This window comes from Myxocyprinus asiaticus, chromosome 31 (genome assembly GCF_019703515.2).
Source record: "Myxocyprinus asiaticus isolate MX2 ecotype Aquarium Trade chromosome 31, UBuf_Myxa_2, whole genome shotgun sequence".
In the NCBI taxonomy this organism is placed as follows: Eukaryota; Metazoa; Chordata; class Actinopteri; order Cypriniformes; family Catostomidae; genus Myxocyprinus; species Myxocyprinus asiaticus.
Window position 1 is genome coordinate 21,511,296 of NC_059374.1, and position 144,179 is coordinate 21,655,474.

A 144,179-nucleotide genomic window follows, 5' to 3' on the forward strand; every position below is an offset into this window, starting at 1 on the left:
GAGTTTAAGGGTTTAAGAACAAACAGTTTATATAATATTTCATAATCTTATGCACCACAAAAATGCAACGTGTCTGAACCACAAAAATAATAACTAATGGTAAAACTAATCGGGTATGTGCACAGTAAATTAATGTATGGTTCTATGGTTTGAGTGATTAAAACACTGTAATTGAAAATATAACTGTGAATATGAACAAATCCTGCAATTCATATTGTGCAAATAGGTCTTATGGTGGGCTCTGTTGAACAAGAAAAATATTCTGTTCTTTGTTCATGTGGTTGCACAATACATTTCAATTAAAATGAGATGAGAATTTAATAACATGAAAACAAAATGATATATTTTTAGTTGTGGAAATTCAATTATTGCTAGTTTTATGTCAAAATTCAGTGTTTAATTGGAAATTTGAATGTGACATTTATTTGACTATTTTTTACAAATATTAAATAATAAAATGTCATAATGAGATTTAATGATGATTATATCTGACTGAAGAGCAAAGCAAGGGAGAAATGTTGCTATCTTTCCCCATTGTCAGTTCTTTGCCAGGTTTTCAGGATGATATGTCCCTCAAAAACAATGCTTAAACACAGGATTTTATGGACTATAGAAGCATTTTCCATTTTCTTTCCGAAATTCAAATGAAGAAAGCCCTATTTGATTAATAATAATTCCGGTCCCACTTGTTATACCAGCTTCTCATCTGCATCTAAATATTTGAATGATGAGTTATTCATGATGAGCTATTTGTAAATTAATTTAATTCTTTACAATGCAAGAAGCTTGGCAGGAACATATGAGGATGTTGACATTAAAATAATAAAATACTCTTAATGTATTTTTATACTGTACAACCAAGACAGATACAATAAATGGATGGAAAGGTGGGTGTGTGAATGGATGGATAGCTGTAGATGAGTATAATAATAATAATGATAATACTCTATTCTGCACTTTGCACTCACATCTCTTCTCTAGCTTCCACCTTTCATGCCAACCTTGAAGCTTTATCTAGCAGCACTTGTTGAATCCTGACATGACTAATTGCTTGCGTTGTCTTATTCATCACTTGTAAGTCACTTTGGATAAAACATCTGCCAAATGAAAAAATATATAATCAGTGTAAATGCTACCTGGGAAATTAGGCTTCACTCAATCAGGTCAGCCAGGCAAGTGTGTCTGGTGTTGAAGCAGAGCCATTAAAAAAAGGTGAATTTAGATACACATGTCTTTGTTTTTATGACTTCATGCTAGACATGCTGACAGCTGATCTATAAGATGTGAAGTCAAAAACAGTTACTAAATTGTAAAAACGCTGAGCCTCACTCTTAGCTGGAAGTGCTCACTAAGCTTAAATGTAAAACATGATTAAAGTGTATTATCACAACCTTTAAAGGGATAGTTAACCCAAAAATGAAAATTCTGTCATCGTTTACTCAACCCATGCCATCCCAGATATGTATGACTTTCATTCTTCTGCAGAACACAAAGGAAGATTTTTAGAAAACAATTTCTGAAAGTGAAAGTAGAGATTTAGGGTAAAAAAAAAAAAAAAAAAAAAAAAAAAAAAAAGGACTTAAATATTGATCAGTTTCTTGACCACTAGAGTTGTTTGGATTACTTTTATGCTGCCTTTATGTGTTCTTTAGAGCTTCAAAGTTCTGGTCACCATTCACTTGCATTGTATGGACCTACAGAGCTGAGATAGTCTTCTAAAATTCTTCTAAAGTCATACACATCTGGGATGGCATGAGAGTGAGTAAATGATGAGAGAATTTTCATTTTTGGGTGAACTATCCCTTTAAGCATTCAGATGTCACAACTGTGTTACAGAACAGAAATGAACCCTTTACCAACCAACCCCTAAATCCAGCCAACCCTGGTCTCTCCAATACGTTAAACGATAGAGCTTTGTGGCACAAGCCAAAAAACGGGTTGTCTCAGAAAAACAATATTAGTAATTAACATTTTTTATTGAATCAAAGTTAAAACCCAACCGAGAAAAACACAACACATGCACACCGAATCAACATTTAACTTTTAACCCCCACTAATATCCAAAAACCAACCCCACCCTAACCCCCAACGAACACCCCCGTGGTCACATAAAATAATACACACACAAAAAAAAAAAAAATAATAATAATAATAATAAATAAATTATATAATAAACATACATAATTAAACTAAATTTCTCTCTCCTCATCCCTTCCCTGAGAGTCCCCCAAAACTGCCAAATACCTACCCCACTTTCTGAAAAACAAGTCCCCAAACCCCAGCCTTCTACCTGCCACCTCCTCAAAAGCTGCCATCAGAATAACAGTATTTTGAATTCTGTAACTATTTGTATTAATAAAAATAAGGAACTGTATATGTGAGCAGGCCTACTAAAACAATATCAAGAAAACAGAAGTAGAGAGCACAAGATAGGATGTAGTTTATGTTTGAGAAGCGCGCCATCTGGTGTACAGATGTGGTACACATCAAAATCAAATGAAAGACGGAAACTCCTCCAGAGGGCGACATACCAGACTTTTAATCATGGATCTTCAGCAGCTCATGTGATTGCTTATAAACTTGTCTTAGTGAAAGTCAGGGGTTCTCATATTGTACATTAAGAACTATTGCAAAATTATTGTTGAAAGTGCTGTTAAATGCCCCTCTCTAATTCTTACCCCCATGTCTAAATCACACAAACCTTTTTATTTATTTATTATTTTTTTTTTTATGTTACATAATTTGGTACTTTTACTCATTATCCAAGACATTAACCATATTCATGCTACAAGACATTAAGGCCATTCACAATGAAATTGATTTCTGTAACCAGCGTTCTAGAGATGTTATATGCCTACTAAAAAGTAAATGAAAGTAAATTTAGTGGACAGCAGACTGCAGATGTAAAATGAGATCATTCAAACCAAGAACAAAGCCACAAAATCCTGTACAATATGACTGATTAGCCTAGTGTTATGAGTTTAAATATTTAGTGTTCATAGTATTTGTGCAAGAGTTGCTCTGTTGCGCTCAGGACCAGGGGTGGATCTAGAGTTCTTTTATGGGGTGGCAGGCAGGCTATGAGGGGTGGCAACACTAAAGCAAGCACCCATGCGTAGTTCTTATGGATTAAGGTACCAAGCTTCATTGCAACAAGTACTAGTTCATTAATTGGAGTCACTATCAAATTATTGATATCCATGAATTTGTGATACAACTGCATTTCCACAGGAACCACATAGTAACCATTTTGATACTGATTTGCCAACATAAAAAACAAAAAACAAAACAAAACAAAAAAACATCTATTTTTGCATATTAAAAAATAAGTAACAAAATTTCTATGCGCCTGATTTCCCATGAACAAGATGACACAGTTCACGAACAACCGTCTCACATCACACAACCCAGCCATGAAACACTCAGTTTATATCCACAATATTCCTGTGTCCCATGATGCTTTGCTGGCGATGTGGGTGGAACTTCCGGTTAAGCGTAAACAATTGTTATGTTATGTACTAATGCAGCATTAAAAATGACAGAAACTTGAGAACAACTGATCACAGAATTATAGCGAGGCGATATTGTTCTTCCCCACCGATCTGTTAATGATAATGGGTTTGAGGATGATGGCCAAATATCGCAAATAGAAACATTTTAGTTATTTTGTTGAGTCTTTATCCATTGATGGAAGAACCTGAGCAGACTAACCTGAAAAGCTATGTAGCCTATTAGCGCCTTCACAGCTGTAAATTTGGACATGTTTTGAGAACTGTAGATAATATGTTTATTTTAAAGCATATACTGAGTCTAGTCAGAACCTGAAGAGTTTGTTGTACTGAAATTATGTACTTACTGCAGATAAAGGGGAGGTCCAGACAACAGGATGCTCATGTATTACAGGACTCAGGCGATGAAACTGTCATGCTGCCATTTTTCTGATAAAATACAATTATTTTGTGGGAGATGACTGTGTAGTAAGCTCAAACTAGCTTTATAATTGTTAGTTTACATACATAATATCTGTATCTAAATGCTATAACCTACGTGAAATGTTTTAGTGTTGACTGAACAATTGATCCTGTTGATAGATTGAATTTGTTGTTCTTGTGTAAGAAATTACGATGTATTAGCAGCTACACAATAAAATGTACTTGCAATACAAATAAACTTATTTATTTGGACATACATTATAAAAATTGTACATAAAAGTTCAACTATAAAACAGTATTTATTGTTAAAAGCACTAGCTGTACAAATAAATGTAACTGATATTGAATTAATGTCAACACTGTTTTCCAAATCACCTTTTCCCCTTAAGGGAAGACAAGCACATTCTGTAAAGACATTCAAAAGAAAGTGAATTGCAGGGCAAAGGAAAATCAGAATACAGTTAATTTGAAACGTGATAAAACATCTCACTACTGTACATGTCTCATCTAATAATTATGGTCTTCCACTGTAGAATTTATCCATTTAGCATCACAGCATGAAAACAGTTGAAAACATCGTCACTACCCACAGACAGTTCAGGAAAAACACCGTTCCATTTTATTCTCAGTAATAATGTCATTTCAAAACATGTGAAACATTTACAAAAAAAAGATGCTAAATAGAAATGAACAAACCGTCACGGTTCTGTTAAGCCCGCAGGTTTGTTTTGTCATTTTCTCTCCCTCGTGTTTCACAGGCGTGCTTGACTGGCATGATCGGCGTTTCCATGGGAACGTTCATTGTTCTCAGGGTGGCGCTGATCATGCCACTGATTGCTTGTCGAGCAACACCTGTTCCAGCCTGATTGCACTCCCTACATATGCCCTCATGTTTCTCTGTTTCTTTGCCAGATATTTATGCTAAATTGAGTACTAACCTCGCTCTCCTCATCTAGCTGGTCTTGTCTTGTCACTCTGTTGGTTTTCCCGCGTTGTTCAGGTTGTAGTTTGCCTTCCAGTCTTCGCTGAGTTCAGCCTGTCAATGGACAAAGCTCTATGCCCGCATGCTGGACATCTCTGTCATCCCCAGGCAGAGGATTCTGCCAAGCTCCTCCTGACTTCCACGACGCACACACTCCACTGATGAACACACTACTCTCTACTCTGCGCAGTGGCGCATTACTAACTTTATTAATAAATATTTTTGGAACGGTTACTTCTGCTCCTGGGTCATTCTGTCCAGCACCTATACGTTACAGAATAATCTGGCCACAACATAGACCCAGCGGAGGATTCCACTCTTCGCTGCGCCCTTTCTCAGCAGGGAGTTCTGCTGGGACGTCAGCAAGACCAGATCGCTGCCGCTAACCAGGCTTTGGAGGCAATGGCCTAACCGATCTCACCTCCTATGTGCAACAGTTCCACCCATCTCCGATTCCTGAATCTCCGCGGGAGGTTTCCTCACCAGCCCCCATGACGCCTGTGTATTCTGGATGTTTTGAACCCAGCATTCCGTGTCCTACCCCTTTTTCAGGTGAGGCTGAATCCTGCAGCGCATTCATCTCACAGTGTTCCTTGTTCTTTACATTGCAACCCTCCACGTTCACCTCAGACACCATGAAGGTGGCTTGTGTCATTACAATCCTCACCGGTAGGGCTGGTGAATGGGGCACTGCTATGTGGGACAACCGACATCCCTGCTGCGCTTCATATCAGACATTTATTTCGGAGCTCTGTCGAGTGTTTGATCGCTCGGCTCAAGGTCGGGAGGCAGTGAGGATTTTGTCTGGACTCTCCCAAGGAAATTGACGTGTTGCGGATTACGCGATCGATTTTCGCACTCTTGCTGCTTCTTGTGAATGGAATGATCATGCAATGAGAGATCGCTTTCTGCACGGGCTTTCTGATGACATTTTGGATGAGATTTATTCATTGGATTTACCTCCATGCTTCGACGATTTGGTTGTTTTGGCTATAGTGATCAACACCTTGCTCTACGTCGCCATCACCGCCGACGCGCTTTCCACCTGTTATGGCGGTAGATCATCCTGCCCACTCTGCCTCGCCAGCCTACTCGCCTGAACCTCTACCTGATTATGAACCCATGCAAGTCGCCAGGACTCAAATCTCCTGTAGGGAGAAAAAGTGGCACCATATTAATAGACTGTGTCTGTATTGTGCTGCTCCGGGTCACCTTGCTGCTGCCTGTCCGTTAAAAGACATCGCTCATCGGTAGGAGAGGGGTTACTGGCGAGCGCAACACCTTTGGATAAATCCCCTGAACTTCGGATGCTTCTTCCGGCTCGACTGCAGTTTGGATCAGCCTGTAATACTGTTTCTGCTTTGATTGACTCCGGTGCTGAGGGTAATTTTATGGACCTTGAATTAGCATCCAAATGGTGACTTCCCACGTTTCGGCTGGATGAAGCTATCAATGCCTATACCTTGAGCGGAACACCACTGTCCGTCATCACTCATTCCACTGAACCAGTCACATTTATCTCCAGGAATGATACGGAACAGTTGTCATTCCTCCTTATCCTGTCTCCATCAGCTCCAGTAGTGTTGGGGCATCCTTGGTTGGTAAAGCACAACCCACACATCAATTGGTCAACCAACACTGTTCTTGTTTGAAGTCCTTATTGTCTGTATTAATTCTGCTGTATCCCCTGTCAAGTCTTGTGTTTCGTTCGGATTGGTCAACGCCCCCGCCGTCTTCCAGGGGCTTGTGGATGATGTGCTTCAAGACATGGTCGATGAGTTCGTGTTCGTATTCTGATCTTCTCCCAGAATATCCATGACCATGTGCAGCACGTCAGGCGGGTGCTCCAGCGACTATTAGAGAATCGGCTTTTTGTCAAGGTGGAGGAGTGTGCTTTTCATGTACAGTCAGTTCCATTTCTGAGGTTCACCGTTTCGTCCGAGGGAGTGCGCATGGACCAGACTAAGGTAAAGGCTGTTTCTGATTGGCCAACCCCAGATTCTTGCAAGGCCTTGCAGAGGTTTCTGGGGTTCACAAATTGCATTGGAGGTTTATTAGGAATTACAGTCAGCTCGTCACACCTTTGAAGGATCTCACCTCCACATGCACTGATATTTGTTGGTCCCCGTTAGCTGAGGACACTTTTTCAAGATTAAAGAAGTGGTTTTCTACCACACCTATTCTAATTACTCCTGATGCAAATCAGTTTGTGGTGGAGGTGGATGCGTCCGAGGTTGGTATCGGAGCAGTCCTGTCCCAGCGCTCCTCCTCGGATGGAAAGATGCATCCATGTGCCTTTTTTCCACATCGTTTAACCCCAGCTGAACGGAATTACGTCATCGGCAACCGAGAATTATTGGCTGTCTGGTTGGCCTTGGGTGAGTGTTGTCACTGGTTAGAGGATTCGGGCATACCTTTCGTGGTCTGGACAGATCATAAGAACCTAGAGTATATTTGTAGCGCCAGACATCTCAAGTCTAGGCAGGCCCGCTGGGCATTATTTTTCACATGCTTTAATTTTGTGCTGTCGTATCGCCCGAGCTCTAAAACATAAAGCCCGATTCTCTTTCTCGATGTTTTGAAGTCAAGACCTCCACTGTCCCAATGGATACCATTCTACACTCCACTCGCATGGTGGGCATGGTATCCTGGGAGGTGGAGGCCAGAGTCTGCACGGCGGGGTCACTTGTCTAACGTCGCTTGTCATCTTGGGGCAACTCGTACCCAGACGCTCATTAGACAATGATTCTGGTGGCCATCACTAGTGCAGGACGTACATCGCTTCATTGCAGCTTGCCCCATTTGCGCGACTAACAAAACATCCTGTGAACCCCCAGCCGGGCTCCTCCAACCGCTGCCGGTCCCTTCGAGACCCTGGTCGCACATAGCCATGGATTTTGTAACTGATCTCCCCCCTCCCATGGCAACACAGTCATTTTGACTGTGGTGGACCAGTTCTCGAAGGTTGCTCACTTTATTCCCCTCCCCAAATTACCTTCAATGAGGGAGACAGTGGTAGCAGTCATTAATCACATCTTCTGCATTTATGGCCTCCCGGTCGTCATGGTTTCTGACAGAGGCACCCAATTTGTGTCACATTTTTGGGCAGAGTTCTGCGGACAGCTGGGGGCTACAGTAAATTTGTCCTCTGGGTTCCATCCCCAAACAAATGGGAAAGCTGAGTGTGTGAATCAGGAGCTTCAGAAAGCTCTACATTGTGTGGCCTCCTGTAATCCGTCTTCTTGGAGCGATCATTTAGTCTGGGTCGAGTACGCCCATAATTCCTTGCAGACATTATCTTTGGGGTTATCGCCCTTCCAGTGCAGCCTTGTTTACCAGCCCCCTCTGTTCCCCACACAAGGCCTCGACGTCCAGGTTCCGTCCGTTCACGCCTTTTTGCAGAGGTGTCGACATTCATGTGGAATGTTAAGAGGTCTGCAGACAGGCACCAGTTTAAGGCCCCAACTTACGTGTGTGGGCAGAAGGTTTGTCCAAACCGGTGTTCGTTCAAACTGATGAACACTGGTATTACCGCTGGTTGGACACTAGATGGTACTATGGAGTAATTTTCGTTAAGCAGGGTTAGGGTTAATCCTACACAATAAAGCAAGACACCTTGATTTCAAACTTTGAACTTTATTTTTTATTTATTTTAACTAGAAATTCAAATGAAACTGGAAAAAAATTAAGTGCAATTAAAATATGTGTTGTTCAACGTTTTGAAAGATAGTTTTACAACAGTTGTGAAGGGCAACATCTCTTTGGCAAAGAACCTATTTCATCTGTGCATTCTATACCGGCCGGGTATTTAGTTGTCTGGGAAAATACATCATGTGTGTGAATAAATTTGTTTTGTTCCTTCCTTCACGATATATAAATATATATATATATATATCAATATCCAATTACATCAGCAACCCCCGGGCTGAGGGATCGGTGAATATTCTTGCTTTAGTGATTTTGCATTGAAAATTAAATTCATTTATTTAAAAAACAAAAAACTTAAATCAAATACATTTCTCCAAACAAATTCAAATTGCACTCCAAATGAAACGAAAAAGCAATTCAAATAACTAAGTGATATATATATATATATTGTTTCAAGGAGCACAATACTTGTTGACCCCTCTCCAGACATAGCGCTTATGGTTGTGACCATAAAGCTCTATTTGGGTCTCATCACTCCAAATTACAGTGTGCCAGAAGCTGTGAGGCATGTCAAGGTGTTGTCGGGCATATTGTAACCAGGCTTTTTTGTGGCATTGGCTTCTTTCTGGCAACTCGACCATGCAGCTCATTTTTGTTCAGGTATCGTCGTATTGTGCTCCTTGAAACAACCACACCATCTTTTTCCAGAGCAGCCTGTATTTCTCCTGAGGTTACCTGTGGGTTTTTCTTTGTATCCTGAACAATTCTTCTGGCAGTTGTGGCTGAAATCTTTCTTGGTCTACCTGACCTTGGCTTGGTATCAAGAGATCCCCGAATTTTCCACTTCTTAATAAGTGATTGAACAGTACTGACTGGCATTTTCAAGCTTTTGGATATCTTTTTATATCCTTTTCCATCTTTATAAAGTTCCTTTACCTTGTTACGCAGGTCTTTTAACAGTTCTTTTCTGCTCCCCATGGCTCAGTATTTAACCTGCTCAGTGCAGCCACGTGAGAGCTAACAAACTCATTGACTATTTATACACAGACACTAATTGCAATTTAAAAGTGTGGGAAATTAACCTTTAATTGCCATTTAAACCTGTATGTGTCACCTTGTGTGTCTGTAACAAGGCCAAACATTCAAGGGTATGTCAACTTTTGATCAGGGCCATTTGGGTGATTTCTGTTATCATTATGATTTAAAAAGGAGCCAAACAACTATGTGATAATAAATGGCTTCATATGATCACTATCCTTAAATAAAAGACAGTTTTTTTGCATGATCAGTGATCAGTCCTATTTTCAAAATCAATGCCAAAATTTCACAATTTCTGCCAGGGTATGCAAACTTTTGAGCACAACTATATATATATATATATATATATATATATATATATATATATATAAGTAACCACCTTTTCATTTACCGTCAGGCAAGTATCCGTCTAAACATGCAGGCGGAAAATTGCTTACACAAATGAAGACATAAAAACAATCATAAATGTAAAAATAACAATTATAATAATGATAATAATCACTGAAATATAAATCATGGTTTTAGGTGAACGTGTTTTTGTATTGTTTTATGTTTTAATCACAGGTGTATAGGCTGCAGAGTTGTGGACACAATGAACTGCTCTGTGGAAATAAAGCGAAGTGAACTCAAAGCACCTCCTGAGCTGAGATGTCTGAGGTCATTTGCAGCAGAAAATAACCAACAGGAGACCACTGATGTGTGAACTGAATTTGATGGTACTACACTGTATAAGAGTAAAGTTATTCAATATTTTTCCTAATAAAAATTCCCCAAAATTATGCAAAAGCACATTTTTCCAAACTAAGTGTTGTAGTATAATCAACAGGAGACCACTGATATGTGAACTGCATTTGATGGTACTAAATTGTATAAGAGTAAAGTTATTCAATATGTTTCCTAATAAAAATTCCCCAAACTTATGCAAAAGCACATTTTTCTGACAGACAGTCAGCAGCTAGTGATAATGGGGAAATTCACCTCCAGCACATGTACAATCAGCACTGGTGCCCCCCTGGGATGTGTACTCTCCCCATTACTCTTCTCCCTGTACACAAATGACTGCACCACCAACGACCCCTCTGTTAAGCTCCTTAAGTTCGCAGATGACACTATAGTCATTGGCCTCATCCAAGATGCCGATGAGTCTGCATACAGAAGGGAAGTTGAACAGCTGGCCATCTGGTGCAGTCAAAACAACCTAGCGCTGAATATGCTTAAAACAGTGGAGATGATAGTGGACTTTAGGAGGAACATCCCAACATTACCCCTGCTCACCATTCTGAACAGCACTGTGGGTCATTCAGGTATCTGGGCACTACCATCTCACAGGACCTGAAGTGGGAGACCCACATAGACTCAATATTGAAAAAGGCCCAGCAGAGGCTGTACTTCCTTCACCAGCTGAGGAAGTTCAACCTACCACAGACGCTGCTGATAAAGTTTTACTCAGCAGTCACTGAGTCTGTCCTTTGCACTTCTATAACTATCTGGTTTGGTTCAGCTACCAAGTCAGACATCAGAAGACTTCAATGGACAGTTCGGACTGCTGAGAGGATTATTGACGTTCCCCTACCCGCCCTGCTAGAACTGTACACATCCAGAGCAATGAAAAGGGCTGGTAAAATCACTCTTGACCCCATTCACCCAGCACACTTCCTTTTCAAATTGTTGCCCTCTGGCCAGTGCTACAGAATACTGAGCACCAGGACATGCCAGGACAGCCAGGCACAGGAACAGTTTTTTTCCCTCAGGCCATCCATCTCATGAACAGTTAAAACTGCCCCCAAATACTTTCCTTTTGTCAATACAACCATGTGCAATATATCAATCCATCCATTCCTACTTGTATCCATATTTCATTTATATTCTATAACATATCCTACCTCTTCTTCAATACATTACATCACCTGCGCATAACTATATCTGTATATAAAATATTCTAACAGTAGTATTGCTCTATTGTATATTTATCTTTATTCATCTGTTATATCTTTTTTTATGTCACTATATGTATATATGTTTAAATGTATACGTTTGTATGTATATACGTATATATGGTTGCATTTGAACTGGAAGCTTCTGTCAGCATGACAAATTCCTTGTGTGTGTAAGGATACTTGGCAATAAAGCTCATTTTGATTCTGATTACAACTGCCCCATGTCTGCCAAACATGTTGAGTGGTCCAAACATAATTTGCAGCCTGAAACTGAACTTTTGGAGTAAATGCACTTTGCTAATTAGGGAATGACTTAACCTCCAGTGTGCTGTCTGTCTGCACTGGTCTCTGAACAGAATGCACCTTATTTTCATCCTAACTCCGTATACAGCTTCTGAAAGAGACATTTTCCAGCTTTTGGATGCATCCATTGACTCTCAGTAACCTAGTTTCCATCCACTTTTCACGCTATTTTGTTATTGACAGTAAAAATGCGTAAAAAAAAAAAAGGTTTGCGAAATTTGCCATCTTCTGCTTGTTTCCATCTCCTTCTTGGCCGTCAACAGCAAATCAGCAGGTGCTCTAAAATGCGGTCGATTGTGACTGACGTCACTTCCAATTACAAACACGTCCCACAGTATAAACTCCCACCCCCAAAACTGATTGACAGGTGTCTTGTGTAAGGCATCAGAAATGCAAGTGCAAAGGGAACTGCGATTCCATTTGAATTTTGGCAGGCTCCATATTGGACGCTGAGGAATTGAAATAGCAAACGGGGTAATTAATATTGGTTTTTCAATATGACTGGGTCATAACTCGTAAGACATAGAAAATGCAATTGCAAATGGACTTTGATTTCCAATTGAAATTTGGCAGACTTTGCACATTTGTGTAAATTAAAATGCAAACGGTAATATGCAATTTGCAATTGCATTTGGATTATGTCACAATTTATGCGTCCACAAATAGAAAATTCAATTGAAAATACAATTTGCAATTTGGTTTGAAAATAGTCCTGTATATCCTTCCATAGTTTCCATTCAAATGGCCTTTTATTGATAAAAATGGTGTGAGTGATGACGTCATGCGTAAAAAAAAAACACTTTGTCGAATAAGTTTTGGTTTATTGCAAAGAAATCTGCCCTTAAGCCGTTTTCATATAGAAATATGTGTGTATCACTAATTGTGTAGGCCATTACTTTCGCCGCTCTCCCAGGCGGTCCATAATCCAGGGTTTACATATATGATACATTCCTGATATTCAATAGGCTGTATTGAACAATCATCTAATCTAAAGCATTGCCATCACAATTGCATTATGTACCGCATATTTGTCCAGCAACTTTTAACGACCAACTGAACTTGATTGTCATCTAAAATTAATTTTAGCATCATAATGCAATTTACATTTTCTGAAGAAGCTCAACAAATGTGATTCGAGGTAAAGAGGGTTAGATTTAAAATATTTAAAAGTTTTAAAATGTTCAAAAGCTCATTTTCTGAAAGTGAACTCAGTATTGGACAAATAGTTTTGATAGTTTATAGTCTTGAAAAAAGTGTAGAACATTCTGAGAATGTCATTCAGCCGACTTTTTTCGTCTACAGAACAAGGAAAGGCTAATTTAAGTTTGTGTAAAGAAAAGGCAATTATATAGGCCTAACAATATTATTTTTTCATTTGGTAATTTTTTTAAATTTTATTTAATGCCTTATTTGTTTGGTAATTTCTTTAATTTAATACAGGGAATTCTGCCGGCATCTCTTCAAAAGTAAACTAAACAATAATTTCATAGAATTGGGTTATGTTAGTGTTCTAAAAAAGCACACTGAAGCTTTTCTCCTAGTATTGTGTATTTATGTTTTAACATCTTTGTGCACAGAAATGATATGATTTTTGTATTGTGGGCTAATTGCATGACTGCCGTCTATTATTTTGAACTTTAATAAATAAACGGATGACTACCGTGATTAAATTAATCACAAAAAGTTGCCATTCATTTGTTCTTCATGCACTTGTCGATGACAGGTGCATGATACGAGATATTTGTGTTGGCACTCCTGGAAGTGTCATGACGCAGATGTGTTTGCAGCATCGGATCTGTGCAGGTATGCCGTTAAGACCAATCCATAACAGTGCAAGTAATGCTTCACATACAATAAATTGGCTTTCAAGGATGTATACCTTGTCGTCATGATTAACACAGGCTAATGATTAGGGTAAATTCTGTCTCGTGACACTACATTTTTGCATTAATGCCAATGTTCTTGACAAAAAGTGTTTCCAAACCAGTTTTTTGCAACATTTGAAGTATCGACATAGTGTTGATGCACTAGAGTTAAATGGAAAAATATTATGTCGACACTTGTGAAAGTTTTGCGATAATTTGCGTTTCCATCAGCTATATCGGTAAACGTTTTGATGCACTACACCTTTTGTCGCAAAAAAACCCTTGGATGGAAACATAGTTATTGTGATAATACAGGGTCAATATAGGATATTTTAAGGAAAATGAGCCTATAGGCCACATACATGGCCATTGTGTTTAATAGCATGCCATTTCATGATAAATTGATGCAATTTTTAAAATGGTATATCGGATGAAACTAGAGACTCTACTCTTTTGACTCAAACTGGTTTTAATGTAAAAACGTAATGAGGTTTCTTACCAGATGTAGTTTTGTTGCAGTTTCTCCCAAAGACAAACTCAGCTGAGCTCGGCACCATGTTGTTTTGTAACATGACTCGGTGCATCAAAGGTTTAACCCTTTAATGAAAGCCTAGAGTCTCCTGAACTGAGAACAGTCTGTTTCAATAAAATAAAAAATAAAAAAATGCTATAGCCTATAGTGAAGCCAAAACATAATGTCCATGCATGTGGACACAGGGTCTCAGAAGGTTAAAGTGCCCTTGTAATATAATAATAATAATAATAATAATAATAAAAACAGAACCACAAACAGTTGATCCTCTGTCATTTATTCATGTGATTCAATATATGTACACTATAAAATATGTTTTCCTATAACCAAAAAATCAGTTTATGTCAAAGTTCATACTATTTTTATATATACATGCAGAGTACCCTAAAGTTTACTGAAATGTTGTATCTTTGATTTCTTTGCCATGGTGCTCACACATCAACATATACAGACTAATCAAACACATACTGAAAAGACAAGTTAGATGAAAGACAATGTTTTGATTAACTCTGTTACATGGTAAATACAAAACTTCAGCTTGGCCTTGGACAGTTTGGTACATAGGTATTTAAGGTAAACAAATGCAAAACTAATACTAAGACTGTGTATAGACCAGTTCCTTTAAGGCAGTAAGGCTAACTAAGGCAAACCTATTTTTGGTTGTAGCTATTGGGTTGGTGACTGTTGTTGTTTCCTACAGCTGAATGAAATTATTACTGCAATAAACAAATCTTGTGGTATTTAAATAGCCCCTCTTAATTTCTTTCACAGGTATACATGATTAATCTCACAATTACAAATTAAAAAATACAATAATCTTCTATGACAAGATAACAGATGACTGGATCATGAAACAATTCATTTAAATATGATCAAAACAACTGCAATTGCATAGTACCTTAAAATCAGTCTTCTGTCACATGCAACTAAAAACAAAAATATAATTTAATCCTGACCAATTACTGTCAAAAAGTAAAAATCAGATGTGGAACGATTCAGAGGAAAAAACTTCCTAATTTATTTATTTATTAATTTTCAAAACTGTGCAGTGTTTCGATCAGTAGTTTTTTTCTCTCTTTTTTTCTATAGCCACTCTTGTGACCCCTGCAATTTATGATATTAAAAGACATTTCTTAGAGACGGTTGCTTAATACCACTTCTGCATTCTGTGCAGTGATAAGAGTTCAATGACACTTGCACTATATATTGAGATGATTAAATATTTTAATTCCACTGAAATGGTATATATATTTCACACACGACTTATCCACAGTTTGCTGTGCAAAAACAACAGTAGTGATGCCAACTTAAGTGCTGTCATTTTCTCAATTCAGAGATCATGTAATGCACAAGCATCTGAAAAATGTCCCCACTTCTGTCCTGACTTGCCAATGGCACTGTTCTGTAAAGCTCCAGTGCACCATGTGTGCTGGAAAACTCAGTATGAAACCCCTCAGAGAAGCTCAAGAGCCTTTGCACTGGATTACAGCATGTCATCTTGGTTTACCCTGGTTGGAGTTCTCCTGCGCCGGGACCGCATGCTGGAGAAAAGGGATGAGGTGGTGAGGGCGATGCGGCTCAGACCTACATTTAGACAATGTACTTCTGATGTCACCGGCACCTCTGCGAAAAGAGCCCTGTCACGGGAAACCCGCGTGAGGGTGTCACTGTTCTCGATGTCTTTCACTATGTTCAAGATCTCCTGCCTCTCTGTCTGTCGGGTCATCCCACGGATATTTAGTATGGCAGAGACATGCTTTCTCCTATAAACAAATATGCAAAAAATGTTTTACTCTTGATTGATGTATGTGGCGTCATATTTAATTAATGTATAATGTCATAATAAGAGTGATATGTATAGAATGGCTAAAGCCAGAGGTGATCTGAGATTAGGTGTGGGTAATTAAATCATGTTCAGAGAGTCCAAGTCCTTTGTAGCTTTAAAATAAAGGTCACTTTTTTTAAATCCAAAGAGAATTAAACATGCCATCACAGTTAAATTTCTTGTTTTCCATATTTCAAAATGTGTTGTCCTTGCACAGCTGCTTTCTTTATTCCTAATTACTTCAACATAATGCCATCCACTGAACAGCAAACGTGCTCGCACAACATTCTCTCAGTAGCGCCACAGGAAAAGATGAAAATACCATGGTATTTGTAGTAAAACTATAATAACCACAAAATTATGATTTTTATTACAATACTTTTCATTTCCCTATATTATTACTATGGATTTACTACGAATATCAAGGTTAAAATATGGTTACTATAATAAAACCATAGTAAATTTATTGCGAGGGTATGCAAAACTTCTTGTGAGGGAATGCAAACTTTTGCAAGGGCATGCAAACTATTGTGAAGGCACGCAAAACATATTGTGATGGAACGTAAAACGTATTGCAAGGGAATGCAAACTATCGTGAGGGCACGCAATCTATTGCGAGGGCATGCAAAACTTATTGCAAATGGAACGCAAACTATTGCAAGGGCACACAAAATTTATTTTGAGAGAACGCAAACTATTGCAAGGGCATGCAAACTATTGCAAGGGCACACAAACTATTGCAAGGGCACACAAAACTTATTTTGAGAGAACGCAAACTATTGCAAGGGCATGCAAACTTTTGCAAGGGAACGCAAAATTTATCACGAGGGAACATGAACTACTGCGTGCAAAACTTATTGTGAGGGCATACAAACTACAGTATTACGAGGGAACGCAAAGCTTATTGTGAGGGAATGCAAACTATTGTGAGGGCACGCAAACAATTGCGAAGGCACGCAAAACTTATTGCGAGGGAAGCAAATTATTGCGAGGGCACACAAAACTCATTGCGAGGGAATGCAAACTATTGCGAGGGAAAACAAAACTTATTGCGAGGGTATGTAAACTATTGTGTGGGCACGCAAACTATTGCAAGGGCATGAAAAAGTTATTGCGAGGGCATGCAAACTACAGTATTGCGAGGGAACGCAAAACTTATTGTGAGGGAAAGCAAAGTATTGTGAGGCCACGAAAACTATTGCGAAGGCACGCAAAACGTATTTTGAGAGTACGCAAACTATTGCGAGGGCACGCAAACTACTGCAAGGGAACGCAAAATTTATCACGAGGGAACGCAAACTATTGCACGGGCACGCAAAACTTATTGTGAGGGCACACAAACTACAGTTGTGAGGGAATGCAAACTACAGTATTGCGAGGGAACACAAACTACAGTATTGTGAGGGAACGCAAACTATTGCAAAGGCATGCAAAACTTATTGCAAAGGCACGAAAAACTTATTGTGAGGGTATGTAAACTATTGCGAGGGAATGCAAAAATTATTGTGAGGGTATGTAAACTATTACAAGGTCACGCAAACTATTGCGAGGGCATTCAAAACTTATTGCGAGGCCACGCAAACTACAGTATTGCGAAGGAACGCAAAACTAATTGTGAGGGAACGCGAACTATTGCGAGGGCACGCAAAAATTATTGCGAGGGAATGCAAATTATTGCAAGAGCATGCAAAACGTATTGCGAGGGCATGCAGATTATTTTGAGGGCACGCAAACTATTGCAAGGGCACAAAAAACTTATTGCGAGAGAATGCAAACTACAGTATTGCGAAGGAACGCAAAACTTATTGTGAGGGAACACGAACTATTGCGAGGGCACGCAAAACTTATTGCGAGGGAATGCAAACTATTGCAAGAGCATGCAAAACGTATTGCGAGGGTACGCAAATTATTTTGAGGGCACGCAAACTATTGCGAGGGCACAAAAAACGTATCGCGAGGGAATGCAAACTATTGCAAGGGCACGCAAACTACAGTATTGCAAAGGGAACGCAAAACTTATTGTGAGGGAATGCAAACTGTTGCGAGGGCATGCAAACTAATTTGAGGGCATTCAAAACTTATTACGAGGGCACGAAACTTATTGCGAGGGCACGCAAACTATTTTGAGGGCACGCAAAACTTATTGTGAGGGCACGCAAAACTATTTTGAGGGCATGCAAAACTTATTACGAGGGCACGCAAACTTATTGTGAGGGCACGCAAACTATTTTGAGGGCACGCAAAACTTATTGCGAGTGAACGCAAAACTTATTGCGAGTGAACGCAAAACTTATTGTGAGTGAACACAAAACTATTTGAGAGAAAAAAATCCCACCCTGTCCTCTAAGGGCTCCGTAAAGTGGTGACAGGGTCTTGATTGCATGGTGAGTGTGTGGTTAGTACTGAAAATGTAACATTAACATGCCCAAGATTTCTTACAGGGGTTGGTGCCAAGTATTGTCAACACTGTAGAGAGCTACAGCATCTAGTAAAATCAAATTTGTAGCTGAGTAGACTGAAACTACATTTATTAAATATTATGCAAGACATGCAAAAAAGTCTTGAAATTCTGGACTTTTTTTGGTTTGTTTTTTATTACTCAACTGTAAATTCTTCATGGCATGCTAAAATGTCCTACAACATTGCTGCAAGCAGGTTAAAATTGTGCACTGAAAGGAAAAGAATGCTCATAACCAGAGTTGGCTCATCTTAATTTAATTCAAAGACAGTTTTTATAGATAATAAAAATGTGGGAAGATATGGACTGTAGATAGGAGAGTTTTTAAGTGTTCGTCAGCTTAAAACCCAAAGGTGTTGCTAATGCAAAACAATGGAGCCCACACCACATCTAGGTCATGCATTTGAAGTTTCAAGCTTAATTTAGCACACATTCCACAAAAGAGAGCTTCCTCAGTATTCTGCAGTTGTATAGGACTCTTGATTAGGTAACTGCCCTCTCTAGGTTAAGCTATGGAGCTTAAGGTCAAGCCCTGGCAGGATGCCTGTGTTTTTGCTTTATCTTTGTCAGAATCGACAGTTGGACAACTGTACACCTTTCTTGTGAATCTGGGATAACCAAACAATCTCCCATAAAAATCAGGAAACTGCAAAGGTCTTGTTTGCTTTTACAAGCCCCTCTTATGCTGTTAAACAGAATAGATGGCAGTAACCATGTTTAGTCAGAACTATCTGCTTTTTGACCTCTATCATATCAGGGGCTACAAGGTATCCCGGCTATGCCTCAAGACACTCACCGTATGTCAGGGAATTCCCGTACCAGCATGCCGACTTCCATTTGGATGGAGGGAGTGTCTTCCAAGAGAATTATCTCTGATAGGTGAGGAATAACGCTGTCAAGCCATGAGGCAGAGGATTCCTGGATGAGTGCAAATAGACAAGATAACATCAGATACCTATCACGTTTGTCATGCGTCCAAATCAGATAACTAAATACTGCCAATGCAGAGACTAATCCATGGAAACCTCAATTTCTGGACCATGTAGATTAAAGCTCAGATTAAAAAGAACTGCCTGGTACTAAAGATTTGAATAATGTGCTGCATTTTCAAAAACGCCATGTAGAGATGTCAAAAGTAGTGGTATTTTGGTACCATGTTGATACTAAAATAAAAAACTTATCTAAGTACCTATGTGCAGTACTTCTGAATGCTTTATTTTAGGTGTCTTTAAATACAATGTACTAACATCAAAAGGAGTAGGGTTAGGGATAGGGGTTAGGATTTAGGATAAGCATTGGGGTTAGGGGTAAGGTTAACAGTGTAACTACAGACGTAATTAAATGCAGGAACTTTAAATGTAAGTACAATGCAACGATACATATGTACATAAGTACATTATAGCAAATGCTTAAGTACATTGTAGTTAAAGACACCTAATATAAAGTGGGTCCAAATGTTTTTATTCACTTTTTTAATACTCACATTATTATATAACTTTTCAAATAAAGAAGTGTGTTCATTAGCATGTTAGTTTTTGCTATGGTATCAAAATTGGTATTGAGAAATGTCACTGTTCAATTTTGGTATTATGGCAACCCTACTGCAACGTACAGAAAGTTAAGTGGCCTTAAACTTCCATGAAAACCACAAGACCCAAACAATAACATCTAGAAAAGGCTATTTTTTACCCTCATTTCTGGAAAAACATGCCTAGACGATTAAGTATAGGAGCACGTGTTATTCCAATTGAGTTTAAATATCTATGCTCATTACACTAAGGCAGGTTTTCCTGACTCCCAGTTTGACCTAAAAGACAAGTCATGTCTTCAAAGGCCCAGGCCAGGACATTCTTTCATAAACAAAGGCATCCTGTTGTCCACAGAGGTGACAAATGGATGTTTTAACTGGAGAAAGGGGCAGATGCTTCATAGGGAAAAGGAGAGTTTGGGCATGTCATCGAGATGCCCTTTGGAGCCAAGGGCCTATTTGGCCACCTGTCTCTATGCCCATTCCAGTGGTGCCCATTCTTCAAACTTTCCTTTTGTTTGAAAGATGTCACAACTTGTGTGACCTAATCACTAAAAACAGGACATGCCCTTTTGTTAAGTATGACGAATGCTGGAATAAGAGGTTCATGACAAATTTTCCTTATTGACTAATAATAACAACTAATATCTAATAATATTTATAATAAGAATATTATTTTTATTCCAAAAGCTTAAATGTCCATTAATGTCCACATTTTCCATTTTACTGTAACATGTGATGTATTGAACTTTATGCTTATGAGGTCAAGTGAGACACAGTATTTCAAATATACCACTTCTGATTACCATAATCTAGTATATTTTATTAAAGCACTATCACATGAGCAAGAGTGCTGTATGTACAGCTACCAGCATGGCTTTGATTTGGCTGCAGGCAACAGTTCAACGAACACGTAAATAAATAAGTAGTGAAAAACTATGGGCTGTCCAAAAAAAAAACCCCCAAAAAAGGCATGCATGGAACTACTTTCTTACGCCACAGGATCTGTCATTGCTAGTCCAAAAGATGTGCCCAAGCCTCTGTTACTAATTCAAAAACCACAGTTTAGTACCTGTAACAACAGCTTGGGCTGTTTCTAACAAGTTATTGGATAATATTCATTAATGAACATGCTGCAGCTGTTAATTTATCTCTATTCCTCAGCTGTAGTGTGTTAGTAATCCGCTTCGATCATGGAGTATTTCAGTCACGTTCAAGAGTTTTGATGTCAGAGAGAAAACATGTAGGCCGCCAGTTTCATTCTTGTATATTTCAAGGGAATGTTTGAAAGTTGAAAGTTTATGTCTTCTTCCAGCTTGGAAACTTGTATCAAGTAGGCGCCCTGAGCATGTTTGATTACCCGTCTGTCGCAATTCTCAGCTGTGATCGGCAGTTATGCTGAAGCTGTTTGTTTAACTCTATTTCTCAGCTATCGTGTAGTAGTAATCTGAGCGATAATGGAGCGAGAGACAATTCCGGATGACTTCAAAGAAATGCACTGACTCACACAGTTTGTTAACATCAGCTCAATTCGCTCATTGCACACACAAGACGTCTTTTGTCGCCACCTACTTGCTCAAATCTTTAATGTCACCGGTGATGAATGAAAATTCACACATTTAGCTGCTCTTACACGTTTGGAATGCCACGAACACAAGCGGAGTGATACAAACAGTAAAGTGCCCCAGCACTGATGGTGTGAGCTATCAGCACTCTTAGAATGCCTCTTGTCCAATCAGATTCGAGGACAGGATCTAACTGTTGTATTTATTTTTATATCTTAGATTTTGTTTAAAGACTCAACATTTATACTTTTAGAAAAAACTTTTTAATTAATGACCTGATCAGTGACTTACCAACTCTTTGAAAAGAGTTTTTAGACTCTTTCCCTCATCACGGAGACGGCCAGCCATTCTCTTTCTCATTTTGAGTGACGTGCAGATGATTCTGCCCCTCATGATGGCTCGGATATATTCAGTCATCACACGCCTGTGCACCTCCACCACCAGTACCTAAGAGAACACAGTAAGTAGGAGATATGTACAGTCAGCCAGTCATTTTCTAAAGGGGGTTTATTGTGCAATAATGACCAGCTTACCATACACTGTCCCACTTATTACATGGCTACTTAACAAATAAATACAAAATGGACATAAAAATGTATTTGAGTTTAAATTATTGTATTATCTGAGAAGAAAGAGACTGTGGATTGATATCAGAGACATGTAACTATTAAAGCTATGAAATTGTTTGCATGGTACAATGGTTAATTATAGAGTTCACCGGTAGATAGATTTTATTTGACCACAAAATAACACAACTGATCAATAATAATTAAAAATGATAGAAAGTTGTGTAATAACAAGGGATAAAACATCATAAAACACTTTATGATAATGTGGCAGTTCTGTGAGAAGAAATGGAAATGATCTTTGTGTACCTCGTAAGGTGGATTGTCCATCCTGCGAAACTTCTTGAAGTGCTCTTTTATGTGCCCTTCGATTTGCTCAAAAGGCCCTGTGTTGCTCAGCCATTTCCTTTTAACCAGTTTATCAAATAAGGGCTGTGTGAGATGGGATGGAAACCACTGGATTAGAAATGACACAAACAGTATTCACTGGAATGTACTATATTTGCCCACATCAGGATGTGAGAGGTTTTCATATTTAGTTCAAGAGAGTACAGCTAACTTCCTGTAAAAGTTCCATCTTGGTAAAAAGGATGCAGCATAACTATGAGGCCCATGAGAGCTGGTAATGCCAGTCAGTACAGCAAACACTGAATACTGTTCAGCATCGAGCCAAAAACATCTTTTTCACATAGTCCTGCTATTTTAGTATCTCAGACCTGGAGTAGCCGTGTAGAAAACAACATCCTTAAGAACAACCCATTGGGGAAACGCTGATAAGATATTCTTTATATTCTTGGACAGAGGCACATGACAAGCATAAGGTATTTCAAGTGTATGTGCGTGCATGCACCAAAAACATGTCTATTAGAGGAAGTCTGGGGTGATTCGTGGCAACCTCACCCTGATAGGTTCGAAAAGTCTGTCGTTCAGCACTCTCGTACTCAAGTTGACTATCCTGTCCAGAGCAGTGTTGGCTCTTCGAATGGAGTCCTCACTGGCTGAGGGGTCACACTGCCCACAACGTTGCACAAAGCTCCTAAACACACCGTTAAACATAATTAACAAACTGAAACAAACAAAACTTTATATATAAACTAGATTTGCAATTAAGGGCCATTCACATCAAATGCATTTTTATCTCCATCTGTGCTGATTTTCAATTGTTTTTCTATTTACACACGCACTAGACAGATATCTTTAACCACTGCGCTGCGTCTTGCTGTTTTTTAGACAGAGCTTTTAACTTTTTAAAGAGCATTTAGATAAACCTGCATTCTTTTCTACGTGTTGCGCTGCATGTAGCTTTTTTTAATGCAAAATGCATTTGGTGTGAACGGACACTTGAAATTTTAGGCAAGCTTAGGTTTTAGGTTGTGTAAATGAGATGCTGCATTAGAGCTGCATTCTGTCAGCTGTGTATTATAATCAACACATAACAGCTTCTGTGCCACTTTTGCGGTGTAAATGTGGCTAAAGATGGTTGAACAGATGTGAGAAAGACCAAAAACAATTTAGTATGCAAATAGATTTAAGAAGCAAGACCAATTGAAATTCAGCATACAAACATTACATTGAGAATTTTACGTTACAATAGGAGATTTTAAAACTGTTAAAAGCATAAATTTGACACAATAGAAATTTAGATAGCATCTCCATGGCTGAAATTATTTACAAAACAAAGTTTGGGTCAAACGTTTAGCAGTTCAGGCTGAATTAATTGCAGTTTAATATGTATGGTTAGGGGTTTAGAACAAACCATAACCAGAATCTTTGAGGAATATCAATACAGTGTTGTCTTGCAAGCAATGTAATTAGGAACATTTATGAAACCCACCTAAATGGTGGACAGCAGTTGACAAGGGCGATGGTTTTAGCAATGTAACCATCTTCATTTTCTCCAAACCCACTCACTAGCCCCTCATGGAACATCTCCACCTTTCTCTGAAAGCTTTGCAAACAAAACTAATGATGTGATTAATGTTCATGGTTATTATGGAATGCTACAATAAGACAACAGAAAAAGAGTCTAAAGAAATTAAAGGAATATTCCAGGTTCAATACAAGTTAAGCTCAACTGACAGCATTTGTGGCATAAGGTTGATTACCAAAAAAATTATTTTGACTCATCCCTCCTTTTCTTTAAAAAAAAAAAAAAAAAAAAAGGAAAAATTTAGTTTACAGTGAGGAACTTACAGTGAAAGTGAATAGGGCCAATTTTGGGAGGGTTTCAAGGCAGAAATGATAAGCTTATAATTTTATAAAAGCACTTACATTAATTTTGCTGTTAAATCTCATGTATTATTTGAGCTGTTTAAGCTGTTTAAATCGTAATTTTTTACAGTCATTTTAGGCTTTTAGGGTTTGTTCTGTATTATATTCCAACCTGTATAATAAATCTGCTAGTCCATTGAGACTGCACTGAGCTACTCGTGATCCCAAATGGTGGTTTATGGCTGCAGATCTCTCAAGGTCCTCCTGTAGCCTCTGTAATAAAAAACACAGTCAGGAAAATGTTATATTAGAGGTTTTTACATTGGTAAACACTAAATCCACATCCACACTAACATATTTTCAGTTGAAAATACATTGATTTTGCTACATTAATGTCTCTCATCTACCAAAAACAAAGACCTTCAAAAACACTATCTAGTCCTGCATACCTTTGAAACAATGACATTAGCAAATGAAAAACTGAGTTTTTAATCAAAAATGTAGAAGTGTGGACATGGCCAAAGTGAATAACAATGTGTGAAAATCTATGTTAATTCATCTATTTTGCCTTTATATAATTCTTAAAGACTTGAGCAACACTATCAGATTATGGGTGCGTTTCATTCAGAAGTGATCATGCCTTTGCCCTATTCTCTTTTTCCACGGCTAAAAGGTGTGTGGTTCCAAAATAACAGTCATTCAGAACTCACATTTTAAAGTAATATTAATGTTACCACAAAAATTTATTTCGACTCGTCCCTCCTTTTCTTGAAAAAAAAAAAAAAAAGCAGCAGCAAAAATTGAGGTTCCAGTGAGGCACTTACAATGAAATGGGGATGATTTCTGGAGGGTTTAAAGGCAGAAATGTGAAGCTTATAATTTTATAAAAGCACTTACATTAATTTTTATGTTAAATCTCATGTATTATTTGAGCTGCTAAGATTTTACAGTAATTTTAAGGTTTTAGAGTTTACAGTGTAATGTAGTTGTAAAATTGTATATAACTTACACAGAAAAGGTTTGCAAGCGATTGAATCACACTAAAATCATGTTAACACACATGGTTAACATTTTGTGTCTGTACTTTTGAAACAATGTGTATTTTAACGTTTATGGATTGGCCCCGATTCACTTCAATTATAAGTGCCTCACTGTAACCCAGATATGTGCTTCTTTTAAAGAAAAGAAGGGACGAGTCGAAAATAACTTTTGTGGTAATCAACATTGTGCCACAAATGCTGTCAATTGACCTTAACTTAGACTGAACCCAGAATATTCCTTTAAGGCGTTTTTATTGGAAATGTAGTTTGAAGCGATCTTACAGCATGACTATAATGATTGTTCTCCCTACGAAGTGCCCTTCGTAGGATGATTTATACCGTTTGGAAGGCAGGGTATTTTCTAAGCATTTTTGCTAGTACCCTTTAGGCCACTAGAGGCCAATGCAGAGCCTGCAAAAACAATATGCTGTTATGCAGGTGTTTTCAAAGTCTTGGACAGTAAGCCTCCCCTCTGAGAATTTTATATATATATATATATATATATATATATATATATATATATATATATATATATATATATATATATTTTTTTTTTTTTTCATATTTACAAACATACAATAATGTTATATACAGTAGACTTTTACAATAGCAAAGTCAATAATAAATAACACAGCCTATGCTAAATGTAAAAAAAAAAATAAATAAATATATATATATATATATATATATATATATATATATATATATATATAAAACAGCAGGTACTTTCTGGCCACTTATTTGAAGGTATTTCAGGTATAGACCTTTTTCACACTTCGGGTTTTGGAACATGGAAGTAAACGATTGTAGAGTAAACTTCGACAGTGGTGAATGGGAGTGAATGGGAGGCCACAGCAAATATTATTTTCACTTACCTATTTGTTCCAAGAGCAAAAGAAAAAATCCACTATTACATTTGAATAACTTTCCAGAAGAAAAAAAAATAATAGAGTGTTGGATTAAGACAGTCAGATGGGAGAAGATGCTAAATTTACTGTCAATCTCTCAACAGCTGTAATAGAAACCCCCTCGCAGCTGTGGTAATTCATTTTTTAAAACGAATTCCAGGGTAATATAATACAAAGCATAATGTTATAAACTTACACTCAATATTTAAAAAATGATCATATAACATTTTTTGCTAGATTTATGCTGCTAAATAAGGCAGAAACGCGTCATCACTGTCTGTGTAAAAAGTCTATTGTCCTCTAGTGTAATATTATCAAAATTTATCATATTTCAATTGTTGGAGCAATTCACCAATGATGATCAATAACCTTTAATTCAGTCTAACAGACTCCTTATACACTGATGCATGATTAAAGGCTATAAACATTTCTATAAATAATATGAAACTTTAGGTTACTCACGTAACCCCAGCTCTCTAATAACAGGAGTGAGGTATCTCACTATGGGTAACGCCTCGGGCGTGACCAATCCTGGAAGCACCAATACCACCCAGTCTGTCAGTTGACAGACCAATCATAGCAGTGATGAGGGAGTCCCACCTCCCTATATAAACCACTGTCATAGGTGCCTACTTCATTCTCCGCATAACTGCCCTTCTGGCCCCGCCTGCCAGTAGACTTTTCCCCACCTCTCTAGGGCTAGGGAGGGGGACGAGGGGAAGGGAAAAAAAAAGAAAAAAAGAGGAGAGGGAAAGGGCAAGGCGGAGCAACAGTGAGAGAGAGAGAGAGCGAGGAGAGGGTGAAGAAAAAAACTTTCTCGCCGGTTCCCAGACACACCGTCGCCTGGTCCTCGATCACTCCTCCACCCTCTGGCGGACGACAGCCGCTCCTCCCCGGGTGGACCGGAGCCAGTCCTCCGACCCCTGGCGGATGGAACGCCCCTCCGTGTTTTGGCAGCCGGTAGGGAACCCTCCTCCCCTTGCGGATGGTGGCCATTCCTCCGCATCCAGGCGGCTGGCAGCAACTCCTCCATCCCCCATTGGATGGCCGCAGCTTCTCCTTTGGGTATATGGCAGTGGCGAGGACTCCATGACAGCGCATCCCTCCTCCTTCCCGGGTTTCAGTACCAATATAACAAGGTTATAATGGGAAAGGAGGAGGTGGGAACCAGCTGAACAATCAAAGTAAAGAGCTGGGGATTGCAGCTCTGAATTTGGTATTATTTTGTGATTTATTTTCATACACTGTTGTGCTCTTGGTCCACTGCCTGGATGCACAGAGGAGATTTTAATTTTTATCACACACATTTTTTTGTGCAAACTTTCCTCCCCTCTCTTTTCTGACCCCGTGGGTGGAGAGGGGAGATGCAAACTTGAGTCACTGGGGAAACTAGTGCCAACACCCATTAAATCGTTTGTGTATGAACCGTGTAACACAAAACTTATGGTTTGATTCCCCTTCCGAGTCCTCTTGGCTGGAGAGTTGGAAAACAAACTCACTTCTTGAGGGAGGAGTGGAACAGTGGATTTTTGGGTAAGGCAGGTCTCGAATGCTTCCCCATCCTTTTTCCTCAAATCACACTGCTGCCGCATTGTGGACACCATAGCCCCGAAAAGGGCTTTTGGATCCATTGGGGCATTGAGGAAATCTGTCTTCTCCATCTCAGACAGGTCAGACATACCGAGCCAAATAGCCCATTTGCCCACAACAGTGAGACCCATGCTGCGGCCGCAGCTCTGGACAGTCCCTCTTGATGTACGTAGTTTGAGATCTGCAATAACACAGATCTCTTCCCACAATGCTGCACCGGCACCCCAGCATCAATTTGTCGGCCCATCTCCTCCATCAACTCAAGCGAGGTGGCGTTAAGAGCCCTTACAGCTAGGGCTGAAGATCGGTAGCTCTTTTGGTAAATGGAGGCTGACAATCTCTCCGTCTGTCCCAGCAATGAAGCGGGAGCAGACGGAAAAAAAGCCAGACGATCGAGGGTGAAGGTGATTCACCACCAACGCCTCGACTGGAGGGGGACTGGACATCCCCAGATCCTCCATTTCGTGCACATCCAGTGTAGAGTAACTTTTAAAAGGCACTCTGTGCGAAAAAGTCTTGTCCCAAAACTGACACATCTACCCTGGCCAGTCTGCTGTGACGGTCAGTCGATGGAGAGCTCCTTGCAGCTGGGGTGGGGGGTCTTTCTCCGCTGGTGGCAGAGGAAAATAGGAATCCTCATTATTTGATGCCATGACCCGCACCCTCCTTTCCAAAACTCTCCGTACAATGTGGGCAACACTCGGGATTAGCGAGTGCGGCCTGTGCATGCCTGACCCCCAGACAGAAGATACATAGTGGGTGGGAATCCTTCGACAAGATCATAGATCCACAAGCGCACGAACGGGAGGGATCCTTCCCCTTCGCTCCACCGCTCGGTGAGCTTGCAGTTGCCATGACAGAACCTGATCTCAAGAACACAGAAGCAGTTCACCACAATGTTCCACTTGTTTCTGTGTTAATCCTCTTAGCGTAGAGGTAGAAGCTATAAAAGCTCGAAACTCCGCAGAAAGAATGCAAACCTGCCTCGACACGCTGGTTCACGCCACCCGGAGAAAACAATATAATACAGCAGAAAATATATTACATTTGACAGTGAATATACTCGCAAAAAGAACAGCCGCATTCTGCGACATACCTGAATGGTTCGCCTAATGAACTGTTAAGCGACCACTTCTTACAAGTCCTGCTAAGGATAGCTTCCAAAGATCTTAATGGGGAAGAGAACGAGAATGAAGTAGGCACCTATGACAGTGGTTTATATAGGGAGGTGGGACTCCCTCATTGCTGCTGTGATTGGTCTGTCAACTGACAGACTGGGTGTTATTGGTGCTTCCAGGATTGGCCATACCCGAGGCATTACCCATAGTGAGATACTGAATGAAAGTTAGAAAGAGAACCGTATTTTGCATTATTTTTATTAAAAAAATACGGCTTGTCCTCATGACAAAAGGATTACTTAACTGTTTTAGCCTATATCTGCGATGAACTCTCCATCCTAACCCTAACCCATCCAAATATGAACTGCTCTTGTCACAAACACATGAAGACACGTCGAACCGATATCATGTTGAACTTGTTATAATGGACACGTCGTGATTTTGTTTTGGATTTTCTGCATCTTAGACACTTACATCGTCCACTTACATAGTCAGCGAGCATCAGAATAGCCTATCATAATTACAATCCGAATTTAACCATGTATTATACTATATTTCCCACAACAACAACAAAAAAAATACTACCGGCCAAATAGTGAGTTGATTACTCAAACTCTGGTATCTTTTCTCCCTTGATATAACATGTATACAGAGACAGAATATTTGTATGAATGAACGATTAAGCTGGACTATGGTCTATTAAGCCAATACATTTTAATTTATATTCACAATAAATGTTTATAGTATTTATGTATGTTTTGATTTCACTTGGTGAAATTATCATCAATCTGACATCCCCTGACATGCTGTGGCGCCCCCCTGGGGAGGTGCGCCTCCCACTTTGAAAACCATGGCTGTAATGGAAATAGGCTCACAATGGGGCATGTTTATTTATTTTGGTTCTAGCCAGGAGCCTATTTTTTCACTGCAGTACACAGGGATGCGTGGATGCCATTCGACATATCTTTTCATTCAGACAATGGACCTAGTGTCTATAACCTGCTGCAAATGTTGCCGATGGTTGGGAACAGTGGTCCATTTACACACAAAATCAATACTTAGAAAATTGTGAAGGCAACATGTGATATTTGCACTTGACATATGATGTCAGAGCATGTGATAGATTTAATAAAGTCTATTCTAGTGCATGAACTCGAACCAACAAGAATGTGTATGAATTTTCTGTGTTGCAATGTGCAAACCTGAATAACAGTGCGGGCCAGAGGTATCTGATACTCTTCGATGTTCAGGGTGTCCAGCCACCTCTTCTCCTCCTCCTCCAGAACCTGAGACAGCTCAGTGGTCACTTTCCCCTGGAACACAATAGATCAACTTACCTTTGCAACTTAATACACTTCAACACACTAATTAACAGGGATGGGTCACGTTCCAACAACTAGCTAGGTCACTATTTTATTTAGATTGTCTTTTTTTTATTTAAGTTTTCATATTTTTAGTGGTCAGGTAAAACCAAAACCAGCCATATTATACAGGGTCTCCTTAAGACCAAATAGTCGACTAGTTGCACAGGCAACTGACCGACTAGTCGATTTTGAAAACATGTAGTTTTGCCATGAGAGGTGGCATCCACCTAGGAGCTTTGACTAAATACACATTGGAAATGTATGTACAAAATTAAAAACAATCACACTCTTTGCACATTCTTTGACAAATCTGGCAATGGTCATAAAATATCTTACTAATTCAGGGCTACTTTCAGGATGGGCTTAAAGTTTATTATGTCTGGAGTCTGGGTCGACTAACATACCAGTGAGCACATAACTTAGAGAAAATACATTCAAGTTGCATAATGAATGAAGGGAAAAATTTGTTGTCAGAGCGACTCCTATTGTGTGGCGCTCATTGTAGACAGGAAAACTGTGCATTGACCCTGAAATGCAGCACTCCAATTGACCGTGCAGGTTGCAACGACCAGCCATCTCTGTTAGTGAACAGGATGTGTCGTTGTTGTACCACTTTGAGGTACATGGAAAAGGCTAGGAGAGAAATTAAAAGGCTAGAAGATAGTCAGTGACGAGGCAGCAAAACAGCTTTGGTAATTTCAAGTAATTTCAACAGAGCAGCTTTGGCTTCAACAGCACAGAAAGTCTGTTTTGGTGGTGTTAATTGCAAGTCTTTAATGTATTTCTTATTTAAATTCGGAAAACTCCTGTTTCATGCTTTTGCAAAAATCTTCTTTAAAGGAATAGTTTACCCAAAAATCTTCTGTGGAACACAAAAGAATAAGTTAGACAGAATGCATCTTTTTTACCGTATATAATAGGAGTGTAAATCGATCTTATATCAATTCTCTTATCGATTCTCGCCGATACCTCAAAGTCTGCCGCGATGCGATTTCGATTCAATTCGATTCAGGGGCCTGCGATCAATATTACGATATTATGTGCCTATTTTACACGATCAATTACATTTATTTTCTCACAAATGCAACCAAAATCACTAATATTATAATTAATATTTTATTGAGCTTTCTGAAAACTGCAAATCCAGTATGCACTTTGGCACATCCACATCAAAATAAGGCACTTCATTTGTTGAAAAAAATAATACAGAAAAAAAATATATATATAATACAAAAAATAAAGTCACATATGTGATCATCAATTGTCTGAGGACAGCTCATTGCCTTGTGGAATACTGTAGGTAAACACTACAGTGACAATTTGTCATCTCTACAACTTCCACAGTTGTATTGAAAAATTCTGTTACAGTTTACTGTGATAAATGTTAGAAATTGTGTTGATGTAAAGATTTGAAAAGTCACGTAATTGATGTTCGTGCAAGGCAGGTGTTTTCTCTTTACCTCATCAGCGCTGTTCAAAACATAATTTGACATGGTTGAATTGCTCCTTAGTGCTTTAAAATATAAAATTCTCATGTAGAATTAAATGGTCACATGCATGACAATATGGAGGGAAGCCCATTTAATCACGCATTTAAGCCGCTATGCGCTATCCCGTAACCGGAGAGCTGAGCACAACTCAGTCTTCAATCACTCCGCGAACATCCATGTCCCACATGAGAAGCATATTTATCACTTATAAAACAAAATGAATATCATATTATTCTGTAAGGAAGCCCTGAACCGCACTGTGAAAAAAATTCACCTGGTGAAAAATTTTTTTAGGTGTCTTAGTGCCTTCCTGAGCCTATGTCCTACAAATATAAATTTTTTTCTCCCAAAAATAGTTATTTTCCCTCAAGAAAATGTTTTTTTTTCTTCTAATTTATTATTTGTTACATTTAAATGTATTTATTTATTGTGTGAGAAAAAAAACTTTTTGAAAAAAAAAAAAAAGATATTTGTATATGATATTCAATATGATATTCTTCTTGTTTTATAATGCTAAATATGCTTCTCATGTGGGACATGGATGTTCGCGGAGTGATTGAAGCCTGAAGTTGTGCTCAGCTCTCTCCGCGCGTGCCCATCAACAGGGCTGTGAGCTCAGGTTACAGGATAGCGCATAGCGGCATAAATGAGCGATTAAATCAGGCTTCCCTCCATATTGTGACGATTGTGATGAAATTTTTTGAAGAGAAAATATATATATATTTTTTAAGACACCTAAAAAACTAATTTTCACCAAGTCAAATGTTTTTTTTTCACAGTGCGGTTCACGGCTTCCATATTGCTGCATCGCCTGATGGAAATGTGTTCAGACGTGGCTGGCATTAAAATAAAGGTGCATCTTAAAAAAATATGCATCGATGTTTACACGTTTAATCGATGACATCGCATCATTGGTAATTTGATCGATGCATCAATCCAAATCAATGGATCAATACACCCCTAATATACAATGAAAGTAAATGGTGACAGAGGCTGTCATTCTGCCCAACATTACCTTTCGTAGAAATACGGGTTTGGAACAGGTTTGGAACAACAAGGCAAATAAATGATGACATAATTTTCATATTTGGGTGAACTATCCCTTTAAATGACCTCAGGTCTGTCTTTTCTCAAGTTGCAAATTTGTCTCCTTATATTTTCAAGCCCAGCGTGAACTACATCTCTCTCACGTTTATCTATTAGCAATGATTTCCCCTTATTGTCATCGTATTCTCATTCATTCACTTTTGTTTGACTACTAAATTTTTTCTTGTTTTCGATATCGACTTTTGAATTCAGGGGATTTAAATTATTTTAATAACTTAATAACTTCCACTATGCCAGAGAATTTCAGTTCTTACCCTGACAGAGTTGAGGCAGTCGAGCTCCAGTTTTTCAACTGTCTCCGCTGGCAGCAGTGGACCAAGCTGAGAGAGGTTAATGGGTGTTGTTATGGTGACTGTTCCAAGGACATCCCTGCAGCAACAACAGGAAGAGCAAATCACAAACTGAGTCTGGACTTCACTCATAAGGAAACATTGAATTATGAAGGAACAGGAATGGGAAGGTGGGTTTCACCTCTCATATCAACCAGAGGCTATTTATAATAATCTGTTTTAGCTTTGCTGTTTGTGTATGTGCCATGACAAAAGGATATAGCAGGTAAAACTCAACAAAAAAATAAGCTATAATTATAATTAAAACAGTAAACATACCAAACAATAATGTTAAATGAAACAGTTTTCTTTGTTACGGTAAAGTCAACAAAAAATCGAATCTCTTAATGCATGTCCCTGGTCTTGTTGTGAATAATGCACGCTATTCAAAATAATAATAATAAAAATTCTTCACTGCTGAAAAAAAAAAAGCTTAAAACAACCTAGGTCTTACAGCTGGTTTAAGCTGGTTTCAGCTGGCCTCCCAGCCTGACCAGCCTAAACCCCCTCTAGAACTAGCCAACTGACCAGTATGATCAAGCTGGGAGACCATCTAAGACCAGCCAACCAGCAAACTGAGCAAATTTAAATGTTAGGCAAAGAGAGAATATGCAAGTTGATTGGTTACCCGATTACATGTCAAAGGACCTATCAGTTTACACCATGTGAGCCAATTGGCTTGACATATCACATGTGAGCGAGTTGATTGGCTAACAGATAAGAAGTTCAAAGATCCAATAAGTTTGCGCCATTCAGAGTTACATGCCTGAATTGATCATTTCAGTTGCTGCACAATTAGGGTAAGTTTACACGACAATGATGTACTAAAAACGGAAACGTTTTTCCTTTGCGTTTTTGAACAGTTTCCAGTTGGCGATGTCACTATGTAAAGAAACACATACTAAGCATTCTTCCACAGAGCGGTGAATACAAACAATGAAGATGGCGATGCTGGTCGTAGTAGTGATGCAGTAAATCTACACTTTGCTGGAGAAGCGTCAATAAACTCAAAATCTTGAGCAGCATAAACACAGTCCTGTAGTCCGCCATTGTAGCTTTGAATGGCTTGCGCGTTGTTTTGAAGTAGTCGCGCGCATGCCTATACACTGAACACGTAATATTTGCGTTTTTGTATGTTTACACGGAGATGATAATGCCATCGTTTTCAAAAACTTTGAAACCCGTTTTCAAAAGTTTGCGTTTTCAGGCCCCAAAACGCCGTTGTCGTGTAAACGAACAGCCAAAACGCATAAAAAGTTTTCCATTTTTAGTTGAAAACGTTGTCGTGTAAACGGCACCTTAGACATAAATGCAACCCCCCAACAAAACAGGAAAGCTGCAGAAACGCATAACACAAAACACAACCCCCTATACAAGCAGATCCACCGGCAAGACTTTTGTACTGCTGCTGCTCCGAAGAGCAGGGATGGGAATCGTTAGGAATTTAACAATTCCGGTTCCGATTCCTCTAATGATTCCAGTTCCTTAACGGTTCCAGTAACAATTCCAGTAGTTCTTTTAGTACTTTTGAGGAAGAATGCAATTCTTATTGGATTTATTGTCCTCTGCAGTCTGTTGCCAAATTATGAGATCCTTTAAGAGTTCTACAGAGCAGATATAACAAATCAGAAATACATTTATTACAGTTCTTGTAAAAGGTGTTTGCTGACTTTTTAGAGACATATATACAATCTAATAATTTATCTTAACTAGGCTATATCTGGACTGTATATAAACAAACAAGAAATGTGATAGCATATTTCATTCATTCATTTAAAAAACAACAACTTTAAATTCCTTTGTATTACAAAACTTGCGTATCTTTAGTTAAACATTGTCATATGAACAACCAGTCAGTAACTGCATTGCTTGATTATAGTCTTACAGGTCTAAAGTCACATGACATAACAGTAACAGTTCCAGAGACAGTTTAGACTGTGTTCTATTGTCTAATGTTGTACTTCAAGCTTGTAAGACTTCAACAGTTCTTATTTAATTTCGATTTGGACAATCATAACTTGCACATCAGTGTAAGATTAATACTATACCGGACTAGACCGGAAGCGCAGTATGTTTCGCGCTTTAGATTCGAAAGAACCGGCTCATCTAAACAGTTCTTTTGGGAATCTGACCATACTGGAAGCACTGTCTGTTTTGCACTCTAGATTCAACAGAGTCGTCTCATAAGAATCATTTGCGTGTGTGTTTTATGCTTTTGACCCAGTAGAGGGCAGCGCTGCTGCAGAAATGTGCTGCTGAAAACTGTCAGATTATTTCAGTATGGTTTTCCAGCCGCATCTGCGGAACATTCATGCAGGGTAACCGTTAACGGAGCCAAAAGTCACGAAGATCATCCAATTCCGGTATATTGTAAAGAATGGAACCGTTTCTGAACAAGAACCATTTGTCAGTTCCTAACCCTACCGAAGAGCCATGTGCACAGAGTGTATGCTAGCTAAGTGTGACTTATGGCATGGCATAATGCTAATGAACTAAACCTCTATGTGTGTCTTGGTCTGCTTGACTGCCAACTGCCTTAAACGGCTGTTGACCAAACTCATCATGTGTACCTGGACCTGGAAATCCCAGAGCTTAATTAACTAGTGATTAAGCTTAGCTATGTGTGGATTTATTTAAACTAATGACCTAAATTAGCAATGTGTGCCAGTGCCTGATTTAGCTAATGCTTACCTTGATAAAGATGCACTTTTATGTGTCATGGCCAACAGCAGACCATACTGTGCAACCACCTTAGCAAATAGCATTTTAAGAGAAACTCTCTCAGCGCACTGCAGTGAAACCAGTTTAATTGCAAACTGAGCAAATAAAAATGTTAGGCAAAGAGACCTGTTTGCTTACACCATGTGAACCGATTGGCTTGACATATCATATGTGAGCGGGCTGATTGGTTAACAAACAACAAGTTCATAGAACCTACCAGCTTGTGCTATTCAGAGTTTCATGGCTGAACTGTTGGTTTTTACCTGTTATAGATGTTGTAAAGCCAGTCTAGCAAAGAGTATATATCAGTGATCTGCAGATCTTCAGTAGTGATTAATTGGAGACGACGCATAACAGCCTGGTGGTAGCTTTGTGTGTACACTTGGAAGGAGTCAAATTCTGCAGGATATACAGACACCACATTACGCCGTGCTGCTCCTAGATCCTCTACCATCCGGACCCTGAGCCTATCCAGGTAGGCCGCCAGCTCGCCCACCCGGGCTTCTCCATGCTGGGGTAAGTTTCCGTCAGCCAACTCGACTACTGCCTCCCTCCAGCGTTTTTTGAAGTCCCTCGGACGTGGGCCTCCTGGAGCGGCTCCCTCATCCTGAGCCCAGTCCCGATCAGCCTGTTCCTCCTGCTGAAGCACCTGTACCACCAGTCCCAGATTGGGCCCAGCAGTGGGGGAACGCAGAGACTCCCTCACCACATCCCACAGCTCTTTCTGCAGGGCCTCATACAGCAGTTCCACGTCTTTGGCTTTGCGCCGACTGCTGTCTTTGCTGCTGGGGCTGCTGAACTCCTCAGTGCCTCCTGCTGGTGGAAATTCGGCCTCCCGACACTCCTGCTCCAGCTCCAGGATATGAGTATCGGCCAAAAACAAATCTCTTTTCGTCACCAACTGCAGGATCTCCAATACTGAGAAAACACAGAAAAGAGAGGCTATCCATTAGTCACACAGAAAAGACTGAATACAATTTCACCTTGGGTATTGTTATCTCATAAATATGGTTTGACATGTTTATGGTTGTCCTTTACCAAAATAATTTAATTCATACATTTAAGTCACCATGTCTCATAGAAATGGACACGATGAGTAGCATTATCAGTATTCATTGATCACAGATGGCTGTGATACTGGCATTTTCTTAATTATTGCTTAAAAAGTCCAAATGAATATCTTGCTAAAAAAAAAAAAGACCAGCATAGAGGGTCACCAGCATTTGTTGTGTTTTGAATGCTGGTCCCTATAGCATGTGGGCTGTTAAGTAAAATTAAGCAAGTAAGTCTATCAAAACATCCTAATACCACATTTACTTAAGAAGCAATGGAGAACAAGACATAAAAAACTGAGTAAGATAAGGATTTTTTTCAGTGAAACCAGCACTGAGCAGCACAAACCAGGGTGAACTAGGATGTAAATTCCCCAAATCATGTAGTGATTAATGCACCTGAAACAGTCAAATGGTTTAAACCTCTGAATAAAACACCTCAGATTCTCAGTAAAACAAATTATCTCTTCAAAAAAAGAAATGTTCCTTTTTCAGGACACTGTATTTTAAAGATAGTTTTGTAAAAATCCAAATAACTTTACAGATCTTTATTGTAAAGGGTTTAAACAATGTTTTCCATGCTTGTTCAATGAACCATAAACAATTAATGAACATGCACCTGTGGAATGGTCATTAAGACACTAACAGCTTACAGACGGTAGGCAATTAAGGTCACAGTTATAAAAACTTAGGACACTAAATAAACTTTTCTACTGACTCTGACAGGACTGGCAAAAAGTGCTCTTCACTGATGAGTCGCGGTTTTGTCTAACCAGGGGTGATGGTCGGACTTGCGTTTATCGTCAAAGGAATGAGCATTACACCAAGGTCTGTACTCTGGAGCGGGATTGATTTGGAGGTGGAGGGTCCATCATGGTCTGGGGCGGTGTGTCACAGCATCATTGGACTGAGCTTGTTGTTATTGTAGGCAATCCCAACGCTGTGCGTTACAGGGAAGACATCCTCCTCCCTCATGTGGTACCCTTCCTGCAGGCTCATCCAGCATGACAATGCCACCAGCCATACTGCTCGTTCTGTGCTTGATTTCCTGCAAGACAGGAATGTCAGTGTTCTACCATGGCCAGCGAAGAGCCCGGATCTCAATCCCATTGAGCACGTCTGGGACCTGTTGTATTGGAGGGTGGGGGCTAGGGCCATTCCCCCCAGAAATGTCCGGGAACTTGCAAGTGCCTTGGTGGAAGACTAGGGTAACATCTCACAGCAAGAACTGGCAAATCTGGTGCAGTCCATGAGGAGGAGATGCACTGCAGTACTTAATGCAGCTGGTGGCCACACCAGATACCCCCCCCCCCTTTGTTCAGGGACACATTATTCCTTTTCTGTTAGTCACATGTCTGTGCAACTTGTTCAGTTTATGTCTTAGTTGTTGAATCTTTTTATGTTCATACAAATATTTACATATGTTAAGTTTGCTGAAAATAAAAGCAGTTGAAAGTGAGAGGACATTTATTTTTTTGCTGAGTTTAGTTACACAAAGCAGACACATAAAAGAGTATGTGCTTCCGATTATGTGTAAGAGCACAAACATTGATTTCCTTTCAGAGATTTTATATCCAAAAACTTCTTTGATATTTTTCAGTTTTAAAAAGGTTCTCATTGTTCTCATAATAAAGTTTCACTTGATATGCAGCACATGAAGCTATCACTTTTGTCATGTTGTACAGGGACAATGGGTCACAGCATCTCTGAAGAACTGCTGGTTTCCTTCACATTTGAACTTGTGCACTTCAAAGGGATCATCAGGGACTGCTTTATGCAAAGTATATTTTATGTGTTTGCATTTAGAAGACACTTTTATCTAAAGCAACATACAGTGCATTCAAGCTAAACTGTATTTAAGAAGTACATGCATTTCATGGGTACCGTACACTCTTATATGTCTGAACAAAGCCGATAAGATTCATTATATACAGTGTGTTAAGTGCTGAAAAAATTTCTGCAACATCCATTAGAGAGAACCACCTATTGTGAGTGTTCTCATGATTATGGGAACGTTATCTTGGCCATTCCATACAATTGCTCATTAGTAGATTTCAAACTCTTGAGCTAAAACATAAATGCACTATATCTTCCAGATGGTCAAATGGACTGCCAATGCACTCTGTTGGCAATGGTTTATGATGATCTCACTCGTGTTTCTGATGTGTAGGAGCAAAGAAATCCCTGATGAAGCAGACCTTCTCTCATTTAGCTCAGTGCTCACACCCTTTTGTCATAATTTCCAGTCCTCTCCTTTGGGATGAACACATATACTTGACTTAACAATCTCATCTGATTACTTGAGACATGTTTGACATAAGTTTAATGTGTTTTTTTAACTCAATCTACAGGAAAGGGAAGAGGTCACCAAGGTCTTCCATATATATTTTGCATCTTCAGACATACAAGACAAAATCTCTACAGCAAATTAAATGCATGGTGTTTTGGGACAAACAAAATAAACAACAAACTTTATTCAGAACTGAGTGATAACTAAAATCAGGTCTCTTAGATACATTTTTCACAATGTTTTTATCTTATGTAGCCCCTATGCCCCATCCCTTACACAAATGGAGTGTTATGGCAAACTTTCCACAAATTCGCCACTCATTATTTTCTAATCCAATTGAGCCTTACGGCAAACTCTTCATTGTTGCCAAAGGTTTGCTGCAGGTTCACCACTACCAGTGAAAAGCTGCAAACTTCTGGCAAACACTTGTGGCAAATCGCTAGCTCATTTGCACGTGAAAATAACGAGTGGGAAATTTGCAGAAAATCTGCGGTAAGTTTGTCAGAATTCTAATTTGTTTTGTAAGGGATGGTATAATATCTTCTTTTAAACTAATATTACACTGGAGTTCATTCATATTAAAATCAGTGTGCAGCCAAAATGCAGCCTATAAAGGCATTTTGCCTTTATAGGGCAGTGTACACATCTTAAGCTTAAACTTAATCTGTTTGCCTGTAAGTATCTGATCAAACCATGGTTACACAAGGAAATGGAAGCTCTCATGACTCAATGAACTGTGAGTTAAAATTCAAACCTTTATAAGTTAACCCCCAAAAATGCATTCATCTAGGGCATGAGTCCAATGGTCACAGTAGAAGGAATCTTTGGAGTCCGACTAACTCGCAAAATTTGGTGCTCCAGCACGATACACTAAAAAAAGATTGTGGGGATGGGGTCGTGATCGTGTATCTGTCAGCGGGAGAGAGAAAGTGGTAAGGCTCGTCACCTGGGCCGTCATTATCTCAACACCTGTCTTGTTATAGTGATGGCAGAGGGAGACCTAAAAAGGGCGATGGACACGGCAGTATGGGGAAAGAGAAACAAGAGAGAGATTGTTCCTGCATCTGTGACAGTTACAACTCGTTTGTGTGTTTACGTGGCAACTAAGAGCCCTTTTTGATTAAGTTTTTGTGAGTGACGCTGAAGAGTAATAAAATACTCACATTGACAGTTCACTGCCTCCTGACTCATTCATTACTCAATTTACGAACTTGTTACAAAGCAAGATGTTGCACAAAGGTTAAAAACTGGCACATGTGTACATGAAAAACTATTAAAAAACAGTGCAGGTTGGATAAAAAAACTTGGTGTGAATGTCTGCTAATCATATTTTTTGCAGCCTTGCAAGCCCTGGTATTTCTTTCAGGAAATGTAAATCTAGTTTATGTATGCCGTTTTATTTGTTTAAATGTGTTTATTGTGTATACTGGTGTGTTTAGGAGCTTTGTAGAGCATTGTGGGCAACGTGACCCCTCAACCAGTGAGGACTCCATTCATAGAGCCAACTGCTCTGGACAGGGTAGTCAACTTGCTGAAAAAAGACTTTCAGAACATATCAATGTCTAATAACATCATGATGCTCCTGCATGAGATACTGAAAAAAAAACAAAAAACTGTGAGATCTGTGGCAACGGTCAAAGGTCTCCATCCAGTGCATGTTTATGTACATATAAAAACAGCACAGATGGAAAAACGCATTTGGCGTGAATGGCTCCAATAATTATTTTTAGAGCAGAGAATTTCTGCAAAAAAGCATATTCACTATAGAAATTGATATGACTTTGCCATGACTTCTACAATTTTAGACATTTCCATGACTTTTCCAGGCCTAAAATTAACCATTTTAAAACTCTAATTTCCAGGTTTTTCCTGAATGTGGGAACCTTGTTTATAAGACATCTGATTACAATGCAAGAGAGCCTGGAAGTAAAACAATTTTACTCCGGCTTCTATGTCTCTTCAACAGAACCTTACTATTTTGAAAGAATGGACAGCAGTTATGGCGTTGTGCTTTTTTCTAAACATTTTAACATCTATTACACATAACAAAGATACGTCACAGATCAGCTGTGAAATTAACTGCCCCTGCTGCTGAATTTCTCCCCTGAACACTGAACAGAGAGTCAGGGGCCCTTTACAGTGCTGAGTTGCCCATTTATTTCCTGAAACTTCCTGACTCTTCTTAAAGGGAAGGATGCAGGGGTGTTCGGTTGGCGCCTGACTCATCTGTCCCTATCCCTATCGGGGATGGACTGTCCAGTTATGCCATTACCTACCCCTCCATTCTCGGCTCCTTTGCATATTAATGGCCAGAGTGTGCCAGTCCATCGGAAGGAGATCTAAATTTCAAATACAATACCGTCAAGCTTATCGCCATCACAGACGGGGATGAGGTGCAAAAATTTATTTTCTTCCTGTTCTTGAGAAAAAAGCTGGAGTCACTCCCTCTGGTGCTCATCCACGTGAAAAGTCCTCCACCCAAAGACAACAAGTCACTGTATTATATGTGTGGCTTTGAGACTATACAACTGTTGACCCTCAACTTTGAGGGATGAAAAGGTTGGCCCCTATAAGCTTCTGTCTGAGAGGAGAGAGAACTGAATCTCAAATGACCTTAAAACAACACTGAGACTGAAGTCCCAGATGTTGAAGTTTAAATGGTTTATCCCACAGTCATTAAAAAGCTGAACGTTGCCAGTAAGTTACTGAGGGCTGATCTAAGTTATATAGAAGACAACACTCGTTCTTTGTTTCAAGTGAGGCTCACTCTCTAAATTCATGGTGTGGAGCATACTTTACTAAAGCTTGGACATGTCACTACCCTTCCTTAATGAAAACTACAGGGATTGAGTTGCCTTTTAAGGGTACGCATGGCACATTTGCTGCACAAACTCCTCCACCACCACTTCCAGGTGGACGTGGTAGTACTACTTGCTATTGTCAAAGATTTTAAAGGGTGGGGACAACCATCTCAGATCTGACTAAGCAAGATATCTGCTAACACAGACTCCAACACACCTGCACAATCAACACCTCTCAGCAGTACCAATCAACTGTTACAGGAAAAAGATTAGCCAGGATTCTAGGAATGTAATGGAATATGATCTGTTCTTTGTCGTGCCACAGGTCTTCATTATTCTCCATTAACCCCCTGTGTTTCAGAGTCAAATCTCTCAGGTTCAGTAAAAGACTACATTTTCTGACAAGCTGGAACACAAAGAAACCAAAGAACTTGAGAAAAAGCAGACCACAGAAACTTCCCCGTTTCCTCTGCACATCATTCTTCCATTTCCCTTATTTAATGCTCATCGTGTGCAGAGGAGACATAATTTTCCCCATAAATAAAATATCTAATAAGAAGAGGATGATTGTATTTCCTGTCCCTGCCTCAAAAACCTTACCAGCACAGATGGGTCAAACCATGCTTGGCAGCCACACTGTCCACAGCTAAAATGTTGTTTTTACCAGTGTTTTTATTGTTAACGAAAATGAAATGAAAACATTTTCCGGGTTCAATATAAAGTTGTGCTCTAAAGTTTGCATACCCTGGCAGAAATTGTGAAATTTTGGCATTGATTTTGAAAATATGATTGATCAGGCAAAAAAAAAAAAAAGACTGTCTTTTATTTAAGGATAGTGATCATATGAAGCCAGTTATTATCACATAATTGTTTGGCTCCTGGTCAAAAGTTGACATACCATTGAATGTTTGGCCTTGTTACAGACACACAAGGTGACACACACAGGTTTAAATGGCAATTAAAGGTTAATTTCCCACACCTGTGGCTTTTTAAATTGCAATTAGTGTCTGTGTATAAATAGTCAATGAGTTTGTTAGCTCTCACGTGGATGCACTGAGCAGGCTAGATACTGAGCCATGGGGAGCAGAAAAGGACTGTCAAAAGACCTGCGTAACAAGGTAATGGAACTTAATAAAGATGGAAAAGGATATAAAAAGATATCCAAAGCCTTGAAAATGCCAGTCAGTACTGTTCAATCACTTATTAAGAAGTGGAAAATTCAGGGATCTCTTGATACAAAGCCAAGGTCAGGTAGACCAAGAAAGATTTCAGCCATAACTGCCAGAAGAACTGTTCGGGATAAAAAGAATAACCCACAGGTAACCTCAGGAGAAATACAGGCTGCTTTGGAAAAAGACGGTGTGGTTGTTTCAAGGAGCACAATACTTGTTGACCCCTCTCCAAACATAGCGCTTAAGGTTGTGACCATAAAGCTCTATTTTGGTCTCGTCACTCCAAATTACAGTATGCCAGAAACTGTGAGGCGTGTCAAGGTGTTGTCGGGCATATTGTAACCAGACTTTTTTTGTGGCATTGGCTTCTTTCTGGCAACTCGACCATGCAGCTCATTTTTGTTCAAGTATCGTCGTATTGTGCTATTGTTGCCAGGGTATGCAAACTTTTGAGCACAAATCTAAGTTAAGCTCTAAGTTCAGACAACCCTGAAAAATTTAACAGTGTTAAACAGATTTAAATCATGTCAGTTAACATATGAACTTTTGCAGCCCTAAAATACTAAAATACCGAAAAACTAAAACAAAACAAACTAGAAAACACTATCTAAAAAAAAATATCTAAAAATTAACAATCACAGAGTAAAAACTAACAAAATCTAAACTTCACTGACAAAACAAATTGAAAATAAAATAGAAATAAAAACTTCAGCCTCACAAGTTTTAACCATTATTAGTAACTCCAGGCTCAGTGAGATGAAGTGGCTTTAAAAGAGACAACTAGCCTCGCCTGTCACTGGAGACCTTAGGTCATGACATGAGCCCTTCTCAGGACAGAACGGTCCCACTCCCTTCTTGATTTAAGTCAAAGTATACTTTATTGTCCCCAATGGGGAATTTGGTGTGGACTCAATATTGCTGCATTTCATTAAACATTAAAAATTACACACAGTACAGCACAAACACACAATAAAAGACATTCAATCAATATGAACTGATAAATTAAAAATTTGCACTGATACAGGCACAAATGAGTTCTTAAACCTATTTATTTTACAATGTGGAACTCGCTATCTTCTTCCAGAAGGAAGCAATTCATACTGCGAGTACAAAAAGTGGCATGGATCACTCATAATTTTCTTCACCTGGCTAAGTATGCACTGCTCATATAGAGACTAGAGGTTGTGGTACTCTTTCCGTGCCATAATTTTCAGTGCTGTCTGTACTAAATGTATTAACTTAGATTTTAGCTTTACAGTAAGATACCCAAACCATACAGTTATTCTGTACCTGACAATACCTTTTAAAACAGCCTGATAAAACAAAAACACCATTTTCTTATTAACTCCATAAAAACACAGTCTACGTAAAAAATACAATCTCTGATGCAGACAAGCGCAAACCCATTCAATGTGTGTATTCCAAGTGAGTGAACTATCTATGTACAGTAGATACCCAAATACTTATAGGACTGTGTTTGTGTAATTTGCTGGCCATGTATAATCACTTGACAATGGTTACCTATGCCCTTAGGATCAAAGACAATCTCTTTTCTTTTCATTTATTATTAAATAATTCTTATCACACCAAACAACCTTGATTCCGACTGGTAGATAGTGCTGATATTGTCTTGCTCGTGAAGTAATCTCAAGATAGCAGTGTCATCTGAGTATTTAAAAATATAATTGTGTGGGTCTGGGTAGCTCAGCGAGTATTGATGCTGACTACCACCCCCGGAGTCGCGAGTTCGAATCCAGGGTGTGCTGAGTGACTCCAGCCAGGTCTCCTAAGCAACCAAATTGGCCCGGTTGCTAGGGAGGGTAGAGTCACATGGGGTAACCTCCTCGTGGTGGCGATTAGTGGTTCTCGCTCTCAATGGGGTGCGTGGTAAGTTGTGCGTGGATCGCGGAGAGTAGTATGAGCCTCCACATGCAGAGTCTCCACGGTGTCATGCACAACAAGCCACGTGATAAGATGCACGGACTGACGGTCTCAGAAGCGGAGGCAACTGAGACTTGTCCTCCGCCACCTGGATTGAGGTGAGTAACTGCGCCACCACGAGGACCTACTAAGTAGTGGGAATTGGGCATTCCAAATTGGGAGAAAAGGGGATGAATATATATATATATATATATATATATATATATATATATATATATATATATACACAGTTGTGCTCAAAAGTTTGCATACCCTGGCAGAAATTGTGAAATTTTGGCATTGATTTTGAAAATAGGACTGATCACGCAAAAAAACGTCTTTTATTTAAGTATAGTGATCATATGAAGCCATTTATTATCACATAGTTGTTTGGCTCCTTTTTAAATCATAAAGATAACAGAAATCACCCAAATGGCCCTGATCAAAAGTTTACATACCCTTGAATGTTTGGCCTTGTTACAGACACACAAGGTGACACACACAGGTTTAAATGGCAATTAAAGGTTAATTTCCCACACCTGTGGCTTTTAAAATTGCAATTAGTGTCTGTGTATAAATAGTCAATGAGTTTGTTAGCTCTCACGTGGATGCACTGAGCAGGCTAGATACTGAGCCATGGGGAGCAGAAAAGAACTGTCAAAAGACCTGCGTAACAAGGTAATGGAACTTTATAAAGATGGAAAAAGATATAAAAAGATATCCAAAGCCTTGAAAATGCCAGTCAGTACTGTTCAATCACTTATTTAGAAGTGGAAAATTCGGGGATCTCTTGATACCAAGCCAAGGTCAGGTAGACCAAGAAAGATTTCAGCCACAACTGCTAGAAGAATTGTTCGGGATACAAAGAAAAACCCACAAGTAACCTCAGGAGAAATACAGGCTGCTCTGGAAAAAGACAGTGTGGTTGTTTCAAGGAGCACAATACGATGATACTTGAACAAAAATGAGCTGCATGGTCGAGTTGCCAGAAAGAAGCCTTTACTGCGCCAATACCACAAAAAAGCCTGGTTATAATATGCCCGACAACACCTTGACATGCCTCACAGCTTCTGGCACACTGTAATTTGGAGTGACGAGACCCAAATAGAGCTTTATGGTCACAACCATAAGCGCTATGTTTGGAGAGGGGTCAACAAGGCCTATAGTGAAAAGAATACCATCCCCACTGTGAAGCATGGTGGTGGCTCACTGATGTTTTGGGGGTGTGTGAGCTCTAAAGACACGGGGAATCTTGTGAAAATTGATGGCAAGATGAATGCAGCATGTTATCAGAAAATACTGGCAGACAATTTGCATTCTTCTGCACGAAAGCTGCGCATGGAACGCTCTTGGACTTTCCAGCATGACAATGACCCTAAGCACAATGCCAAGTTGACCCTCCAGTGGTTACAGCAGAAAAAGGTGAAGGTTCTGGAGTGGCCATCACAGTCTCCTGACCTTAATATCATCAAGCCATTCTGGGGAGATCTCAAATGTGCGGTTCTTGCAAGACGACCAAAGACTTTGCATGACCTGGAGGCATTTTGCCAAGACGAATGGGCAGCTATACCACCTGCAAGAATTTGGGGCCTCATAGACAACTATTACAAAAGACTGCACGCAGTCATTAATGCTAAAGGGGGCAATACACAGTATTAAGAACTAAGGGTATGCAGACTTTTGAACAGGGGTCATTTCATTTTTTTCTTTGTTGCCGTGTTTTGTTTTATGATTGTGCCATTCTGTTATAACCTACAGTTGAATATGAATCCCATAAGAAATAAAAGAAATGTGTTTTGCCTGCTCACTCATGTTTGCTTTAAAAATGGTACATATATTACCAATTCTCCAAGGGTATGCAAACTTTTGAGCACAACTGTGTATATATATATATATATATATATATATATATATATATATATATATATATATATAATTCTGTGAGTGCCTGCTTGAGCACTCATTTGTAAAAAGTGTAAAAAGGACTGGTGAACTAACACAGCCTTGTGCAACACCCGTACTGATCATTTTTTGTTGTGACAGACAGTTATTTACTTTCACACATTGCATTCTACTTGTTAAAAAAGAAGAATACCATTTGATAATTGATGGGTTTACACTCAGCTGCTCCAGTTTTTTAGCCAACAATGAGGTTGAAGTGTATTAAAAGCAGAACTAAAATCGATAAAAAGTAACCGAGCATAAGCTCTAGGATCCTCCATGTGTTTCAAAATCAAGTGCATAATGCTATTAATGGCATCCTCAGTGCCCCTTCCTTGTCTATAAGCAAACTGTAAAGAATCTAATTTACTACTGATGTCTGCCTTTAACATAGACACCACACACTTTCAAAACATTTCATTACAATTGACATTAGTGCAACAGGTCTAAAGTCATTGTTTTCTGATGGCTTTGCTTTCTTTGGGACTGGTACAAAAACAGCCTTTTTCCAAAGGTTAGGAACAGTTTGGGTGTCTAAAGATTGTTGAAAAATGGGGCACCATGCCAAGGTCAATTAATCTCCACAACTTTTTAAAATAAAAGCTGAAATTCCATCAGGACATGAAGATTTCTTAGAGCAGATATGTTTAAAAAGGTACTTACCTTAAAAAGATACAAAGAGACAATTTGGGTCAATCAACAACTCATTATCACCTTTAAACATGAAAACATTCCTTCAGAGATTCTATACTGTCCTTGGACCACACACTTACTTTTTTAATCTTGGGTTTACGTCTCTTCAGAAGTGTCTTATATGTTGTAATTAAATAAACAGTTGTGGTCAGAATTTGACAAGGGAGGCCTTGATCTTGCAGTATATGCCTCTTTTATGTTCCCATAGCATTTATCAAGTACTTTTTTATCTCTGGTATTGCATTTTACATACTGTTCATAACCAGAAAGTACCAGTTCTAATTTGCAGTGATTGAAATCTCCTAGACGGGCTCTTGGTGTGCGCTGCAGCTGGAGTTGGATACAGTCACTTATATGGCCCACAGCTTTTGCTGCATTGCCAGATGGAGGGACATAAACTGCACAGTTTAGAAATGTTCCCAAACTCCCGCAGAATATAAAAAGGCCTTAAACTTAGGCACAACAATTCAATATCATAATTACATATAAAAGTTTTCACTTTAATTTACAAACACGCAAATGTTTACGCTTCGACTTTTCCTAGATGCAGCAGTTCTATCTACTCGAACAAGAGAGAAGCCTTCCACCTCAGTTTGAGAGCAGGCAACCTCTGTATGAAGCCAGGACTCTATTAGAACCATAAGGCCCGCATCCCAATACTCAAAACAAGCCTTGGCTTTAATGTGTAGTTCCTCAATTTTGTATTGCAGCGATCTAACGTTGCTTAGAATTATTGCAGGCAGTTGAGTTCTGTTACCACGACACCGAAGACACTGTCTGACACCTCCTCTTTGTCCTCTCCTCCGCAGACATCTGCTTCTAACCAGCTGTGCTCTCAGGAATGCCAGCAATTTCACAGGTATATTATATTCCGCAGAATGGAGCAACAGCAAATCATCTCTTGTATATGTCAGCGCTGGGTTTCTGTTCTTTGGCGCCGTTTGTTATGAGTGACAGTGAAGCCAGGTACGCGATGATCAATATCCAAAGGTAAAACCGTGTGTATGTCTCCATTACAACGTCCTCCTTTTCTGTCCAACTTATCCGATGAACTTACTCAACCAAAATAAAGAGACAAAGAGACATTTAACAGTTAACAATGTGTCAGCAACAACATGAGAGTCCGTGTCGCCAGCAGAGCAGCACCACCGGAAGGTATGTCCATTTATTTGGACATGGCCAATGTCAAGAGAACAATTCTAAATTGGACCATTTGGAAAACACCTTACACTGAATGCTACCCTGCCCTCTCTTAATACTTGGTTTATTTTACTTGAGTGAATAAATCCTCTTGCCAAGTGCTGGACAATAGTTGGATATGGTGGAAATGTTGGCTATTCCCTTTGCCAGTTGGCATGGCTAAATATTTCCTATCATAAACATGAATGTATTAATTGCAATTGTTCTGCTCAGACACTGTTTCCATGGTGGCCACTGTTGAATGAGTCTCTGCTGCAGTAATGGCTTATGGTTGGAGCTTGGAGGCTGTGGGTTGTAATTTGGTGAAGCCTGGAAATCATTTACTAAGATGAGGAGTTAACGCCCTTCTATATGGCTTCTTTATCAATGCAGTCAGATGTTATCTTAACGGTCAGACGCTGACAATCCAGAATACAACTGAATACATTCTCACCCAAGAGATACTAGCCATCGGAACGCAACCGCGGTGAGTAACCGTGCCACCACGAGGACCTGCTAAGTAGTGGGAATTGGGCATTCCAAATTGGGAGAAAAGGGGATGAAAAAAATATATATAACAGCTATATTATATTCCGCAGAATGGAGCAACATCAAATCATCTCTTGTATATGTCAGCGCTGGGTTTCTGTTTTTTGGCGCCGTTTGGTATGAGTGACAGTGAAGCCAGGTACGCGATGATCAATATCCAAAGGAAAAACCGTGTGTATGTCTCCATTACAATGTCCTCCTTTTCTGTCCAACTTATCCAACGAACTTACTCAACCAAAATAGAGAGACAAAGAGACATTTAACAGTTAACAATGTGTCAGCAACAACATGAGAGTCTGTGTCGCCAGCAGAGCAGCACCACCGGAAGGTATGTCCATTTATTTGGACATGGCCAATGTCTAGAGAACAATTCTAAATTGGACCATTTTGAAAACACCTTACACTGAGTGCTACCCTGCCCTCTCTTAATACTTGGTTTATTTTACTTGCATGAATAAATCCTCTTGCCAAGTGCTGGACAATAGTTGGATATGGTGGAAATGTTGGCTATTCCCTTTGCCAGTTGGCATGGCTAAATATTTCTTATCATATCACTGCTCAGACACTGTTTCCATGGTGGCCACTGCTGAATGAGTCTCAGCTACAGTTATGGCTTATGGTTGGAGCTTGGAGGCTGTGGGTTGTAATTTGGTGAGGCCTGGAAATAATTTACTAAGATGAGGAGTTAATGCCCTTCTATATGGCTTCTTTATCAATGCAGTCAGATGTCATCTTAACGGTCAGATGCTCTGACAATCAAGAATACCACTGAATACATTCTCACCCAATAGATACCAGCCATCAGAACGCAACCCGGACCTTACCCTCTGAACTCATAGCAAAGCAACAATGAGTCTTGGTTGCAACATTCTTTGTTTTCTAAGAACCATTTCTTCATATTTTTGCAACATCATGGAAATGACGGTCTTTTGTTAAAGAGATAGTTCAACTGAAAAATAAAAATCCTCCTAATTAACCCTCAAGTTGTTCCGAACTCGTACGATTTTCCTTCCTCCACAGAACACAGAAGGAGATATAATGGAGAATGTTCAGTCTCAGTTACTATTCTCTTTCATTGTATGGAAAAAACATGCAATGAAAGAGAGTGGTGACTGAGGCTAACGTTTACGGGTTTGGAACAACATGAGAATGAGTAAATGATGACAGAATTTTTAATTTTTAGGTGAACTGTCCCTTAACCTCATGCGACCTCGTGTACACATGTGTGGACATTGTATTTTAGCTTCGCTATGCACAATGTAACATTTAAATTTATTTAAACTGAATGATTTCAGTTCAGAAGACTCTGAGCTGTCAGTAAAGGGTTAAACTTTTGACATACAGAGTCATATGACAAAACAACATGGTGTCGATCACAGCAGAGTTTGTCTTTGGGAGAAACGCCAACAAAACTACATCTGGTAAGAAACGTAATTAAGTTTTTACATTGAAACCTGTCTGAATAAAAATATTAGAGTCTCTAGTTTCATCCGATATGCCATTTTTAAAATTTGAGCAATTTATCACGAAACGCCATGCTGCTAAACACTATGTACACTAATGTCTACTTCAGTGCATTTTTCCTTAGAAATCCTCTATTTACTGTGCATTATCACATTGAGAATCAATGGGTTCAACCAAAAGCTGAACATTTTTGCTTTTAAAGGCTTTATATGGAGTTAAGATGAAAATAAGGTGCATTTCAAACTGTTCTGAGACCAGTGCAGACAGACAGCACACTGGAGGTTAAGTCATTCACTAAATAGGGAGCAAGGGAGCATCCTATAGTTCTCTGCAACTAAATGCATTCACTCCTAAAATCTGCACTCCCATCATCTGCAGCCTGCAGTTTCAGACTGTAGATGATGTTTTGACCACTAAACATGTTTGACAGACATGGGACAATGGTAATCAGTATAGATATATATACATAATTTATAATGTATAATTTTATTTTAACATGGTTGACAGTGATTGGATGATGCTGGCCATTACTTTGAATCAGAATTAATTACGCTAATTTCTGATGCAATATCTGTAACATCTCAAAAACATGAATAACCAACACTGCTGGAAACATAATGAATTTGATAAAAATGAGTTTCTAGGTATTATTTAAATGTTTACAACTTAGTCCGGCTGTCCACACATGTGGACATCAATTTTTAGGAAAATTATTTGCTCTAGATTTATTTTATTTTTTTTCATGGTTATTAGGTGCTACTAGTTACACATCAAAAAGGGAAATGGAAAATGCACACAGCAGTCATGTTCGGGACTCAGGAGGTTAAAGGAAGGGTACCTTCCAGTGTTCATTCATTCAAGATCAATCATACGTTTTCATAAAAGTTTGTTTAATAAAGAAAGATCTTTGAGGTTGAACCGCCCACTCCATTTGATATAATAACTGTGTTTTGATCTATGGAATCTAATATTGGAAAAGCAAGGTGCTCAAGAAAGCTATTCATAACACAGGAAGTAAAGGTATTCAACATGTTTTGCCTGCTTACTCCTCCTCAGTTATAATCTGATCTGATTTTCCAGTAGTTGACATTCGACATTTGAAACACCCTCCATGAAACTGCATTTACGTCCTGTTCTTAGCTCCATTTTCTTGATTTTCTTACATGTGCAGAGACCCAGGCATGCATGCATTGTACATGTTTTTTGAAGCGCTACTTCCTCATTTAATGTTTCTTCTGTCCCTTATATTCTTTCAATGCTTTATTGCAAAGATGTTAGACAACACTCTTTAAAAACACGCTTGACTCCTTGTGAATTAAATCATGAAAGTGTTATGAATATAATTCACTCTGCATTACTCAGGAATGTGCTGCCACTTGAGAACAGCTGCAATGGAGCAATGTTTTCTTATGACACAACTCTTAGAGTTTGTCAGCAAAATAAATGGGAAGTATCGTTTAAGCTCCCTTGGGAGACGTTTTTTGGAATACTGAAGGGGTCGAAGAAACAGATACTATGCTAAGAAAAGGAATCGCCATTGGAATTTTGATTACCAAAAGACAGCTATAAGTAAGCCATCCATTGCCTTCAGTTTGGGGACTGTTTATCTAACCATTGGAAGATGTGGGAGTGACACTTTACTCAACTATATATTCAACTATAATGTGGCATCCACTTTCATAGATCCTCATCCACAGTGGACTGTATTTGGTGATTTCATCAATAATTCCAATATGTTAACAAAAATGCTTTTCACCCAAATTATAGATGGAATGTAAAGTGTCCTGTGGTCTCTTCTGAATCTGCACATAGCAGAAAGTTGCTGAATGCGCAACTTGGACACCCACTTGAATGTTGCAAGAGGTCACCAGAAGATTTTCCCGTTAACATGATGTGGCTAAATACACAAATAAAAAGTGCTTTTTTGCTGTGTCAGCTGGGACATGCAAAGCAGCGAGAATTACTAAACTTATCCCCCCTGCTGAAACAAAGCAAAGACATGATCAAACTTGACACCGTGGGGCACATTCAGATCCACTTTGCTCAGATTCCTCTTTTATCATATTCCATGCTGCATTTACACAAGGGGAACAAGGTTGTTGGTTTCAAATGTGATAGCCCACTTGCCCGTATGGTGGAAACGTTAATGTTCATATATTTGGTCATATATGTACACATTCAAATTCCAGTATTATTTGTGAAAATATTTGTTATATATATATATATATATATATATATATATATATAAAATTTTTGTAGTATAATAACTCTTCAATATCTACTTCTATCAAGAAAACCATACATAAAAATTCCAACCTGGTCTCAAAGAACCGCATTACTCTTCCTACATTTTAGCAAAAAGACGTAAGGAAGGCATAAGGCAGTAAGAGAACAGTCAGTTCTTGAATTTCATGTGTTGGAAGCAGGAAAAATGGGCAAGCATAAGGATCTGAGCGACTTTGACAAGGGCCAAATTGTGATGGCTCAGACGAATGGGTCAGAGCATCTCCAAAACGGCAGGTCTTATGGGGTGTTCCCGGTATGCAGTGGTTAGTACCTACCAAAAGTGGTCCAAGGAAGGACAACCGGTGAACTGGTGACAGGGTCATGGGCGCCCAAGGCTCATTGATGCGTGTGGGGAGCGAAGGCTAGCCCATCTAGTCCGATCCCACAGAAGAGCTACTAAATTGCTGAAAAACTTAATGCTGGCCATGATAAAAAGGTGTCAAAACACAGAGTGCATTGCAGCTTGCTGCATATGGAGTTGTGTAGCCACAGACCGGTCAGAGTGCCCATGCTGACACTTGTCCACCGTCGAAAGCGCCTACAATGGGCACGTGAGCGTCTGAATTGGACCATGAAGCAATGGAAGAAGATGGCCTGGTCTGATGAATCATGATTTCTTTTAGATCATGTGGACGGCCGCTGTGGATGGCCGCAGTGCGTGTGCGTCATTTACCTGGGGAAGAGATGGCAGCAGGATGCAACATGGGAAGAAGGCAGGCTGGCAGAAGCAGTGTGATACTCTAGGCAATGTTCTGCTGGGAAACCTTGGGACCTGGCCGTCATGTGGATGTTACTTTGACATGTACCACCAACCTAAAGATTGTTGCAGACCACATACACCCCTTTATGGCAACGGTATTCCCTGATGGCAGTGGCCTCTTTCAGCAGGATAATGCACCCTGCCACACTGAAAAAACTGTTCAGGAATGGTTTGAGGAACATGACGCAGATTTCAAGGTGTTGACTTGGCCTCCAAATTCCCCAGATTTCAATCCAATTGAGCATCTATGGGATGTGCTGGACAAACAAGTCCGATCCATGGAGGCCCCACCTCACAACTTACAGGACTTAAAGGATCTGCTGCTAATGTCTTGGTGCCAGATACCACAGGACACCTTCAGAGGTCTTGTGGAGTCCAGGCCTCGATGGGTCAGAGCTGTTTTGGTGGCACGAGGGGGACCTACACAATATTAGGCAGGTGGTTTTAATGTTGTGGCTGATCGGTGTATATATTATAGATATATTTGCATTACATAACAAACCACATTTACAAGCGTGTTAGAGCATGGTGACATTGTGCTGTAACTCAACTGATAGTGAGTTGCACTTGCAATGCAAAGGACTGGGGTATGAGGTGTGCAAACCAAGCAAGTCGACACGTGAGCCAAAAGCCAAAATGATGTGTTTGATTCAGCAATTGCATTTTTCATGTCACATTTGCTTTTTAAGACACTATCGGTTAAGTTTATGCTGAAAGTTTAGGGTAGGGAGGTCAGTTTTGTTCATTTACCTTCAAAACCTCATCTGTTTGGGAGAATATTTAACTCACTTTTAGCACCACACAGTGGACATTTCACCTCGGAACTGCCGTGATACCTGTAATGAACCTCATAATATAATTTTGCAAAAACATCACCTCAGTCAAATCATTTTAGTGAGATCAGGCTGCTACATGTATCTTATATGGGTGTTTGACATACAGTACAATGCAATATATCAGATGACTGTGAAGAAGCTTTGGAAGTCAGTTAAAATCCATGCCACTCAGGATTCTAGTCCTGATCTTGGATAATATCTGTCTTTCTGCAAGGCCTCAACTCTAATCAAACACATCTGAACCCAACTACACAGTTAATCTAGGTATTGCTTGAAAATGACAATTGTGCAATTGTGTAAGAGCAGGGTTGAAACTCAACTCTTTTAGGTTAAGCTCCAGGAGTAGGACAGAGCGTTCTTGTGCTTGGTATGAACTCTGTTGACTATTCAACAAATGCGCCAGCAACAGCTAATACTTTTAGACATGTTTGCAAAACAATCAACTCCTGTGACGTTAGTGACTGACTTTGCTATGTTGAAGGTCCCAAGAAACTAGAGATCATGTGAGCCATTCTCATCCCTCACTACCATCCGTATATTCCTTATTTATTCAACAAGGCCTGCAAGTTACTGCCAGTTTTGAACCTTATCTCTCTTTGTCTTTAAATGAAAAAAACAAAACAAAAAGCCTGAAACTTGAGCATTCCTGCTTAGCATGTACCATGCTCATGCAGGTCAAGGGTACAGTACAGTTGTACAGATGGGGCCAAAAGTTTGGATAATATAGATATTTTGATGTTAGTTTTACATTAATATTTTAGATGGTGAAATAATATGCAAATAATTTAATGTTTAGCAATACTACATTCGATTGTGATTGTCTGTATATTTCTGCAATGGTAATACAAGTCATATGCAAATGCAGAATATTGTTGAATAACATTTTAAGTGGCGCAAACAATGCTAAAACATTGCATGGTACACAAGAACTGAATTTCAAGGGGTCATGACATGTGGAATAAAATTTTCCTTGATCTTTTCCCATGTAAAAGTGTCACTGTACTATAAAAACATACTGTAAGTTTCAGAATTGTATCCTCACTGCAAAAAGAGCATTTGTTGAAACCAAGCTTCCAAAACGACTCGTTCTCTACTTCCTCCACATTATGACATCACACTGTTGTAGATATTTGCATCTGACTGCCTCCACAATAACACACCAATGCCTACTTATCACTTTGGTCACCTGCCCAGTATCGGTGAGCAATGAGATGGCAAGAAGAGAGCAGGTCAGTCAAAAGCAGAGAGCCAATCATAACAGTCAAGTCTTAAAGGAGAAGCAGCACCAAAACCGAACGTTTTTGACAGAGGGTCAGAATGAGGGTGGAAAATGATCATGTTTTACAAATATATGACTGTTTTTGTGCAAAAATCTTTACTAATATTACAAGTGAACCTCAAGAAATATATTAAAATATATAAAAAAGCCATGTCATGACCCCATTAAATCTAAATTTCCCATGCTTTTTGTTTTATTTTTTTACAAAAAGCACATAATAAACATACAACTATGACAGAACAATACATGATGGTTATATAATGTATAGATATATCTGATGGTTTAAAAAAAAGCTGGAACAAACAATACAGAAACAAATCTAAAAAAAGCACTTATTGTATTATATACTTAGTGTTAAAAGTATTTCTTGCTTGTTTCCACTGCTATAAAATCAGTCAGGGTTTGTATGAGTAGGTAAAGCTGATCTCTTGTGTTTATAAAACGGGATTCAAGGCATAATTCCTGATTAATGTTACTGTCAAAAGTTACTGCTGGGAGAAAATATATTTGCCCTAAATGATAGTGTAAATCTATAACGAATAAAATCAATTCAACTTCAGAGTAAACTTTGTATGTACCTGAGAGTGGCTCCCTAGGTTTGACCTCTGGCACTTCCTCCACTGGCTCTTCCTCAGGTCCCAGTGATGATGAGTGGTCCTGCAAGGACTCCCTTTTTATCTTGCCCTTGCCCACCATCTTCAGGAAGGAGAGTCGATGACTGGTCGAGTCAGCATCAATTTCTGAGCACATGTCACCATTGGTCAAACTCTCCTTGCGATCTTTACACTTTCCTGCCATTCTATAGAAGACAATACAGGGACAGTTGATAAGAGGTTTATTGAGATATGTAGAAATCAAAAACAGCACAAAAAGCATGATCTATACTTTTAGTGTAGTTTAAAAAAGTCCATGAACTTTAATGGTTAAGTGTGTAAGTTCTGCAAAAAATCATCACAGAAATCAGACATTAGGATTCAGAGGTCACCACACTCTGTTTCTCTCCCATCGTACCGTAGCAGGCTCCCCTCTGAACTCCGTCTGCCTTTCTTCTTCCTCGTCATTGGTGAAGCTGAACCTATAGAGCCCTGTGGGGAGGGGGTGTCCTTGCCTTTGCTCCTGCCTGACATGCGCAAGTTCTTGCCCAGCTTGCCCAGGGTCTTGAGTGGAGATGCGCCCTTTATGCGTTCCAGTGTGCCTTTGATAGAGCTTCCTTTCCCTGATCCTCCACGCCGCACCTCGTTAGCCTCATTTTCATCTTCCTCATCCTCAAATGGGTTCCTGTCCCGGGGAACACCCCCATCCAGGAGTGAGCCTCCATTGCTTCTGGGCCAGTCCTCGTCTGAGCCGGGCTCCTCAAATGGATTGTGGTTCAGGCTCATTTTTCTGAGAATTAGCTCACTGCGTGTAGTCTCCAAGTCCACACTAAACCGGCCAGCCTTTAGCCGAGCTGGTAGGTTCTTAAGGACTGGCATGTTTGCACTGGGAGGATATATGCTGGAAGACAGATAAAGCAGTTAATAAATGCATATCTAACAGCATGCACACCATGAGCTGTACTGTGTAAACTATCTAAACCAATACAGATGCACATCGTCTTTACAAACAGGAAATTACTGCCACACAGGCCAGTACACTTAAGTTCACCCATTATGCTGTTATGAGCTTTCACATTTTTAGGGAACTTTTACTTCATGTTGGTTCAGTGTGCACAAAACAGCTGAAATTATATAGTAAAAGAGCAGATCTAGTGAAACACTAGGAGTTGAATAGAAAGCATCTATATCATGCTGATAAAAAAAACAGCTTTAACTTAAAGGTATAGTTCCCCCCAAAATGAAAATTCTCTCACCATTTACTCACCCTCATGCTATCCCAGATGTGAAAGACTATCTTTCTTCTGCTGAACACAAACAAAGATTTTCAGAAGAATATCTGAGCTCTGTAGGTCCATACAATGCAAGTGAATGGTGGCCAGAACTTTGAAGCTCCAAAAAGCAGATAAAGGGCAGCATAAAATGTCATCCATATGACTTCACTGGTTAAATTAATGTCTTCAGAAGCGTTATGATAGGTGTGGGTGAGAAACAGATCAATATTTAAGTTATTTTTTACTATAAATTCTCCTTCCTGCCAGTAGGTGGCGATATGCACAAAGAATGCAAATCATCAAAAACAAAAAAAAAATAGAAGAATGTGAAAGTGAAAGTGGAGATTTATGGTAAAAAAGGACTTGAATATTGATCGGTTTCTCACCCACACCTATCATGTCGCTTCTGAAGACGTATTAAACCACTGGAGTCATATGGATTACTTTTATGCTGCCTTTATATGCTTTTTGGACCTTCAAAGTTCTTGTCACCATTCACTTGCATTAAATGGACCCACAGAGCAGAGATATTTTTCTAAAAATCTTTGTTTGTGTTCAGCAGAAGAAAGAAAGTCATTCACATCTGGGATGGCAAGAGGGTGAGTACATGAGAGGATTTTCATTTTTGAGTTAACCAGCCCTGTAAGTTTACAGTGGTTTGCTGGTCTTAACCAGTTTAAGCTGGTCTCCCAACCTGACCAGCTGAAAAGTGCACAACGCCATCAAAACAGACCAGCATAACCTCCTTGAGAGACCAGGTAACCACCTTTGGCTGGTTAAAGTTGTTTATTTCAGCAGGATATTGTCTTGTTTTGGCACAACAAGCACTAATGAATTTTACTAACACATTGCATTGAAAATGTTACATAATCAATATTAAACCTCAACCCAAGAGGTATCTGCAAGGCAAACAGCATTAAACAATAGAGATAAGACAGTCCTGACAGTTTTATATGATAGATTACTTATTTTATGGTGGGTAGAATCAGGATCACACCCTCTGCTTGATCTTGAAGACCATTTTTAATATGGAACTTTGATGTTGGGCCTGCCTGCATAATAATTGTAATTCGGTATTTTCTATACTCCAGGGTTCCCACACATTTTTATTTATAAATAAAATTCCATGATTTGTCCAGTTGTTCATGTTTACTTTTTTTTTTTTTTTTTTTTTTTTTAAATCACTTATAGAGATTTCTGAGCAGTTTTCCATTTTCAATTCAACATTGGAGACATTTGTAAATTAATAAGACAGTATACGATATCTTTCCAATAAATATCTAGCAATATAGTTGATTCAATATTTTATAGCAGAACATAGAAAAATGTATATTTACTTTTTCCATGATGTTTCCATGCTTTTTTTAGACTTTATTAATTTCTATGACTTATCCAGGCATGGAAATTACAATTTAAAAATTCCCTAATATTTCCAGGTTTTCCATGACTGCGGGAACCCTGATACTCATAGTGATGCAATGATAACACATAAAACCTGGAGAATTTTAATCTGTTTAAGTCACTTAAACCTTTAAAATTTCAGGCTTTGATACTGTATTGCACTCCCCAACATTACAAAATAAGAAATCTTGTGTAAATAAATTAAACAAGGCTTCACCTTGATAAACTCTCTTTTCTATTTCAAGAAAAGAAGTTTGCCTCTTTCAAAGGCATCTTGGCTAGAATAAAACTCTTGGATATTTACGGCCAGTGACAAAAGGGGATAGGAACAGCACTGAATCACTTCCGGCTTGCTTATTTGTGGGCTTGTGTATGTGGGTTCGTAATGGGGAAACTATGCTCATACCTACAATTAATCATTAACTTAAGGTTAATTTTACAACAGCAGCCAGTTTCCCTTTCAATAAAAACTGCATTCTGGCATTTTAATAATAGATTTTTTTAAACAAAAAATCAAAAATGACATTTACACAACATGTTTCCGAGATCAAAGTCATGTTCCATACAAAAGTTGGAGCTGCAGATCAATTTCAGTGTGTAACTGCCAACAGGCTTTAAATTCCTAGAAAGCCCCTATTGTTTATGGCTTCCTACCTCTTTTAAATAATTATGTCTGCATGATTTTTCCATATGGGTAAGCTACCATTCAAGGTTTATTATTTCATGATTATTCACATGTGATAGGGAACATGTTGAAAGTGGCCAATAACTTGTATTAACCTGATTGTCTCTTGGTCATTGAGTCATCTGGGTTGGGACATAATTATCAGTGTTGGGGGTAACATCTTACAAGTAATGCACATTACATAATCAGATTACTTTTTTCAAGTAATGAGTAATGCAATTATTTTTTTTTAGACCATAATATCGGAGTTTTTAAATTAAGTAATGCATTGCTTTTGTACACCTCTTCTTTCCCCGTACTGCGAGAAAAAAGTGTGCAAACTTCAAGGAGAAGGCGTAGTGCATGATGGGCATTGTAGTTCTAGAGAGTGTGACGCTTGCCTACCAGAGATGCACAGACAATGAAGTTGTAGTATGTATGCGCATGATGGGTATTGTAGTTCTAGAGAGTATGAGCCATGCTTATCAGTGATGGACAGAGTACATTAAGTCTTCCATTAGCCCACCTTGAGATTTATGTTTTAAAAACTGCAAAATATTGCTGGTAAAGGAATGTAAATCTGTACGCTTCGGTGGAATCCAGTTGTACTCATTCTTTGCAGCGGTGGATTTGTTGTGCGCTGGAGCTTGCATGTGCAGCTGTCAACAACATTGCCTTTGTCATGACAATCAAACCGAGAGATAAGAAATGTGCATCCGAATTGCTTTGTTTTAAAGCTACCATAACCACTGCTCTAGGATCAGTTTGCATTCAAACTGCTCCGCTTTAAAGCATTTAACATTCAACATTCAGTTGAGTGAAACGCGACTGATTCAAGTGTTAATACACACTGCATTAAAAAATCAGTAAACAAGTTTAGGCTGAGGGATTATAAGACTAGCCTTCCACTGGCCACGGTGTGATATACAGGGTGAAATGACTTATGCAGCCGAACATCTCTGTTTTACAGCTCCCCGTAACTGGGAGAATGGGATGAGAAAAGCAACATTCTACATCGTTTGTGTATGCAGAGAAAACGTCTTAGTTTCTAAAAAGATTCTACATTTTTGTTTTATATTAAACAAGTAGTTTGATTTGAGAAACAAATGGTATCATTAAAAACTATTCCATTGATTCCAAGTTGTATCAATATGCGCGTTTGAAGTTGTATGCGATCAACCAGTGGCGTCTGAACGCACCGTGGATCAACACAAAACAAGCTTGCACTGAGATGACTTAAGGGAAAAATATTTATTTATTCATCATACTTATTCCTTGAACATGTTAGGTTAGCATTCCCCACTTAATTTTATCCTGACTTTTGAAAAACATCTCATGTTGTCTCTGGCATTGTTGATTGGCACAGCATATGATGAAGTATGATGCAGGTTTCAAGTGTTGGACTTTGTTGTTTTAGGTAAGACAGTGGTTATTCTTCATTATTCATATTGGCTGCCATGTTGATGGAAAAACAAATCATGCATATTCATGTTATTCATACTTTATTATGACGTGAAGACCTACTGATTGTAGACTTTCTAAATATCTGTTTGTTTAGTACAGTGCATCCGGAAAGTATTCACAGCGCTTCACTTTCTTTCGCAGGGGCAATATCGTAGCCTATGAGGTTTATCTGAGGCGTGATCATTGCTGGTTGAAAACTTTACCCAATACCCCGCTAGGATGACTTGAAATACAGTCAGCCTTGGCAATTTTTTAGGGGGCAGTGGTAGCTCAGTGGTTAAGGCTCTGGCTTACTGATCAGAAGGTTGGGGGTTCAAGCCCCAGCACCACCAAAATGCCACTGTTGGGCCCTTGAGCAAGACCCTTGACCCTATCTGCTCCAGGGGTGCTGTATCATGGCTGACCCTGCACTCTGACCCCAGCCTAGCTGGGATATGTGAAAAAGAAGAATTTCACTGTATATGTGTGATAAATAAAGAAAATGATTCACTTTTTCCACATTTGTTACATTACAGCCTTATTCCAAAATTCTATAAACAATACCCCATAATGACAACGTGAAAGAAGTTTGTTTGAAATCAAAATAAAAAATTTACATTAGTATTCACAGCCTTTGCTCAATACTTTGTTGAAGCACCTTTGGCACCAATTACAGCCTCAAGTCTTTTTGAGTATGATGCTACAAGCTTGGCACACCTATTTTTGGGCAGTTTCTCCCATTCTTCTTTGCAGGACCTCTCAAGCTCCATCAGGTTGGATGGGGAGCGTCGGTGCACAGCCATTTTCAGATCTCTCCAGAGATGTTCAATCGGGTTCAAGTCTGGGCTCTGGCTGGGCCACTCAAGGACATTTACAGAGTTGTCCCGGAGCCACTCCTTTGTTATCTTGGCTGTGTGCTTAGGGTCGTTGTCCTGTTGGAAGATGAACCTTCACCCCAGTCTGAGGTCCAGAGCGCTCTGGAGCAGGTTTTCATCAAGGATGTCTCTGTACATTGTTGCATTCATCTTTCCCTCGATCCTGACTATTCTCCCAGTTCCTGCCGCTGAAAAACATCCCCACAGCATGATGCTGCCACCACCATGCTTCACTGTAGGGATGGTATTGGCCAGGTGATGAGCGGGGCCTGGTTTCCTCCGACATGACGCTTGCCATTCAGGTCAAAGAGTTCAATCTTTGTTTCTCATGGTCTGAGAGTCCTTCAGGTGCCTTTTGGCAAACTCCAGGCGGGCTGTCATGTGCCTTTTACGGAGGAGTGGCTTCCGTCTGGCCACTCTACCATACAGGCCTGATTGGTGGAGTGCTGCAGAGATGGTTGTTCTTCTGGAAGGTTCTCCTCTCTCCACAGAGAAATGCTGGAGCTCTGTCAGAGTGACCATTGGGTTCTTGGTCACCTCCCTGACTAAGGCCCTTCTCCCCCGATCACTCAGTTTGGCCGGGCGGCCATTTTCCGGATGCACTGTATGTTGTTTTGACATGAGTGTTGTACATTAGCTAGCATTACCTGTAATGTCTCTTGTATGCAATGCATGGCTTATTTGTATGGAATGCATAGCATAGCAGGAGAGAAAGTGGCTGTGAGAAAAAGAGATGCAAAAGAAACGTAACGCTTTACTTTCCATAAAAGTAACTTTTGAAAATGTTTTGTTACTTTTAAAGGAGTAATGCAATATTCCAATGAGTTACTTTTAAAAGTAATGTTACCCAACACTGGTAATTATTAGACAACAAGGAAACTTACATAGCTGATGGAGAGATTGCAAAGGGGATGGTAAGTTATAAATGTAACCATAAACCTGTTTAATAGTGGTTCAACAGGCTAGGTTAATAAGTAATTAAGAAACAACAATAGACAATATTTTCTAAAAGACACAAACCTCACTCCTCCACATTTACTATACATCTGCATTATTTTCCCACTGAAATAGAAGCTCTAATTATAAACCTTACAGTGAAGATAATATGGAACGTCGGGTTAGATCACTGGGTGAGATATAAAAGCCATATTACCGCTTTCCCAGACCAACTCCTATTCCTGTCTCATACAGGTAGGAGACAAAAGGGACAGGTCTCCCGCACTACTGCCAATGGCAGTGGCATTTTGTATTTTGTTTACTGGATAAATATACAGAGAGGTCACCATCAGGCAGAGGAGCATATTTAAAACTAGATGGGTGGTACCACAGCACAGAAAAGTACTATGGCAGTGTGAAGATACAGTGATGGTAACATCATGGTACTTTGAGATATATATATATATATATATATATATATATATATATATATATATATATATATACCAAGGGACTGAATGATTAGTTAAATTAATAATTACCATGTATTTACGTGGCACTCCAAGGTACATCAAAGTTACCCATGATACATGGTATTTACCATTTATATACTATTGTGCATGTCCAAAAAATATTGTTTTACCATGGTACATAAAAAAAAACAAAAAAAAAACATGATATTACCACAGTAAAACATGTCCAAAAGTGATGGCATTACCATGGTACATGTCCAAAAACCATGATATTACCATGGTACATATCCGAAAACCACAGAATTACCATGGTTCATGTCCAAAACCATGGTATTACCATGGTACAAATATATATATATATATATATATATATATATATATATATATATATATATATATATATATATATATATACACACACTACCGGTCAAAAGCTTTGAAACACTTACTCATTCTTTATTATATATATCTTTTTTTTTTTTTCACATTTAGAATAATAGTAAAGTCATCAAAACTATGGAATAACATAAATGGAACTACGGGAATTATGTTGTGACTAAACAAAATCCAAAATAAATCAAAACTGTGTTATATTTTAGCATCTTCAGAGTAGTCACCCTTTACCTAGAATTTGCAGACATGTACTCTTGACATTTTCTCAACCAACTTCTTGAGGTATCACCCTGGGATGCTTTTTAAACAGTATTGAAGGAGTTCCCATCTATATGCTGGGCATTTATTGGCTGCATTTCTTTATTATTTGGTCCAAGTCATCCATTTCAAAAACTTTTTTTTAAATAAAATTTTAGTTTTATAATGAAATAAATTAATATGGTGGCACAATTATATTTTTGTCAAAACTAATTTCAAACATTTAAGCATACGCCTTCAGATCAAAAGATTTTTAAGATCATGAGAAACATTTCAGTCAAGTGTTTCAAAACTTTTGACCGGTAGTGTATATATACATACACACATATATATATATATATATATATATATTGGATTCCCATGTTACATGTCCAAAACCATGGTATTACCATTGCACATGTCCAATAAAATATGGTATTACCATGGTACATGTCCAAAAACAATCATATTATCATAGTACATATCCACAAACCATGAAATCACCGCGGTACATGTCCAAAAACCATGATATTACCATATTACCATAGTAAATGTCCAAAAAACATAATATTACCATGTTACATGTCCAAAAACTATAATATTTCCAAGTTACATGCTCAAACACTGTAGAAATAACATAGAACATGCCCAAAAACCACGTTACAATTGTGCCATGTAAAAAAAACACAAAAAAACAAGGTATTACCATGGTACTTTTGGGATCTTTTTGTTAGTGTCAGAGAAAGACGACTTCTTAAAATTAACTAGATTGAGGAATCTAAAACACATCTGCTTAGTCTCACTCTAGCCAGTATTCATAATCCTTCTCACCTATACTTCTATTTCAAAATTATGCTGAACTACACACTGTACAACATTGGTGCAGGGTGCCATTTAGGTTCAAAGTCTATAGTCATCTTGTCTCTTAGAAGAGATGGGCAATGAGTTACACTGAAAAATGGGGAAGACTGTTCTTAATATGTGACACATTAAGATATGTGGCTCTGGTTAAAGGAAAAGAGCTGGTATGTTGGCGAGAACTCAATGCAACCTCAGTATGACTTTCCCCAAGGCGAGGTTTAAGTGTTCCCAAAGTTATGGGGTAATACGGAAGCACGTGATCTAGAACAGGTCCAGTGAAATGCCGATAATCACTAATTATCCACCTTTGCATGGAGCTCCGTGGGGGCTTAGAATTATAAATAATTTATTAAGTAAATTCTGGTGGAAGGTGGGATACCTTTGAAAACATAAATGACTTTAGATATAACATACTATATATACTCTCTCCATCTAATCCAGATAGCTATCCAGATAGACAGACAGACAGACAGACAGGCAGATAGATAGATAGATAGATAGATAGATAGATAGATAGAGAGTAGATAGATAGATAGATAGATAGATAGATAGATAGATAGATAGATATAGATAGATAGATAGAATTCAGGAAGGACATGGTAAAAAAGGTCCCTCAAGCCATCATTCACCACAACCATATTAAAGATGACCCAAGACAATCAAACCATTATGTGGGTGCTGCAAGGTCAGAATACTTGTTCTGACATTGCCAATATTAGCAAATCTCAGTCAACCATCTTGACATTGGAATATGCCCTGCTATAAAGGCTTGTGCTTTTCCAGGACATTTTATCTTTCTCTTGCGTATGGTGTGAGTAAATCTTTAACTGTGCACCAGGAGGTCAATGATATATTCAGGGTTGGGGAGTAACAGAATACATGTAATAGGATTACGTATTTAAAATACAAAATATAAGTAACTGTATTCCACTACAGTTACAATTTAAATCATTGGTAATTACAATACAGTTACATTCAAAATGTATTTTGATTACTGAAGAGATTACTTTGCATTTTATTGTCATTTGTTTCATTTAATATTTAGTCCTTTCAGATGGAAAACATTTATACATATAAATGATGCGATCCAAAGTGCATTTGAACAGCAGTGAAACACTTTCTTATGATGTGTTACATTCATACGACAGAGAAGTAAGTTTGAAGTAAGTTTGGAGCAGAAGAAATAGAAATAAACCTTGTGTAAATTGTCAGCTTTACGCTAAGCTAAAATGCTATTTCTTGCCATTTTACATGCACATGTTACCAGACACGATCATATTGTTTATCAAGAAAATTCACGTTGGATCATAATTTCTTTTTTTCTAGTAAGACCTTTGATATTAGGGCAAAAATCATATTCTTGATAATAATGTTTGTATTGTTTTCCTGTAAAAATATCTAAAAATCCTTAAAACAAGATCAGTTAGATTGATCTTGTTTTAGAAACAACACTGCATAAGATATTTAGGTTTTTCAGAGAATGTATTTTTAACATGTATTTTGTCTTACTGTACTGGCAGAGTTTTTATAGTCAAAACAAGTGAAAAAATCTACCAGTGCTGAAGAAGTAATCCAAAGTATTTAGAATACGTTACTAACTCTTGAGTAATCTAACAGAATACGTTACAAATTACATTTTACAGCATGTATTCTGTAATCTGTAGTGGAATACATTTCAAAAGTAACCCTCCCAACCCTGGATATATGTTCTTATAAGATTTTCTGTGAATGAGGCTGGAATCTTTCTTTCTGACAGGAAGGAAAACGTTTTTACTAAGAAAGCAGGAACGAAAAAGTATCAAGTCAGCTAGTTTAGAAATGGCTAGAATTTAGAATTAGAATTTGTTTGCATCATCATGTGAGAAGGAACCAGAGACTGATTTAAAGACTGATTAGACTGAAGGACAGAAAGGACAGTGCTGATTGGGTTGGACTCACAATTATTGTTTTCAGTTTAATTTATCACATTTGAGATCTAGAATAAGTTTCGTTTCACAGATTGTGTTAAAGAACAGCAAATCCCTGAACACTGCAACAACAACAAGCGTTATACAAGCGTTCGATCCTTGTTTCCCTTTAATTCTCTTAAATCCTTAAGAAATATTCCACACAGTAATAATATATCCCCGTATTTCATTCATTTGAACAAAGTTCTGAACAAATGCAGTGACCTAAACTAAACGCGCACTGACAGAACATTAAAAACAGCTAATTATTGCACGGTTGAGTCTTTTCAACGGTTCACATATGCAGTGTTTCCATCCGACTATTTTTATGCGCATTTTGAAAATGATTTTCAAAAAGGTGATGGACACATAACGATGAAGTTTTCTGACCATTTATGCACATACATCGCGATGGCAATCCGCTCTTAGGTTGATATTGGTGTGCGAGAGCCAAACGAAAGCTCCGACATCGGCACACACTTCTTTGAACACAGCCCGTGACATTCAGAAGTGTTTCACCCACCACTGGTCCTCACAATCAGCCTGAACAGTTTTGTGCGCGGGCACTACAGGTATAGTGAGGCTGGCGGCGTGACAGCCACTTCCGCCCTCATTATGTGAGATATTACACTCATTCTGCGGCATTTAATGAAACGATTTATACTTACTCTTATTCCGCATATAACTCTCCCCTCATGACAAGGCGGGCTCCTTTAAAATAATGCGCATGATGCATTAAATGGAAACGCGCAACGAATTTTAAATATGCGAAACATTTTGGATGGAAACCCAATGATAGTCACAGATGTCATGAGACAGCGAAAAAAGCTTCAGCACTTGATAATAACAAAGAGGGCAATATAAACTTACGGAGCCCATGGTGATCTGGCATCATGTCAGGAACGAAAAGAAAAAACTATTTAATTAAAGAATATGTTTTCAATTACATTTCGCGAAAAGTCCCAGTCATCAATGCCAAGACTTTGGCAACCCAGTGTGCGTAGTGCAGCAAATGACAGAACAGCTCCGTGAGGACTTTTACTTTTAGTTTGGTGGGCTGGTCCAAGAGAGACGCACGATCAGCTGCAGACACACAAGGGTTAGTAAACTGAATCACAAAATCCATCAAAATAATAAAACAACTTTAAAAATAAAAAATGAATCATTTTAAGGATTTTCTAATAACTGATTCTAATAATTAATAAATAATTATTTCAATAATTAAATAATGTACATTTTAAAATTACATTTTAATTAATACATTTTAATATTTTTATTCTAATTATTATATAATTATTTTATATTAAACATTGACATAAATACATAGTTTTGTATGTAATAATAATGTATAAGACTGTGCTACACAAGTGTTTTATTAATTTAAATTATTTAAATTAATTAAATTATTGAAAATTGTATTATTAAAAATACATTGATGTTTATCTTTGTGCAATATATAATTTTTGTATATACATACAGTTCTATGCAATATGCGATATTGTAATAGCCTATGTGTCATGCAAGTGTTCTGTTTAGGATGTAAATTTATTGATTTAGAATGAATTAAAATGACTAATTAAAGTAATTAAATATTTTATTAAAATGAATTTATCGTTTTTTTCTTTAGACAATATATGATTATTGTATATTAAACATTGACAAAAATAACTTAGTTTTGCCCGTAATAATGTAGTAGACTGAGCTATACAAGTGTTCTGTTAGGATGTAATTTTATTAATTAAAATTATTAAAATTACTAATTAAATTAAATAATTTATTAATTAAAATGTATGTATATATATTTTCTTTGTGCAATATAAAATTACTGTATATACAATAACCATTAATATATAATATCTAGTTTTTTATGCAGTAATGTAATAGTCTATGTATGATACATGTGTTCTGTTTAGGATACCAGTTTATTAATTACAAGGTATTAAATTAATAATATATTTTATAAGTTAAAATGTATCTATCATTTTTTCTTTGTGCAATATATAATTATCGTATACACAACAAACATTGATATATAATATATACTTTTTTATGCAATAACGTAATAGCCAATGTGAAATACAAGTGTTATACCCTGTGTGACACAACTGGGGTGTAAAAGAAAAACTCTGTCCATTTACGAAACCTTCATTATTATATTGTGATCATTAATAACTACTGTATTCATGACATCCTCCAGTCGAAATATACCATAAATGGAGATGTGGTTTAGTTCTTGGGTCCTTTTAATTAACTTGTGACCTCTTATTATGTTTCTCCCCTTAGCTAACATTTCAATTTTCACAAAACAGTCAGGCCGCACACGTGCCAATGGGAAGTCGGACAAATGTGCATCATTTGTGCTGAAAAACAATAGAAATTTCTCTGGAGGGCACACTACAATTGAATAGGGCCTAAATAAAAAATAAATTAAGTACACTCTCCAAACAATTGTTTTCTTAGGAATCTTGGCAACCCATTTGCATTACGAAATCTGTTTCCTTCAATAATATCATAAACAGTAAAAAAGAAAAAAAAAGTGTATTCGCTGATGCATAAACAAAGGATTAACATGAGTCGCCCCTCCCATCAGCAAGACTTACAGCCTCAGGGACATTCATAGAGGTCAAAAACTATAACTTCTTTCTTTAGATGAGTATTCTTTGTGAAGATTATACAAATAAGAGCTGTGACCACAAAGGTAATATAAATGCATTAATCAACAAGCCTGACAAGCTCTCTCATGCTTGCAAAAGGAGAATGTTTAAGGCATGTTATCACAAGATGTCTTGCCTTTTGCATAAACCATACATTATTGCTTTATATCTTAGTGAAGGTCAGAATTTGCAAACAGTATATTTTGCTTTTGCAGCTCACTTATCTTCCAAACATACTTTCCCATGTCCACTTTGACCTACATGATGATCAATTATAAGCTGCATGCTGCGTCTATCAGAGTTGAAACAGAACAAGGACATCACACTTCTGTTTCTGTTGATTGTCACGGGGCAAAAAGAGCATCAGGAAACTACAACTGGCACCACATCTAAGACAAGCACTGAATAAAGATGGACTGTATTGAGAAGACTGGGGTGAATTCTTGGCTTGAGCAGCAGGAAATAGTACTGCATAACATTAACTTTGAAATTGTTGTATGTTTACTGGTGCATCTTTTGCTCTTGCTCTGCCCAAGAGGTTCACCTTGGCATTGTTTCAAATCTTTCCCAATACCCCGAGCGGGTCAGAAGAACATTCTGACTCATAGTTGGCTTGAAGGTATAATTTTGATTGTTTTTCAGACTGATTCTTGTAAACTGCTTAACATGCTTTTTTATTTAAATCACACTATTGACTTGAATGTATAAAGGTAATAGCTTGAAAACCTGGTTAATCTCTAGTTAATATCCTGGTGTCTGACTAAAAGTTGGTATTAAAGGTATAGATCATCCAAAATGTTGTTCCAAACCCACATGACTTTCTTTCACCCATGGAACACAAAAAGAGATTTTAGACAGAATGGCAGTCTAAGTCCCCATTCACTTCAATTGCATCTTTTGTCCATGCAAAAAAGTAAATGGGGACTGAGGCTGTTAATCCTGAACATTTTGGCAAACATCTCGTTACATCTCACACAGAAATCTGATATATGTACATATATGAACATATTTAAAATTAAAGTTCATATATTTTGGCAAATATATACATATTTAAATTCCACTATTATTGGGGAAAATATATTTTATAATATATTCAGTACATATATTTTGAAATATATGTTGCACATATGCACAAGTTTGTGAACTTTCTGTATCAATGAAAACCATATATGAACAAACATGTATATTATATATGTGTTTAACATATATTGCCATACATCAGATTTCTTCGGTATCTCATTCAGGTTTGGAACGAGATGCATAATTACATTTTTTTTTTTTTGGTGAATTAACCCTTTAAGCAATGAACACAACAGATCACAGCAAAAACTCTGTGGAGCTGCTTATCTACTACAATTTCCCATTTACTTAAAAGGTTAGTTTATCAGAAATTTAAATGTTCTCATCATTTACTCTCATGTCATCCCAGATGTCTGTGTATGTCTTTCAAACGAAGATTTTTAGAAGAATATCTCAGCTCTGTAGGTCCATTCTGTGCAAGTGAATAGTGGCCATAACTTTGACTGTCCAAAAATCACATAAATGCAGCATAAAAGTAATCCATACGACTTTAGTAGTTAAATCTATGTCTTAAGAAGTGATATGATAGGTGTGGGTGAGAAACAGCTCGATATTTAAGTCTTTCACATTCTGAAAGTGTAGACTTATTGTAAAAAAGGATTTAAATATTGATCTGTTTCTCACCCAAAGCATAGCTTCAGAAGACATATAATAAACCGCTGGAGTCGTATGGATTACTTTTATGCTGCCTTTATGTGATTTCTGGACCTTCAAAGGTCTGGTCACCATTCACTTGCATTGTATGGACCGACAGAGCTGAGATATTCTTCTAAAAATCTTCATTTGTGTTAAGCAGAAGAAAGAAAGTCATATATATCTGGGATGGCATGAAAGTGAGTAAATAATGAGAGAATTTTTATTTTTGGATTAACTAACCCTTTAAACTGAGTGTTTTCAGGTATAGTGGTTTGTGTATGTTTTATAATTGAGGTGGTATTGTGATTACAACCATGTTTTCAAGGAGCTCAAATTTCTGTTAAATGCTACCCGTAAAATCCCACTGTCAATATAGTGCAAAAACGCCATTCTTGGTCTCTCTCACAAAGTGGTGTACTCACATCCCTGTTTGTCACCACTTTTATGCAACCTCGTACTGGCCCCTGAGCGAGGGGTCAGCAGGGGATGCTCCAATCATAGCCTGCCTGCATCCTGCAATGGTGCTCCTCTATGGACCACAGGAAAAGCCCTCTGGATCCGTACTGAGAGAAGGGCTCTATTTCATGCCACTAGAACAGCAGCCCTGGCCAAACCAAGCAATCTGACGCAGCCTTACTGACACTATCCAGTATGGTGTATGCCAGCGGAGGAACAAGGGGTTATCCTTTATATGCACCCATTTTAGTTGGTAGCATCCTGGTACTGTTTCACTGTAGTATGGACAGCTGCTAAAGGGAATAAACTGGATGGACGTCACAAGGTTAACCTTTTACATTGAGCGGTTTAGGTTAAAGCTAATTTAAGAGGGTTGTGGAGGAAGTTGTCAGTCAGCATGAAGCATAATTTGTAGTGTGAGGAGGGATTGATTATGACATGGCTTTGCTTTCCCAGGGTTTATGTTTGTTGTGTTATTGCAGTACATGTGCTTTCTGTCATCCGAATTGTCTGTTCAGTCTTGGCACAAGGGTGGCTGTTTACATCACTCACTTCTGACTTGTGTTTTCCCAATATATAATATTGATTATAATATTCTGTCTTTGTGTACTATATGAATGTAAAGTACACTGCCTGGCCAAAAAAAAAGTTCCATACTCTAATATTTCATAGGACTACCTTTGATTGCGGTGTGCATTCGTCATGGCATTGTTTCGACAACCTTATGCAATGTCACATTTATTTCTGAGTTGCATAAATTTTTGGCCGAGATCTTGTATTGATGATGGGAGAGTCAAACCACTATGTAAAGTCTTCTCCAGCACATCCCAAAGACTTTCAATGGCTCTTTGAACCACTCTTTCACAATTTGAGCCCGATGAATCTTGGCATTGTCATCCTGGAATATGTCTGTACCGTCAGTGAAGAAAAAAATCCATTGATGGGATAACCTGTTCATACAGTACATTCAGGTAGTCAGCTGATATTTTATTGCCAAATAGTGTTACTGAGCCTAGACCTGACCAACTGAAGCAACTCCAGATCATAACATTGCCTCCAGAGGCTTGTACAGTGGACACTATGCATGATGGGTGCATCGCTTCCCTTCTTACCCTGACGCGTCCATCACTTTGAAATAGGATAAATCTGGACTCATCAGACCACATGACCTATTTCCATTGTTCCACAGTCCAATCTTTATCCTCCCTAGCAAATTGAAGTTGTTTTTTCCGATTAGCCTCACTAACAAGTGGCTTTCTTGTGGCCACACAGCAGTTTAGTCCCAATCCTGTGAGTTCTCGTCGCATTGTGCATGTGGAAATTATCATACTTTCACTATTAAACATAGCCGTGAGTTCTACTGATTTTTTACGATGTGGCTTCAAGAGTTTTAGTGATCTCCGATCATGATCATTCAAGATTTTTTTCCGACCACATTTCTTCCGCAAAGCTGATGGTTCAACACTATCCTTTCAGGTTTTAATAATGCGTTGGACAGTTCTTAACCCAATTCCAGTGATTTCATTAATCTCCTTGTTTTCTTTGCTTGATGCAGGCCAATAATTTGCCCCTTCTGAAACACAGTAACATCTTTTCCACGACCATGGTATACATCTTCCGACATGGTTGTTTAAGAAATGAGAAGCTAGGGGGGGCCTGGGTAGCTCAGTGGTAAAAGACGCTAGCTACCACCCCTGGAGTTTTCTAGTTCGCTAGTTCGAATCCCAAGGTGTGCTGAGTGAGCCAGGTCTCCTAAGCAACCAAATTGGCCTGGTTGCTAGGGAGGGTTGAGTCACATGGAGTAACCTCCTTGTGGTTGCTATAATGTGGTTCGTTCTCAGTGGGGCACGTGGATCGCCGCAGTGGATGGCGTGAATCCTCCACACGCGCTATGTCTCTGTGGCAACGCGCTCAACAAGCAACGTGATAAGATGCGCAGGTTGGTGGTTTCAGACACAGAGGCAACTGGGATTTGTCCTCCACCACCCGGATTGAGGCAAATCACTATGCGACCACGAGGACTTAAAAGTGCATTGGGAATTGGGCATTCCAAATTGGGTGTAAAAGGGGAAAAATCCAAAAAGAAAAAAAAAAAAAGAAATGAGAAGCTACATAATGAATCAGTTAGGATTAAAATAATTGTTGCCAGCTGAAACATATGAATCACTGCAATAATGATCCAATCATAAGCTCTTAAGTATCTGCTTATTTAAATCCAAATGGCGACTTTTTTTTTTTTTTTTTTTGGCCGGGCAGTGTATGTCTTGCCAGACAAGTACAACAGCTTTAACCAGCCAAAGGTGGTTTGCTGGTCTTAGCTGGTTTAAGCTGGTCTAGTTGGTTTCCCAGCTTGGGAAAGCTGGTGTTTAGCTGAAAAGAGCCCAAAGATCTATAACACCAGCAAAACAGGCCAGCCTAACCAGCTTAGCCAGGCTGGGAGACCAGCTAACCACCTGGTTTAAGATGTTTGTTTTCCAGTGGGGAATTAAAGGAATACTTCACCCAAAAATTAAAATTCTCTCATCAATTACTCACCCTCATGCTATCCCGGATGTGTATGACTTTTTTTCTTCAGCAGAACACAAACAAATCCAGTGGTTAAATCAGTGTCTTCAGAAGTGATATAATAGGTGTGAGTGAGAAACAGATACATTTTTAAATCAATTTTTACTATAAATTCTCCTCCCTGTCCAGTCAAGCTCCACTTTAACATTCACCTTCACATTCTTCTTCTTGTGTTTTCGGTGATTCTCATTCTTCATGCATATACCCCCTACTGGGCAGGGAGAAGCATTTCTAGCAAAAATGGACTTAAATATTGATATTTTTCTCATCCACACCTATCATATCACTTCTAAAGATATGGAATTAACCTCTGGAGTCTTATGGATTACTTTTATTCTGCCTTTACGTGCTTTTTGGAGTGTCAAAATTTTGGCACCCATTCACTTGCATTGTATGGACCTACAGAGCTGAGATATTCTTTTAAAAATCTTCATTTGTGTTCTGCAGAAGAAGGCAAACCAAAAACAAAAAAACAAAAAAAAAAAAGCAAAACTGCAGTTACAGTAAGGCACTTACAATGGAAGTGAATGGGGACAGTCCATCAACACTAAAATACATAATTTCAAAAGTATAGCCACAAGATGTAAACATTATATGTTTTAACATGATTTTAGTGTGGTAACCTTATGATAAGCTTACTAACCTTATCTGTGTAAAGTTATATCCAATTACAGGGATACAGGGTTTCGTTGTCTGACAACAAAATTTTTAAATTGGATATAACTTTACATGGGTTTATTAAAATAAAATCATGCTAACATGTAAAATGTTTACACTTTTTAGCTATACTTTGTGTTTTAATGTTTATGAACTGGCCCCATTCACTTTCTTTGTAAGTACCATACTGTAACCATAATTCTTTTAAATAAAGGTGTGACAAGTCCAAATTATTTTTGTGTAAATCAACATTATGCAACAAATGCCGTTAATTGTGCTTAACTTGTATTGAACCCAGAACATCCCTTTGATTCATTTTGCTATGAGAGAATATGTCTAGGAGTGTTTTCAAAAGATAAACAGAAATGATTTTTGTTAATAAAAGCTTTAAGCCACAGAACATTCAGTGGAACTATTATTATATACAGCAAATATAAGATTAGTATTAAACATTAGATCCCATCCCATTGCTTGACCATACATTAGTCCAAATGAACAAAATGGATGATATATCAGGAAAGATTCCATTAAAAGTGATTTGATAAGAATTAATACATATGACATGTGAAGTCAACAAATGTTTGTGTCATCATAAATATCACAGACCAAACACATCTAGCAGATGCACATCTAATACTTACTCATTTTGCACAACCAATAATAGTGGGTAAACAGCTTTAGTTTTACAGTTTAGTTTTACTAGCATGATAAGGAGTTAATAATTTCTGCTAAATATATGAACATTTAAGAATGCTCAGCATTAATGTATATCTTTGCTGTGCTTGAGACCTACACAACATCTACTCAGCCTCATCAGTAACCTGCTTTACCCAAGAGAAACAACACATGGGAAAACATTTTGCCATGACATTTGAAACTTTTATAGTACATATTGAAACCCTACAGTTCAGATCAGGATATTCTGAGCTGATCAAAAGACTGAAAGTCTTGTCAAACCAGAAAAACACTTCCTCTTACCCTGCTTGGTGGTAAACCGATGGTAAATCCCTAAAAGTCTCACAGTAGGGACATCCCAGTGTCCCAGAGGTTTTGTACTGTATCTGTATGTCTATTAGTGAGTTTACTTCTCAATGAGTACTGTGTCTAAAACAAGGAGTAACTAACCATACATATGCTCTCTTCCAAATGAGCTCATGTCTGATCCCTGGGGCCAGCTATGGTCACTTCCTGAGCTGTTTTGGAGCGCAAAAGACGATGCTTTTTCCTCAGGAAGCCGGCCATCCCCTTTCCTTTCCACCAGCTCAAAACTTCCCCCACCACCTTTTAGGCCTTTGGGATCATGGGCACTATGACTCCACTAATTACTCAAGAAGGCGTGGATAGAATACATTAAACGGTGTTCCCCCTTGTAGTGTACTGTCATATTTTTTGTTTATTTCTTTACTGACTGGTCAAAAGATGGCACCCTATTCCATACGTACTGTACGTATGCATGGTCAGCACAGTTGTCACTGGTGTGTGGCGTGAGGGAAGTGGATCTGAATGGGGGCAGAGTTGCAGAATGTGTAGGAGTCTTCTGTCTGCTATTGTCCGAGTGTTTGTTGACCCTAATCCTCATCACAAGCCTTGCACATCTGAAGGTGTTTTCCCACTGTAACAGAAACACAGGGTTGAAATAAGCAGGGCACACTTGCTGGGTTGGTGTGCCCCGGTCAATGAGTGCACCTGCACTGCCTCTGCGTGGGGTAGTTTGTTTTCTTACAGAAAGACAGTGCATTGTATTAGACCCATAGATCTATAGACGCAGGGCTTTGATGACCAAGTGCTATTTATATTGTTTACATCATAGGAACAAGCATGGCTTTTCTGCTTCAAAGAATTTGAGAGCTAAAACAGTGTTTTGTTTAGTCTAAATAATCATTTCATTTTTCACTTTAGTGTTTCAGTTTCTTTCTTTTTTCACTTTGTTGATAGGCTTTGGCTTTGTTCCCTTGTCTCTGATACAGCTGGTGTTTTACATACATTTACAAACATTTACATACTAACTATCTTACAGCGCTGTTGCAGAGCCTAAATTCATGTTTTTCCATCTTTCAGCAAGCAATATTGTTGATTGATTGGTTGACTGGTTGTTTATACTGCTGAATTTCAGTCAATCTCAGAATCTTTCGAGAATTTGAACTTTTAACAGAAGGTCAAATGCAATCAATTACAAATGCAGTTATGTACAATACGGGGATAATACTTTGCTCTGACTTACAAATCTGCCTTATAAATGGTTTGTAAGCCAAGTGAAACACATTCAATCATCCATCACAATAACAAGCTTGTGTTACAAACAAAAAGAGCTAAAATGGACTCTTGAAATGGACAGGTGCTTTGCTGCCCTCTGCTGTCTTTTTTAGAAGGTTGCACTAAAGATTCTTCCAAGATGCATGGAATGTGCATCTAGAGGGAAAACAAATAAATCAAGCATTGAAGTAAATTTTTCCAGTTTTAATGTTTTGTTGACATCAAAATCATTACAGATTTTTGACATAATAAAATAGTTAAACGTCTGAAGCATTGATAGGGATAGTTCACCCAAAAATCATTTACTCACCCTCATGTCACCCCAGATGTGTGTGACTTTCTTTCTTCTGCTGAACACAAACGAAGAATTTTAGAAGAATATCTCAGCTCTGTAGGTCCATACAATTTAAGTTAATGGTGATCAGCCTTTTGAAGCTCCAAAAAGGACATAAAGTCAGCATAAACATAATCCATCAGACTCCAGTGGTTTAAACAATGTTTTCTGAAGCGATCCAAGAGGGTGAGAATAGACCAAATATACTGTGCATCTTGTCATTGTGGTCTCTATGCACAATCATGATTTCAAACTCGAATATACTTCCTAGAGGTTGATGCATACCCAGAGCACTAGATAGCGCTCCAGGAAATGTAATTGAGCTTGAAACCACAATAGCCAAGGATACTGCTGATGTCAAGATTTATAGTGAAAAATGAGTTACATTTTGGTCATTTCTCACCCAAAACCAATTGGATCACTTCAGAAGACATTGATTAAACCAATGGAGTCATATGGATTATGTTTATGCAGACTTCATCTGCTTTTTGGAGCTTTAAAGGCCTGACCACCATTCACTTGCATTGTATGGACCCACAGAGCTAAGATACTCTTCTAAAAAGAAAAAAGTCATACACATATTAAATGGCATGAGGGTGAGTAAATGATGAATTTAAATTTTTGTGTGAATTAACCCTTTAAGTAGTTTTGTCCTAAAACTGTTTTTTTTTTTTTTTGTTATTAAATATTGTATAGACTTACAGGTCCATCATTATTCTAATGGGAGTTTGTCTGTGATTGTAAAAAGGGAGCATCAAGCTGCACCAAAAACAAAAATCTATTTCCATTTATGCACACAAAGGACTTACATGCACAAATTATACATAATTAAGTGCAGACATACAGTAGATTGATTATTTTATTTGACAAAGATGAAATGGGCTATGATCATTTATACAGCATAATTTATTCCTGTGTCCCTTAGCTTGAATGCTTTTATTTTATTTGAAAATAAGCAGGGTCAAACATTTTATGGGAGGATCCAAAGGGATAACAAAAGATAAAAATAAAAAAAATAAAAAAAAATATTTTTATGCTAAATATCCATGCCATAACCACTTTTGTTCATCTGTATACAAAGAGCAAAAATGTAAATTGAAAAAAAAAAAAAAAAAAAAAAAGTCCAGCCTTTAAAATTAACTAGTTTTGTGCGGACTTAATAGAATACATTTTAGTATCTATTTTTTTGGAATGTGGGTCTTAAATCTGGAACTGCAAACTAGAAAGAGAGAGAAAAAAAATTAAAAAAAATAAAAATAAAGATACATTGCTGGCACTCTGCTGTTGTACATACATATATTATGGTGCATTATACAAACCAAAAATAAAGAACTGAAAGAAAAAAGCTTGGCAATTCCTTAAACATTTATAATTTTCATCAAATATAAATATTTTGACCAACTGTTTAACTGTTGGTCATTTCAACTTCAGCAGTTAACACAGTAGCAGCAAAAAATATTAACAATACCTCAAGGTTTGTTAAAAACACTCCTTCAACAAAGTCCTTCATACATAATGGGGGGGGGGGGGGCTGACTGTTTTAATATCAAAATCAAATTCTTTACTGACATTCAAGAATTCTTGAAAATAATTTACTTCTACAAAATCTAACTACAGATATAAATAACATAATGGAATTATTAAAACTGGTTTGAAATCTAAAAAGCACAGTGACAACAATCTTTGGCCCGGATGTGGTAAATCTGTTTCTTCATCATAGAAGTCAGTCCTCATGGTTCGACACTTCTAAGGAAAAAGAACTGCTAAAAAGGGATAGCAAGCACTGTAAAAATGTGGTAAGTTCTAAATTAAACTCATTTTAATAGTGTCAAATAAATTATTTGATATTTTTAAATAAACCTAAATAAATTGGGTTACACCACTGACAGTCTTTTTTAAGGTAAGATCAGTTAGAAATAGCTCCTTAAGATAACAAATCCACATATTCACTTTTCACAGTGTGTAAGGGATGTACGTCTGTTACAAGACTCTCATTCTTCAATACTTACAAAAATTAAAATATGGATGATTCCTTATATCAGGTCCATGAAGTGGTCTGGCATTTATAGTCAAATACCAAGAGTCACACAAACAGTCATCTGTATTTTACTCTGTGCTTACATTTCTGCATGGTTGCCACATAAATTATAGGGTTTTTATTTTTTGTTTTGTTTCTTTACAAACCGGCTGCAATATGTCCCTTTTTGTACACATGTGCTGCTGATGTCCTGATATTAAGCATGATTGATATAGGAGACTGACCAGCCATCAGTAATGTGTGTGTTTGTTTGGGAGGGTGCTCAGTGTCTCTCATTGTCAGAGGATCCCTGGCGGTCGGGGAAGATGTGAAGCTGGGGATGTTCGATCCCATTGTTGTGGAGATCCTCTTGTTTCTGGAGGCCATGAAGTTTATTCACCAGCTCTGTGATGAAGACCTTATGAAAATGAGGAGGAAAAGCAGACCATCAGACTTAAAACTTAACAATGAAAGACACGATGCAACAGTGGAATGTGACAAACGTTTAGGCATAATGCAATCACAGCAAAAAGGAAACTCAAGAAATAATGGGAATGCTAATGGATAATGTAGCTCTCTCCACATATTATAGACCTCTTTGGTTTGTTATGATCTTTTAAGATTTTGAAGTAACTGTGAATATTTTCATTTGTCCAGGTCCTTCTAGAATTACTTTGGTTAACACTTGGGCTTTGTTTGACTGTTAATGAAACCATTCATATGAAAAACAAGCCCAGCTGCTTACGACTAAATTCTTCCAGAAAAGGTGCAGCCCAGGGTATGTCTACTTTAATCCAGCATTTCTACAAATGGTTGATGCATTCGAAAAATTATCACCATATTGGACATTTGGGATAGTGCTCAGTGAAAACAATGCAACTAATCAAACTTTTTAAAACCTGAAACTGACTTGTCACTACGGACTTCAACTTTGAAAACAGGGGTCAGCAGAGGAAGATGTCACAGTTGTAGAAGCATACAGAGGAAATGTGACTTGTTGTATTTGGTGAAATTGCAGTGGTAAATGGCCGGGGAACTGCCTCCCTAGTCGGATGGTGAAACAACCAAGGGGAACTCCACCGGTCAAATGAAAATATAACCTAATGACCCCCCCCACAAAGACTGCATCCTAATACCAGACCTGATGGTACCACTAACATTGTATTTGTACAGGAAGGGAACCTTTCTGTGTATTATCCCTAATGCATATAAAAGCATGTTTTGATAAAGGGACAGTTTTGACTATTCATCAACACCCTCAGTCACTTTTTTTCCACAGTGTGTCAGTGAATCACTGTTTATAGTAAACCTGAACACTGTAGGGGGTTGTTTTGTTAAAGGTTGGCTAGGTGTAAAAAAAGGACAGTGCATCTTTGTTTGAAATGAGAGGCTTTATTTATTTATTTCCTAGTGTGTGAGAGAATGATAAGTTGAACAGGAGAAAAAAGGTAGAGAAAAATAGGTATGCTGACTTACTTCCGTGTTGTTACCACAGGTATTAAGGATGTCCTGTAAGAAAAAGAAATCAAGAAATTAAATAAACAAATAAAAAAATGCAGAGGGAGAGTGTGTGTTACAGGAATCTATTCCCTGCTGAAAAGACCAGCTTAGACCACCATGAATTCCCATGCTAATCCAGGATGTAGGGTCCTATGATTTCGGCATTGCGGAAAACAAGGGCAGAATCACGTAATCCAGTCATTAAAACAAATTAACTATAGAACACGGAATGTCACGGATTTTGACATATTTGGGATGAAATTTACAATTAATCACATTAAAATCATGATACGTCAAAGGATAATGATTAAAACCACAAAAGGCTGAAATTTAATTAAACAAATACACAGTCTGCAACTCTGCATGAGCTGCGCGCTTCAACAGCAAGCGAATGTGAGAAGCCACTGCTAATACACTAACCTCATTATTAACATCACGTGTGCTCTGTGTATATTAATGACAAAGCAGAGCACTTTATTCACTGTGAAGCGCATAGCACATGCAGACTATATATTTATATAAACCATAGCCTTTTGCGGTTTAATAAGCACATTAGTCCATATAGTGAACTGTTTTTCTGGAGGTGAGAAGTAAAGCCGTCGAAAACATCTGGTTTTCTGCCAAAATGTCAAAACTTAACTAGACAGACTGAAAAAAATGTGACAGAAATATATCACTTCTGTATAGTAAAATGTTATATTCAATGTAGTAGTAGTAATAATAATAATAATAATAATATTATTATTATATTAATACTTATTAATAATATCAATATTACACTATATTTAAGCAATATCTCAAGTAAGAGTTTTATCACTGCTTTTTATGATTACTGTGATGCTCTACTGTGCAGCACTGTATTTGACCAATAATAATAATAATAATAATCATCATCAAAATTAAAGGTGCAGTATGTAACAATTGTTTTTTTGCCAATGTGTGAACGGCTTGTAACGCAACTTAAAAAATGAGCCCTTCCCGGACTTCCTAGGTTGCCTATTAAAGCCTGTTGACTGATTTTCATGCGAAGGGAGAGGGTCGCTTTTGCCGGGAAAATCCAAAGGATGTGACATTTATGCGCGCTCCCGAGAGCCTTGCCTCAGACAGTAATAGCTTCTCTTCCGCTATTCAACAACGACAACAAACAGTCTGCAACACTAGGTAACGTTATCTTAGAGATGGAATCCAGCACACGTCCGGCTCCCAGCACAACACCGACTCCTACATCATTGTTTTGGCCGATGCTCACTTGTGTCCCTATGGAGTGTGTGCAAGAGCGCAAGAATGAGCAACAGGTAGCTGGCTGCAGTTCACTTAACAGCCACATGTGTCATTAATAACAAAGGTTTCTGAATCTTACAACCTGCACCTTTAAATAAAAAAAAAAACCACACTCATATTTTTGTGTTTTGGATTGTGTGAGCCTGAGGATCAGTATAGATGCTCTTCATGTAATAAAAAATAATAAAATGCTATGTTGAAAAGTAATTGTTCTGTTTTCATTTGATTAAAATTCTATAAAATAATTTGATTAGACAGTTTTTTTAATGATAAAATTTAATTAAACTTGAAAACCCAGAATTCAGTGAAAATAAAATGGAAAAAAACAGAATTTGGGAAAAAATAAAACTGATTTTGTAAGGACCTAAGGATGGTTTATACTGGTTAGTGCTGGTCTATGTGGTGGACCAGTATAGCCATGCTGTTTCTAAGCAAACCTAGCAGGAGAAACTGGTCAGCCGACATTCTGAAGCTTGTTAACCATGGAAATCTTGCTGGTTAAGCTTGTTGAGAAGCCTGACGCATGGGAAACCAGCATCCAACACACAAAATTATACTAGGGACCAGTAATGCTGGTTTTTACAGTAGGATGTCATTAGGATAGAAACAGTGGTTTGAAAGAGCAAATACCTTAAGCTTCTGCGTCCGCTCTTCATCACTCTGTAGATCCAGTAGCTCATCAATGTTCACTTCCTCCGGCATCTCCTCTTCCTGTGAGGAGAGAAACAGAGTCACACTCACTCTTAAACATCACAGGGTTGTCCTTTTTATTTCTGTGGTGCCCTCTTTTCGCATCACGTTCACTACCTTACATCTGTCGTGAGACATCTAATGCATCATTTCCACTGGCTTAGAACTGGGGGATATGGGGGGCACACGTCCCCCCCAATGCTGTGAAGGGGGTGATTTGTCCCCCCCAATCATGCATCTGTCCTTGTTTATATATTTTTATCAATGCTGAAAATAATTTCGTATAAGATACCTTGCAATTGCATGGCTGTGAGTCAAGTAAATTTCAAAACTGAAGTCCCCCCTCTGTTGTATGAGTTGGTATCGCCCAGCTAGACGGCGGTGTCACGTGGTACCCGTTTCTTTTCTCAGCACTAGCCTAGATGTGTGAACTCACAGTCGTTTATTATTACCGGATGAGGACTTTCAAAAATGCTTTTATAGATAATGCTGAGGTGGATTTTCATTCACAGGTATGAATCTTTGCAATTATCAGTTTTTATTAAAAATAACTATCCAGAGGGGGGCCTGGGTAACTCAGCGAGTATTGACGCTGACTACCACCCCTGGAGTCACGAGTTCGAATCCAGGGCATGCTGAGTGACTCCAGCCAGGTCTCCTAAGCAACCAAATTGGTCCAGTTGCTAGGAAGGGTAGAGTCACATGGGGTAACCTGCTTGTGGTCACGATTAATGGTTCTCGCTCTCAATGGGGCGCGTGGTAAGTTGTGCGTGGATTGCGGAGAGTAGCATGAGCCTCCACATACGGAGTCTCCGCAGTGTCATGCACAATGAGCCACGTGATAAGATGCACGGATTGATGGTCTCAGAAGCGGAGGCCACCCGGATTGAGGTGAGTAACCGCGCCACCACGAGGACCTACTAAGTAGAAAGAATTGGGCATTGCAAATTGGGAGAAAAGGGGATAAAAAAAAATTAAATATCCAGTGTAAAATGTCTCCAAATGATATAAAGCATTCTTAGATTTAAATGCGGATGCATGGAGGATTCGGTGTTCAGAGCGTCAAGTGCCCCCTGCAGGAATAAAACACCTAAGACAGTCAGTGGCTGACGACGTGCAATTTCGGTCTGTAGGTCTGTAACCCACACAAAACTTTCATATGAATTTAGAAAACATGAAATATATCACATGAGTCATATGTGGAGTCAGTTAAGATGTTAAAGGTGTCCATAGAAATGATCAGTAGTTTTTTATGGTGAGGAAAGCAGACAAGCATGTCAGATGAGCAGCTAAGAATTGTAATTTTCTGAAAGGGTAAATTTTTTCTGAAACATTAACCCTAATGCTTTTTCTGAATGTTTGATATGTTAGTGTATAAATATTTAAGAGTATGCATTGAAGGGGGCCTGGGTAGCTCAGGAAGTAAAGACGCTGACTACCACACCTGGAGTTGCAAGTTCGAATCCAGGGCGTGCTGAGTCACTCCAGTCAAGCTTCCTAAGCAACCAATTGGCCCCGGTTGCTAGGGTGGGTAGAATAACGCTGGGTTAACCTCTTTGTGGTCGCTATAATGTGGTTCTCACTCTCGGTGGGGCACGTGGGGAGTTGTGCGTGGATGCCTCAGAGAATAGCGTGAGCCTCCACACGCGCTACGTCTCTGCGGTAACGCGCTCAACAAGCCACTTGATAAAATGAGTGGATTTACGGTCTCAGACGCGGAGGCAACTGAGATTTGACCTCCGCCACCCGGATTGAGGCGAGTCACTGCGCCACTTCAAGGACTAAGTGCACATTGGGAATTGGGCTTCCAAATTGAAAAAAAAAAAAAAGAATGTATGCATTGAATTCGGTATGACGGGATTGCACAGTTTTAATATTTACTGCGAGTAAAAATATCATGGTTAATTTAACCACAAGAATTTAGAATCCACAGTTAAAAACCGTGAAATGCTTTATTTACACGTGGCAAAAATATTATATATAAATGTATAAATATATAATATAAAAGAGTTTTTCGTAAGATTTTGTAAACCTAAATGGGAAAACTCTTGTGTCTGTGTGGGTACTGGAGCTGTAGCTATGGTTACAGATGTTGGCCACATGGTGCTTTAATGGCCTAGTGTCGCGAACTGAACGTGAACTTTCAATTCACGTGAAACTGAAGCTTAAACACACAAATTCCAAAATATAACAGGAATTCGTCTACCAGACTCATATCTATCAAAAAAGTGACTTAAAATCAGCTGTTTGGCAGCTTTTAAATGACTGACTGAAGACGACAGATGTATATTATGCAGACAGAAGTCCTAGAAAGACACACATTCTACAAATGGGACAGGATGCTCCACTAGTCGGTCCAACAAAAAGCTAGTAAGTTTAATATTTTTAGCTGTTCTGATTTTAAAGTGATGAATTAAAGATGCCACTTTTTGTAATGTTTAAATGTGCTGACAGTGTGCGGTGCATTGCATTTAGTTACTAACAGCAAGTAAACTTTGAATCGTCCTCATTATTTAAAGCATTGCTTCTGTACAAATTCACCACATTCAACAATAAATGTACATTTTAGTCACGATCGGACTTTAAATTGCCTGCTGTAAGCAATGTTCCTGTTATTATGCATAGTCCAAAGGTTTATTTGTAAGGTGTTGTGGACATTATTTAGAGTCTGTTGCCGATTCTTTATGTTGGGTTTATGTTGGGATTCTTTATGAAGAAAAAACTGTTTAATGCTGTGAACTAAATATTGCGCACCCACAATAATCTTACATTTACGCACTTTTGAAGCACTCTGTTTACACTTCACTGAGCTCGGGATGTGCATAAGCGGTGTTGTGGCCTAGATTGGAGTGTCTCCATTGTATGTGTGTATTTATCAGTTCTTATTATAGTGCTTCCCTTAGCATCCACATATCCCCCAGAAATGTCCACTTAGATGTTTAGACAGTTGTTATACAATATGCATTTTTTGTATCAGTGCTGTTGAATAAGAAAATGTGAATATAATTGTAAAACCGGTTAACCGCGATTTCTTTCCTTCTTTCGCGTAATCTAACCTTCAAAAACTCACATGCGTTATCCCTACATTGAATACTTTTTTTAATCTGTGCATTAATTTGAACTTTTATTATGCTTGCTTGACTGCCAACCACAGAAATCAAATGAATCTCTTGCCAATCTGTCTCTAAAGGTTACAAGTCATACTAAATGTTAAAGTCATGAAGTCAGAGGGTGGCATAGTATGCAATTCCACACAGACAGCCTTTACGTCTTAAAGAGCTAAAATAAAAGCATTGTCTCCTGCTCTACTCAGCAGCTGTCAATCTAGGCCAGGCAGCTGTCACTAAACACTAATCTATTGTGTTGGGTTAAACTAGTCCCTCCCTTCCCAACTTAAATACACCTACAGATAGTTCAAACTGCATATTCATGTTGATACTCAGTGCCATGTTACTTGCATCGTAGGATATTACTCATAGCACATTATAAAATACATAAACACATTATTAAACAGTTCCCTGGAATAATCAATTCTGATAGTCTCTCTCTCTTAATACCATGGCAAATTGAAATAGCTGATCGGCGGCATCTTGCAACTCAGAACAGATAAGATCAGGGTCCTGATCACCCTGTCTTGGTTTATTTTGCACTAAAGACCAGCTGACTGAACATTAGGTACATACAGTATATCTTATTAATGTCCTGCTGCCTGGCTGGCTAGATAAATCAACAGCACTGACTTAAAAATCTTTATAACGGCACTGGAAATAAAATTGTCTTGTATTGGAAAATGGTGTACCTGCAGAAATACAACACAATATTTGTGCTGTGCACTTCTGTGTTTGGAAAATAATTTGAGCTTCACATCACTTTCTATTGTGGCAAGATGCCTTGGGGTAACTAAATTTCAAAGTAGGCCAAGGGCAATTTTCAGAACCCTCTAGTAAATCATTCACAGAAGCCAAACCAGCTAAAAAAAAAACACCCACCAGTGAGACAAAACAGCCTCTTGCGAAATGAAGGCAAAACAAAAGTCACCATATTTTCATACCAAATAGACCTGATCTGGAGATAATTAATTTGAACCATTGATAACCTCTGTGCTTACTGGTCTTGAGCAAATATGCTGTGATTTGCTTGACAAACAGTATCTGGAATTTGGAAAAGATACAGGAATCTATTAATTTTAATATTTGCACACAATACACAGTATAAATGTAATGCAAATTTCAGAGTGAAACAGGAGTTCTGGGAAAGTAAATAAAAAAACAAAACAAAAAAAAAAACATAAATTAGACTATCAAATCAGCGATTACAAGACCCGAGTCATAGAATGTGTTGGTATTTATTCTAAACTTATCACCAAGTAATTCCGCAATTACAATACGTCACAACTTTTTTACCAGTGTTAGTTCCAAATTACCATCAGTATAGTCTACACACCCACAACAGGTAAACGCTGGTCATGAAAACCAAAGTGTTTGGTGCTATGGTTATGGAGAACCACAGGGAACAAGGTTGGCATGGGAGTACTTTCAAAATTCTGAAACTAACACCACCGCCGAAAGGTCAATCACAGTAAGATCCAAGCAGAAAACCCTACAGGGGCATCAGTGACCTTTCTTTTAACTCCAAATGCCACTGAAATGCTGTGAAACAAACATGCCCCCTCACACACTGGTCATACTAAGCAACCTGTCAATAAGTTAGTAAGTTATCGACACTGCTTTACATTTTGTGGTTAAGTACGATCACAAGAAAAGCAGTGTACTCAAGAGAACTAAATATTGTCATTGACATTATTGCTTCATAACATTTGTTAATCTATCAATAATGAAAAGAAGAACATAGGGGCCCTTCACACAGGACACATTTTCAGACTGATTTCACTGTGAATTCAGCAATAGTAGGTTGAATATTTTGCTGCTGAAAACAGTCTGTGCCAACCAAAATTTGAAGCACTGCCTCCAGTGGCTGAAGCTGAAAGTGTTGTTGAATGTTTGGCCTTGTTTGAGCTCCATTTTCCAGGTGAAATTTCCACAGAGTGGCACCTATAGAGAGTAATCAGAAATGCATATTTTAAAGGCATAGTTCACACAAAAGGAAAATTCTCTCATTAGCTGCTCACGCTCATGCCATCCCAGATGTGTATGACTTACTTTCTTCTGTAGAACACAAACGAAGATTTTTAGAAGAATATTTCAGCTCTGTAGATCCTTTCAATGCAACTGAATGGTGGTCAGAACTTTAAAGGTCCAAAAAGCAAATAAAGGTAGCATAAACGTAATCTATATGAATCCAGTGGTTTAATCCATATCTTCAGAAGCGATATGATAAGTGTGGGTGATAAACAGATCAATGTGTAAGTCATTTTTTTTACTATAAATCTCCACTTTCACTTCTTTTGTTTTTGGCGATTCACATTCTACGTGCATTTCACCACCTACTGGGCAGGGAAGAGATTTTATAGTAAAAAAAAAAAAAAGAATTAAATATTGATCTGTTTCTCACCCACACCTACCATATCGCTTCAGAAGACATGGATTAACCTCCAATGGAGTATTTTGGATTACATTTATGCTGCCTTTACATGCTTTTCGGACCTTAAAAGTTCTGATCACTATTCACTAGAAATGTATGGACCTACAGAGCTGAAATATTCTTGTCAAAATCTTTTTGTATAGCAGAAGAATGTCACATCTTGGATGGTACAAGGGTGAGTAAATAATGGGAGTTTTCATTTTTGGGTGAACTATCCCTTTAACTCTAGCCCTTAAACCAGAGCCTAACCCTAAACTTAACCATAAAAAAAATAAAAAATATTTAAGAGCAAAAATGCAGCCTCTGAATTGTGCTCACCATTGTTTATATGACCGCGATTACTTTCTGCAGACAAGAATTTGAATCTCTGAAGTTGCTTGCATAATATGCTGCTTATCAGTAATTCAGCAGAATGGGGTTGATTTCAGCATATATGCATATATATGCATTAAAAAAAAAAAAACTAGATTCAGTGCAATGGTAAAAAGAACCATTTTTAAATGTTGTACTTTTTTTTAACTTGACACATTGTCTTAAAAACATGGTGTTCATGGCATGAGATGCTGAAAAAATTGCAAGACGTGTCGCAATGGTCATAGACATTCATCTAACACATATAAATTTCATAGACAAATAAATTTAACATTTAAACAGTTCAGATGGACTCAAGAACACATCATGTGTCAACCGCATACACATGATCTTTGAGGACCTCTTTGAGGAAGATTCTGTCTATTCACAGTATATTTTTTTGGCCATTGCTTTACAAAACAGTCTGCGACACCTTTTGGCTTGACAAAATCACTGTTTCCGATCAAACATGGACTCTTTCGGGGGCCTGGGTAGCACAGAATTGATGCTGACTACCACCCCTGGAGTCGCGAGTTCGAATCCAGGGCGTACTGAGTGACTCCAGCCAGGTCTCCTAAGCAACCAAATTGGCCCGGTTGCTAGGGAGGGTAGAGTCACATGGGGTAACCTCCTCGTGGTCACCACTCTCAATGGGGCATGTGGTAAACGTGGATCATGGAGAGTAGCATGAGCCTCCACATGCAGAGTCTCTGTGGTGTAATGCACGACGAGCCACGTGTTAAGATGCGCGAATTGACTCAGAAGTGGAGGCAACTGAGGCTTGTCCTCCACCACCCAGATTGAGGGGAGTAACCGCGCCATCACGAGGACCTACTAAGTAGTGGGAATTGGGCATTCCAAATTGGGAGAAAAAGGGGATAAAAAATAAAAAAAAACATGGACACTTTCACCTTTAAGCATGAGTGCTTAGTAGTGAATCACTCCAACTGGTTTGGCATCAGCCGATCCCCCAGGGCTGTGATTCAGTCCCTATTATTTCCAGGCCAGTGGCTACTGGGTAAGTGAGTTTTTCGCCCTGCTTTCTTTGAGATGGTCTGATTTCTTCGTATTCATAGTTTCCATTCTATAAAAGAGCAGTACACCTGATTCAAATACCCATCTTCTGTGTGTCTTTGAGCAAGTTATTTTTTATGTGGGTAGATCAGAGACATACAACATGAATACAGTTTATAAAAGCAATATTTCCAACATCTACATTTGAAAAAAATAAAAATAAAAAATTTTATTTACACATTCTATAAAATGTTCCTGTCTGTGCCAAGTCCATTTTAAACACCTGAGCAAAGGTATGCATCACATTTATTATTGCTCGTACATAAAGGTAATACTTAGGTACAACTGGTCCCACACCATGTGCTACAGAAATGAATGATACCTAAAATTGCACAGATTGCTGATGAGAGGTGTACCATTTCTTTTAGAAGAAATACACATTAAAGACTGGTCTTTTGATTTGGACCCGTAAGCAACCACCTAGCAATGCATCTGCAACCATCCTGAACACCCTAGCATCACTTTTGCACATACAAGCACCACAAAACAAATTTAGTTCTACATTCACACCCTTTCATGGGACACACTTTAGCATGATGAACTACAGGTACATGCTGCTTATTATAATTATGCATTCATCGATCTTAAGTGCTATGTATAATCGCTGATGGAGCAACGTGTGCACTTCAGCAGCTCTCACATCAGCTCTGTCCAATCAGAGTAAAATGTCAAAACCTTTGTGCATCATCTGTCCTCAAGACTCCATACACTGTGATGTAACAGTATGTTGTTCCACTTTACAGGCAAAAGTGCCAGTGAAATGGGCTGACATTGGTTAGTCTACCTAATTACATTATGTGCCTTTGCTGGCCTTCTTAACATTTACTTAAAATAAATACAACACAAGAAACATTTTCTTTTTTTTTTAAATAAATGATTTAGTGTAAGCCTATCGTGACATACTAGGTGATCATATTAGAAACAAAAACTCATCTTTGAAATGTAATATTGTTTGTAAACTTCCTAACTTGAACCTCTCTTGCCCTTTCGATGCTTATATAAGCCCTCTAGTACTTTTGCTGTTCAGGACAACATCCATAGAGGTGCATCCATTTTTTGTTCTTCATTCCCACAGGACTGGAACTAGCAGACACCTTAGAAGATTTGTGTTTTATATAGTGGTGACAAAGCATAACAATGTATTAATACTTAAACCATTTATGAATTTAAAGGGATAGTTCATCCAAAATTGAAAATTCTCTCATCATTTACTCGATACCCCATCTTTCTTCTACAGAACACAAAACTTTTAGAAGAATATCTCAGCTCTCCAAGTCCATATAATGCAAGTGAATGGTGGCCAGAACTTTGAAGCTCCAGAAAGCACATAAAGGCAGCAAAAAAACATCCAGTAGTCCAGAGTGGTTTAATCCATATCTTCAGAAGCGATACGATAGGTGTGGGTGAGAAACAGATCAATATTTAAGTCCTTTTTTAATATAAATCTCCACTTTAACTTTCATTTTCACATTCTTTCGTTTTTGGCGATTTGCATTCTTTTTGCATATCGCCACCTACTGGGCAGGGAGGAGAACTTATAGCAAAAAGGGACATAAATATTGATCTATTTCTCACCCATACCCATTTCATTTCTGAAGATATGGATTTAACTGCTGGAGTCATGTGGATTACTTTTATGCTGCCTTTATGTCCTTACAGGACCTTTAAATTTCTGGTCACCATACACTTGCATTGTATGGACCTACAGAGTTGATATAATATTCTAAAAATCTCTGTGTTCAGCAGAAGGAAGAAAGTAATACACATCTAGGATGGCATGAGGGTGAGTAAATGAAGAAAGAAGTTTCATTTTTGGGTCAACTATCCCTTTAAGTGGGAACATTTGTGTCTGGAATGGACCTCATTTACAGTAGCGCCATCTTTTATTTTTGACGGGAATGATAACAAGGCTGTGAGGGATAGAGTAACAGTCTCTTCAATAGGTTGTTCAGTTGTTTAAAGTGTTTTGTGTTCCGCTGACAAAACATTGACAAAAACAAAATAAAAAAAAAATCTAAGTAATTTTAGTTGACAAAAAAATTCCAGAAAACATGAGTTCAGTCATGACAACTTTCAGAAGGATTTAGCATGTTAATGTGACATATTGATAGGATATTGGTCTTGGTGGACTTGATCTGCTACACTGCTGCTGCAGAGTAAGTACGGAGATTGCTACTGCTAGTGCACACACAGACATACTGAGTCAAGCATGTATGACATGCTGCTGCACAATTAGGCATAAATACAATCCCCATGTAGCCGATTGAGACAAGTGATGCTAGGGAGAAGGGTTTCAGAGAAAACTCTCCCTGCACAATGTAGTGAAGATTTGCAAACTGAGCCAATTTAAAGCTGAAGTATGTAATTTCTGCAACACTACAGCCATGATCTCAAACCCTAGTGAGCTGCATATGAAGGCAGCATGTTAAGGCACATTCCTGACAATAGCTGTTTCAAAAGGTAGGCAACAATTATGTTGTCTCCTAAAATACAATAAGGCAGCATCGCATGTATCATTTACAGCTGAAGTCAGAAGTTTACATACACTTAGGTTGAAGTCATTAAAACTAATTTTTTAACCACTCCACAGATTTAATATTAGCAAACTATAGTTTTGGCAAGTCGTTTAGGACATCTACTTTGTGCATGACACAAGAAATTTTTCCAACAATTGTTTACAGACAGATTGTTTCACTTTTAATTGGCTATATCACAATTCCAGGGGGTCAGAAGTTTACATTCACTACATTAACTGTGCCTTTAAAGCAGCTTGGAAAATTCCAGAAAATGTCAAGCTTTTAGGCAATTAGCTTCTGATAGGCTACCTGGCTAATTGAAGTCAATTGGTGGTGTACCTGAGGATGTGTTTTAAGGTCTACCTTCAAACTCAGTGCCTCTTTGCTTGACATCATGGGAAATTAAAAAGAAATCAGCCAAAACCTCAAAAAAAAATTTGTGGACTTCCACAAGTCTGGTTCATCCTTGGGAGCAATTTCCAAATGCCTGAAGGTACCACGTTCATCTGTACAAACAATTGTATGCAAGTATAAACACCATGGGACCACGCAGCCATCATCTCACTCAGGAAGGAGACGGATTCTGTCTCCTAGAGATGAATGTAGTTTGGTGCAAAAAGTACAAATTAATCCCAGAACAACAGCAAGGACCTTGTGAAGATGCTGGAGGAAACAGGTAGATAAGTATCTATATCCACAGTAAAACGAGTCCTAAACCGACATAGCCTGCTCAGCAAGGAAGAAGCCACTGCTCCAAAACCACCATAAAAAAGCCAGACTACAGTTTGCAAGTGTACATAGGGACAAAGATTTTTTGAAATTTCCTCTGGTCTGATGAAACAAAAATTGAACTTTTTGGCCATAATGACCATCGTTATGCTTGGAGGAAAAAGGGTAAGGCTTGCAAGCCAGAGAAAACCATCCCGACCGTGAAGCATATGGGTGGCAGCATCATGTTGTGGGGGTGCTTGGCTGCAGGAGAGACTGGTGCACTTCACAAAGTAGTTATATTGACATAACATATCAAGACATCAGCCATGAAGTTAAATCTCGGCCGCAAATGGGTCCTCCAAATGGACACTGACCCCAAGTATACCTCCAAAGTTGTGGCAAAATGGCTTAAGGACAACAAAGTCAAGGTATTGGAGCGGCCATCACAAATTCCTGACCTCAATCTGAAAGAAAATTTGTGGGCAGAACTGAAAAAGCATGTGCGAGCAAGGAGGCCTACAAACCTGACTCAGTTACATCAGTTCTGTCTGGAGGAATGGGCCAAAATTCCAGCAACTTATTGTGAGAAGCTTGTGGAAGGCTACCCAAAATGTTTGACCCAAGTTAAACAATTTAAAGGCAATGCTACCAAATACTAACAAAGTGTATGTAAACTTCTGACCCACTGGGAATGTGATGAAAGAAATAAAAGCTGAAATAAATAATTTCTCTACTATTATTCTGACTTTTCACATTCTTAAAATAAAGCAGTGATCCTAACTGACCTAAGACAGGCAATGTTTTCTATGATTAAATGTCAGGAATTGTGAAAAACTGAGTTTAAATATATTTGGCTATGGTGTATGTAAGACTTCAACTTTATGAAGAGGCAATCCAAGAATGCATTACAACGAGGGTTGTGTCTAGAAGTGAACCGTCTTTCTGGGAAAGTCTTGAGTCATATTGGCTGTAATGTATTTCCATGTCGGTTAGGAGGCTGCCTGAGAAGGCAGCTACCTATTTAGGCAGTAGGCAACAACTTTTTGGAGCAGAATGAATATCTTCCAGCTAATTTTGTAACCTATTACTAATTTTTCATGTTTACATATCAGATAAGTCACATCAGTAACACAAAGTTTTGTGACTAGAGGTTTAGATCATGTGTGATGTTAGGCATGGAATTAAAGATGAGCTCGCCCCTGGACTACATACAGACTTTCAGCAGACCACAAAGGGGCTCTAATCTGGGCTTTTGATTCAGCTTTGATACAGCTGTGGGCTAATGGCAGAGGACTAATGGTCCTGTTTAATAGGGCATGTGATGTCCTGTGTGTGGACCAATAGGTAGCGGGTAGTTGTTTGGTGGGATGGGGGTGGAGAAGAGTTGCAGGAGAGCTTTCTTTGTGTGATACAGTGACATATGGGGTCTTCATTTCCACAGCCCCCATCCCCCTCACTCATAAGAAACACCCCATGAGACAAATATACCATCAATCAATCCCAGGACCAGTAGTGTTAAGAGCATGCCGTTGTCAGGACTGCTACTGGCAGGAAATGAATGGGGGGGGGGGGGGCGCGGCGGCTATACAGCCTCAGTGGGGGCTATTTCTTTTTAGCACCAAGGTCACATCATAAAGATTAGAATAGATTGCTGTGTGTGATATTCTGCCATAATACGAGTGTTTCCGGGACTAGAGAACAAACATTTCAGGGTTGTTGATCATTTATGGGCATCTTCTTAAGTTTGCTTCACCATTATGTGCAGATGCAGAGCCACACTAAGATGCGTAACACTCCTCCAATGATCAGACAGAATCAGCCTGATTATTGACAGTTTTGAGGTCTGTTTTATTTAATCAGTGCTTACCAATGCACAGCAATACACTGATAACTACCTATCATCAGCTTATTAAAAAAAATCTTACAACGCAAGAAAACGGTGTTTAGATGAGACTTTAAATCATGGAACATTCTCTCCTTTTGACATCAAAACATACAGTCCTGCACACAACACTTGCACACATCGGATAAGCGGTAGAGATGCCGGTAAAGGCATTTACATGCAACACAATATCGGGGTAGAGAGCAAAAATCTACCTGTGTTGTTTGGTTTACACTCACTGAGCACTTTATTAGGATCATTATGGTCCTAATAAAGTGCACGACATGGTCTTCTGCTGTTGTAGCCCATCCGCCTCAAGGTTTAAAGTGTTGTGCAACCTGAGATGCTATTCTGCTCACTACAGTTGTACAGAGTGGTTATCCAAGTTACCGTAGCCTTTCTGTCAGCTCGAACCAGTCTTGCCATTCTCCGTTGACCTCTCTTATCAACAAAGCGTTTCCGTCCGCAGAACTGCAGCTCACTGGATGTTTTTGGCACCACTCTGAGTAAACTCTAAGAGACTGTTGCGCGTGAAAATCCCAGATCAGCACAGAAATATTCAAATCAGCCTGTCTGGCATCAACAATCATGCCACAGTCCAAATCACAGATCACATTTTTCCCCATTCTGATGGTTGATGTGAACATTAACTGAAGCTCCTGACCCGTATCTGTGTGATTTTATGCACTACACTGCTGTCACACTATTGGCTGATTAGATAATCGCATGAATTTGTAGGTGTACAGGTGTTCCTCATAAAATGCTCTGTGAGTGTATGCTTAAACTATTTATGACCTTTCACCAAGAAAGAAAAGCTGTTTAAGGTGTTTTCATGACCACACGTTGTCGACTTAAGCATTAATGGTTTAAGATTGAGCATGTAAAGGTGCACATTTTAGGGAACAACCTGAAATCATCTACTTTGTTGGGTCTCTATGAAGAAAATGGCTTGAAAACATACTAAATAATGTACTAATGAAAATATAAAAATGCAAAAAGGGTTTATGTGAGGGTTAGGTTAAAGGGTTTTAAGGCTAAAAATATTAGTGGAGTATAAAAACAATAGACCTTAATGGAAAGTCCCCACTATGATAGAAAAACAAACCCTTAGGTTTTATTGGACCATCACTTTCAGATGGTTTTCAAAAATGGCATTAACTGCAAGTTTAACTGACAATGACACTCAAATTGATTGAATATTTTTGAATTGACTGAATATCAGAAGCTTTTTTTTTTTTTTCAAGATATAAAATTTAAAGAAGGCTATGTACTGTAAAAACAGCAAGGCTTCCATCTACACTCTACATTACCAGCCAAGTGTCCAGAATCACAAAGCAGTAGTAGGGGAAAACCAATTTCAACCTCCAACATTATAATATGAGAACCCATTTCATCATCTTATATAAAAATTGTAATCTAACTAGTCAACTGGTACCTCTCGTCTGTTTTTATTGTGTTTTATGGGCGCAAAACCCATCTTATTCATTGATTACATAACTTCATAAATGTGTTTATAATGGCAACATGCTATGTAGGCTCATGTGCGTGTCAGAGCCAAAGCATCTCCTTCCTCACATCCACCATCCCAAAGCCCAATCAAGCCCTGTGACAGAGAGTATTTACTGTTATTCAGGCACCTGTTGGCATCCCAGAAGTCCAGACAGCTCTCCATGTAGGGCAGCAGGCGCACCAACAAGCCACATTTTAAGCATTTACGATCAGCTCCCTGATCTTTGCCATGTTGCTCATGGGACCTGGGCCCTCCAGTTACCAGAACTGGGCCCTAAAATATCCCAAGGCACAGGAATGCAAACTAACCATATATCATTTGTCAGCATTTCTGCATATCACACGTTTTTTGTTTTTTTTTTCCTCCCCAATTGCTCAATTCCCAATGCACTCTAGGTCCTCGTGGTGGCGTAGTGACTCACTTCAATGCGGGCGGTGGAGTACGAATCTCAGTTGCCTCCGTGTCTGAGACAGTCAATCCGCTCATCTTATCACGTGGCTTGTTGAACGCGTTGTCGCAGAGACATAGCGTGTGGAGGCTCAAGCTAATCTCCGCGGCATCCACGCACAACTCACCACATGCCCCACCAAGAGCGAGAACCACATTATAGCGACCGCGAGGAGGTTAACCCCATGTGACTCTACCCACCCTAGCAACAGGGCCAATTAGTTTCTTAGGAAGCCTGACTGGAGTCACTCAGCACGCCCCAAACTTGCGACTCCAGGTGTGGTAGTCAGTGTCTTTACTTGCTGAGCTACCCAGGCCCCCCTTATCAGACATGTTTTTGTCTTGACCACGTTATTTTTTCAAACCTCCCATGAGAACAGAGAAAGCAGCTTGAGCTTGAAGTTACAGTACATCAGCCATGTTTAATCAACAGCTAAATCACACCCAACCCCCCCACCCCCCCACCCCCACTTCCTTTTTTTTTTTTGCATTTACTTCTGTGGTCTTAACTGAAGCTTTGCAGATGAGAATACTTGTTAAACACTTAATATCAAATAAATTATTGTTGGCTTTTCAGGCAAATCTTTTGGAATCTGTGATTACATCAATATTATATACACAAAAATACAATCTCCAAAATTATACCAAAATATTTTTACTATGGAAACATAAGAAGATAATTCAAAGTTTCACCACATGTATCCTATGTGAGTCTGGCCCACAGCATGAAAGGTTCACGCCCTTGATGTTTGTTCAATCAAAAAATATTTTGAAATTTACTTGTGCAATAAATATGATTCATAACATGGAAAAATAAATCACATTTTGCATAGCTTTAAATGTAATCAGCAAAGTAATTTACACTACATTCTGTATTCATATAATGCGACACCTACTTAATATTTGAGGCACGTTGCTTTAATAGGTGCACGTGGATATGGTGATTTAAAACTACGTCCCACTTTGACAAAATACTTGCACTATTAGATAGCCTACTCGATTACTGAATCTTACAAATGAAACATTACACCATTTCCACACGAGCGCATTTTTCAGCAACGCCGTTTGGTGCTGGTATATCAGTATTATCTTTAAATAATCACATAATTTGTTAAATACATTCATTCAATTACCATTTTCCCCCTCATTTTTCTTCATTTTTATTTGCCTAATATTATTCTTAGCTACAAGAGGACTCACCCTTCCCAAATACAGCTCGTCAAGTCCAGTATCTATCCACTTTTCCACATCTAAGCGCCTCTGAAGTTCCTTTCTGTTATATTTTACCGTGACACGCGCTTGTCTCTTCTGCACGCTCAATCCACCTTCCCTGCCGGCACCTCGGTTCGGTGAGTGGACTTTGTTGTTATAACGTCTCCCCATCCGATTCGCAGCCATCTTCAGACTGACCGTCGGATGGACACTTGCATACAAATAATTGACGAAGAGTCTGGCACGAGGGCGTGCTGACACCTCCAGAGTGCAATAGAGTGCGCTCTGCCACAGGGTCCTAGTGCTGCGAAGTTGCTGTCTTACTTGCTATATTCAACTTATCCCCAAAATAACCATTTTATATTTGTGTACCGCACAAAAAAAAAAAAAAAAAAAAAAATATATATATATATATATATATATATATATATATATATATATATATATATATATATATATATATACATTTTTTTTTTTGTGCGGTACACAAATATAAAATGGTTATTTTGGGGATATATATATATATATATATATATATATATATATATATATATATATATATATATATATATATATATATATATAATTGTAATATCACACCAAATTATATGATAAATATGATTATAATAAAAACAGAATAATAAGAATTGATTCTAAAATGGTTAGCAAAAAAGAAATACACCATCCATGATGAAAAAAAAATTATATATATATATATATATATATATATATATATATATATATATATATATAGTAAAAAAAAAAATTCACTCGTGCAATGTAACACTGAATTAAGCAATGCTTTTAAAAGTGTATTGGTATTTCAATGCTTTTTTTAACGTACTTAGTCATGCACTACATGATACACGTAAGTCTTCCACAGGGAAGCTTAATGCATAATATGTAGTCTGTTACATATCACCTTGCTTTAATGGCGATAGAAACTAGTTATAGAGCTGCGCACGCAGAGCTGAACAATTGGTGCACAAAACAACGGTGACGGTAACAATCAAGAGATAATTTTTTTGATCATGAACGGGTAATTATGAGTAGAAAATGAACTTCAGATTACACAAAACAAGTTACCAAACGTAACAACAAAATCAGCAATAAAATCAGAGTACACTGATGAGCCAAATCATTATGACCACTAACAGGTGAGGCGAATAACGTTGATCATCTCCTAACAAGGCCACATGTCAAGGTCTGGGGAGATTAGATGGTAAGCAAACAATCAGTTCCCTATCGATTCAGTTCACTCGACATTGCATTTGGAAGCTATGGGGAAAATCCCTAGATGAAGCCCTTGTATCATTAGGCCAATCTTATGATTGGCAATGATGTTTAAGCTCCGCCCATTTAGGCAGCATTTGCCCTATATAAGTGGGCGCTCAAACATCATTTCTTCAGAATTCTTTCTTCAAGACTGACATCGTCTCGTCTTGACTACGACATTCATCGACATTCACACTCATCTTAATCAGCCCGCTCTTCACCATCGACGGACACCCTTCAGTGGACGGGATTCCTTGCAGATGCATCAGGACGTTCTTCGCCTGAATCCAGTGCCTGCAGCGAAGATTCACTCGACCCCTCTAGTGTTCCAGTGAGGAAGTCTCTCCGCTTTGCTGCCGGATCAGGTTCTTCGCTCAGCGAGACATCTACCCGCTTCCCACAGCATCCAGGCAGGAGTTGTATCCTTTCAGTATATATAATATAATTCCGTCCAAGTGATGTAAAACACACAAAAGAGCCGCTTGTGTGTATGCGTCTTTTTAAAGATGTCGTATTGCAAGTGTTCCTGTGAGCGACACATCACTCTGTCAGACCAACATGAGAGCTCCATTTGCTGCCTGGGCCGCACCCACGCCGAAGCAACTCTCATGGGGACAGACTGCCCTCACTGTGAGGACATGAGTCTCTAGACGCTCCGCTCTAGTGTCGCCCTCGTTCTGAGGGACGATTTCACCTCCTGTGCCCTACCGACCACTTCCTCTGTGTTAAGTCTCGAGGGACCACATGAGGGAGCACAGCGGGGCTGCGTGGTAGAGATAAAAGAACCCGAGGAGGATTCTGGCGCAAGCCCCACAAGCCCCTCGTTCTTCCCATGCAGCGTCTTTGCCAGTGCAGTACGCACATGTCGACCTCCGGCCCTCTATGAATGAGCCAGATGTTGTCGTATTCGGCGGGTCTGACGATGATAATGATGCTGTGTCCCTCGTAACATTGGAGAATGGTCCATGGAGGATGTTGCAGCCCCTCCCCCCGGATAGGGTGAGGAGCGCACACTGGCCATTGACACGAGTTACTCCGCATCATTGCGCAGGCGGTCAAGGAGCTCGGCCTTGAGTGGTCGCCTCCTGTCCTCTCTCTTATGTTTGCACGCTCATAAACCATACCTTAGTGTACTTATTAACTTTCGCTCAGACCATTCTTGAGAATTTGTCTTGCTTCCCCATTTCACACACTGTGCACAACTGCTTCCCAATGGTGAGCGACAAATATGGATTTCCCCCGGTAAGTCGCCTCCACTCTGTCATCAGCAAAGTCCGAGAGGACAAGGAAACGGTTCTGTTGGTTACAGCAAAATGGCCCAACCAGCCATGGTTTCCGGAAATTATGAAGATATTAGGCGGCCCTCCATGGGAAATACCGCTGAGGAGGGATCTGCTCTCTCAAGCGCAGGGCACGATTTGGCATCCTCAGCCGGAGCTGTGGAACCTACACGTATGGCCCCTGAATGGAGCACAGTGCATGAGCCGGAATTGGTTCAAAACTATAAGGAAATGCCGTGCGTTTGCAGATTGGTGCTCTTCACACAACAAAGACCCAGTGAATTGCTCCATAACGGAGATCCTTACATCCATTCAAGAGCGGTTGGATGCAGGTCTTACTCAGGTCTTAAGGTCTATGTAGCGACTATATCTGCATTTCATGCCCCAGAGGCTGGTTCCTCCATAGGCAGACATGATCTGATCAAAAAGTTCCTTAGGGGAGCAAGGCACTTGAACTACCCTCACCCTGCTACAGTTCCAACATGGGACTTAAATCTGGTGCTGAGGGTGCTCACGAGCCCCCCGTTCGAACCATTGGAATCCATTGAGTTGCATATACTCTTTTAAAGACTGCACTGCTGTTGGCTCAGTAAAACGGGTTGGTGACATACAGGTGCTGTCGGTTAACAGTTTATGTTTGGAATTCGGTTGGGGGCTTTCAAAAGCCACCATCAAACCCAAAAAAGGCTATGTGCCTAAGGTGCTTTCCACACCCTTCAGGGCTTAGATTGTGCACCTACAAGCTTTCTCTTCTCCACCTTATAATTCGGATGAGGAGCAGTTAGCACATTTATTATGTCCCGTGCACACATTGCACATGTATGTGGAGCACACTCGCCAGTTTAGACTGTCAGATCAGCTCTTCATTTGTTATGGAGGACGAACAAATGGCATGTCCATCTCCAAACAATGGCTCTCTCACTGGATCGTTGATGCAATCGCCCTAGCTTATGAATCACAGGGCATTAGATGCCCTATTGGCATAAAGGTGCATTCAACTAGAGGCATGGCTTCCTCATGGGCTAATTATTCTGTGTGTATTATATGAGTTATATAGATACCCGAAGGGCCGTGACCTCGTATACACATTCTTCTAAGTGTTTCTACCCTGGTACATCTAGGGCATGACGCTACGTAGTGTGGCATGATGGGATGTTCAAATGCAATGTAGAGTGAACTGAATCAATAGGGAACGTCTTCGGTTACTCACGTAACCTTGGTTCCCTGAGACATTGCAAAACTTGGCCGCACTACTACATCAGAGTTTCATGTCTCATTCCCTTCAGCTCAGGGAACCGAGGTTACGTGAGTTACCAGAGACGTTCTCGTAGTCAACGTGTTGAATGCAGGAGAAATGGGCAGGAGTAAAGCCCTGAGTGACTTTGACAAGGGCCAAATTGTTATGGCCAGATGACTGGGTCAGAGCATCTCTGAAACGGCAAGGCTTGTGGGGTGCTCCCGGTCAACAGTGGTGTGTACCTTCCAACAGTGGTCCGAGGAGGGACAAACCAGCAACCAGGGTGTTGGGTGCCCAAGGCCCAGCGATGCGCGAGGGCAATGAAGGCTATCCTGTCTGGTCTGGACCGACAGCAGGTCTACTGTGGCACAAGTCACAGAAAATTGTAATGATGGTTACGGGAGGAATGTGTCACAAAAAACAGTAAATCGCACCCTGCTGTGTATGGGGCTGAGTGGCCGCAGACTGGTCAGAGTATCCATGATGACCACTGTCCACCGTCGAAAGTGCCTACAATGGGCATGTGAGTGTCAGAACTGGAGCTTGGAGCAGTGGAAGAAGTTCGCCTGGTCCGATGAGTTTTGTTTTCTTTTACATCACATGGACGGCTGTGTACATATGCAGTGTTTACCTGGGAAGTGATGGCACTAGGATGCACTGTGGGAAGACGACAAGCCGGTGGAGGGAGTGTGATGCTTTGGGCAGTGTTCTGCTGGGGTTACAGTGATATTGTGTAAATATAGGGACAATAGTTATAGGGCAAATTTTGTCAACTTAGGTAAATACTTTCGAGACATTAAGATATTCTTTTGAGTGACAAATTAAGATAATACTTATTCAAAAGAACCATTTCAGAAAAGGGATAACCAGATTCTGTTCATTTCAATCACATGTCAGTGGATTACCAGCTTTCTGACAGACAGGCAGCAGCTTGTGAGACAGCGGAAACTCACTTCCAGCACCTGTACAATCAGCACTGGTGCCCCCCAGGGATGTGTGCTCCCCCCACTACTCTTCTCCCTCTACACCAATGACTGCATCACCAAGGACCCCTTTGTCAAGCTCCTGAAGTTTGCAGACGACACCACTGTCATCGGCCTCATCCGAGATGACAAAGAGCCTGCACACAGAAGGGAGGTTGAACAGCTGGCTGTCTGGTGCAGTCAAAACAACCTTGAGCTGAACACGCTCAAAACGATGGAGATGATTGTGGACTTTAGGAGGAACACCCCAACACTGACCCCCCTCACCATTCTAAACAGCACTGTGGCAGCAGTGGAGTCATTCAGGTTCCTGGGCACTACCATCTCAAAGGACCTGAAGTGGGAAACACACATTGACTCCATTGAGAAAAAGGCCCAGCAGAGGTTCTACTTCCTTTGCCAGCTGAGGAAATTCAACATGCCACAGGCGCTGCTGATACAGTTCTACTCAGCGGTCACTGAGTCTGTCCTCTGCACTTCAATAACTGTCTGGTTTGGTTCAGCTCGAAATCAGACATCAGAAGACTACAAAGGACAATTCGGACTGCTGAGAGGATTATTGGTTGCCCCCTGCCCCCCCTTCAAGAACTATACACTTCCAGATTGAGGAAAAAGGCTGGAAAAATCACTCTGGACCCCACTCACCCTGCCCAATACCTTTTTGAACTGTTGCCTTCTGGCTGATGCTTCAGAGCTCTGAGCACCAGAAACTTCAGGAACAGTTTTTTTTCCCTCAGGCTATCCATTTAATGAACTGTTAAATTGCCCCATTGAGCAATAACTATGTGCAATACACAGTTTAGTCTTTTTTTATAATTATCCAACACATCCAACCTCTTCTGCCATTTCATTCCTCTGGGAAAAAAAAAAACCATTTGCACTGTACATAACAGATTTGTATTTGCACTGTACATAACAGATAACAGATTTGTATTAGATTGCACTACATATGTGTATGTGTGTATGTACGTATGTGTATAACTATTTTGTATTGTTTTTGTATTGTTGTACACTGGAAGCTCCTGTCACCAAGACAAATTCCTTGTATGTGTAAGCATACTTGCCAATAAAGCTGATTCTGATTCTGATTCTATATCGTGAAAAAAGTTCATTCTCAGGAACATTTATGTACAGTTTATTTTGTTGCCCTAATTCCACAGTTTAAATATTTTAAACTGATATCTGCTGCTATAAGCCCCAAATAGCTAAGAACTTTATATCTGCGTTTACCTTAGGAAGTTCTCTAAAAAAAATTAGCCATTGTTTACTTGTCTGTGAGCCTGCTTGTGTGAATAATCCAATGTTATATCTTTGATGTCCAGAACACAATATGCAGTGCCACAGGAAAAGCATGCTAAACAAATCATTCGAAAGTTATGGACTGGGGAGTCATGTGATGCCATGTGAGGATCGGATGTGTGAACGGCGAGCTCTGTGTACTTTGCTAGTTTTAATACTTTTAATGACATAAACTGGTGAGATTCGATACACTCTGTTCCATAACTGTTCTAGGAGGACAATATGTCAAAGAATTCATGAATTCTTCCATGAATGTCAAGAAACGGATTGATTACCTGGAGTCATCGGAGAGGGAATTATCTGCTAATCCGCTAGCGACCAAGGTGGATTTGGAGTGTGTCTGGGAGAAGTTGGAGGACATGGAGAACCGTAGCCAGCGGAATAACGTCCGTATCGTCGGAGTTCCTGAGGGAGCAGAGGGACAGGATATGTTGAAGTTCCTGGATGGGCTCTTTCTGAATCTACTCGACATAGCAGGCCATAAGCTGGAAATCGAATGAGCTCACAGGGTTCCTGCTCGGCGATCCACGGAGGGAGACCGGCCCGATCAATTCTGGCCAAATTTCTGAGATCACCCAATAAAGATCTTGTGTTACACGAGGCGAGGAATAAAGGAAGGAATTCTTGGAAGAACCACAGCATTTTCTTGTTCCCAGACTTAGTGAATTCGACAAGAGAGAAGCGTGATCGATTTAAGGAATGCAAGAAACTTTTACTTCAACGGAAGGTCGCCATTGCACTGATATTCCCGGCCAAATTGAGAATAGATGCTAAGGATGGCCGTAAATCATTCACATGTTGACCGAATGTCGTCTAATGGCCTCAGGGAATTGACCCGATTGAAATACAGATATAATACCATTTTGTCACGGAAGGTGGAGTTTTGGCTATTCAGGGCAAGACAGTCATACTTTGAGTTGGGGGACAAGGCAGGAAAACGTCTGGCTAGATATATAAAACAGAGTGAGTATTTTTCTACCATTCCCTCAGTGAAATCTGCTGGTGGTGAAATATTTACTTCAGCCATTGATATTAATAATGCTTTTAAAGAATTCTATCTTGATCTCTATTGTTCCACATCTTCGTCTACTGATGAGGATATTAGAAACTTTGTGGAACCATTAGAACTTCCTAAACTGACGACTGAGCAAAAAAATTCTCTTGATTCTGAGATAACCTTGGAGGAGCTTGGCGAGTTAATTAAGGCCTTGCCTACAGGCAAGGCTCCAGGGCCAGATGGCTTTACCGCTGAGTTTTTTAGATCTTATGCTACAGAACTGGCTCCACTTTTGCTAGAAGTTTATATGGAATCATTAAAGAATGGTAAGCTTCCACCAACCATGACACAAGCCCGGATCAGTCTGATTCTTAAAAAGGATAAAGTTCCAAGCGAGTGTTAGAGTTACCGTCCAATTTCCCTGATCCATCTAGATGTTAAAATATTGTCAAAAATTTTGCCTAACCGATTAAGTAAAGTTATGACATCTCTTATTCATATAGATCAGGTTGGGTTTATTTGGGGCCGTAGCTCTTCTGATAACATTAGGCGTTTCATCAATATCATGTGGTCAGTGGCGAATGATCAGACTCCGGTCGCTGCCATCTCACTTGACACCGAAAAGGCATTTGATATGGTAGAATGGGATTATCTTTTTAAGATTTTGGAAATTTACAGGTTCGGGAATACTTTTATTGGGTGGATTAAGTTACTTTATAGACACCCGGTAGCGGCGGTTCAAGCAAATGGATTAATTTCAGATTATTTTATTCTGGATAGGAGCACCCAGCAGGGTTGCCCTCTTTCCCCCTTATTGTTCTGTCTTGCCCTGGAACCATCAGCAGCTGCGATGAGAAAGGATGATGATTTTTCAGGGGTGGTGGCGGGAGGTGTGGTGCATAAGCTTTTGCTTTACGCAGATTATATTTGATTATTTGTCTCTGACCCCATTAGATCTATGCCTTGCCTCCACAGAATTATTAATTCCTTTTGTAAGATCTCAAATTACAGAGTGAATTGGTCTAAATCTGAAGCTTTGGCTCTGACAGCGTATTGCCCTGTTATGGCTTTTCAACCGGGCGCCTTCCAGTGGCTCAAGAAGGTCATTAAGTATTTGGGAATTTCATTTCCAGAAAATTTTAGTTATTTATTTAGAGTTAATTTTGACCCTTTAATAAAAAGTTTTTCGAGTGATGTGGACAGGTGGGCTTCACTACATTTATCTATGACTGCGAAGGTTAGTGTTATTAAAATGAATTGTATTCCAAAATTCAACTACCTACAACAGCCTCTCCCCACTGAAGTTCCCCTCTTTTATTTTAAACAGTTTGATAGTATAGCTAAATCCTTTATTTGGAATGGTAAAAGCCCTCGGTTGCATTCCAGTAAGTTACATAGGCCAATTGACAAAGGTGGGTTAGGTCTCCCCAAGATTTTGTTTTACTATTATGCTTTTGGTCTCAGACATTTGGCACAGTGGTCGCTTCCACCTGCCCAGAGAAGTAAAGACACATCCCGTTATCTCGCACATGCATTTAGTGTTGACAAAAGTTTCCTGCATGTTCAATTTGGACATTTACCTGAACGTTGCCGCAAGTATTTGGTTGAACCCTAAATTGTGCATTAACAAGTCCCCTTTCTGCTGGACAGAATAGATTGAGAAGGGTGTTGCTACGCTGGGTGACCTGTATGAAAATGGAGCGTTGAGATCCTTTGACAATATAATACAGTGGTTTGGGGTTCCCAGATCTCAATTCTTCAAGTACTTCCAGCTGCGCCATCTACTCTGTACCACCTTTGGGTGTAGTACGCAGCCCCCTAAAGTGGCAGACACACTTGAGATAGTGCTTGCTGCTTTTAGAAAAGGTTATGAAGCTTCAGCGTACTATTCCTGGCTAATTCAGAGTCTAGGGGACGGAGTTTTAACATCTCTTAAGAAGTTATGGGAGAGTGACTTGAATTTAGTACTGGAAGATGGAGAATGGGGTAGGATTTAAAAAAATGTCAAGTCTATGTCTAGGGATGCAAGGGTGCGCCTCATTCAATTTAAGATTCTGCATCGTTTTAATTGGACTCCCTCTAGATTGTATAGGCTTGGCCTTAAAGACACACCTACTTGCTGGCGATGCCAGTTGGAGGATGGGGACATAGCCCATGTTTTTTTGTTCTGTACTAAGATTCAAGAATTTTGGTCGAGGGTTCAGAATTTTATCTGTGAGGTCCTGAGTATTCAGATTTTGTTTTTTGCCCCAGACTTTGTATTTTGGGTGATTGGGTGGGTATTAAAATAAGGAACAAACATATAAAAAAAACTGGGTCCTTACCAGCGTGATGATCGGCAGGCAGGTAATTCTTAGTGGATGGAAGTTGGCTGGTGCGCCCTCATTTCATGAGTGGTGCACCGAGTTGGGCAGAGTGGCGGCTTTTAAAGAGATGTCACATAGACAGCTGGGCAGTTTGGGTGCTTATGGTAAGAAGTGGGGCACTTATTTGGCCTTCCTAGAAGGTTACGGAGGAGCAGTGGAGAGGGACAATTCTGATTAAATATATGTAAATTAATTAATATGTGGAGCCCTCTTTTCTTTCTTTTTTTTTTTTTTTTTTTTTTTTTGGTTAATTTTATATGTTTTTTTATGTCATCAAGTATTTTCTTTGGACTGTCTGTTTATATGTGTGTCTGTTGTTATTCAGTGTCTAATAATTGATAAAAGTTGATGTTGGTGTTCTGAAAAAAATTAGACCGATTTTTGGCAATAAGTCCACAATATGTATAAATGGTGAACTTTTAAAATTTGTGCAAAAATGTAACGATGCAACTTCATTTTTTGTTTAAAAAAGGCAACAATACACAGCTGCCAGAATAGCCTACATTATACCGGTAATTGGAGAAATTATTATTAGTATTATTGCTATAGTAATTGTTCTGCAGCTAACTAATGAGTCCTAGGATAAAACAACCTACAAAACTAAACAATCAAAAAAATGTTTCAAGGATTTTTGTGGGGTGGGGTGAGGGTGGGAATCTCTTCAGCATATTCATATTTTATCACCTATATTTGGAATCAGTATTGACAAAACTGGGATTCACTTCAACAAATGGATTAATTGAGACTACAGGATGGTTTGTGTGCTCCAGGTCATGTGACCTGTGTGCAGCTTGTGTGGGATGGTGTGAGGAGCATGTAAAAGGCAAGACGTCACTTAAGAGGAAGTTGTGTTTTATTATTGCCCAGAAAAGAGAAGACAAACGCTTGCTGCGTACCTACAGAGTGTCACAGACCATTTACGTTTAGAATTTGATACTGTTTAATAGTTAGGTGTTGTCATTATTCTGTTGTTTTAACTTTAGTTGTGTGACAGACCGTCGTCAAAGCTATAACCGAGGACAGATTAGACAGGTAGAGTCGAGGACGGACGGTTCGTGGAAGAATGGCTCAGGTGTGGTTTACAGCCTCCTTCGTTGGGGTTCTCTGTTTTCTCTCGGTTTTAAATGCGTGTACATGGGACTCAAACACGGAGCTGGAGCAAGGCCTGAACCCTAGATCATTTGATGACGGCGCGGCTTACCTGGCTCACCTGCCGAACATCTCAGACGCAGAAGCGTGTCAACAAGCTTGTTGTGACAACGAAGACTGCCAGCTCGCTCTCATCGGGACTCCAGAGGACGGAAAGCCAGAGTGCATTCTGATCAGCTGTTTGAAAGATGGCAAAGACGTGTGTGTTTTGATGCCAAGCACACAGTTCAAGGTGTACCGCAAAACCCAGGTTACTTCTGCTGACGATGAGCGCCAAAACGAGGCTGATGTTCGCGCTGTAAACACGACAGGTAACCATGACCGGGGAAACCATGCTTTACGATGAAATACCAAAGTTACTATAATTCTAGTTACTACTATAAAATCATAATACAACTTATATGGAATCTACTTCAAAAGAAGTAAAAAAAATGTTTTGTTTACATTTATTATTACAGTTAATGTGATTACTATGGTATTTTGACCATATACACATTACTGTAAGGAAAGGTTGAACGTTTCGTCGAATGTAACGCGTACTGAGGGGCCGTTCAAACCGAACGCGTTCTGGCTCAATACGCTGAAAAAACATAGACACAACGCAGCGGTCAAAGACGTCGGTCAAGCGCAGACTTTTACATGCAAAAACCGTAAAAAAGAAAAAAAGCAAGAAACAGCGCAAACGGACGAAAAAACGCGTTCGGTGTATAGGAATATAATGTTAGTGGAGAAACTGTGAAATGTTTGTCTGTAACCAAATTCATATTTATGAAGTTTAAAATGAACTTAAAATAGAGACATTATGACAGATGTAAACAGAGAGAAAATGCTGTATAGAAACCCTTCCCTTTTTCCAAGTAGTGCAGCATTGTTATCTCCTGACCAACCTGTACTTCAGGTTTTACAACATGGTACTGTAAACAAGAAGTGTTTAATTGCTGAAGGGGAGGCATATAGTACTTATTTCCATACAGTACCAGCACAACATGTCCATATGGTAGATGATTTTGATTCTGTATGGAACAAAAAGTGCAAACATTTTGACCATATTAGATGTCTGCAGATATATCAAATATCTAGATATATGACAAAATGCATAGTTTATGTCAGTCAAAATCTGACAACAAAGCTATTTATTTCCTTCTCAAGATCAGTTTTGCTGTATAATTACCAAAGTTTCACAGTCTATGCATGTAAACTATATCAAGGCCATCCATTATAAATTTTCTTCTGTTATTAGATCACTGTCTTCTGCCAAGTGTGGTGGGAAATTGTCGCGCTGCCCTCCCACGATTCTATTATGATGTCACCAACCAGACATGCAAGCAGTTCCTGTATGGCGGCTGTGGGGGCAACGATAATAACTTTGTGACCCAGGAGGCGTGTGAGACATCCTGTAATGGGGTGACAGGTAAACATCACACTTTGTTGGATGAAACATTTATGAAAAGCCGACAGTGTGTTGAAAACATTAATTTATCCTTAACATGTAAATCTTTATTATATAAAATATTAATTTCCCCAAATCCTAATAGTGTCGTGATATATACTTATGCAACTCAAAATCACTTACTGTATGAATTCTTTCATAATCTGTTTGATAAGTAATCTGTTAGATGCCTAAAAAATTCATGTCTTTTCTGCTACCCCTTAATGGGGACTTCCTGCTTTTTAAAAATCTCAGAGCTAAGTTTTTTTGCATCATGCCCTTGAATTTACCATTGTTTAGTTAATTCTGCCTAGATATCTGTACATGTCAAGTTGGTCTAATCAAAAATAATGATAAAACAGTGGTTTTGATGACAGAGAAAAGGAATCGTCTTTATGGTGTGGCTTTAAAGGGATAGTTCACCCAAAAATAAAAGTTCTCTCATCATTTGCTCACCCTCTTGCATCCCAGTTGTGTATGACTTTCTTTCTTCTGCTGAACACACACAAAGATTTTTAGAAGAATATCTCAGCTCTGTAGATCCATACAATGCAAGTGCATGGTGACCAGAACTTTGTAGCTCCAAAAATCACATAAGTTAAACATAAAAGTAATCCATATGACTCTTGTGGTTAAATCCATATCTTCTGAAGTGATATGAGGGATGTGGGTGAGAAACAGATCAATATTCAAGCACTTTTTACCATAGATTCTCCACTTTAACTTTTCTAAACACTCTTCTCCCTGAAGAGTTCTTTTTGTGTTTTTGGTGATTCACATTCTTTGTGCATATCACCACCTACTGGCAGGGAGGAGAATTTATATGGAAAAAGGACTTAAATATTGATATGTTTCTGTTTCTCACCCACTCCTATCATATCGCTGAAGACAAATGTAACCACTGGAGTCTTATGGATTACTTTTATGCTGCTTTCATGTGATTTTTGGTGCTTCAAAGTTCTGGTCACCATTCACTTGCATTGTATGGACCTACAGAGCTGAGATATTCTTCTAAAAATCTTTGGTTGTGTTCTGCAGAAGAAAGAAAGTCATACACATCTGGGATGGCATGAGGGTGAGTAAATTATGAAATAGTTCACCCAAAAATGAAAATTATTCCTTTAAGTATCTTTCTATCAGGGTTTTTGTTGCACACAGCTGCCGACTGTACAATCTGATCCAAATTCTCAAAAGATACAGTTATCAGAATTTTGTGTTTATCTTTACCGTCAACACCAGAGAGTCGTATCGAATGTACTAGAACATTTTTCAATGTATAATAGGCCTACTCATCGTACCCACTGTGTGTCAGCAGCCCATGTGGAATGTAGTATGTGAGGAATGTGGTTCAATAAATGCAAATCAATAAACAAATCCTGATATTGAGGACAGCTGCCATTTGCATCAAGATTATGTTTGCATAGGCTTACATTTTTTGCTCTTGGCATCTAGAAAAAATATGAATGCAGTATATTGAATAAAAGAAAATAAATCACATGTATTTAGTGTTTAAAGAGAGAGTTTACCCAAAATTTTAATTTCTCTCATCATTTACCCACCTTCATGCCATCCCAGATATGTATGACTTTCTTTCTTCTGCAGAACACAAACAAAGATTTTTTGAAGAATATTTCAGCTTTGTAGGTCCAGACAATGCAAGTGAATGGTGGCCAGAACTTAAAAGTTTCAAAAAGCACATACAGACAGCATAAAAGTAATACATACAACTCCAGTGGTTTAATCCATGTCTTCAGAAGTGATATGATAGGTGTGTGTGAGAAACAGATGAATAAGTACTTAAGTCCTTTTTTTTACTGTAAATCTCCACTTTCACTGTCACATTCTTCTTTTGTTTTTGACTATTCACATTCTTTTTGGATATCGCCACCTACTGGTCAGGGAGGAGAATTTAAAGTAAAAAAGGACTTAAATATTTATTTGTTTCTCACCCACACCCATCATATTGCTTCTGAAGATATGAATTAAACCATTTGTTTTATGGATTACTTTTATGCTGCGTTTTATATGCGTTTTTGACCTTCAAAGTTCTGGTCACAATTCACTTGCGTTGTATGGACGTACAGAGCCTAAATATTATTCTAAAAATCTTTGTGTTCTGTAGAAGAAAGAAAGTCATACATATCTGGGATAGTATGAGGGTGAGTAAATGATGAAAGAATTTTCATTTTGGGTGGAACTATCCCTTTTATTCTTGGTCCAGGTCTTAATTTATCACTAATTCAAATCATTAGAGTCAATATAAAAGTGACTTGTTGTGTTTTTTAGATATGATCTGACTTGTCTGTGGTGATGAAAACAGAGGCTTAGAGAGGGAGACCAAAATAGGGAAACCATACAACCTTCATAGCAGCCTTTCACCAATGAGAGTGGGCACTAATCCAGTACCCACATTGTGGTCTGTGGTTGGCTGTATACTTAAAATGGTCAATCTGTTGGTTTATGTCCTTTTATATTTGAATGGTGTTGAGTTGATTTATATGACTTCTGTTTGGTTGTTGTAAAGTTCAGCCAGGTAACTTAAAGTGAGCCCTATTTTATTCTCAGTAAATTCTTGAAGCAAACATATAACTACTGGTAGGCCTAATTTTAAGGACTAAAAACAAGTAGTGTCCTATATCAAGTCAATATGGAACAGGAGTTTATGGTCCACAGTGAAGTGTGTTCCAGAAAAATGGTATCTAATGAAAAATGTGACTGACGACAATTTTGCAAAATGACATTACGTGGTTCATTACACGTATTGAGGCAGTTTTGAGGTGAATTGTCCATTGAGTGGTGCTAAAAGTGAGTTAAAGTTTCTTCAAAACAGAATGTTTTTAAGGTTAATTCTTTATCGAGTTTTGAATGAACAAAATCTTCCTCCCTAACCTAAACCTAACGAATTGTCTCATAAAAAGCAAATGTTATATGAAAAACAATTGCTGAAACAACCATGTCATTTTGTGGTATTTATATGATGCTTTTGAGTCATATGGTCATGTATGGACTTGCGTGCTCTTCTAGACCCATACCCTGGTCCTTCATTAGCTGAGCTACTGCGCAATTTGACTGCACTTATAAATGATTAAACAAGCTTATAAATGTAGTTGTTTATGTAATGCAAACATTAAAATGTGTCGCCTTAAAAATCATGCACTTTTGCAATAATGTGGGTATAGCAACTTGTTTCTATGAGACCAGGTAGGATTCAGGTTAATGCTAAATCTGTTCAAAATATGGAGAATGTGGAAGTGGTTTCAGCTTACTCTGGGTTGTTGAACAACCGGTTGGGTGACCTCTGTGCAGATGGATTCCCTGTCCTCAATGACTTGATGACATTTAAATGGAATAAAGATGTAATCTGCTTTCAATAGAGAAATTATGACAAATCCTCTTATTGTCATTAGGAAACCATTTTAGGAGTTTTATTTACTCTCAAATGGTAGAAGGTAAATTAAGACAATATTTATTACTCTCAGATGATTTGTGTTACACAACGTAATTGCCACAAAAGATGTGTGTGTGTGTGTGTGTGTGTGTGATGTGACAAATTGTGCAACCATGTCTTACCATGCATTTTTATAGAGCATTCCTTACTGTTAATTTTCCACATAAATAAATGTTTTCAATTTCAGTTAAAGTGTTGACTGGTATGGTGTGTTCACAACCAACATAATGCGGAAGTAGTGGTCGACTGACATGGGTTTTTTTTAATGGCCGATGTCGATATCCAGAGAGCAGGGTGGCTGATATAATGCCGATATATCACACAATTTAATATAGTAAATAACATAAACATAAAATTGCTAAAAAATTCATAAACTCTTATTTAGCACAATAATTACTCAATTTAACACTAAACTTTAACTTTGTAAAAAAGAATCTAAAAAAACTAAATGGTAGAAAGCAGTTTCTTCTAATTTCTGTTTGGTCATCAAATTTTAGTAATTTATTTGCACATGAAGAAAATGTTAATATATTAGGAAGAAAATAGCAGTATACACAGTAGTCCAGCAACCATGAATGGCATGTGTGCATTAACAATCACATTTTCTCCAAAAATACAGAATCAAACCATTTGTACATACAGTGCCTAGTGAATAAGTAATTTACTAATAGCACACATGAAGCACATTTACTTTGAAGTTGCACTCACACGCTCGTGCAGATCCAGCGCGAGCAGCAATCTTCTGACAGTTTAAACAGCCTGGATCGCCTGCTTGGATTGTCAAGGACTGACCATCATGATTTGTGAATCAGAGGAACTTTTGATCCTGAAGTTTTGATTCTGGCTGAATATGCGCTTCAGAGGAAGATATTAGATGAGCACTCAACAGGAAGAAAACACTGGATTTTTGTGATGTTCGTGAATGACATCTGTTTAAACGAGATATCTGCATATTTGCAGATGGTATATAATAGAAGTTTTATTGAAATTTGCCTTTTTTATCATTAGAAAAGTTACAGGGAACTGCTGAGGAGAGACTGATAGAATACATGCTTTAGAGATAAATAAATGAGCGCTCCACAGGATGCTGGATCTGCTGAAGTTGTGTGAGGTTGGTTTATTACATCTATTTAAACGAGATATGCGCATATTTGCAGATGGTATATGATATTAGTTTTATTGATATTTGCCTTTTTATCATTAGACAAGACAGTTAAAAGTTACAGAGAACTGTTGAGGAGAGAGAGGGAGAATGAAACAGGCGAGCACTTTAACATTATGAGCTCAAACGCATCTGTCGCAGCTCTGAAATGCGTACTGTTTAAATGACACTATGTTGCACACCGGTCTATTATTGTAGTAACACGATGGCACGTAATAACAAAATGAACCGTGACTGGTCATTTACATGTCTCAGTTGCATCACATGCATGCAGGCGATTCTCAGCACCCTCAAGAAACAAATGGGCCAAAGGGGAAATTTATCGCCGGATGCCGATAATTAAATTCTGAATATTCTGCAATTTATCGGCCTCGGCAATATATTAGTCGACCACTATGCAGAAGTGCTATTATTAACTTGTGGTTTAACTGATTTGTACAGATGTTTCTCTGTCATAATTATATAGTTATATACATGTACTGTTTATAGACACTACTGTATATAGTAATATATCTCTCTACTCTCCCTAGCTACTGTGCTCAGTGACTCTCACGTTGTCTCTCAACGCAGCCGTATGTCTGTCCCAGAAAACAACAATGGTAGTCATGTTCTTTTGTTATCAACTATATTGTACATACTATATTAACATGAGATCAGTTCTCAGAAATATGTTAATTATGACACACATATTTTAAGGTTTAGGCTAATGCTTAACTGACTGATCATCTTATAAACTGTATTAGCTTAGGTTCATACACTATGACTCTAACTCTTATATTTAGTGTTTCTTGAGATCTTCTACAGATATTTGTTTTAACCTTTGTCATTCCACATATTATTAGTCTTAAATTTTCTTGGCTTTGGTGAAATCCTGTTTTTTTTTTTTTTTTTTCCCCAGACCTTTACACATGGATTTATACTTGTAGTTTGCAGTCAAACACACTAAAAACCCAATGAAATTACTTGACGAGCACAGTTTTCTTTTCTGACCATTCTCCCACAAAAAAAGACTGTACATTTTAAGAGTATATCTGCTAAATTTTGTCAACTTTTAGGAGGATAGAAGCATGTAGATGTCTTCAAAGCTAAAAGATATGAGCTTAAAGCTAACAAAACTACAATTTTGATTCTATGGGGTCTTAAAGTATTTTTGCTTTGTTTCCATCTAAACCTTTGAACTATATACTTCAATATTCTGAATCTCTGTCCTCAGCTGACGAACCCAAGGCTCTTCGAGAGATGACATCAGACGAATTTCAAGGTGTTTCATCAGTTTTTCTTTACTTTTTGGATTAGCTTTGTGTTTTTGTTGAGTTAATCCTTGCCTGACCACACCTTTGAGCAAACTACAGTTGAAAGAGTTTAATAATCTGTTATTTGGGTATGGCAGATCCAACACAGTACCGATCTTAATATTTCTAACCTTCTGTTTTGTCAATCAGAGAAGTGTCAGGTTGCTGCACAGACTGGGTTCTGCAAGGCTTCCATCAGACGCTTTTACTACAACAATGGCGCCTGTGAGCCATTTGTCTATGGAGGGTGCGGTGGCAACAAGAACAATTATGAAACCAAGGAGAAATGCATGACAACCTGCACAGGTACTGTGTGTCATGCTTCTCATTTAACAATCTGTTTAGAATTGGTTTGTTTATATAGACAAGTGTAAATAATAATACAATTATAACACTTTATTTTTGCACCTCAGTGAGGATTATTCCCAGCAACAAGAAGGAATCTGACATCCCCACCACACCTAACAGAATCTACTCTTACCAAGGTAAAATAATAGCAAGATGTCAGTGTCATATGAACAGATTCTAAACAGTATTAGCTTTCCTGAATTTCCCTTGTTGAGTGATTCATATTAGCAGCATCATGATGGAAATTAACACTATTTATGTTATTCAAAAATACATAAATAATGCAATTCATACAAAATTATTTATATACACCTCCTCTATTATGAACATGTTTACGATTTCTAAATAAGCTTTGTGGGGCTTAGAGTCAAACATTTCTAGGTGATGTAACTGTCTAGAGATTGCAAAAAGAAACAAATTATGGCATTAAAAATCACATTCGTTAAGGAAAACTATGGCAGAAGTAGGCATAATATTTTGTTATTATTTATTTAAAAACAAATAAGCAGTGAAGCAGTTTTGTTTTAAAATATTATCAGACTTTGAAAACCTTTTCCCATTAAATCAAAGTCAGTATAGTGTAACCAACATGCAGGAAGCCATTTTGTTTTCATGGTCATTTATTTATATATATATATTAGATATTGTGACCTTTTTATGAAAGGCATTGTTGGTTCAGGTCAAATGGAGTATCCCATTTGAGTAGTTTTATTTACTTTTATTTAACAACTTCTTATACTATTCTATTTAAAAATTCTGCCTATTGTTGGTCCCAGATGGGCTGGTTTGAGTATTTCTGTAACTGCTGATCTCCTGGGATTTTCATGCACAACAGTCTCTAGAATTTACTCTGAATGGTGCAAAAACAAAAAGTATCCAGTGAGTGGCAGTTCTGTGGACGGAAAGGCCTTGTTGATGAGAGAGGTCAACAGAGAATGGCCAGACTGGTTTGAACTGACACAGTCTATGGTAACTCAGATAACCGCTCTGTACAATTGTGGTGAGAAGAATATTATCTCAGAATGCTATTCTGGGATGCGGGTTGGTGCTGTTTTGGCGGCACGAGGGGGGCCTACACAATATCAGGCAGGTGGTTTTAATGTTGTGGCTGATCGGTGTGTGTGTGTGTGTGTGTATGTATGTATGTATATATATATATATATATATATAGCTTGTAAATGTAAATTGAAAAACTTCTGTGAAAATAATGTATTTAAAGTGTAAGAAGAATTGTACTACTTTTTACTTGATGATAAAACCACCTGACATTTGAAGTCATTAAATGATTTAACTAAAATGTATGAAACCAACATGAATACAAAGATGTATTTATTTATTTATTTTTAAACACCTTTATTTTTTTAAATATTTCTTCTCTTGGATTCTTATTTGACATTGATCCACATTCTGATTTCAGACCTATTACCAATGATGCAACAATGAGTTTGACAACTTTAATAAAACTTTCTTCCACCTGTAACCCAACTTCTAGATGCCTGTGTTGTGCCATCTGAATCTGGTCCATGCCGTGCAGCCTTCCGTATGTATTACTTCGAGGCCAGCTCTCAGTCCTGTAAGCCCTTCATCTATGGAGGCTGCAGAGGAAACCAAAACCGCTACAGCAGTGAGAAAGAGTGCCTGTCAGCTTGTGCTGGGAAAGATGGTAAGAGGGGAACAGGAATTCTGCTTAAGCATTTTGATACTGTAGCACCTTTTTAGAGTTTGCATGATTGTCTTTACTGTGGTAGTGGTTAATTTAGTTGTATATCTTCTTTTTCTATAGGGCGTTTTGATGAACATGGACACCACAATGATCGTAGCCGTTGGACTCCGGGTAAGGCACTGTTGTACACCTCGGTGCTGAATTACAGTATAATAAAGTTGCATTCCTTAATATTATTTACTTCAATAGTCAGGGTTCCCATGGATATAGGAAACCTGGAAATAACAGGGAATTTTTAAATATTGATTGGCAGCCCTGGGAAAGTCATGGAAATTTAAAAGATCTGTTCTACCAGATATTGCCTAAAAAATCTGTCATTTTTCTCTCACTACAAGCCTTCTTCCTAGTGGCTACCCTGGCCATCATGTCCGCCCTACTGCTGGTAGGTTTGATCCTGATTGCAGTGCGCAGGAACTCACACAGGAGTGTCCTTATATTGGATGATAAGGAGGAGTTGCTGCCTGTGGAGGAGATGTTTTTTGACCAACCACCCAAAGCAGTTTCAAACTAAAGCAGGATGCCAGCTGTCCTGCTTCAGTGTCTGGTACAAGCGTCCATCTAATGACACTCCAACATTTAATGGAATTCAACTAATATGAATTTGAGTTATTTTGAAGAAGGTTCAAATTTGAGTTTAATTAAGATTCCCTTGAAATTAGTACAATAGAACATTAATAATTTTGTTAGAATTAAAGAGTCAAAGGGAAATTAGAAAGAAATACCAAGAATATTAGAGTACAATACTCACAGAGCTGACATGAGGAACTAATCAAGAATAAAGTGTTTCGATGCAAAATTCTATCAAGTTTAACTGTAAAAGTGGGATTCTTTGCACTATATTTTGGTGAGCTGGTTTGTGAAGAAATACTTCTGTTACCTTTTTTCATCTATATTATTTCTTCATTGGATAGAATCCTATATATTATAAGTAAATCAGCTGTCAGTCATGTATTTAATGTGAAAAACAATCATAAAGATGAAGCACATAATGAATAACTAACAGGGTTTACTATACATAGGTCTATCATATTTTTAGCCATAAGAGTAATTGTTTGAGGAATGTATTTTTTTATTGGCCTATACCCCTGATGGCACATTTGTAGTTCTACAGTCTTCAAAAGGTCATCAGTGAGACACGCTCTGATATGTGAAATACTAATTCAAGCCATAATTAGCCTTCCTTTTCTTGCAAGCATATGATTGCAAGAAAATAAAGAAAAAAGTTGCATTTTTAAATAATATCCAGCAAAATTATCCATTTTATCTGATAAGACTGTAATAATCTGTTATTTAAAAATAAATAAATAAATAAATTAAGCTAAGCATAATTGCATAAAAGACAGTACATATCACTGAGATTTCAATAGGAAAACATAACTATTAATGGAAAAAGAGAACAAATTAGGTACTTTGTTTTCAACAAAACCATATCATCCTGATGTAGGAACTCTATGCAGGCTTTTATGATGCTCTTCATCGGTTGGCCTACTGATGACCCATAACTGTGATGTACATGTAATTCACACCAGCCTGTTATTCAAGTTACTGCAGAATTGGGTCTGTCTGGTACACTTTTTAAGCGGCATTATTTTAACATTCAAAACAATAAAAGAGAATTTATTAATTTGGCTTTCCTTTCAATATACTGATATACAAAAATGTGTTCATATGTTTGTAAGTGAAAATACAGTAATGAAATATATTCTCTTTAATAGTTAAAACAAATATCTTTGTTGTTACACTTGAATGACCACTAGGGGGTGATGGTGGATTTGAAGTTGGAATGTCTATTTTAAATGCAATGAAAAGCAGTCAGAATCTCACCTGCTCTTCTTAACAGTTTAATGAAAATTAATATTAAATGGCTCATATTCCTCTCATATCAAAAGCTTATTTGAGTTTGTTAATTCAGTTGATTGCTGAGAAATTATGTACTTAGTGAACAGAGTGTCAGCCATAGGCACTAATAAGACGGTAGCTGTACATAAATCCCTCTTCACTTAGATCCTGGAATGAACCCCTTAACACCTTGTAAAAAAAATGAATGTTATGAAACAATCAATCTAAGGATGTGTTTAAATGATCTCTCCAACACATTTCTAAGCAGTCAAACAGCAGTGCTATAGACAGAAGGAACCCAATTTATAATCTGTTATTTCTTTCCATTGTGCCTTTTTAAAAGTGAAGGGGAGTGTAAGAGAAAATCTCACACACCGAGTAGAATTTGGAATGTAGTTTCTGTATTTGTCTCGGCAAGCTGAGAGTTCTGAAATTAGGTCATAAAGACCGAGCGATTAGCTCATTTCCCAGTCATGTAAAATCACCCCCTCCACTCACACAAAACAGCGAAGGCAGGAGAACATGAGAAAAAGTCTGGCTAGGCTTGCCATTGCCGTACAGGGCAAACTTTCTAGAAAGTCTTTGTGTACTGTAAAGGCATTGCAAATTTACCAGGAACAAACTGTGGTTTTGTGGTTTTAATAGTATCGTTGCTGTATTTTCAATGGTGTTTTACTGGAGAAACTTTACAGTATGCTGCTGCTAATTTGTGTTGTACTCCACTGGAAAAAAATGATAATAAAAAAACGATAATAATGGGAAAAAAATTACAGTAATCCATATTTTACTGTTACAGTGAATACAGTAATACTGACTTAATTCAGACAGAAATATCACTGTTTTTTTTATGCTGCAACAGATTGAAGTTAGTTAAACTGTAACTATGCTTACTGTAATTAGTTCTACAGTACTGTAAGCACACAATAACAGTACTGTGTTTTAATATACAACATGCAAGCCACTACCATAATTAACCCTTAAATGCATGGGAATTTCACTAACACTCTTACATCTTTGGGTCTTTAGAGACCTTACACTTAAATCGATCACAAATGGATCTACAGAATGCACAGATAGTATCAAATTTTCAAAATATTTTCAAGACAATTAGAAAATAATAGAATAAAATATATTTTGATGTTTTATTTTTTATATATCGAAGAGAAACTGCAACAAATCTAGAACAGGATTCATTACTTGGAAAATTCCAAAAAATGATGTCAAGCCTTTAGGCAATTAGCCAATTAGCTTCTGATAGGCTAACTGGAGTCAATTGGAGGTGTACCTGTAGATGTATTTTAAGGCCTACCTTCAAACTCAGTGCCTCTTTGCTTGACATCATAGGAAAATCAAAAGAAATCAGCCAAGACATCAGAAAAAAAATTGTGGACCTCCACAAGTCTGGTTCATCCTTGGGAGCAATTTCTAAATGCCTGAAGATACCACGTTCATCTGTACAAACAATAGTACGCAAGTATAAACACCATGGCACCACGCAGCCATCGTACCGTTCAGGAAGGAGACGCAGCATCATGTTGTGGAGGTGCTGTGCTGCAGGAGGGACTGGTGCACTTCACAAAATAGATGGCATCATGAGGAAGGAAAATTATGTGGATATATTGAAGCAACATCTCAAGACATCAGACAGGAAGTTAAAGCTCGGTCGCAAATGGGTCTTCCAAATGGACAATGACCCCAAGCATACCTCCAAAGTTGTGGCAAAATGGCTTAAGGACAACAAAGTCAAGGTATTGGAGCGGCCATCACAAAGCCCTGACCTCAATCTGATAGAGAATTTGTGGGCAGAACTGAAAAAGTGTGTGTGAGCAAGGAGGCCTACAAACCTGACTCAGTTACACCAGTTCTGTCTGGAGGAATGGGCCAAAATTCCAGCAACTTGTTGTGAGAAGCTTGTGGAAGGCTACCCAAAACGTTTGACCCAAGTTAAACAATTTAAAGGCAATGCTACCAAATACTTTCAAAGTGTATGTAAACTTCTGACCCACTGGGAATGTGATGAAAGTAATAAAAGCTGAAATAAATCACTCTCTACTATTATTCTGACATTTCACATTCTTAAAATAAAGTAGTGATCCTAACTGACCTAACTAATGTTTTCTATGATTAGATGTCAGGAATTGTGAAAAACTGAGTTTAAATATATTTGGCTATGGTGTATGTAAACTTCTGACTTTTGTAGATATTAAATAATCATAAAATTATAATTATGGAAGTGCAAAAAAAATACATACCTAGGGTCTCTAATGACCCGATACACTGTTGGCGCCTAATTCATAATAAATGTAGTATTTAATTTATTTATTTTTTTTTTACAATTTTGGCTTTTTTGTTACACTATAAGAGTGATGTTGAGAAATATTAAAGAGGTGTGGGCACAACTCCAAATAATGGATGAGGTACAGGATCACTAAAGAAGATTATTTTACACTAAGGTACAAATATAAAATAAGACAATATACAGTATGCTGCAATTACTGTAATTAGTAGTTTTACTGTGGTATGAAATGCGCAACTTGCTGGCTATTTGTTGCCAGTAAGTTACTGTTGATCTTACACAAAATTTTAATAATGTTGTTAATGTGTGATTATTTAGTTAAATTAATGTGACAAGCAGTGCTGAGTAGTAATGGATTACAAGTAATCTGGATTATGTAATCAGATTTCAAAAATCAAGTATTTGTAATTAAATTACATTTTAAAATGCTCATTATCAGACTACAGTTACTTTTTTAATAGATTACATGATTACATATTAACAAGGAAATGGCATTTAATTGTTAATAATTTATTGATATAATTGTAATCAGTACCTGATTACAATTCACAAGTAATTCGCCAGCACTGGTGACAAGTTTGTAGGAGGATCCTGTGAATGGGGGAGGTGTTTTAGAAAGTGGGAGGAATGAGGAGGTCACAACTCACATCACGAAAGTCCAGTGTTGGGAAACGCATCGTGTATACAGAGTGGCCACAAGCCTCCCATTGGTCTACTGCAGGGCTCCGGAACATTGTAAAGGCCCTTTGTGTTTAAGTGTGTATCTGAGCCTTGGCCTTAGTAACCCTAGCATGTTGCCCATGGTCATCTGGTTTCCATCTTGGGTAAGTGTAAGAGTGCTTATTTAGTGTGACACCCCCCCCCCCCCCCCCCTTCCCCCATCATACAGCTGCCCAACTAACTGCAGAGATACTCTGCATTCCATGGATGTGAGAGCGCCAAGCCCCCTAATGCACCAACACACACACACACACATACAAACTTCTTTGTGAAGTTGAAAGTATTGTCAGGAGTCATGTTATTGAGAGTTGTATGAAACTGTAAGATTTGCTTCACAGACAGACATTTTCAAAATGATTAAAAAAGGCACAAATGTACTTTCATCTTCAAAGATACAAAAAAACAAAAAACTAATTTGGATACTTAAATACCAAAGATGAATGCATTTATTTACATTAGATGATGATAAATATAAAACCAAGGGGCATCTGCAAACAAATTAATCTAGTCATGTTCTTTTTTGGGGGCCGCAATTTTAACCTGATCCCAATGTGATGGGTTTTTTGTGTGTGTGTGTGTGTGTGTGGATGAATTATGGACATGTTACACTAAATTTGACAACCAGAACCTTTTAAAATACCTTTCCCCTCCCTAATTTAAAGGGCTAGTTCACCCAAAAATGAAAATTCTCCATTGATTTACTCACCCTCATTCTATCCCAGATATGTATGACTTTATTTATTCTGCTGAACACAAACAATGGTTTTTAGAAGAATATCTCAGCTCTGTAGGTCCATACGATGCAAGTGAATGGTGATCAGACCTTTGAAGCTCCAAAAAGGAGATAAAGTCAGCATAAACATAATCCATATGACTCCAGTGATTTAATCAATGTCTTCTGAAGTGATCCAGTTGGTTTTGGGTGAGAATGATGAACAGTTACAAAGGAATTACATTTTGGTCTGTTCTCACCCAAAACCAACTGGATCATATGGATTCATATGGTCATATGGATTATGTTTATGCTGACTTCGTCTGCTTTTTGGAGCTTTAAAGGCCTGATCACCATTCATTTGCATTGTATGGACCCACAGAGCTGAAATATATTTCTAAAATCTTTGTTTGAGTTCAGCAGAAGAAAGAAATTCACACATCTGGGATGGCATGAGGGTGAGTAAATGATGAGAGAATTTTCTTTTTTGGGTGAACTATCCCTTTAACATTATGTTTTAGAATTTGTTTTGCATGCAAAGTGTGCTTGTTCTATCTACACCCTTTCAGACCCCAATTATGTTTTAGGGACACAGAAATATGACCATGCTGTATTTCTACTCTAAATGCAGCCACAAATGATAACAAATAAATACAAATTATGTAAGTTTATGATATTCTGAATGGTAGTAACATTCAGACAATTATACATATTGATTTACTGTAAGTTTTTTCAAGAAAACTTTAAATAAATTATAAATTAATGCTCAATAATTGTGGATTCTGGTTGTTTTTAAGAAATCAAATTATTTTCTTAAAAATACATTATAAATATTAAATATGTACTGTATAGATTAATAGCTGGAATTTAAATTAAGTATTGATAAGTCAAGTCAAATCAAGTCATTTTTATTTGTATAGCGCCTTTCACAACACACATTGTTTCAAAGCAGCTTTACAGAAAATCATGCATTAACAGAAAATGAAACTGTAATATCTATAATGTCTTAGAGTCATCATTGTGTAGTTTGATAAAATATGATTGTGAATTGTGTATAAAAATAAGTGATGTTTGGCTGGCACCGGCTGCTATTAGTCATCATCACTCAGAGACACGTAGCTGTGGAGTCCAACACGAAGCAGGAATGGAGCTGGATCCAGCCGGTTCTGGTGACCTCAGGATAGGAGTCCCGAGGTTGAGACAGGGAAACAAACAGAATAATATTAGCATAGATGCCATTCAATTTATTGCAGAGTTATAGATCATGATCAATGTTTCTGGTTCCGGCAGACAAAACTAAAGCAGCCTAATTGTGAGTTGAAGGATAAATTAGGTGTATGCCTGGCTAAATAGATGAGTCTTTAGTTTAGACTTAAACTGAGCGAGTGTGTCTGCATCTCGAACAGTATTAGGTAGACTATTCCATAGTTTAGGAGCCAAATATGAAAAGGATCTACCTCCTTTTGTGGATTTTGATATTCTAGGAACTATTATATCAAAATATAATTGTATATATACTACTGCAACTAACAAGTAAAACAGTGTTCAAGATCATTTAAAACTTCATGGAAAACAAAGAAACACATAATAAATATTATGTATACAGTATGTGTGATTTGACACTCATAGTTTGACTTAGCAGCATCTAATCTAATTATTCTTTGTCATTTGGGTTCCACCAAATGACAAAAACCTTTCAAACACACCAGAGAAAAGCGATGTCCATTGGAATAGATGAGGGTCTGAAAGAGTTAAAATGTCCTTAGTCAGATGTGATTCCTTGCTTTTGTTGGATATTTCGTTACTTCAAGAATCAAATGTTTTAGTTAAAGGGACAGTTCATCTAAAAATGAAAATTCTCTCATCATTAACTCACCCTCATGCCATCTCAGATGTGTATGACTTTATTTCTTCTGCTGAACACAAACAAAGATTTTTAGAAGAATATTTCAGCTGGTCCAGGACGGCTACATGAGAAATCTGCTTCTGTGAGAGTGCAGATGTCAGCTTCTCCTTTCCACACTACAGGTGATAGTAAAAATAGTATATAGTGAGGTTGCTAGTTAAGAAATCAATCAAGCATCTCATATGTGCATTGTTTCGATGAGCGAGAGACCGGCAATGAGCAACAGTCATCGAGAGCACAAGAGGAGAGAAAGGCAATGGAAAGCAGGAGACAAAAAATAATTAGAAAATAAAAACATCACCCACGTCTCCCGAACTGCTGTCTTATAATTATTTTCAGCTGTTTTTTACTTTTCTGTAAGTGAGCCCATCTTTCATGTTATTTTTTATTATCACAAATAAACTCTCCCATTGCTATGTGTGTTAGTTTGTGAATGAATGAATAGTTTCAGTCGGGTCGTGTGGTTGATGCATTAAGTCTGCGATCAGTTATTTAGTATGTGCTTGGCTTTAGTATATGCGTGTGTCTGACCATTTGTTTCTAGCTTCTCACTCTGTCTCTGGCACGCACATAAGCAGCCGCTGCTGCTGTTTAAATTGAACTCAGAACTGATTCAATATTTTTGAGAATCGATTCAGACTAATTGGTGAAGGAATCGTGATGCATCAGAGAATAAATTTTTTCTCCCACTCCAAATAAAAGTAATCCACTCTAGTAGTTTATTCCATGTCTTCTGAAATGATCTTATCTGTTCTGGGTAAGAACAGACCAAAATATAACATATTTTTCACTATAAATCTTGACATCAGCAGTCTCCTTGGCAATCATAATTTCAAGCTTGATTGCACTTCCTAGTGCCATACAGTGCTCTGTACATGTGTCAAGCACAAGTGTAGTCGAGCTTGAAATTATGATTGTGCCTAGAGACTGCAATGACAATATGAAAATTGAAAAATGAGTTATATTTTGGTCTGTTCTCACCCAAAACTGATTGGGTTGCTTCAGAAGACATGGATTAAACCACTGGAGTCTTTTATGCTGCCTTTATGTGCTTTTTGGAGCTTCAAAGTTTTGGTCACCATTCATTTGCATTGTATGGACCTACAGAGCTGAGATATTCTTCTAAAAATCTTCATTTGTGTTCTGCAGAATAAAGAAAATCATATACATCTGAGATGGCATGTAGTTAGTTTTTTGCTGTTGGAGGTGGTCACATAATTAAACTTTCCACCTCTTTCACCCCAGCATCAGTGCCTCCACCACTGTAGCCCTCTGCACCTCTCAGCCCTGTCACCACATCTTTAGTGCCTGACAACAGACTACACTGAAGAACACCAGAAGACCTAAACACAAACCCCAGCTGATTCAAAGCAGAGGCAAGAACGATGACACATGAGAAAAATGAATAGACATGTCAAAAATCTGGAAAAACAGGCTTATGATAAATGACAAAGGTGAAAAAGGGAAAAGAAGAAGGAAAGACTGCACTGGGGTGAGAGACAATTAGAGAAACCCACTCTTGATGATGTCATGGCTTTGGCTCTCTAGAGCATGGAGAGGGTCGGGCCTGCAGTGAGCGGGGGGGGGGGGGGTCTTGGTGGAAAGGGGACTGTAATTTGAGTGACCCCTATCTCAAATTGAAAGCAGTTGTGAATCCTCTTGAGGTTAAAGTTTAGCAATCCAGACTCGGCTCGCTGTTCCCACGACACAGTCCAACCTCCCTCCTCACTCTGTCCCGACGTCCATTCTTTCCTCTCTAAAATCACCAGTCTCTGTGCCTATAAATGGGAAGTCTGGTGGCAGTTTCAACATACGGCCTGCACTGAAAAAGGGCAAAGAGGAAGAGGACTGCAATGGGCACGCATCATCAATGCTTATTAAAAGAAAACTGGTGATTTTAAAATGCCTCTGAAATGGAAAATACTTGAGGCAGATAATTTAGGAGACGGCTGGGTGGCTAGACCGCACCCTACTTGTTATTCCTTTTAGCTCCAATTCTATCGTTTTCTCTACTATCATTTCATCATAGACCTGCTCTGTCTTTGTTCAGAATACAATACTTATCTACAACTTCCTTTGGCTTTTCACACTTGAAATTGTTAACCTTGGGTCATTCTTAATCCTGGGTTAACATAATACTGGGTTATCTTGTTCCATGTTTCTCAATGTTCATAGTTTATACTGGATCAGTAATCAATCCTGAGTATCTATGTTACGAGATTTCACCCTGGGTTATCGTTCTTGTGCATAATGATGTTCAAATTCTGATTATCTGTTGCTAAACAATTGGCCTTTACTATGTAAGTGGTTCTTTACACCGATCACGTTTTCACACACGAGTGTCATGCTTTTTAGACAGAGTGTTAAAGGTAAACAGTGTGAAAAGATGCAGTGTTAAGGGCATCTTTTTACACTATTTACCTTTGGCACGATGCTAACCCTGCTCTGGGTTTCATAACCCAGTGTTAAAAGAGGTGAAAACTCCCTTTCATGGTTACGTAAAAAGTGTGAAACCTTGCTCAACTCAAGGTTAAAAATAACGTTAACCCAGGATTATAGGGATAGTTCACCCAAGTTCATTTACAAATAAAGAAAAAAATTCATTTACTCACCCTCATGCATCCCAGATGTGTATGACTTTCTTTCTTCTGCTGAACACAAACAAAGATTTTTAGAAGAATATTTCAGCTCTGTAGCTCCATTCAATGCAAGTCAAATTTTGAAGCTCCAAATAGCACATAAAGGCAGCATAAAAGTAATCAATGAGCCTCAAGTGGTTAAATCCATGTCTTCAGAAGTAATATGATAGGTGTGAGTGAGAAATAGATCAATATTTAAGTTCTTTTTTACTATAAATTCTCCTCCCTGCCCAGTAAGTGGCGACATGCACGAAGAATGCAAATCGCAAAAAAAATAAATAAATAAATAATAATAAAAAAAAAAAAAAGAAAAATTTGAAAGTGGAGATTGATAGTAAAAAAGAACTTAAATATTTATCTGTTTCTCATCCACACCAATCATATCGCTTTAGAAGACATTGATTTAACCACTGGAGTATCATGGATTACATTTATGTTGTCTTTATGTGCTTTTGGAGCATCAAAGTTTTGGTACCAATTTACTTACATTGTGAGGACCTACAAAGTTGAGATATTCTTCTAAAAATCATCATTTGTGTTCAGCAGAAGAAAGAAAGTCATACACTTCTGGGATAGAATGAGGGTGAGTAAATGATGAGAGAATTTTCCATTTTGGGTGAACTATTCCTTTAAGAGCAGTTTGTAAAGCCCTATTGAATACTGCACAGTTTTCACAATATACTTCCCACTATTTATTTTTTACAAACAGTAGGCTATATTCCGCTATAAACATTCAAACAGTAGTACTACATTGTTGTCACATGACCTAATTGCATATTTAATACAACGTGTGCAGTCTAGTTATCATCTTGAAAATAAAAATGGTTATTTTGCATTTTGTATCTGATTTTATGTAAAAAATGTTTTAACATTTGACAGTCCAACTAAATAATGAGTGAATAAAGAGATGCTAAAAATAGCAACATATTATAGCCGAGACTGTTTAGCTAAAGATGAACCACTTGTATTAAAATAAATGGGAGAAATTGGAACGCCCAATATGGTGGATATAGAAAGGAAGTCCCACCTTACAGGTTAAAGAGTCAATCACCTTTTAGATACAGACATCGCCTGTCAGTCAACTCGAGGACACGCATGGGCATTAGCTGGACCAGCCTGAAAAGTACCTTATTTAAGCATGATCTGAGCTAAAGAAGTGCAATTTATGATACAATTATTGTCAGATTTTACTGCTGATTTGAAATATGTTCTTTGGTCGTAATCTTGACCAAACATTTTGGAGATTTCAGTGATTCCTCATTAAAGTAGATAGGAGCTGTACTTTTATGCTGCTTGTATCTATAGAAAATAGCTGCCCAGAAGCGTTCCAAAGATGGCCGCCGATTGGACTGACTTGCCTTGAAAGGGACTTTGGTAATACTCACCATCACACTGGAAATGGAATGTCAAGTCAAGCACATTGCATTGTGTAATACAGTATTCCACACAGTAAACTCAGTTGTATACATCTAATTTTGGAAAAGTAGTATGTCATTCAGGTATTTTATGCATACTGAAAATAAGAGGTCTTAAGTCTTTGCAGTTTCCCAATCTGTCCACCCACTTGCTATGAATATTATTATTTCAGCGAAGTGTTGGCAAGCCCAAATATTCCAATCAATTTATCGTGTTCTTGATTAATTCAGACAGACTACTAAAGCAAACCTGACCAGTGCATGAGAAGGTTAGCGCTCAGGATTTATTTGGAAAACACTTGCATATCATCCAGTTGATTTGTGTAGTGTCTCCTTTTGGAAAATGATGATGTTGTGGTAGGTAAAAATCTGCAATTCGACCTTAATTTTTGTAATCTTTTGGCAGTAGAATTGATTGTTGAATGTATGCCTTGCCCAAGTAAACATAACCACACACACAGAACCGACGAGAGAAACTGCATTGTCTTGGATGACACATTGCCAGTATAAAACTAACTGTTGGTTAAATGCTTCCAGACCGCAGCTGTAATGTTTCTGCTCTTTTGTATCTTTTGTTAAGATCTCAGTCCAGAATACCAGCTAGGTAATATGTGTGTGGTAATGTTTATGACAGCAAAGTATGTGTGTGGCAGACTTTATAAGCAATGAATCTTGTTTATGGTTCAATAAGAATCATGGGCTTGTGCCATTTTGAAATGAATGATCTTCTGCAGGAGGGAGAGGCCTTGGTTTGAAGTCGGACATGAGAAAAGTTGTGTAAGGTCATTTGTTTTTGTCTGAAACCTCTTTTTCACTTTCCCCTTCCCCCTCAGCATAAGCACCATTGTATTTTTGAGAGATTAAATCAGTAGGAAGGAATGTTTGGGACTGATTCAAAATGTAAAATAGTATTTTAATTTACAAAGATTAGTTTTATATATGTTGACTTGGAGAAATAGCGGAGACATGCTTTGTGTGTCTAGAACGTTGATTTGTTGTTTAAGAATATGCTTTGGTCTGATAAGCTGTGCAAACCTCTCTATGTTTGGAATATTATGACAGCTTCACATGCTGTACCTCTGAAGGGAGTACATTAATGCTCTGTAATTTACCAGCACTAATTACAAGCTGGGGTGCAATTTATTTTCTTGAAGCCCTGTGCGTGCTCACCTTTGGGTTGTTCTGTTTTATTAGTCGGGCTGTTTCAACAGCTATTTGGATTCAAGCCCTTAAAGACATTGTCTGGGTCCCTAATATCACGAAAGGAACATGATGAAGTGCTATGGTGTGAATCAGTGACACTGAAGGTCAATGTCTCTTGGATGCATTTATCATCTGAACTTTTTTCTTACAGAATTCACTCTGGTGTACGCAAAAGATGGACAGATGCTGATAGTCCAAAATGGAATGTCTTAAGTTGGAGTTAAATCTTATTAGTAATTATTCCCATGTTTAGTGATTGTGGATCTCTTGGAAAGACCAGCCATCAGTCTCCAAAATGTGAATATCCATTAATATGCTTATTACTTTTCTCATTGTTTCTTATACATTGTTTCATATATTTTTAATAGGTTATGTGTGTAGCCCAAACAGTGGTCCCAAAAAGTATTTGGACACTTTTGGACTTTTAAGTCACACTTTAAAATGTATGAATGTCATTGCATTAGATAACAAAATATTAAACCTAACCCTAACCCTAGCATCTGCAAACAAATTATTCTAGACCTTTTCTCAGAACGAACTACTTTTTTGAGCCATTATTAAATTACTTTTAACCACCTAGTGTCCCAAAGTGATTTTAAGTCAAATATACGAAGTCACTCCCCCTCATCTAACCACATATATTTCATCACATTATCTATGGATATGTTACACTACATTGACAACCAGAAAGTGTCCAAATACTTTTGTCTTAAAGGAACAGTTCACTCAAAAATGAAAACTCTCATCAGTTACTCACCCTCATGCCATCCCAGATGTGTACAACTTGCTCTCTCTGCTGAACACAAACAAAGATTTCAGAAGAATATCTCAGCTCTGTAATTCCATTCAGTGGAAGTGAATGGTGACCAGAAATTTCAAGCTCCATAAAGCACATTAAGGCAGTATAAAAGTAATCCATATGACTCCAGTGGTTAAATCTATATTAAAAGTAGAAGTGATATAATAAAGGCTAAAGTATACTTTGCATCTCCACGAACTAAAAGAGTGTCACAAAGCAGTTGTAGTGCACATGCAACGAACGCGTTCCTATTCGTTCGCTTTCAGAAAAATATACTCAGAAAGGCAACGCGGTCACAATCTGATCCAGAACGCACTAAAACAAAGTATACCTGGGCATTAAGTGTGAGTGAGAAACAGATCAATATTTCAGTACTTTTTTATTATAAATCTCCGCTTTCACTTTCAGATGTTTCAGAAGACATTTATTAAACCATTGTAGTCATATGGATTACTTTTATGCTGCCTTTATGGGATTTTTGGAGCTTCAAAGTTCTGACCACCATTCACTTGCATTGTATGAACCTACAGAGCTGAAATATTCTTCTGAAAATCTTAATTTGTGTTCAGCAGCAGAAAGAAAGTCACACATCATGGATGGCATGAATGTGAGTAAATGATGAGATAATTTTCATTTTGGATGAGCTATTCCATTAAATGTTAAAAAATTAATGTTGAACAATATATCAGAATCAGAATCAGCTTTATTGCCAGGTATGCTTACACATACAAGGAATTTGTCTTGGTGACAGGAGCTTCTAGTGCACAAAAATAGAATACAGCAACAAGACATAGATAATAATACAAAAATTATTAGAATATAAACAAAAATAGAATAGAAAATAAAGTATATATAGAATACACAATAAGAAAATATACATTAATATATATATATATATATATATATATATACATATATACACTGTAACGATTGGCTGCTGGCAATGAAGCAGACGATGACGTGAAGAACCCAAGTGCAATTTTATTGACAAATGTGATATCCAAAAACTCTAATTATAGATGTGAACTAAACAAAACATAAACATGAACATAAACTTGACTTGACTTGGACTTGACTTAACCTTGACTTTACATAGCATGACACATTACCAGACACACATAATTCTTGACAAAGGACAATGGAAAACATGAGGGTTTAAATACATGGACATGGGAGAACAAACCAATGAACAACCAGAACTCTAAACAAGATAATTAAACAATAAACTAATGAAAACAAGACACATGAACATGGAGGGAAAACAGGAATCACATGACCAGGGAATCATATGACATGAACCAGGAACTAGAATTTTCAAAATAAAAGACATGAAATACAAGAATCAACAAAATACACATGACATATCTCCCCAACTAAGGGGTGGCTCCTGACGCCCCAACACATGAACAAAATACATAAAACATGACATAATATTTAAAGTTCAATAGGGAGCTGGGGGTGGTCTTGAGGCATGGCTTGGCAGGGTGTGGAGCATGGGGCAGAGCCCATGGGGGGTGGAGGGGCAGAGCCATGGAGAATTGGATACCCGGAGAGTAGCCGAAGACTCGAAGGGCCAGGGTGGAGCCAGAGGCAGGGAGGACCAAAGCGGCACTGGAGGCTCGGAGGAGCAAGGCGGAGCTGTGGGATCGGAAGACTGAGGCGGAGCTGGTGGGACTGAGGACCAAGGTGGAGCCGTAGGGAAGGAGGTCCCTGGTGGAGCTGACAGATCGGAGGGATGAGGCGCAGCCAGAGGATCGGAGAGCCAAGGCGGAGTCAGGTGACCGACAGACCAAATAGGAGCCGGAGGGACGAGGGACCCCGGCAGAGCCGAGAGGCTGAAGGACCACAGTGGAGCCAAGGGAACGCAGAGCCATAGCAATGTCGAGGGACTGACAGGCCAAGGCGGAGTCCAGGGCTCGGAGGGTCCAGGCGGGTTGGAGGGTTGAAAGTTCCCCATGCCTGCTCAGGAGAACTAAGGGGGGGGGTACAAGGGTGGGAACCATCTCCAAGTCCGACTGCTCAGATGTGGCCATGACATGGCATGGAACAGACTCAGGTGTGGCTGTGATGTGGCATGGAGCAGGCTCAGGTGTGGCTGTGACGTGGCATGGAGCAGGCTCAGGCGTGGCTGTGACGTGGAATGGAGCAGGCTCAGGCGTGGCTGTGACGTGGCATGGAGCAGGCTCAGGTGTGGCTGTGACGTGGCATGGAGTAGGCTCAGTTGTGGCTGTGATGTGGCATGGAGTAGGCTCAGTTGTGGCTGTGATGTGGCATGGAGCAAGCTCAGGCATTGCTGTGACGTGGCATGGAGCAGGCTGAGGCGTTGCTGAGACAAAAGATGGCACTAGCTCAGTGACCATGACGAGGAACTCTGGCTCGGCTGCCATGAGGTGAAACTCTGGTTTGGCGGCCATGATGTGAAACTCTGTTTCGGCGGGCGTGTCGTGGAACGCTGGCTCGATGAGCCTATCTCCACTTTGATGCCTGGCGGTCGCAGTTCCCTCAGCCTCGCTCAGTATATCGACCTTGCCCTGCAGATCACTGGTTCTACATTCACTGTGGGGGAGGCAGATGCCAAGCCAGAGTTCCACGACACGGCCGCCGAGCCAGAGTTCCACGGCACGGCCGCCGAGCCAGAGTTCCACGGCACGGCCGCCGAGCCAGAGTTCCACGACACGGCCGTGAATGTAGAACCAGTGATCTGCAGGGCAAGGTCGATATACTGAGCGAGGCTGAGGGAACTGCGACCGCCAGGCATCAAAGTGGAGATAGGCTCATTTAGTCCAAATTGGAAACAGTCTTTGAGGGCAACCTCATTGAAGTCCACCCGGCAGACCAGAGCGCAGAAGTCCTCCACATAGTCCTCCAGGAGACTATTCCCCTGACATAGGCGGAGGAGCTGGATTGCTGAGTTCATTGTTTGGTGAAGTATTTCTGTATCGACTGGCTGCTGGCAATGACGAAGACGATGACGTGAAGAACCCAAGAGCAATTTTATTGACAAATGTGATATCCAAAAACCCTAACTATAGATGTGAACTAAACAAAACATAAACATGAACAATTAACATGAACATAAACTTGACTTGACTTGGACTTGGACTTGGACTTGACATAGCATGACACGTTACCAAACACACATAATACTTGACAAAGGACAATGGAAAACATGAGGGTTTAAATACATGGACATGGGAGAACAAACCAATGAACAACCAGAACTCTAAACAAGATAATTAAACAATAAACTAATGAAAACAAGACACATGAACATGGAAGGAAAACAGGAATCACATGACTAGAGAACCACATGACATGAACCAGGAACTAGAATTTTCAAAATAAAAGACATGAAATACAAGAATCAACAAAATACACATGACACACACACACACACACACACACACACACACACACACACACACACACACACACATATATATATATATATATATATATATATATATATATATATATATATATACACACATAAACATACGTAATGCAAATACAAATCTGTTATATACAGTGCAAGGGAATGTAATGACAGAAGAGGTAGGATGTGTTGGATAAATATAAAAAGACTAAAAGACTAAACTGTAGTTTTAACTGTTCATGAGATGGATAGCCTGAGGGAAATACCTGTTCTTGTGCCTGACGGTTCAGAGCTCTGAAGCGTCAGCCAGAAGGCAACAGTTCAAAAAGGTAGTGGGCAGGGCGGGTGGGGTCCAGAGTGATTTTTCCAGCCCTTTTCCTCACTCTGGATGTGTACAGATCTTGAAGGGATGGCAGGGGGCAACCAATAATCCTCTCAGCAGTCCAACCTGTCCTTTGTAGTCTCCTGATATCCGATTTCATAGCTATATCTCTTTTTTTATGTAAGACCTACAGTAACAAGCATCTCAAGGGTGGTTGTCTTATATTTCTTAAAAATAAATGACACTTGGTTTGATATTTTGTTGCATAATGCACTTCATTTTTTGTAAGTGTGGCTTAAATGTCCAAATACTTTTTGAGTTCACTGTATATTCTTGTTAGCAAAACAAAAAACAAGACAAATGAACTAACTTATAGTGGCAAGGCATTTGGCCCAAATAAAATATTTACAAGCATTCTATAATTACATTTTAGTCTGTAATAATAACACTACATTCTTTCTCACTTAGACGTTATTCTTGTCTGGAAATGGAGTGAAGAAGACTGTCAAGACTGAAAAAAGCCAGATGAAATTACAGCACTGTTTATGTTAACACAAAATTAGCAATTTCACTGAAATGAAATGTGTTGTCTGTTATACTAAGGGTGTAGTGAGTATATGTGATTGGGAGAAGGAAAGTGAGAGTGACTTTGTTTTGTGTTTGTGTTTGAAGTGTTTATGTACTTTTAAGGAATATTCAGGTTTCAGTACAAGTGAAGCTCAATTAACAGCACTTGTGGCATAATGTTGATTACTACAAGAATTTATTTTTTACATGTCTCTCTTTTTCTTTACAAAAAGCAAAATTCTGGGTAACAATGAAGCACTTACAATGGAAGTGAATGGGGCCAGTCATTAAATATTAAAATACTAAATGTTTCAAAAGTGTAGCCACAAGACATAAACAATATGCGTGTTAACGTGAATTTACTGTGATAAAATCACTTACTATCCTTTTCTGTGTAAAGTTATATCCAATACAACTTCGTTTCCGTGACAACATAACACCGTAAACCTTAAAAAGACTGTAAAATCAGTGATTTAAACAACTTTAAAGCTCAAAGAATACATGAGTTTTAACAGAAGAATTAATGTAATTGCTTTTATAAAATAAAAAAAACCTCAAAAAATTGGATGCATTCACTTCCATTGTAAGTCACCTCACTGCAACCTCAATTTTTAAAAAAAATTAAAGAAAAGGAGGGACAAATTGAAATTTATTTTTGTTGTAATCAACATTATGCAACATGCTGTTGATTGAGCTTAAGTTGTACTGAACCCGGAACATTCCTTTAAATTCTGAAACCAAGAGAAGAGAGAAAAGATAATGTTTTGTGAAAGTAACTCGGATTGCACATATGACCTGATAAACAAAACTGTTGCCAGCTAAACAACAGAAAACAGTCTAAATACGGTCTTCATTCAACCAAACATTCTCCCACAGAGTCTTTCTGCCCTTTTTTCATTACTTGTTAGAGGATGTGACATCATTCACTGAGAATTCTTGTATGGGAATATTTCAGATGTAGAGTCACCTACTGTAATTTACTAAAGGATCTGGCTTTGTGATGGTTAGTGTATTAGATACCAGAAATAGCCACTCAGCTCTGTTAGGAGTGAACTTTAGAAGTGTCTGAATATGGATGAACTATTTGAGGAAAAAGGGAATTAGGGAGGAAATTTGGACTAAGCGGCATTGAAGATAATTGGCACAGGCCTTGTAGGACTAAAGTTCGAGTAGAGTAGAACTCTGGGTGGTCACCGACTTTAGACTTCCCCACAGCTGCCCCTACAAAAGAAGGCTTTCAGGATTATGGGTGGACAAATTAGAGACTATCAGTGAAACATAAGAGCCCACCAAAGATGTGTTTTATCTTTGCAAACTTTGGACTACATGTTCCTCAAGCAAGTTGCTGTAAAAACGAGTAGACGTGCTATTTACTTGGTGAGAATGATGTGTTTTGCCCATTTTTTCCATAACTGCTCAACCATTTCAGGCATTCATTTACAAGGAAGGAAAATGAAGGGACCCGAACAATATTACTGCCACCAGCTGTTGTAACAGATTGCAAGCTATGCAGCACCTCCCTATTCCCTGTTGCCCAAGCAACAGGTGTAGGCCTAAAGCCTGCATTTCACAGAGTGTGGTGTATAGGGATCAAAACTGGAGCCACAGAGAGAACATTGCTCTCACGCCGAGGTGTTACCTCCAGTTCAGAGATGGACAGAGACAGGATGTAGACCCTCTGTTTACTTACACAAAAAGCTCCAGCCATTTCCTGTGGGTCATTTGTGACTGAAAGCCATAGTCTTGGGTTCAATGGTTTGCCGTTCAGCTAACCGTCACATCATTTTTCTTGACCTGTCTGCTCAGAGGGATTAAAATTATATACTGTATCTCCTCTTTTCAGACACCACTAAGCCTGAAGCAAATTATATATTTTTTGGAAGATGAATTATGTGAAGTTAAATTAACGAGCAGTGCTATTTTATGCTTCACAATGGGTTTCTTGTGGACAAATCTGGGCAATTGTGCATGTACAAAATAAGTTTTGGTTTGTATTTCCTCTCTTGTCGAGACAATCAAATTACATTAATTTTATTTGTTCGAGTCATTTATGAAAACAAAAAGACAACAGTCAAATGTACTTGATTAGCTTTAAATGTTCCTGTCACATTTGTTCAAATTTTACAGGTAATAGTGCAATATGATCACACAGGAAATCAAAATTTCTGAATGTGCCCTGAAATTGATGCCATTTTGGTTAATTACTGACAAGTGCCAGTAATTCAACTTTTCCTGTGGCACTACTGATATTGTATCTATGTGAGTTCTAGGTTTCACTCCAAATTTTTCTTTTTACTCTACTGATGTTAAGGTTTAGGGTTGGAATTTGGATTAGGGAGTAGAGTTGATAAAATATGCATTCCCGTTGACTGTTTCACATCATTTACAACCAAAAATTCCACTAGCTTTTGGAGCCACTCTGTGGACATTTTACCCACTACAAGTTACACCTCCCCTTCAAATAACCAGGAAAATGCTGAAGTCTTACAACAGTTGGATGTCACATTTGTACACTTTGTTTGTTGTGTCTATTTGGAGTCCTGCAGTAATTCGAAATTCAGTAAGCACAGAATGATTTTAGCAGAAGTATGATGATTTGGTAGTTCATTGTGGAAAATTTTATGACATTCTAGTTTGAAGGTTGATTCTCCTCTGCAATTTTAAAGACATGTCCCAGCATATAAGCAACACTAAGTGAAATATAAACTTGGGCATAGTGACTTCATATTTGCAGTTGCGTGGTAGAAAATTAACAAGTAGAAGTAAGAATTGTGCAAAAGGCAATTGTGAATATGGTGAAAAAGTCATGTTGGAGCTTCATCAAATGTCCTCAGATCTGTACACCATATCTTACATAATGCCTTTGTGTAACATGTTCTGCTACAGCTGTGTTGTTGCTCCACCCTTCTACAAATGACAAACATGAGAGAGGCAAATTACATACATTGTCTAATGCTTAAAGCCTCCTGGTTCAACCTAGATGGGTCTGTATTGGCTCTCACCGACGGGTATCTCTACAGCTCCTATAGCATGTGCACTTAAATCCACCCTCCCACTGTGTATATGAATCATGGATAATTTGTACAAGCCTGTGACTTCTTAGTGGCATCCCACCGGTTTTGAAGTGTTTAAAATGGACTCATACTTTAAGGTGGCCAAGATCTATGTCAACAGATTACCTGGTGACTTTCCAGGCTGATCAAACTGTGAATTCAGCAACAGTAGGTTGAAAGTTCGGTTGCTGAAATCGGACTGTGCTTACTGAAATTTGAATCTCTGCCCCCAGTGGCCGAAGCAAGAAGTTTTGTTGAACGTACGGGCACATGTGAGAAAGTTGTATTTTTAGTTGTAAATGATTTAAGACATTCAGTGGGAATGCATATTATTTCAATTTTATCCTCTAAAAAAAACCCAACCCTAAACCTTACCATCAGTGGAGTAAAACTGTAATTTTAGAGTGAAAATGCAATCTCTGAATCACGTTCACCATAGTTTATGTGAACACAATAACTTCCTGGTTCCCAGAGGACCAGAACCATGTCTCAGGGATTGCTCGTGCAACACTCTATCAGTAGCACTAGAGAGAAAGGTGAAAACATTTGAATTGATGCAGATGAATTGATGGGCTCAATTTTAGGGTACATGAATTTTCGGAAGCAACATGTCGATTTCTTGTGTAATCATGTTGGACTTGAAGGACATGCCTGACTGTTTCCCATAAATACGTGCAAGACAATGATTAGTTTGATCATTCAATTCCCATGTTGAGCCACAGTGTGTTGTGGCCAGGGCTGAGGTGTGGTGTAATGGTAACCTCCTGGAGGCAGGCGCTAACTGACTGTTGCCAGTCATTGTGGTTTATTGCCTTTCCAGGCTGATCAACAGCTCCAGGTCAGAGCCAGTGACCAGGCTGAAATTAGAGAAATGTGAGCACCCCCCACACACACTCCTCTTTATGCCAATGGCAACGTGGGTATAGGAATTTCAGTTTTTTATATCTAGGTCATTGGGATGTGTGTGGCTTTGGATGGGAGTGAAGCCTAATCTATGGGCTTTCTCTAGTAAAATGCTTTCAGCTGTGGTGAGCTTTCTCGCCCGTTTACGCCTGAATCATGCACACTACAAGATGGATCATTAGATAGCAACTCCCTCCACTTTCACCATCTATCCCAATGTTTTTTCCTTTGGTGGTGACTGTCTCTTGAATATAAGTCTATGTCCTTCCAAGAATGCAAAGGAGACAGATGGAAAACTCTTTGGTAAGCTCCCTTGCATTTAATCTTTCCATCTTGAAGCCCTGCAAAATATATCAAAGAATTCTACCCCAAGTAGAGCATCACTGTTTAGGCCATCATCAGAGTAGGGTAAAAAATTATAAAACTACTGTTTTGACTACAGCTAGTGACTTCTGCTGAATTGCAGATTTTCTTTTAATATGACTGTTGTGTTTTAAACAGTTGACTTCTGATGCTTTCTGTCCAAAAGTTCAGTGTCCTATTTTAGATTAGAGATCCCTGGTGAACTGAAGGTCATGGAGCGTTGTCTTTGCTTTAGCTATGGAACACTTGTGTCTAAAGGGACCTGTAACCACTGTCCTTTCAGAAATTATGTAAGATGTGTATTTAATAGACTGTGATGGGCTGCTTTATGTACAATTTGTCATTATTAAGCAAACCAAAAAATTGTATTATTTGTAAATGGATAATAAACATGCTATTCTTTTTAGAGTTGAAGTAGCAGACTGGATTGTAAACCTGTTTCTCTAATGGTGGACCTGCTATATTATAATGGATTCCACTGGAAATTATTCCACTGTAGTGTATCTCAACAATGACATTCAATTATTGCCTGTTTGGGAAATCTAAGGACAAAACTTCCTTGCAAAAGCCTCATTCAAACAATTATCATAGCATTTACCTTTATGCATTTGGCAGACACTTTTATCCAAAGTGACTTACAGTGCCCTGATTACAGGGACAATCCCCCTGGAGCAATGTGCCTTGCTTAAGGACACAGTGGTGGTGGCTGTGGGGATTGAACCAACAACCTTCTGCTTACCAGTTCAGTGCTTTAGTCCACTACACCACCACCACTCCATTTAGCTTTATCTATGCAAAATAAACCCATTCCCCACATGGAAGTTCACGCATCTCAGTGCTCTTCAGATCGAACAGCCTGTTAGTTTGAATAGAAGTAAAATGTGATCTTGGAATGTCTTGAATCCCCACCCACTCTATTCATTCACACTCTTGTAAATACAGTATATCGTGAGCAGTTTACCTTCATAACGCCTCTTTGTTCAACGTGTGAACGTGTTTGGAATTTAACTGAATAAAATTGAATTCTTAATGCGAGTCAATGCATGGAAATGTTCAATATATAATCATTTGTTTTATGACAACTGATAACATTGTGGTGCAGTAACTGCATGTTTCTTGAGTGAAATTCCTGTGGTGTCAAGTTAATTGTAGTTTGCGTCATGTTTAAAAAGAATTTGATAAAAATTACACGCTATGGTTATTTTGGATTAAAGCTTTTAAACAGACTGCAGAAGCCAAATATTGTTCTTCATCAAATTTCTTTGTTCTTAATCTACTTTCTTCCAGAACATTTGTTTGATCAAAGGGAGGTGATCTCAGAGTTGATAATTTAAGACATTACTCGCTCAAACTAGCTACTCGAAGTAGCTACTCTTGACTATAGCTTACCACACACTAAATGTAATGTAGTGTCTATTATTCAAGCAGAATTAATGATGCTTGACTGAGTCATTTCACATATGTTTACAGGTAGCTAATGGACCTCATTCAGAGTAACGGCATGTTTGATTTTTGACAGGGAAACGAGGCTGTTGGGGATAGACTTACAGTCTCTTCAATGGGTTGTACTGTTGTTAAAGTTACCTCATGCCATAGTCCACTGTCTTTGAAGCATATTTTATCGGATTGTGCTGGTTTCAAATCCATGCAGAAATTGTTCAATTCAGTTGACACTTTTGAAAAGATGTTTAACAAAGTCAAGCCTGATTCAGTTTAAGAGTTTTTAGCAAAAATAACCTATAATTTTTTTTAATCACTACACCTTTTACTGTATTTTAACTTGTTTTTCGCCATGGATATAGCCTCGAAAGCTGGCATGACATTAAATCACAAACAAATAAAATGAAAACACAATTGTTTTCTCTTTTTTGAAAAAGTTGCGATACTTAGATGTGATCTATTTAAGCAATAAGGCATAAGAGGCCATGCTATATTGTGAATATTGACATGGCTTAAGGGCGTTGTTAGGCATGATGTGAACTGGAGTGCCTGCAGCCCTTTCAGCTGTGACTATATTCACAATATGGTACGACCACGAGTGCCTTTTTGCTTTTATAAAACGTTCACCACATAGTAAATATATTAAGGACAAAAATGTTCATTAAAAATTTTTATTTTGTTTGTTAAGTAATTAAATGCCATCCTTCTGCCAGAAAATATAGTCCCTGGCAGTAAACAGTAAACAGAACGTTGCTTGGCAACAAGAATAACAGTCAGCTATGGGTCTGTGGAGTGATACAAATTGACGTTTTGTGAAGAGGTCACAGCTGTGTTTTATCATGAATAAAGCATGGCTGTTGACCAATCAGCATCCAGGACAGGAACTATAAGAGCTTTATACAGCTTTATAGAGTTCATGCCACAGAGCGCAACAGTGATCGCCCACTTTTTCAACTGTCTGAGTTCCGGAAGTAATTTTCCTGTTATTTTTTTCCGTATGCTTTTCACAAAATCCTTCATAAAAGAGTTCTAAGCCATGAACCAATCCAATCAGCTCAGTGGTGAATCACAACATTACAAACTATGATTTTAAGCAAAAAAGTATGATTCGGACAAAAAGACAAAGGTTCAAGACTGCGTACTTACTGTCTTTCGCAAGGGCACGAAGTACAATCACACGAAGCATGGCTAATGATGTAATCGAATAAAGAACAATGGAAATATATAAAACTATTGATTTTAGATTGTTGATCATAAGTATAAAAACAATATATTTTAAGTTTACTGCGAAATATTTCAATATATACAAATTTGTAAGTAGATTAAGGGTGATGGGAGACCGACTCGACTGCATCATGGAAGTGGGCGGTTGCTGCTGGACTTGTTGGTGGGCTTAGTTGCCCACGGTTCTCTGATTGGTGGATCTCTCACTGTTGGACCATGGGTAGTGTAGTTGTTCACCAGGAATTCAGCTATTAAACATGATTTTAAAACAATAAAGTTGAAATAACGTAGTAAAATATAATATGCTGCTACTCTGAATAAGGTAAAATTGGTGCATTCTCCTGCCAGCTATGCTAGGGTGGGCTGGGGGATATTTTAGGTAGGCATTTGGGTTTGGGTGGAGGGGGGTTACTCAGACTACTAATTTAATGTCTTTAATTGGCGTGACATGGTGTAATTGTCAAGATAATAAGGCCCAACATAACTATATTTTACACTTATTCCCCATATTCAAAAAATTGAAATAAATAAACCTATAAACATTGTATATAATCATAAGATTGAAGTGGGCCCTGACAACATTACATTTTCAGAGTAATTAGAATTACAGCCTTAAAGCAAATTACAAAGACAAATCCCCACAAATGGAAGGATGGAGTGGAGAGAAATAAT

At 38.5% G+C, this 144,179-nt stretch overlaps 3 protein-coding genes and 1 non-coding gene across 6 annotated transcripts; 2 read left to right on the top strand and 2 right to left on the bottom strand.

Annotated features, from left to right (window-relative positions):
* Positions 1–14,498: 14,498 nt before the first annotated feature.
* LOC127422651 (tumor necrosis factor alpha-induced protein 2-like) lies at positions 14,499–76,559 on the bottom strand. 2 transcript variants are annotated; one of them, XM_051666408.1, is made up of 13 exons: positions 76,402–76,559; positions 57,291–57,773; positions 56,858–57,078; positions 36,321–36,975; positions 33,262–33,376; positions 30,249–30,359; positions 24,563–24,663; positions 24,014–24,127; positions 23,080–23,215; positions 22,489–22,611; positions 21,905–22,060; positions 19,317–19,438; positions 14,499–16,000 (listed from the first exon to the last, which is right to left on the bottom strand). In XM_051666408.1, exons 2-13 carry the CDS (start codon positions 57,749–57,751, stop codon positions 15,721–15,723), a joined length of 2,595 nt encoding a protein of 864 aa, XP_051522368.1. In that variant the 5' UTR covers positions 57,752–57,773; positions 76,402–76,559; the 3' UTR covers positions 14,499–15,720. The 2 variants fall into 2 exon arrangements, with proteins under 2 accessions (XP_051522368.1, XP_051522367.1); XM_051666407.1 differs by lacking the exon at positions 76,402–76,559 and adding an exon at positions 68,246–68,402.
* On the top strand, positions 61,805–61,946 carry LOC127422675 (U4 spliceosomal RNA). The gene has a single exon (XR_007894209.1). It is a non-coding gene; the product is annotated as a U4 spliceosomal RNA (small nuclear RNA).
* A 1,306-nt stretch (positions 76,560–77,865) lies between the features above and the next one.
* Positions 77,866–98,961, bottom strand: LOC127422659 (protein phosphatase 1 regulatory subunit 14A-like). The gene is made up of 4 exons (XM_051666426.1): positions 98,731–98,961; positions 83,439–83,519; positions 81,504–81,536; positions 77,866–80,445 (listed from the first exon to the last, which is right to left on the bottom strand). Exons 1-4 carry the CDS (start codon positions 98,926–98,928, stop codon positions 80,311–80,313), a joined length of 447 nt encoding a protein of 148 aa, XP_051522386.1. The 5' UTR covers positions 98,929–98,961; the 3' UTR covers positions 77,866–80,310.
* A 10,024-nt stretch (positions 98,962–108,985) lies between these two features.
* On the top strand, positions 108,986–120,610 carry LOC127422657 (tissue factor pathway inhibitor-like). 2 transcript variants are annotated; one of them, XM_051666422.1, is made up of 9 exons: positions 108,988–109,639; positions 110,569–110,739; positions 115,898–115,966; positions 116,581–116,628; positions 116,810–116,965; positions 117,073–117,144; positions 118,500–118,670; positions 118,791–118,841; positions 119,066–120,610. In XM_051666422.1, the coding sequence occupies exons 1-9, from the start codon at positions 109,243–109,245 to the stop codon at positions 119,239–119,241; spliced, it is 1,311 nt and encodes a 436-aa protein (XP_051522382.1). In that variant the 5' UTR covers positions 108,988–109,242; the 3' UTR covers positions 119,242–120,610. The 2 variants fall into 2 exon arrangements, with proteins under 2 accessions (XP_051522383.1, XP_051522382.1); XM_051666423.1 differs by lacking the exon at positions 115,898–115,966 and having other exon boundaries at positions 108,986–109,639.
* The last annotated feature ends 23,569 nt before the right edge of the window (positions 120,611–144,179 follow it).

What these genes read in the sequence shown, in the direction of transcription:
- LOC127422651 (XM_051666408.1), bottom strand. Translation starts at nt 57,751, where the DNA reads ATGCCAGTCCTTAAGAACCTACCAGCTCGGCTAAAGGCTGGCCGGTTT. An exon ending in TCAGAGGGGAGCCTGCTACG is followed by an intron (nt 57,079 to 57,290) that starts GTACGATGGGAG and finishes TGTCTTCTATAG; the next exon opens with AATGGCAGGAAAGTGTAAAG. An exon ending in GACTTTTCGAACCTATCAGG is followed by an intron (nt 22,612 to 23,079) that starts GTGAGGTTGCCA and finishes CATCTCACACAG; the next exon opens with CCCTTATTTGATAAACTGGT.
- LOC127422659 (XM_051666426.1), bottom strand. Translation starts at nt 98,928, where the DNA reads ATGGCTGCGAATCGGATGGGGAGACGTTATAACAACAAAGTCCACTCA. An exon ending in ACGAGCTGTATTTGGGAAGG is followed by an intron (nt 83,520 to 98,730) that starts GTGAGTCCTCTT and finishes CTCTCCTCACAG; the next exon opens with GAAGAGGAGATGCCGGAGGA. An exon ending in CCTGTGGTAACAACACGGAA is followed by an intron (nt 80,446 to 81,503) that starts GTAAGTCAGCAT and finishes CATTTTCATAAG; the next exon opens with GTCTTCATCACAGAGCTGGT.
- LOC127422657 (XM_051666422.1), top strand. Translation starts at nt 109,243, where the DNA reads ATGGCTCAGGTGTGGTTTACAGCCTCCTTCGTTGGGGTTCTCTGTTTT. An exon ending in ATCCTGTAATGGGGTGACAG is followed by an intron (nt 110,740 to 115,897) that starts GTAAACATCACA and finishes TACTCTCCCTAG; the next exon opens with CTACTGTGCTCAGTGACTCT. An exon ending in CAGAATCTACTCTTACCAAG is followed by an intron (nt 117,145 to 118,499) that starts GTAAAATAATAG and finishes CCCAACTTCTAG; the next exon opens with ATGCCTGTGTTGTGCCATCT.